This window comes from Apteryx rowi, unplaced genomic scaffold (assembly GCF_003343035.1).
Source record: "Apteryx rowi isolate R43461 unplaced genomic scaffold, aptRow1 scaffold_688, whole genome shotgun sequence".
Classification (NCBI taxonomy): domain Eukaryota; kingdom Metazoa; phylum Chordata; class Aves; order Apterygiformes; family Apterygidae; genus Apteryx; species Apteryx rowi.
Window position 1 is genome coordinate 54,758 of NW_020450969.1, and position 138,180 is coordinate 192,937.

The 138,180-nt window shown below is 37.2% G+C and overlaps 1 protein-coding gene across 1 annotated transcript; it reads right to left on the reverse strand.

Annotated features, from left to right (window-relative positions):
• Window positions 1-1,823: 1,823 nt before the first annotated feature.
• On the reverse strand, window positions 1,824-113,495 carry MAN1A1 (mannosidase alpha class 1A member 1). Its single transcript, XM_026086224.1, has 11 exons — window positions 113,399-113,495; window positions 102,584-102,699; window positions 91,300-91,380; window positions 64,550-64,644; window positions 32,013-32,136; window positions 30,253-30,346; window positions 26,123-26,238; window positions 13,488-13,707; window positions 12,520-12,692; window positions 6,943-7,058; window positions 1,824-5,465 (listed from the first exon to the last, which is right to left on the reverse strand). The coding sequence occupies exons 1-11, from the start codon at window positions 113,493-113,495 to the stop codon at window positions 5,339-5,341; spliced, it is 1,359 nt and encodes a 452-aa protein (XP_025942009.1). The 3' UTR covers window positions 1,824-5,338.
• Between the last annotated feature and the right edge of the window lie 24,685 nt (window positions 113,496-138,180).

A 138,180-nucleotide genomic window follows, 5' to 3' on the forward strand; every position in this document is an offset into this window, starting at 1 on the left:
TTTTTTTTTTTTTTTTTTTTTTTTTTGCTTGAGGTGCTCAAGAATAATGGTAGCTTGGTGCTACTCTGATTGATGGTGTGAAAGCAATGCACAATTTAAGAGTGTGTGCGTGCGTGTGTGTGTGTGAAAGATCAATAGTGAGAGAGGTCTTTATCTTCCTGTAAGCTGTCACTATCTATCTGAACTGTGGAAGGCAAATAACCATTTACAAATCAGCCACAAAGTGAGTGTAGAGAGTTTGAAGAGCACAGAAGGACTTGCAAAAGGAAGGTTAATGATGGTGGCTTTAATCACAGGATGAGAGCTGGTGCAGATTGCAGAGCTGATACCTGAGAAATGAGGGCCAAACCCACAGCTTTTGAAGGACCATTGGACCATACAAACACCCTCTTGTTATTCTTTAACTGGAACTGTTCTGCAACCATGGGACTTTCGCCATCCACCAATCATGTAAGTAAAAACAAAAACAGAAGGTAGCAAACCCCTGCATTTTATGTGTTTTTTTCCAGTGTTCAGATAGGCACTCTGAGTCTGGGAGCCCATTTCCTGGGTTTGGTAGACTGCTTTTTTGCTGCAAAATTTTTCCTCCAGCATTTGAGATAAACCAGGACAGACTAATCCTAAAATTAGATTAAGGCAGATCAGCTGAAGGGCTGTACCTATAGCAGAGGGCATCACATGAGTGCTGAATTACTCCTGTGATAGAGCAGGTCCATAGAGCAATACAGACAGCGGGGCAAATCCTCATTTTTACTTCACCTAGCCATTCTCAACTCACTGCTAGTTCTTTCCTCCCTGCAGAAGAACAAACCAAAGCATCCAATTACTGCTCAAGCAAGAGACCAAATGTGCATGTCACTGTTTAACTTCTAATCCAGACTTGTATCTACATCTCTTGTGAATAATGGACTTCACTAAGACTTGCATTAGGTTGTGTTTAGTTTGTTTAGTACCACTTTGTGCAGTCCTGAAAAACAGCTACCGTGAAGGGACTGTAACCACTAGAAGGATTGCACTGTATAGCTGCACACGGGCACATACGCTCAAAAACTAGACACCACATCTGACTAATCACTACTGTCAAAAATTTTCTAAGCAGGTCTAATGAGTAAATCCTTTGAGGAATTGAGACTTCTGAAACTGTTCTGTAAAATCACAGCAGTTTGTTTCACTTTTATCCTTGGATCTCAGTGATGCTCTCTACTAAACATAAAACAAACAAGCTTATCTATGAAATGGGGCTGTCAAGTCACCGTCTAGATCAGAGATTTTAATGACACATCCTTGTGTCACAAAATGTAGTTATAGTTCCTATGACAACTATTCCTGTCTCCTCCGGAGCGTGGACTAATGGTAGTGTTTTGTTATGTGGCCATGTAACAGTGGGCACTGTGGCAGCCTCCTCATCTCAGCCCCAGGGTTTGCTCCTAAATGGCATTTAGCTGAAGCCCACGTGTCTTGTGTGGAACGTGAATTTGAGTGACTGACCTTCGTTTTGCTTATGGCTTGCCACCTCTGTCTTCCTGGTTTCCTGTTCTTTATTAGTAGGCTTACTTCTTACTAAAATACATTCGGTAGGGCTACCTTTATTAGTAAAAATTTCTAGAAATTGATCTCTGTGATAGTAATTCTATACACTATGTGACAAATGTGAACTGACTATTAACAACAGTATCTTATCAAGTAAACAGAGTACTAATCCGTATTTAAACCAATCTGCTCACCAAAATTCATGAGAACAGAGGCCAAATGGGACTATGTAGCAGATTATTGCAGTTACTTCTGCAACACATTCAGGAAAAAATTATAACAAATTGAAGAGATATATTAAAAGACTTTATTCACAATAGAGAAATTTTTACAAATATAAGTTCTTAAAAATTAAGCATCTTGATCTAATATGTATTCCATAATTTCAGAGTTTATATAAAGGTGAAAAGACTAAATGGACTACGTACAAATCAAAAACAATTTAAATGCATCATAGAAATGGATAGTATGTATGATGAAGTCACCATAGAAACAGTGAACTATTGGGCATTGCAAAAATCTGCATACAACCAACACATATGTAATACTTATTTCACAAACTATCAAAATGGTGGTGTTGTTTTCATGAAATAATATGGGTGTCATTTAAAATTATTCACCTCTTAGGAGTTAACATATGTAGATTTACCTGCATTATTAGGCTACAAAGAAATGGAAGAAGTATAGGCAGTGTGTTCCTGCAAAGTTTCCCTCCCTCCCCAACCAGTAAAGCAATTTCTCTCGCTTTTATGAATGACTAGGTACATAGAGTGACCATCACTAGCCACTTCCACACAGCTGGTTAAGTGAATGGGAATAGACTGAGTGTTTTCTCAACAATCGAGCAATCACTGCTAAGTACTGACTGTTTCAAAAACAACTGTTCTAACTTTGGTGTTTTAGGGTTGTTTTTTTAAAAAAAAAAAAAGAAAGAAAATCAATATATTCTCAGTTTATGAAAAGATTTTTTTTCTTCTTACAGTCAGCAGATCTACACGCTGTACAATCTTCTCGTCTACTTACATTAGTTTACAAAAAGTACAGTATAGTGCAGTTTGTACATACAACCTGAATACCAATACCAGTCACATCAAATTTGTGCTCTTGCAAATCATAACTCCCAAATTAAAAAAAAAAAACCATACTGAATGTCTGTATTATGAGGAAACAGTCATGACACTTACTTATATATCTAAGTACACAGGACCCAATGCATACAAGAGTTTTGTGTTTGCCTGCTTTTTGAAACAAGGAAAATAGGTATCTGGTTTTCTATTGTTTCTCTTAAACTTACTAAGTGAGCACAAGATCACTAGACACATCTGGGGGAAGCAGACTGTGGTCAAGAAAACCATATAAAAACAGGCTTACAAAACACATTTCTCAAAGATGATTTTTTCTGAGCTATTGTAGTTATTTAACTGATGTGAGGCCTATAGCAGCATGTGCACAGTTGTGGTAGGCAGCAGCAAATGACCCCAGAGATAAAGATAATTAAGACAAAAGTAAATGTTACTACTTTCTTTTGTTAAAGGGGGAAGAGAATTTAGTTTTATTCCACAGTGATAATTTCTCTGCGGTACCTGGAAAAAAAAAAGCTCCCTTATAAATAGTTTTTGAAGAAACACCAAGAAATACGATAGTCCTCCAATGATACAAATTCTGGAATATCAAAATAAGCAGGAGCCCTGCTTTTCAACAGAGGAGAACTAAGACTTCATCCTCACGAGTTCTCAAACTGTTACTGTGACATACATTGCTCTCATTCCTTTGAGAGAATCCATACTTTCTTCTTCTTTTTTTTTTTTTTTAAACTAATCATAGCACTACAGCAAAAAAGTCCTATGTCCATGTGAGCAGGCGGATGCACATGCACTTGTATCAGTGCTCCCTGCTGTGGGCTGCGCAGGCTCCGCCAGGGTCCTCTGCTAGTCTCCAAGGGTGAACGCACAGCTCTGCTGGCCCTGCGACAGCAGCAGCGGTGCCACACCAGCCCCCTACATAAATGCCCCCTATATATGTGTTTTTGGCGCTTACGTGGTGGGTGCTACCTGCTCTGCAGTGGAATGGGGTGGGCAGTGCTGTCTCTGCCCATGCCAGGATGGAAAGGTTATGGGCCAGCCTCCAGCTGCTCCATGTAAAACTATAGTCAGTCATCTTTGCCCTTGGCTTCTACCTAAGAAAAGCCTACACTGCAGACCTCTACCACTACGGAAAAAAGTCGTATTAGCACTCTGTAAAATGCATTCTGTAACACCTAAACAAATGTGCTTCCGCAGCTGTGACTGATTAGCTACACTGGACACGTGAGCTCTCATTAAATAACTTTGAAGAAGACGTTCAGAACCATATTTGTTTTGCTGCAGTTGAATCAGCTGCTAATGTGCTTTCTCAGGATGGGAAGTGAGGTGTTATATCCTCCTACTCAATGTATAAAAGTCATCCTGTCACTAAATGAAAATCTACATGGATGTAAAAATCATGTAAAACACTCTAAGCTGCACTTAAATAGAGAAAGGAATTAATTGTGCCTGATTTTTACCCTTTGGTGATGCCATTAAATAGAATATTTTTGGCAAAGCTGTTACCTTTCTTAGTAAACTGGGCCTCTAATCTAAGGAATATTGTTTAACACACTGCATTTCTGTCACTTCGAGAAGGCACAGTTAGTGCTTTCAAAAATTTTTATTCTGTGCTGGAGAACTTCCACAATGAATGATTACATTTTTTTTAAGGAGATGAGTTTTCTTCAAGGCATCTGAACTCTAATTTTTTTCATGTAAATAAATACAATAAATTACTTTGTGACAATAAACCAACAGGGCTGGTGTCAGTCTGAACTAATCTGAATGTTTGAGAAAGGTACCCAAATCCAAACAAATTGTCTCTGGAATAATTCTCAGCTCAGTTTTGAGAAGAATGTCATGGAGTTTTTATGTTTTTTTTTTCTTTTTACTCTCCAACCATATGAAAGCTACTGGACTAAATTCATAAAGAAGAAAAGACTCCCTTACTTATTGAGAAATGGCTATCTTATTTTACTCAGTACTAGCCTGACTAAACAGATGAGAATAGCTCCACTTACAAAAGGGAAGAAACAATTCAGCCTATAACAATATTCTAATCAAACCCTGAAAACCAAGGTCTGCTAATGAATGTGCTAAATTCATAAAAACTGATCTAGAATAACTTCAATGTATACTGCAATTTCTAAGAGAGTTGTGTCTGCATGAGATGAAAACAGTCCAATGTAGACTTCATTGACAATGAAATACATCAGATACTTTACCAAATAATGATAGACCCGCATAAAAAGAGGCTGTCACAGTCACAAGATTTGTCTGGGATGACACACAAACAAAACAAATTAACATAGAACAAACAGAAAAAAAAAGCTCTTTATACTTAATTCAATATGGCTTTTTGCAACATGGCAAAATATTACAGCTTAAAGCAGACATCTCCTCACAGAGGAGGAAAGAATTTTGCAGTCAAATCAAAAGCATAACAGGAAACAAGTAACATGCAGACCAGACCCTTCTGTCCTTTTTGGCCAAGGTGACACTGCAGCCTAACAAAATCTGGAGAGATGTGATGTTGCATTTCTTTTCTAAGAAGTGGTTCAGCTGGATGAGACGAATGAAGATTTATTGTGAGTCTGGGTCCATTCATAAATATTTACTGGTAAAGAAAACAGACTGCAAAACACTTGATTTAAAAACTTAACTCAGAAATTTAAAACCAAATCATGTGCCCAAGTCTTGGAAAGAAATATAAGGAATGAAACAAAATATAACTTAATCATGATCTATTTCTGGTTTTCTTCTTTATTTCCATCATCTTTGTGAAGAACAGGGAGGGGATGAGCCTCTGTGTTGAAGACCCAGTGTTCAAATGGAAGAAGATCATCCTCAGAAAACAGCAAATATAAGTACCTGGCAAGAAAAAGCAGGTAACATGCCTACATCAGGGAGGTGAAACTAAAATAGTTTTCAGGCAAAAATAGACATTCAACTTCTATAGATGAATGTATCAGTGGAAACATGCCTGAATTGACCATACACAATACTTTAGCAAGTCCTAGCATCATAATGGTCAGCACAAAGCGCTGGGACTGCAACTCAGACTAGACTCAAGGGCAATAGCAACTGGAGACCTATGAAAGAACTCTTCTAGCCTCATAGAGGACAAAGAAGTAAAGTTTAGGCTTTCAGTGTTAAATATCACTTCACTACCATTTCATCCTTAGTAAATTTTTTTACCTATTGTTTTGATAGTATAAAACCATAGCAAGTTTTTTTTTTTCCCCCTTGAATGTCCACGTATATCAAGTTGTGGGAGTGAAAATATTGTAGTCCAATCCTGTCTTACTTCCAAAAGCAGGATCTGGCTTAGGATAATTAAAGAATAAAACTAGCATTAGTCCAGTCTTGGATAGCCAGTTACTAAGGAGGACTAGGTCTATTAAAAACAGTAATAAACAAATGCAACATTTTCTTATTTTCACAATACAAAGGTAGTAGTTACTATAGCACTAATATAGAAGTCTGCTTAGGAATGAAAGTCAGCGTAGCAAGTTAAAGTTTATTTTTTTTCAGTCACCAACCTTTTGCAGCTTTAGAGAGTGGTTTCAATCTGTACAGCTGCAAATCAGAAACCTTGCTGGCTTCATGATATTTAAAAGTAAAATCTAAAAAAGCCCTGAGGGCTTTTTGCTTGGTCTAATTCTGATATGGCAATGTAAAAGATATATTGGAGGCAGGTTATTGTCTGCACACTCTAAAAAAATGCCATGTAGGTACATGTATGTATTTCATACATCCCATTTACTTTAGTAATACGCTTTCTGTTGAAATGGCATAATTACTTCTTTCTGTGCTTTCCAGCTTACTGTTGCACAGTAAAAAAGGGAAGAGATCAAGACAAAATGTTCTCTATTTCATTAAAAAATTAGGATACAGTGATAGAGAATGAAGGCTTTTCTTTTTCTCCCCTCTTATCAGGCTGTGTGAGCTTACCATGCAAGCTGACTCCTTTTTTTCTTAGTCTGTAGTTTTAAAATGAAAAATATGCAATACAAACCTGATAACAGTCCTCTGTGTACTAAATTTGTTTCACTAGTGTTGGTGTATGTAATTAGATCCTATCAAAGTTATGATATGTAATTTCTCAACACAAAGACTATCTAATACCTTTAACAGAAGTGAGAATAATTTCCAGAAGTCATAGAATTTAGTTTATTAATATAGAAAAAAAGAAAGGCAATTTGGCTTCCTGTCCCTGAAGAGGAGCTCTACTGTTCAAGTCAGATTTTGTTACCTGAATGTCAAGGATACTAATGATAAGCACTTATCCGTAAAGATGATACACAGAACTACTTTACATTAATGAAAGTCAACTTTCTTAACTTACTTGAGTGTCTCTGAAAGAAAGAAACTTTGCTGCACATCATCATGGCTTTGATGATTGTTATAAACATCTCTGATGCCAGAATAGCCACCATCTACTCTGCAATATTTTTCCAGTGCCTGAAGAGGGATGAAAGGGAAAAAAAACTCAGCAAGTTTAGCAAAATGAATCATCTGTCAGTTTTCCTTTGTTTGACAATAACCTGTAGCTACAAAKAATCGTTCACAAACTTTTTGAGAACTTGAAAATTAGATAAAACTATAGATATAAATTTATTTTTTTTAACGACGCATATATGTTTAATTTCACATTTAGGAAGAGAAGCAAAATGATAAATTAAAAAAAATGAATGAACACATACCAGTTTTCAGAGAGGAACACATCTGGATGTGATATTTTAACTTATTTAGTTTTCCTCTTCTTAGTAGGGTACCCTCTCTATCACAGGCTTGTCTACACACCTCAGAGATCCTGTTACATTCATCTTCCTTGGTCATATTTTATTGCTTAAAAATTACCTTGATAGAGTTAAATGCCACTATAAAGTCCAAAGATTCTTAATACCATACATCTTTGCCTTTAAAAGAGGTAATGATATTGGAAAAGTGATAGCATTTAGCTTTTCAATTAAGAAGTCTCCCACCTTTGCCAATAGTAGTGTGTTGGTCTATTTAGGCCTTAAACACCTTTCTCTCAAAAAGCAAGTGCCCAATTTGTGAAAATTCAACCCTTATGAAAGTCAGCTCTCAATTTGCTGTATAGGTTGTTCAGTTTCCCTTCCTAATTATTTTGTCTTTCAGTGCGAAACCTCTGGGCTGTGACTGAGTTTCTTCTGCAGAAGGTCCTATTTTTTTCCTTTCTGAAAAAGCTTTGTCTATGTACACAGAAGTAGACAGAAAGGTAATATCTGGCTAGACTTAATGCAATAGGTTTTAGATGTGAGAATAAGAGTGTTTTTTCTTTAACTAATTTCCAGATTCTGTATTCAATTAAAAACTTGTAATACAAATGATGATTGATTTCTATTTTACAATAACAAAGAGCGCACACACCGCCAAAGACTCAGGTACACGGACCTTCTCACAAATATCATTTCTGTTCTGCTCACAGAAATCTTATTATATATGACCAGCTAATTTTGAAGGAGAAAACAGATTGATGAAGGGAGTATACAGAAGGGCAAAAATAAGTAGAATACGTATCTGGTGATAGCATAGTAGAAGACATACACAGTTATACATTTTAATATACTTTGCTGTTTTTCTATATTTATATTAGAAAGATGTTTGCATTAGAAAAGTGGTATCTATATATGAGTCTAACTTCTTTAAAGGAGACTGCTACCCAATACTTTATCTGAATGTTAGTTCTCTTATCGCTGCTCTTTGTTTAAAAAATATTCATTCATCTTTAAATACTCTTCATTTTTCTTATTCTGTTTTATAATAAGTATCTGATATGATGCAATATATTAAAGGAAGCAAGAGTATCTAAGATGATTATATTCAAAACACAACTCATTATTCAAAAACAAATCCAGGAAGTGATCTTTAGCCCTAAATTATTCCTCACAATGAAAACAACAGTAAGCATTCTGGATTCCTGCATTTACTCAGGACCACACTGCTCTGTGACATGCTGCTTGCTGTGCAGATAGGTRTTAGAACAATAACTTTCAGGCAGAAATAACTGGAGCTGTATCAAAACCCCAACAAAGAGATGAGAGGCTCTACTCCCATGAGACAACTAGTTCCTCTTCTGAAGTTTTTACAAATATCACTGAAGTGATTACAGGATGTATAGCCTTTATTTAGAGAAAGATGTTGTGTTTCAAGCCACATATGGTAAAAAACTATGAAAAGGCAGAAGACAAACAAAGAGGCAGAACAAGATTTTTTTTTTTTTKWGAGAGAGAGACAGGAATAAAATAATGATTACTGAGGTATCTTTCACCTTCACCTCCTCTAAAAGATGTTGAAGATCTGTGTCTTGCTGTGAGTATATATCCTATGCTTCCTTATTTTTGCTAGAGTTCCTGTAGCTACTGGCAGATATTTAGCTTGCATGTCAGGCTCTCCATAGTTTTTGCTGGAGAGTAAGCTGCCTATTGTATATTTAAAAGGAACTTTTCTCCAAGAGACATCCTTTTTAAAATATAACAGGCCTATTTGTCTTTTCTTGTGTGTCTTTAGCTTCTCTAATTTTTCAGGACACTTTTAATGAGTGACAAATATACTTAAGGTTAAACAAGTAATTTCCCCTGGCCGGTACTCCTTTCCTCTCATCTACTTCAACCTGCGATGAATTCAAAATGCTGAATCTGTGTCTAGATTTTCAATGTCAAACACAAGATTATGTTTTCCAAGGCACAGCAGAAGTAGAACTTGAACTTGAAGGATAAGGCTTTTATTCAAGGAAACATCTGCATTCTAGTCAGGGTGAGGAAAAATAAAAGCAAATTGCTTTGGGGTTTACGTGCTCTAACATGTAGTTAGAGCCTTCTTTATGAGGATCACTGGAGTTCATTCTAGAGAGATAGACTAGAAGCACCTGAAAAGACTGCTATGTTTTAAACTAAGAGGTTAATTTGCACCATGTAAGCTACTCAGTGGCATCTACCTGGTGCAAACGTGAAGCACCTTGACCCCTCAGAGCTATCTTGCACTTACTAAAGGAACATTCATGTGTGGTATTAGCGGACTATAAAGGCTGTTGGGTATCACCCTCCTTTAATTGGCAACAATGTCTTTTTGTCTCCATACCTTCAATCTCAGAATATGGTAATTTTCACACTTGGAGTCGGGGGGTGGTGGTTGGGAAGAAACAATAAACCACGATTTAAATTAGTAGTTTTCTGAAAATGAGGGTGACTAAGATCAGTTATGCTAGTGATGGAACACATCAAATGGAGTGAAAACTGGCTGATCACAAAGGAAAAAAAAACAGTGCTAAGACTTCAAAATATGTGCCACATTTATAATGCAGAAAGGGAGACTTTCATGAGCTGAGCTGATAAAATCTTTCTGACTCAGTTACAGTGGATATTGATGTCGGTCATAACTGCATTTTCTCCAGCTACTGAAGTGCAGCACAATCTTGGAATTGAGCTAAAGCAGCAAAGCAAGTTTCCAAAGGAAAAATTTAGAGGAAAGAGCACCTAAAGAACAACTTTTTCAGACAAAGGCAATCAGTCTGATTGTTTCCGCTTTATTCTTGTTTCAGTCTCTGCTTCCTCTTCATGAAACTGGTGTTGGTAATTAACCCCCCCCTATTTAGAGGTCAGAGATTTCCCCAGTAACACTGGGATGAGGTCGTGTCTTCTCTGGTACAAGAATAAGGAGGACGAGAGAGCAGAATTTATGAAGTGGTCTTGACATGCTGGAACAAATAATACAGTATCATGTGGAACTGTACAGGCTACAGAAGACATCAGGGATGTCTTCTAAGAGCAAAAAAGAAAAAAAAGAAAAAATATTTGAAGCCTACAACTGACTCTATAACATCTGTGAATTTGCAGGGTTTGTTTTTGTGAAACACTCAGCTGCAGATTAGGACAGGGAAGATGGGAATGCACAGAATGGGGCCAGCTGCATCTCCCACACATGGGCTCTAATCCATTACATTAGAGCCAAACTAGAGTAACTACAAGAATGTTAAACAAGCAACACATGGAGAGTGCTAAGAAGATAAATGAGTGTATGAATGTGAATTAAGTACAAACAAACTGAACCAAAAGAGTAAAGAATAATAACAAGAAAAACATTCAATTGTTTATAACACTGTTATCAGTGTGGGCAGCAAGAATGAAGCAGGAAAACATCTCCTAGAGAAGAAACGTACTATAGCTGGCATTACTGAAGCCTGGTGGGATGACTTGCATAAACAGAGATTTTAAACATTCCAATTATAATCTGCCTGGGAAGATTTCAATAGTAAAACATGTGCCTATGCATGGTGTCAGCAAATAAGAAACTAAGGGAATAGCACTCTAAATYGGAGGGTTTTTTTTTTTTAATTGTTTTAGAATCATTAGCTCAGAACCATGTGGTTTCAGGGCAGATAAAGCCAATACCCAAGGCAAGTAAGATGTCCTAAATAACTACAGTCTACCTAGCTGAATATGGAATACTGAATACTGCTGACAATATTTAAACAATGAAGAGTTAAAGAGTAGAAGTATAGTTAATGCCTTTTTTTTAATAGAAAAGCAGATTTTACTATAAATGTTATTCTTCAAGGGTATCTGATTACCAAACTTACAATGTTCTTTATGTCCAACATTCAACTCAGTATCTCGTACTGTGATTATTGAATACAATTACATATTTTTGTTGTTGTTGATGAGGGAACCAGGTAACTGGCAGATGTCACGCAGTCAGAACTATGAACTCTTAACCCAGTAACAGCTTTCTAGTAAGGTTTCTCAGGGATCAGTAACTGTGTGACAGTCTTCTGCAACTAGTGGACAAGGACCACTCAAAAAAAAAAAAAAGTATAATACATGCTCCTAGAAACAAGAGGTGTTGGTCAAACCAAAAAACAGGAATTTTTTTAAAATCCTGGAAAGCAACAACTCTGTAAAAGAGTGAAAGGTCACTTTAAACCAGCAGAAAATAAGGCCACAAAATAAAACCAGTTATGAAATACTGCACAGAGTTCTGTTTTCAGTTTTTTTGTGTTTTTGTTAAGGACGAGAACTCCCCCAAAATGCTCTGCAGCTTCCTGGATCTTACAGTAAGAGCTCAGTCTGCTTAGAAATTCCAAAGGAAGAATGAAAGGTAGATAAAACAGCAACGTGAGAAGAAAATGAGGCTGTGTGAACTCTGGGAGTGTAATAAGAATCCATGCCGAGAGGATGAAACAAGGTAAATCCAAAGCCTCTCAGCTCTAACAATAAGAGCAATTAACCACTGAAATAAGAGAACCRATGGATTTTGCATGCCAGTGTTTTAGTCTAGAGTAGTTGTCCTCTTGGAAGACTCATGTTAGACAAACACAAATTGTTAGATTCAACACAGCTAGTTGAAACTCACAGGCTGGTGGGATACAGAAATTCAAAGCCAGATGAGATTGGTAGCATTATTGGAGTTCAATCCAGATGCCCTAGGCTTTTTAAAAGTGACTTATTCTCAAAATGTTAGGTGCTACCTAGTCACTTAATCTTGGCCCTAATCACAGTAATTAAAATCGCTTTATTGCAATTATTGTTGAGAATATGCTTCATAAAACTTATTTCTGTGTCCAAGGCTCAAATTTGACGCATGTTTGCACCTTCTGTTCACATGTAGCAATACTCAGTATCTTGAGCAGTACATCCAAATGTGACCCTGATCTGAGAAGTATTTAACAAGGAGAAATCACAAGGCGTTTTTCTAAAATACAGTATCAGCAAGACTTGATTTAGTCAAAATGATCTTATTTAATCTATTTAGTAAATGAATCTCTGGATATTTAAAGATGATCTTACTGATTTAAAACAAATATTTATGGTCCAACTGCTAAACAACATCCAGGTATTGTTCAGTAGCTCACTTAGCAAGATATTAGGACTTAATAAGAAAACAATTCTCAAAACATTACCTCTACAGCTTCCCATCCCCACTGCCTGTACTTTGGGTCATGAGTGAGCCTCCACATGTACATGTAGGTCTCTATGACTTCTGGTCGGAGGATGTAGTATTTTTCATTCTGCCTTGTAGCAATGGCCTCAACACCACCATCAAATCTGAAGGCTTCTGGTCCCAGCTTCATGCCTACTCAACATAAAAATAAAGGCAAAAATACAGGCATTAAAAAAAGTTTTAAATGTCTAACCTTCCAAATCAAGTGTCCTTTCATGTGACACCAGCCATGTTATCCAAAAGGTATGTAATTTTTGAAAGGTACTGCTGCATCTCCTGCTTTAATGTTTTGGAAATAATTCACAATGGAAAAGAGCTATTCTTCATCAATGCCTCAGACTGCAGTTCCAGTTTGAATAGTGATGCTAACATTTGCATTCTCAAAGACTTCATATAACAAGCAACATATTAAATTTTGCTTAAAAGATGAGGATATTTACTTTTCTATATCAAACTTGAAAATACACTCTGGGACCTGAAATGCTGCCAGGGTTGTTTTCTTGAGAAGATGAAAGAATCCAAAGAAATTTCCTGCACAGAGTTCCACTTTGTGCAATTCTATTGTTTGCAGCATTGCACCAACAGAACTGAGAATAAAATACTTTTTTTGTGTGGGTAAAACGTGGTTAATAGGTATAGTGATGCATAAATGAACAGAATCCCTCTCTTATTTGTATTAGGCTATATAGAAGTTGACAAAGTGAAATGTTAATTGCTGCAATGAGTAGATATGATTCCAGTACAAAGAAAATATTTGTTAACAGAGCAATCATTCTTAAAGTTACTCGTGGAGCAAACAGTATTTTAAAAAAAAGGATGAAGAGTTTTCAGCATAATAAAACTTTCATTGACCATTATGCAAAAAATACTGATAGCTGCCTTTACAAAGCAGAATTATGAAACTAATCTCCGTAATACAGTACTTACTTGTACGATCATAGGATTCATGACAAGTCCTAGCAATTTCAGCACCAAGCTCAATGTGATGGCCTGTCTTGTCATTAGGTGCTCCATCTGCTCCTAGAGCAAACATGCCTCCAGCAAAACAAGTCAGATGTCCCATCTTGTGTTCAAGCAGTCCACCCTTCCACTCAGCGATGTAGGTCAGCCCCCCGCTTGATTTCCGAATGAGGTGGGTCTCGATGGCCTGCAGAAATACATGGTTTCACACCAAAGGTACCATTTGGTAGAGCATGAAGGACAAAGATGAAAATCAGAGCAGTCTGAAAACTGTCTTACAGGCTGGCTGGCTTGTTTCTCTCAGTATTGGCTTTGCTTATGAAGCAAAATGGGTAATATGAGCTAACATAACCTCACAGAAAGTACAGGCAAACCAACACAGATTAACATACATCAGTAATGATGATTAGTTCTGCTGCAACTCATTGCAACTCACCCATACACCTTGTAAAAATATTGAAAAGACCTAAAAAAAGAAAATCCATTAAAAAATTCTTTTATTCCTTTCCCTCTCTACTTTGAGCAATTTCAGGTAAGGGAGATGCACTTTTAATAGTGATGCTGCATTCAGCTTCCATATTTTCCATTTATTTTAATTCTTACTTAAAAGATTTGGTTATTGATATAATTTAATGTCAGTCATATGTGAACATACTTCATATTCAAAAGATCTGACTTAGCGTACTGAACACTGTTAGGCCTCTGAGTCTATATGGCATTCCCAAAAAAGTCCAGTGAGTTTTCCCCCCAGAAGAATACCTCCAAAATTATCAATCAAAAGTAGAGCCTCTTCAAGATTTCTGGAAAAAACTAAGCAGAGTAAAAATATATAGATCTCCTAGTCAGAAAGTTATAAGTGGGTGCAGCAAGGTATGGTCACTGATGATTACAAAATTCAGGAAAACAACCATACCTTATGAGAGGAACAGAGTTCAAACAATGAATATGATGCAGAGGAGCACATTAACTAGAAACCCACACAGAAAGTAAGCTATTACTCTTGAAAGGGTATTGGAGAGGAGATGAACAATGCTACTAYGCACTCAGTTATCCACCAGTGTTCTGGTTTATTCTATTGGGATCATGAGATCCAGAACCATTAGTGAACATGCATTATGCATGAGGAAAAAAAAAAAAATCAGTACAGAGAACTATTAACAGATAAGCCAAAATTAAAAAAAAAGTGTTAGAAAGTATTGATGATAGTTATTTGTTCCCATTTAAACATCTGTAAAGGTTGTTTTAGAAGCATGAAAAATCCTCTGTAAACTAGAAGCAGCAGCAGCAGAATTCTACAAGTTTTACTCATTAGGTAGTTTTTTGGTGACAAGAACATCACCTTGAAAAAGACTTACACTTCCATTAATATTAGTGCACAGCATTTAGTAAGGATGTTTTTGTGCCTGCCTCCAGAACCTATTATTGGCTCAGAAAGCTCCTTGGGCCCTTTGTTTCCTTCCTGATCAAATGGTTTTAGCACTAGGTACCAACCAAAAAGCATACCTAAATTGTAAAGCAGCAATAAATAATGAAAACACCTGTACTTCAAACTGTACTTTAAATAAATCCCACATAATTTATCCTATAAAAATAGGAATTAAACATGAAGGGGGAAAGGGTGGGGAAAAAAACAAACAGTTTCTTAAAGCATCCAAACCACAGACCCCACTGTGGGAAATRAAAGAATTACAGAGGCTGAGTAGATGTCAAGCAAATCTGGGGGTTGCGTATTCCAAGTGCATCATAAAAAGCTTTTCTGTCATGTTGGGAATCTAATAGTGGAATATCTGAAAAATGTTTTTAAAAATAATGCTGCTTATAACATGTTTTTTCAGTTACCCATTTGGGTATAAAATATTTGAATTTATAGTTAAAGAAATGACAGATCCAGGTTCAAAGAACCTGCTGTAAAATGTCCTGCTGCACAAGCATATGAAATTTATCAGAAGATAGAAATAATTGGAAAACTTTCAGAATATTTCAGACTGCTTTTTGTATTCTTATAAAACTGCTTTTAGATTATAATAGGATGCCTTATTGTTCAAAATACACAATCATTTAGTGGGAARTAGCTTTCAGACTATTCAGGCATTGTGAAAAATGAGCTACCTAAAACCAAGTTCAGAAAGCAAAAACTTTTAATTTCATCATTTTTGGTATTCCCATCTAACCAAATAAAAAATTCTGGTAATAGTTGGTAACTCCACACGTCACTTAGCTGTTGTGTTGGAATTTATTTAAAAATAAGTAAAAATAGATTATGACTAAATTAAAGTATATAGCAAAATTTTTTTCAGTAAAGAGTTAATGAAAGACAGAATGAAGTTTTACTGTACCTGTCAGAAATAACAGTGAACCTGCACCATTAGAACTATAGTAGGTGGACAAGATTTGATTGCTGAAGCTGACTTCTAGTATGAAAATGGATTTTGAGATACCAATAAACCTTTCACAATTTTTTTCTCTTCTGGCTCAAGATTAAATTTCAAGCTGAAAAAAAAGATTACTTCTACTTGGGAAGTTTTAAGTTTAATCTAACTAACCGATGTTAAGAAACGAAGAAAAATTGATGTTAATTGATGTTAACAATTGCACAAAGTAAAAATATATGTTTCTAAATTAATTTTTCATATTTAGTAAAGAAAAATATCTTGGTTTTATAAATAGGCCTTATTAAGAACTAGTGCATGAGTCTATTTAAAGTTATTTTTATTATATAAGCATTTGATGTGTTATGGACTCTCAAACTGCCATGTCATACTTTGTACAATCACAGGTCTGAGTGCTAGATGAGTGGATATATCTGTACCTATGTATAAACATAAAATTACATATAAATCTACTGGAAATTCACAGAAATTGCTATTCAAATTCTTAATATTTTGACTGGATCTAATATAATGGTCTGTGCTTCTGTGAGCAGCATATCAAAATATTTTTCAGTGAGAATTTCACAAAGGTTGTAAGTACCATCAGATTGGCCTGTACTTTCTGAATAACATTTATTTTTTTAAATAAGCTTGATCAGGCCTAAATCATTAGCTGGAATATATGGGCAATTGTTTTAAGAATAAAAAGATTACAGAGTTGAAAAAATAGTAGGATGAGGAAGAAATACTACCAGTTTAATTGAAGATATATATAGGAGACTCTGAACTGGAACAGTAGTATAAAAGATAGAGCTGCAATCCCATATTGAAATGCTAATTGCTATCTGCAGTGCTGTGGAAACAGTTGTGGCAGGGATACTACCAGAAAGTATACTAAAGATACTAAAACAAACATCTTATAAAAGTAGACTGGAGAGTACAGTGATAAAGATCCACTCAAATGAAAAGTTCCACTTGGTAGAATTAATTTTGAATGTCATACTTAGAATCAATTTACTTTTATTTTGATATAATTATCTACAGATCTAAAAAAAGGGATTTTTTTTTTTTTTAACTGCTGCTCTATTACAACTCAATCCCTACCTAGGAATAATTCCTTTTAAGCTTCATGACTTGCAGATCAGGTAGGTGTCATATTTGTCACTATAGAGATTATTACTTCATTTTACCATAATGAAATATTCTCAGTATAAGCCAATATATAACATCTACAAACAATCAAAAAAGCTAGAAGCAAGTGGTCTTCAATTAGCTGAAAATACGTTATTGATGGATAATTGTTTGGAACTGGTACAGTTTTCCTTTTAAATAAATGGATTTTTTTTTTTTACTGTCTTCTAGAATATATTTCTGCAATGCAATTAGTAATTTCTTTCTATGAAGGTAATGCAAAGAGACTGTGCAACATGAAAGGTTGCAAAGAAAAAGTAGCTGCAATGTATGCTCCCAAAGGGAGTAATAGCAAACACTACCTGTGAGTGACTGAAGGAAAAATGAAATGAAAGAAAAAGACAGCTGAATTTAGGYTGTAGTGGAACAAAAAAAGGAGAGGAAGGAAAGGAGACTAAAGGGAAATGAATGCTATTTGCCAGATCTATTTTAAGAAATAAATTTACTGTATGTAAAGCTAACACAGCACACAGTTTGGAGTGGTACTTGCAAGCTCTTATAGCTTGACTAACTTTTATAGATGAAACAATTCCTTGCAAATTTTTTGTACTTTCATGTGCAATAGAACAGGGCTCTGTTTACAGTTCTCACTGCCCAAAATGCAATAAAACCTTTGATTAGATTACCTTTTTTTCATCTTGTGGAAAATTATTCCTTCTACAGAAAAACTGTAATAACGCCTGAACACTCATTAGAAACAATAAGAGCTCCCTTTGCATTTTGAATTCTGATTCAAGTGCACCTTGCATTACTTCTGGCGTCTTCTCAGTTCATATGTTAAAAAATTTGCCCTTGGCTATCTGTGATGCAGCAAGAACTGCACTGAATTAAAAAATTTGAATTTTCCAAGGTTACAGCATTCCAAATTGCACGTGCGTGCAATCTCCATTAACTGACAGCAAAAAAGCAGAATGGTCCAATTTTTCCCAAACTGATTTTCTGCCCCTTCTGCTCTTTTTTTAAGGTAACATATTCYGTGTTCGCTGTTTAGCATTCTGCTTCTGAGTCTTTACATTACATTGCCAGCCCTTATACTTGGAAAATTAAGCAGAACTGGTCCCTCTCAATAAATACCAATTTCCTCAGTGTATTTCCTCATTCCTTTGGTACCTGCCCTGGGGTCACCAGCAGAATCTGTATTTCAGGGAGTTGGGACCCTCTTATGCTACTGGGTCAGGTCCTCTCAACCTCCAGGGCTTGCGAGGGACAAAAAAMCAGCTTAAACACTGTCTTCACTGCTTGCCTTCCTCAATCCCTGACTTGACTGTGATGGGAAAAGTCCTTCCTTAACGCTTTCAGTTGTTTAGGACACTAAACTGGATTACTTAGAGAGAAGCCATAGAGGGTACAGCCACTGAGGTCATCTGAGAGTCCAAATGAGGAGTAAAAACCTGATCAACAAGCTTCTTTTTAATACAGAGTATTGTCTTGGTGGATTATGCTGACAGGTAATAAAAATATTAACAAAGACCCCTTAGACAGTTCAGAAGCAGGCTTCACATTAAAAATGTTCTGCACCTCAGAAAGTCGTTAAATTTGAAACAAACATGCACCATAAAAAAATTAACTTTGCTAAAAGGGCAGGGATAACAATAAATTACAAACCTCAACATGCAGTGTACAACTGCAGTTCTACTTCCTCTAGTGCTTATGCATTTTAACTCTCCTTATACAATAACTATTTAATTATGATTAATGAATTTCAATGATTACTTTTATTTTAAGAACAAAAATCAGGCATTTTATTTCCACCCTTCAAGACCTCACTGTAGCTGGAGATAAAACTGTCTTGCAAGTCATAATTACACACTTCTGTTCCTTAATTTGAAACTTTAAAAATCTGATCCCAGCTCTAAGTCTCCAGGGTTTATAATGTTTGTTTTGGGGATAATTACAGTACTGCATGTTTCTTTACAATGAAGCACAATAAATTATCTCAGTGCACACTTCTGATATATTTTTCTTTCTACAAGAATCTTCTTCATGAAAAGTATTTTGACAATTTAAAGCAACAGTGAACATGACAGAGATATCTACCATGTGATATTTCCAATGATTCAAAGATGTAAAATGTTAGTTGCTTACTTTTTTTTAATATTCATGGCTTGCACCAATACATTTTTATTGCTTTGAATCAGCACAAACCAGACAGATCAGGATTACTGTGGTTTTGCAGACTGTGGGGTTTATAAGCGAATGGCTTGCTATCTTGACTTGGAGTTTCTTCCCTCATGTTTTCTCTGTTGAGTTGATCTAATGCCACAGATGCATTTCTTTAGCCATCTTCATAATTCATCAAATTTATCCTTTGCCCAAAATTCCAGTAAGTTTATTATGAAAAGTGTAAAATTTTCATTGGTCCATTATTACAGCCATTTTATAGATGGCAGAAAAACGTTCACAGACTTTTTTTTTTTTAACTTAATTACTAGTTGATTGTGTTTTCTTGGATATTTTCATACATGTTTTAAATATGTATTACAAGACCCATGCATCATGCAAAATCATATTGTTAGAATAACTACAATGCAGTAATTGAAATAGGCAGCTCAAGCTTTTGTAAAAATGTATTTAAATATTTCTGACAAAGAAAAGTGTTATCTTCTCATCCTGAGATACTAACTGCTTACTGAACTTGGCTTTTCTAAGATCAAAACAGAAATTTGAACATGGAAGGTCTCTTACGTTTGTTTAAGCACAAAATATATAAGAAACATTTTGAAAGCTGTTAGGCACTTACTGCTTCTGGACTGATGACATATATATATATATATATATATATGATGACTATACAGACAAGCTTACATGTGAAATGAAGTAAGAATGCTTATAATGGAAATATCTAAGTTTTTAAAACAGAAATGTTGGCAAGCCTTTAACTACCACAACACCTACCCCTCCATTCATTAAAAAGATCATTAAGTTCTAGAGGAAAGCTGATAAAAGCTGTCTGAAAAATCTGCTTGTGTTTTTTTTGCTGTATAGATCTTACTGGTACCCGTGAGAACACTAAATGCTCTTGCACTAAATATAMTAAGTGCTGTCTGCTACCAGAAGGCTAAGTTTATCCATATTCTTAAAACAGTGTTAAAGGAATAGCATGAATCAAATGGTTACTTAGACAAGTCACTGTCAAAAAAGTTACATTATGTAATTCACAAATGTTCTAGAAGAAGTATATATTGATCCTGACAAGCTTTTTGCAGCATTAGCCTTTGTGAAGGAAGGGGAAATCGCGCAGTAAGTAAGGCTGCTCAGACAGGCAGGACGTTCCAGCGACAACAGCAAAGCCACAAGCAAAAAGGAGACAGTTTTTCTTGTGGGACTTTTCTTGTTAGTGTCCTCCTTAAAGTGTTCAGGCAACTTTACAGTGTGCTGCTTCTAATCACGATCCATAGACATGCAAATTTTTTATTAAGTACTTTCTGTAGCCCAAAACATAGAGACTGTGTAGTTATGAATAAATCATTATGGACATAAAAATCTGCAGAAGTCTTGAGACTTTCTGTACGCAATGGTAGAGACCCTCAAACCTCTTCCTTTAGTTCTGATAATAGGGGAAGTATATCTAAGAGGACAAAAGGGGATGACAAGTCTGGATGTTGTTCTGGTCTGTTAAGGGTAATGAATCTTGTGTTTCTACATAATACAGCTAATTCTATCTCCATGCACAGAACACTGCTGCAGTAGTGTGATAAATATTTTAAACTCAACAGCTGATGAAATGTGTAAATAAGCTGTGTGTTTACTCATTCTTACACATCTAAGGTATAGACATTCACACTATACACATTTTTGGGGGGTAATGTTGGGTCTACAGCACCATTTCCTTCTAAAGATCAGCTCCTATTGCACCACACTACTTGCTAATGCAGACTTATCCTATCATGTATTTTTCAGGATGCTACGAAGTGCTGAAGTACTCAGTGTTCAATTCATTAATATACTACTGGCTTTACACAATATGACAAACTAATCTAATTGAGTTGTTGCAGTTCTGTCATTGTTCGCATTAGTTACGTAGTTTTTAAGATCACTATAATYGCAAAGCAAACCATTTTAAACAACTTAATGGGAACTGCAATCAACACRGACCAGCCACCAGACTGTCACCACAGTTAAATATACCCTTATGAAACTCTGGAGATAAAAAGGGCGTATCTGCCAATATCATGTTTTCATTTTACTAACAACACGTTGTTCTCTCCCTCATTTCAATGAGAAAGGACTCTGCAAAGATTCATTTTATATACCAGAAAGGCTGAAATATCTACAGCTCTGAAAAATATTCACTGACAGTTGAATATTCCTTAAAAAGAACCACACCCAGCTTCCCACAGCCAAGTACAAACTAAGTATATCAAGGCTAGTCTCAGATGGTAGCAATGTGCAAAAAAAAATTTAAATAAAAGAGACCCTATGCATTTTTTATGTGAATACTCAAAATTCTGATGCAAAACAAGATGGCTTTTTATTTCTTTAATGCCCACAAAATTTTGCTACATTCCTTAATCATGTAACCCAGTCTAGCAGTAGACTTTTGGCAGTGCTGTTGAGATCTGGTGGAGAACAGCCGTGCTAATGCTTCACACCACCTTTTTTTTTTTTTGGTATTTATTTCCATTGTTTCTACCTCCATGTCATAGGTGGTCTGGAGATTACTGCTCTCAGGTGACCATGTTCTGAGCAATTGTTACCAGGTAAGAAAAATTAAGAAAAATCTAGATGACTAAAAATAAACTACCATTTTGCTAAGGTAAACTGCAGAAAGGCAACTGCTTTACCTCTCTGCTACCACTGGTTGGCAGAACTGAACAAAGGTGATCAGGAACTGCTGGTCAGGGAGTCTCTCCTTTTCTGCCAAGTTCCTCTGGGGTGAGTTACTGCTCTCCTTTAGAGCTTTTAGATATGCCACTTCTCTAGTAATACACTGAGGAAGGGATGGAGACAGTGTCAGAGAGAGAGAAGAAATGTTTAAGATCAAGAAAGTTTGCAGCAATGGCCATGAATATGTGTAATATGAAAATTAGGAAAAAATAACTAACCATCAGAGCATCAAGAGTGTGGGACAACCTATCAACAGAAGTAGTGGAAAAATCACCCTGCAACTTTTAAAATGAGGGCAGACTCAAGAGGGGAGGATTTGATGTGGTTGCTTCTGACACTGCTCTTGCTAGACTAGATTTAAGTGAACCCAAAAGGTCCATTTTTGGTCTAAATTATCATATTCTCTTACTAAAGCTGAACTACTGAATTGTCCCTCAGAGATCATCTGTGTTAACCAAAACCAGTAGAATCATTCTTGCACATGATGCTTGCAAAGACTGAGAATTTATCCTATAACCAATTACATTCTCAAAACAGGTAACATGACAAAACTGAATACATGCGTGAATGTGTGTTCTGTAACTAAACGTTGCATGCTATCCATTTAAACAAGTTTAAGAAGATCAGGTATTCTTACTTCCTGAATTATGGGAAACAAAGGACATTATATAAAATGCTGCATTGCTTTTCAAAAGAGAGAAAAGAACTTATGTTAGAAATACATTCACTTGTCTCTGTGCAAATTATGGAGTTTATGAATCTCTCTGATTGCTTTATAAATACATTAAGATTCAAAACAAGAATATCTGTCCCTTCTCCCATTAGAAATAAATTCTTCAGCATCAGCCAAATATATGCCTTATTCATGACAAACAGAAAAAGTTTTTAAATATAGCTTGACATCTTAATTATTGCTTTTAACTTAAGCCATAAAACAATCTACAGATGTTACAAAAATTCTAATAATTTTTTGTTTTTAACATGAGTTACTGAACAGAGTAAGAAATATTCCTGAAGCTTTAAATATTTCTAAATAAACTTCAGCTTTTTACAGTGAAGCGTAACTCACCATACATTTTCATTTGTGGTTTCTGGACAGCAAAAGATATTGAATTAGGCATCAAATCTTTACATCTCAATTTTAGAATGTTGTGGGTATATACTGGGCAGAATGGATAGGAATAATCATGCTATTCCCTTTGGCATAGTCTTAGATTCTGAAGAAAGCATCAGGGGAAATTTATCTAAGAAAATATGAAGCAGACTCAGAATGCCTCAAATGTGTAGGCTGTAGTCATAAAGAATGACTGCGCCTTGTGTAGACACTTAAATTGGCTTTAATTTAGATAAGTAAGGGATCAATAGCAATAAAGCCAAAATCAGCATGGATTTCAAAACAGGCTAGTAACTTTGGTGAAGAGCTCAGCATCTCAGTTGGGCCCAAACAGTCTGCAATGAATGCCATGATACTGCAACTTCCCTGCTGTTTTTAATCTGAACTAGCTATATTACAACATCAAGCTATACCTCCATGTGCACTTTCGACTTCGGTACAGATGTACATTGGTATAGAAAATGGAGAACATGAATGAACACCACTACTTAGGACACCCTGGAAGTCACACTCAACCAGCAACATGGTGAAGCCTAGCACATACTGATCATCTGATCCTGTCAAACACTGATATTCTGGACAGACATGATGCCTGGACTGTCTGAGAGTGATCACTACAATATACTAAGGCAATGGGTATATTGTATCTAGTTATATATAAGCAGAGATCAAGCCCTGTCATTGATTTTGCTACATTCAGTGACTGCTCCTGATCATGCAGTTCGGCTCCCGCAACTAATGGCTGAACGGGGAGAACTGGCAGAGCCATTTGCTGGAGGTCACATCTTCCACTCCCTGCCAAGATCTTGGCGTGCTCCTGCAGGGGATGGTTACAGCTTTCGTACATGAGGAGGTTGTTACCCTGACATAGCTAAGGTGTGAGTTTAAACAAAGCTGTGCTGTCACCCGCCTGGGTGGACACACCTGGGAGCTCAGGGTCCTGCCTGTCAAACAGGCTGCAGTAACTGTGCAGCCATTCCTGGCCCTTTCCCTGCATGACCAGGTAATGCGATGAAGCTCGTCACCTAAGTTGCACTGCTGTATGATTTGGGCTGGCTGAGGAGTAACCCAGGCACGCTACTGATGTGTAGCCAACTCCTTAAACCACTTGTGATTCAATGGTCTCAGTGCTTGTACTGTCCTATACGGGAGATTTTCTAATTCACCTTAATCTCCCTTGAGAAGTGAGCTGGCCAGCCCAACACCTCCACGCACATTACGATAAAACTGTCTACGTGGGAATTCCTCTCTACAGTTTAACTAATCTGTTTCTTTTCTTCTGAGGAAGCAAGCCTACATTCAAATACTTAGATCAGGTTGCCAGGGGACAGTGAAGTGATGCTATGGATCAGCGTCACCACCACCCATCTGCAGGCAGAAGAAAGCTGTGCTGAAGCCAGGGGAAGGTGAACCTTCAGCCTCAACAAAAGCAGCCGAGTGTCGGCCATCAGGAAAGTTAGCCATCTTTCACTCTGTGTTATGGGCTGGAATTTACTTGTCCCTGCTGATCCCTGGCAGGGCAGGACGCGATGTGCCTATAGTCTTGGCAGCAAGGGTCATGAGCACCACCATGTTGGAGATATTCCACCTGCAGCAGTTTCCAGAATAGCTGTATTAGCAAACCCTCATTTTTTAAGGCACGTGTCTATATACCAACTCTTACCCTGTCTAAGAATGTATTTAAAAGAAAAACTGGCATTATTACACCAGTGAAAGTCTTCTAGACTAGAAGCAGCTTTCAAGTGGTTCAAAATGCCTACCACGGTAAGATGAACTGATATCATATTATCAGACACTTTGTTCTCTCTTTTTGGCTGCCAACCTAATGGCTGAGCTATTACAATATCACTGTTCTTATGTTATAGCCTGAAATGTACTCAAGCCTAATTTAAAAATCCACCTTTTGCTCTGAAGCTGAAACCATGTTAGCAGTGACAATGAGGCTCACTAAATCCAAATCGTCACTTACAAAATTTAAAGGCAGGATTTTCTTTGCATCAGATACACTGTCCCTCAAATGATCACATGTGACTTTTCTCTCTAATGAAAGAAAATAGGCCCAATGAGTCAGGGTTGTATTTTTTTAATGCTATAACTTTTTGCTGCGTGGGAAGTAAAAGACAACTTTTGTCTCTCCCCAGGGATGGTGTATTTCCAGATGTATGTAAGAACAAGCAGATATTGCTTAACATCTCAAAGCATTGTCTACAGAGGCTCTGTACATACATACAGCTAACAAGAGAGAAAAGTGCTGGCCCTGGAGAGCTTACAGTCAAAACAGATGAAAGGATGGGGAAGAAAAGAAGTAATATTATCCTCTCTTTTATATATGTGAAAGCAAAGAACAGGGAAAATAGGTCATTTGCCCAAGACTGCAAGGAAAGCCTGTAAATATGGATTTAAACTTAATACTTCCCAAGTATCAGTCCAGTGTCAGAAAAACATTATTTCTCCAAAATCAGTATATTAAGGAAATAACATCAATAATGAAGCAAACTGCAAACCAGAAGGATCATAAATAGAATACCACATAAAATGTGATTATGATAAATTCCGATTTTTGAAAACTTTCTCTCATGTCCAATTTAAACAATTGGCTGTTTCATAAAAGCTGGAAAATATATCCTTGTTGTAAGAAAAGGTGATTGCACAGCAATAACCTTCTATTTTCATTTATAATTATCTACCATAATATATTGATCCCTCTTTTGACCACAACCAAAATTGACTGAAATAATGTGGAAATACAAAGAGAGGAATTCTCTCTTGGATATAGAGAAAAAGGACAAAAAGTATCTATTTATGGAAAACTGATGAAAAAATTTGAACTTCTATCTAACAGCTTCTTGAAGATCTTTTGTTGTTGTTGCATATTTTATACTTTTCACCCCCAGTATTAGAAAAGACTGACTGTATTTCAGTTCAAAAAAATTTAGCTATACTTTAAGACACTCCCCTTTTCAACAGTATCTGTCTTTTAAAAATTAATTCACTCTGGTAGCAAAGACATAAATCCCTCACACTGTCCCCAGAGCCTGTGTCTTTAGGATTATTACAGATTAGATTATTATGGCAAGGAAGATTTAAATCATCTCATTTACCTGAACAGCGTCATAATACATTTTCCTGCCTTCTTCATCTGTCTTGCCCGACATTAGCCATGCCTTGAGCAAATATTCATAAAAGCTATCCCCAAGCCCTCCAATGGAGACGTGATCTAAAAAGGGAGGGAACAGATTCAACAGCAATTTTATCTTCAATCTGGGCAATAAAATACAATTACTGTTCGAAACAGCGGTAGATTAATGCATTTAAACATCTCGTCCTACAGCAATCTTGTAATAAATGTAATCTTGGAACCTCAGAAAAAAACCTTAACTGGTATACAAAGAAAAATTTTTTTTAATTGATTACTTTTTCAGCAGAATAAAGCATCATATTTATTTAATGTCCATATAGTGCCACAGGACATAGGAAAGAAACTTAAGAATTCATAATCTTAGCATCTAGTTCGTGTTTATACTTTACCCCATAAAAAATGCGTTAACCCAAGTTCTTTTTATTTTAAAAATAGGAAACAAAGTAGAAAATGCACTCTAATTTGACAGTTTCTTTCCCTCTTAATTGGCAGGCATTGCTTTTATTTGTTGTTTTATTCACTAAAACTCCATTTAAGTCACTTCATAAAAAAGCCAACATGTTTTAGCTAATTACTGCAGAGTTGAATTTCAGGTTTTTAATGGCATTTGAAAAATTCCAATGCATATGTTTAAAAATAATATTACATTTTTGAACATCTGGCTGGTCTTAAAACTCAGCAGTGGCTCTAGAGAAGAAAAGGATACATCAACTCTGCCACATTTATGCGAGATTATTGCTGTCACATTCCTTTATATGGCCCTATGCTTACTGTATGAAATGATCTGGTACTACAAATGCTGTGACTATTCAACTGCACACATTTAGGACTTGACACTGTGAGCAATAACTACACACAAGTCAGGCCCTTTGATGTCAGCCAGACCACTCACGTGGAAGCTATTGATGATCTTAGCTGTTGGCACAAATTTGCACAAACTTGGTGCTAAAAAAATTCTTGGCAAAATTTTAATGGTCTATCATATGACTTTAGCATAAATCTCCTAAATACATAAAATATTACAACTATAAATTGTGTTTCTTTAAATTCCATTAAACTGAGAACATTAGTTAAGGATTTCCTTTATCAAGTTGATACTGCCTGCTAAAATCAAGGTACTTGGCATTTATTGCATCTTCAAGTGAAAGGATTTCCAAGTGCTTCACCAGGGCTGCTGTTTAAAAGTGTCAATTTTACAGTGGGAAAGGGCTCCACTAATTCCATCTCAGAAATCCAGGATGGAGATGTGGGCACATATATTGCGCAGCAAGTCAGTGAGTCATACAACAAATTTCTGGGCATGAGAAAAGGAGAACACGTATGGGGTGATCCAAGCTGACAGACAGAATGAGATGCAGATGTGTTAGTTGAAAGTCCATGGCATAGCTCATGTCTCCTAACATTTAATTCTGATCTTAGCTCCAAAGTTATGCCTCTGTTGGTGGAATTCAAAAGAAGAGAATTTATTTTTAAAATCCTTAATATTTTCTCTTCGTGGAATACATCCTTTTGCCTACTGTGTGGATTGGAAAGCCATGCAAATGTAGATGATGTACTTTTTTCTCTTAAATCTTGACTACCAGTGTTTTCTTTCCCTCCACTAGCCTGTAGCATACAAACAACAATTTAGTTTTCCAAAGGTATCCTTTCCCTTCACCAAACAAATACATTGCATCATCAAACCTGGATTATAAACAGCTCTTTTCCCTCCTCTTTTGAATGAGATTTATTAAATTTCTGGAAAGAATAAACCATTTATTTAATTAAATGTTCATGATTCAAAAGGAAAAGAGGCTTCTTAAAAAAATGAGAACATTTTCTATGATGGAAGGCTGATCTTTGAACAGCAGCATTTAAATGACCTTTATGGTTTCCTAAATAAATTACCATAGAAACCTCTGACATTTGCAAACTAAATAGCACAAGCACAGTTTCATCAATAATAAGCCCTGTTATTATATACATTATTGCAGTAGACAAATCCAACTGACRCATGCTGCAGCAAACCACTGTCAGTTTACTGTCAGAATAACAAGGACTAAATGAATTTACAGGAACAGTGGCAGTGATCCAGCAGTGTCCTTCACAGTTACAGCATTGCTAGATAAATAATGTTCAGAAACTGCTCTCCCCTCCCACTTGATGTTTGAGGGATAATACTTCTGTCTTGTTCCAATTAAGGGTCTGGGTTTTTTTTCTCTGTTGTAATCATCTGAAAAAAAGACTAGAAAAGCAATCTCAAATAAAACATCCTTCAAGTCTTATGTTCCTGATCTTCTACTTTGAAAAAAGATCAATATCTTCAAACAGAGGCAATTGAACTCAAAGAGGCACAACAAGTATAGATCAAATTTGCTCTTGCTGCTTCAGCATGCTAGGGACTGACCAGCATCAAYGTTGTGTTCATCATTTGCACATGCAGAAAGCTAATTTCTATGGCAATACTACATGTTATTGGAAAACAGGGACGGTATAAACTTTAAGTTTTCCTGTGCTTGCCAAGAAAACCTGGTGTTTAATGTAAAAGAGGAGTGCATAAGACAATAATATTAAAGATAGGAAGATGTCAAAGGCCATAAGACTGAGCTGGTATTTGACTGCTTAAATAAGGCAGAGACACTAATGGTGTCAACCACTAGAAAAATCAACTCTCATTCAGCTCACCAAATAAGTTACTGCAAGACTGTATAACTAAGCTTAATGCCAGACTAAATAATGCCCCAGTTCAGCCACATGCATTTGTTGACTCTCAATACTGTTGCATGAAATAAGGTAATTGGATCCAAATTTCTACTTGGGGAAGTTGTTGGCTAACCTACCTCCAAAAAGTTCATTTTTTGTGGCTGATTAAAGCCAAGGAAGTAGGTAACTGAAACTGGTTGAACATGGGCTCACAGACTCTATGGGGGCCTTCTAACCAAATCCAGTGCCTTTTGCTTCCAATGAGAAGTTTTAATGTTTTATAAAGCCATGCTAAGCCAACATAGGTAAGCAGTGGGCAAACGTCTTTTAGATCTGTAAATGTAAATAACATAGCTTATAGAAACAGGCCAACTGGAGTCAAGTGGTCATACATACTGAGTTGCCACCAGCCTGGTGGCACAGTGACCTCAAAGAAGCCTCAAAGTGTAGCAGATCACATTTTTTTTTAAATGAAGGGGACACTTCTAATTCATAAAGGAAATGGCCTTAGTCTTGATGGGACAATACAACTGAGCATCACGACCTTTCTGGACATCTTTTTTCTTTTTTTTTTTTTTAAACTCATAGACTGATACACAGCATTCAAAAAGTATTTTATTCAATAGAACATTTGTCCTTTGCCTTTGCAAAAACTATCTAATATATCCAGACTGCAGCCAGTCCCATATAGACTTCAAAACTTCACTTTCAGCTTAGGTACCTCCTAAGCAAATTATTATATTGAAGAACTTCTCAAACCCTTCCCATCTCTGGTATTTTGTAACCACCTCCAACACTGCTATAATGTTGTTGTAATGTATAATAAGAAAAGGGTCAGTGATCAGGAAGGAGCTAAGCAGTTCAAGTGCTCAAAGCATTTTATTATACCCTTTCCCTTCTAATTTTGGTGTGTCTGATAATTGTTCCAAGGGAATTAATGCCATCACTGTTCTGTTCAGTTTGCTTCCTTAATTGTTTGCCAACAGCATTAAACTTCAACAGAACTCACAGCTGGTATTAACTGGAAAGACTTCTTTAATGTCCGTTGGGCTACGCTAGTCTAAAAATATGAAAACCAATCCAGATAAGCTGGTAATGTTTCCTTAAACAGCTGGTTTAGAGAGCATTTTAGACTCTTCAATAAAAGACTTCCTGGAAAGGACTTTGTAGACTACAAAGCATGCATATTCAGACATTTCCCCATTTATATAAGCCATATTGAAAGATCAAAAGTACATTAAAATACAGCAAGTAGAATTATTATTTTTAAGCATGTAATATTTTTATATTATACAAAAACTCAGAGATAATGTGAGGAATCAACAAAATATGTAACAGGGATAGAAAGAACTTAACGTCTAAAAATAGCATACTGATATGTTCATAGTACTGAAGAACTGATCTACTTACGCTGGCCCCATTGGCCACTACTGGGATTCAGATAGTTGGGGTAGAGGCCTTCTGGTTTATCCAGTCGATTCAGAACTTTTCGGATGTTCATTACCTATTAGAAGGGTACAAAACACTAAGCACTGATCCAGTTTTCCAAAAAATAAAACAGCATCAGTACAAAAGTCTTAAAGTGCAAATATCCCTTAAAATAAAAATAGTATAACTCAAGACATGCACTGTGTGTCAGAATACTTCTATACACTCACATGATTTTTAATAAAGATCCTCTCAGCTGATGTCACCATGTAAACAAGTTCTGCAAAACCTCCAGAGTTTCTGTGTCAAGGGTTGGTAAGGAGACGGGACACTAGAAGCAAGCTCCAGAATATCTTGCCCCGCCACAGGAGACTGAAATTCATGGCGGTTAGTTGCCTTAACTAAGCACAGCTACTTCAGCATTACGTCCCTCATATATCCAAACTAGAAACGGTATTATGTTTTAAGGCCATCACCTAGTTTAGATGCAGCAGTGACCTGGAAAGCTGCTATGACAGGAAAGCAGAGCGCTGCTGGAACTGGGCTTCATGCAGCAACCCTGCCCAGCAAGAGCTGATCGGGCTCCAAGATCTCCCCGGCACCCTGAGGGACCCCRCTGCAGGGGTGGCCCAGGGACACGGTCACAGTCCGCATGCTCTGTGGCTTGACTCATCCACCAGCACAGTTCATCGCAGAGCACATGAAATAATTTAGACTGAATTTTAATATTCACAGAAAAAGCAAATTTAGCAACTTGGGAGAATGAAGATCATGACAAACGCAAACCAGAAATCTCAGCAAAGCTGTTCAGTCCTTTAGGTTGGTGTAAGTAGTATTCATGTTAGTAGCATTCATTAGAAGTAGTATTCATCACTGCTTTTAGAACTACTACTAAAAATTTGGAATCTCAGTATTAATTAGATTTTTAGATAAATAACATGGGCCAGAAGGCATAATATGTCATGTGTTACTTGGAACAGGACTACAAAACTAAAACAAGTGCAAGTTGAAAAGCGAGAAAGAGCGAGCAAGGCAGAGAGAGAGGCAGAGAGAAGGAGAGAAAAAGAAAAGATGTAGCATATTAAGAACAGGATCCACATACTATTTAAGCACCAAAATGAAAAAGTAAAATTTGCTTGAGAACTGAGGGCCGGGGTCAGAGGGGATTAGTAGGTATTACAACTGTCTTATAAAGGAGTTTTTTATTCTCTTTTGTTCTTTTCCCCAAAGAACGTTTGGAGCACATTTTATAAAAGACAATTCAATGGAAGGGCTTTCTGACCTCACTGACAGCAATGACGTCATCTTGCATTTTAAAGACAAAACTTACTGCAATGACGGCAAGGCAGCCCTGGCCCTTTGCTTTCTACAAGTATCACACGTTATCTCCAATATAACATTCATTTTTATTTTCAACACATTCAGGAAAAGTGCTGAAGAGAACTCCATGGTCTGACTGTTTAATGTAATATTAACTTACAATATAAACAAAAGTGATACATGTTATGGGGCCTGGTAAGTGCTAGATACAAGAAGATGCATCACAGTAACTTTGGAACAGGTCTCTCTCTATATAACTAACATAAAAATGCAAAATTGATTAGGGTCTGCCTAGAAAATATCCACCTCCTGTGATGAATATTTACAACTGAGGTAAATCCAAATCTCTCCCCAGGGATATTTAATCTCCCTCTTAACATGTGATTTATCTTTAGATCATGATTTTTCCTGAACAGTCTAACCTTTTCAGCAAACAGCGGGTTTCCAGACAGGTGGCTCAGGTGTATGAACTCCAGGTGCAATGTTCCAAACTCTGCCAAAATGCTGCTGCCGCCAGAGGCCCACGGCCAGTTTCGACCGATCCCACTAAAGCAGGGGTGGAGGGAAAAGAGAAACAGAAAACAAGCATGAGCATCTATAAGGCAATGCTAATAAAATAAATCATGTAATGGCTATAATTTATTAACAGAAGGTAATGAATTTAAAAAGTTTTCAATATCTGCCAAAAGAGTCATGCTTCGGCAGCCTTCCGTGACTTTGTAACAGGACCTTGGACTATTTCAGTCCGCTTCTGCTCTAGGTTTATAAGACCACTTCTTGCAACAAGCCAGTCTTTTAGTTCATGAATAGCTCTATTACACATATCATTGTATCAGTTATGACATCATATTTAAAGAAAATATAATAAAAACATTCTCAAACCTCACCTGCTTTCCCTGCATCTAGCACAACAAACTCCAGTCCTAACTGTCCCCATCCTTCTACAGGGCAAGTGTTTATTACCTTAAAATACAAGATCTTAAGGGGAGTAGAATTCTTAGGCATTGTCTGACAGGGCATTTTTATCAGGATGAGTAATTTCAATTTTAATTAAGACCCAAGGATACTTCACAGCAAAATTAATCCCTGGTTTTGTGCTTAGAGGAGAGAAAAATGAATTTATTGCTAAATCCCCACTAGAAACTACTTCTGGTTGAAATTCAGGAGAAAAACTTTCTTAATGTTTCATTAAAAAAAGCTTTTTTCCCCCTTGAAATTTCCATCAGCAATATTCAGAATAAAAATGAAATTAAAGAAAAGCTAGCCAACTTTCTTGAGCATCTGGATGCACAATGACATATCAGAGCAGCACATTCCTGCCATGAGTGTTAGAAATAAGTAGACTTATTAAATGCTGGAATGTCTTCCTTTTTTATAGTTCTAAATAGCATTAAAAAGCACACACCCACACAGGCACATATATATGCATGTATATGAATTTCTTAATACTAGTTTTGCAGACAAGCAGTCACTAGAGTCATAAGTTAGCACTTACACAAGTATGAAAATAAGGTATTCTTCCCAAGTTAAAATGCGATTCATATTTTGAAAAGAAAAAAAAAAAACCAAGAAATCCAGCTTCAGTTCATTATAGTGGAGGTTGTCAATTCTATTAAAATTTCTTCTTCAAAAGGTCAAATATCTATGAGTAAATTTCAATCGATACAAAGAAATGAAATCTCCTGTAAAGTTATTTCCCCACTAGCCATATTAATACATTATTTTGAAATTTCTATCATACACAAAAAATAAAAACATATCATTCAACTTTAAAAGCAAAGTAAAGACTACGAATAAAGAACACGTTTGTGTTTCTATGGCCTGGCTTTAATCCCTGCATTGCCTTATGTCTGTCCAGCCTTGAGCTGAAGGTGCCTTTGGAACCCACTAAGGTACTACCAAAAATAAACCTAGAATATTACCTACTGATAGATGTACTTATATCCTATTTCTGAAGTACCTTAGCATCTGTAAAATACTCCCCACAGGTATACTATGGATTTTCTTTTTTCTAGACCATAAAAAGCATTGAAATGACTAAATTTGTTTTGAGTGCTGAGTGGTGGTGGGAACTTGGTGGAGCAAAAGGAAATACATCTGATGAGGCTCCTCTGACTGCCCACAAAGGTTCAAGAGACTGACACACGTTAAGTCCTCAGATACAAATGATTGCCCAAAACTCCAAAGGAGAATAACCTTTCTAATCTTAACTGAAAACAAAATCAATAATGAACTGAAGGTATTGCAAAGACATACACAACCCAACTTCTATATGATATTTATATGACAGAAACAGAACACAAGCTTTATGGGATCTAAATATCTCATTGATTTAAAAGCAACCTCACTGTGCTTTTGACATTTGATGCAAAAAAAAAAGTGAAGAAAAAAACGATCTGTCTTACAAGCTGTCTGCACTTTAATCTACCTTGGGTCAGAATTTAACCAATTGGTGCCATAAAGCCTTGAATATCATGGAAAATAAGATCAAGGTGAGTACCACAGACAATGTCTGGAAACCTCCCATCTATGGATTGGAGAGCTTACATCTACAGACTGGTCATTCACCCAAGAAACAGGTACAATTTCTGGGGCGTACTGGCCAAAATCCTGCCTAACTGCTGACTTCTGGAACAAATGATTTTAGCTTGTCCTCAGGTCATCTGGGTTAAAAGAGATGACATAACACTCTACTGATAAACAAAGCTGCTTCCCCTCTCCCCCTCCCCCCCAAAGTGAAATATTTCAAAATTCTGAAAAGTTACCATGTTTTGGTGCAATAAGCCAAAACCCAGCTTTTTTTTCTATTAAATTGCTCAGTAAATCTCAAATTGGAAATATTGAGCTGTTCCTGCAGCAATGCACCAACCAAATTTGGCTGAAATTGTAGTAAGTTCCTACTTCGCACTCCATCAGGTCTTTTGTTGATATCAAYGTATTTTGTCGGAACATTTTGACGTACTGCATTTTGGCAACCAGAAGAATTTCCAAACAGAGCTATTGAAAGGTTTTCTGCATGCAGCAATGTATTCACTACAAGTTTTACTATAAGTAGCAGGTTCTTCTTATGTAGGATGGTGTGAGAAGGTAAACTTGCATTCTTTACTCTTAGTACAATAAAAGTAGGAAGAAACATCCATGTTGCATCTATGTACTTTTTAGGGTGGTTTTTATTGCTTTGATTGGGACAGGTGATCAAAAAGGAAAAGCATGGACATATTTCTGGCAACTCTGCAAAATGATTATGACAAGGTTAGGAGAAACCTGCTGGTTTTGACTCATGGGCGTCGTAAGTCAAAATTGGCAAGCTTGTTTCAACAAATGGCAGAACCAAAGAACTGAAACTTCAGTGTCTTTAGCTGTTTTTCCTGCAACCTCAGCTGTGCAGGTCTGCTATCCCATCACATATTTCATCTTTGGGAGCAGCAAAGCAGCCAAGTTCTCCATATTCCCTCTGAATATCTGGAGGGGTGGAAACAGCAGCCACAGTGCTGCTTCTGGTTCCATTCAGCTCTATCTTTATTTTAAGGTGATATTCCAGAATGCAGGACAATCCAGATAATCAGCTCCCAAAAAGACTTTATGAGACCCTGSGAGATATTCAACAAAGCTCTCAAACATACAGAATAAGAGAGATTTCAACCTTTTCAACCAGGGAAGGCAGGTTTTTAACAGACTCTTTGGCTTAAAGAAAGGAAACTGAAGATGGGTGCTTTTATTTTTTTAAGTGAATTTTCCTAAGTACTGCTGTTTTTTCCAACTTTGTTTCTATTACAGAAATTCATATTAAAGCATGACCATCACTATTTCATGATGAAATTTCCTATTTATTTTATAAACTTTGTTACTGAACACTGGGTTCCACAGACTCTGAAATACAGTGTTTCTAAATCTTTTGTGGTTCCCTCTCACAGCAAATATGAGACCGACTGACCTTGGCTGCTGGTAACTCAGCCAGTATTTTCCTAGTAGACCAACGTTGATCCTTTCGAATGTAGGAACAGAAAGTATGACTGCGGAAGCACTTCTAAAATGTCCAAAATATATGTGGAGAGGGGAATCACAGCGGAAAAATATTTAAAGTTTTTTTAAATTAGAAGTTCAGCAGCACAATACTTACAAGATTTTTTAAAAACTACATTACAACTCCTATATATAACAGCAGCTAATTTTTGTGTGAAAGGAACAGGAACTCCTGGGGGCAACTGAACAAATAGTTTAAAGGGTCAAAACACTTACGTGTCACAACACTTGTTCCTGTCTCTGTGGACAGCGTGTTTACCACCCCCAACCTTTTCCAGAGGGTGTCAGGATGACTCCACCAGCATGAGACTGAGTCACACAAATAGCAGAGGATGCTCTGCTTGCACTTGGCTGGGGAGRGGAGCAGACTTCAGAAAGTCAGTGTTTAATGCAGAAGGCAGAAGCAACTTTAAGGGTTGATATGCTTCTGCAGGCACAGCCAGTATACAAGGTGAAGGGCCAGAAGAAGAGAGACCCACTAGCAATAACTGGAAGCATCTGTGAGCTGCCACTGTCAAAAGTTTTAGTATTAAATATGAAAATAACACTATACAATCCTTTGGGGCTTTTCTAACGCTGATCTATTTTTCAAAAAAGCTACTCAAACCATGATGGTGGCAAAGCGTGACCCTAAGAAGAGCCTGTTTAAATACACGAGTCACGAGACTCAGGCTGCAGTAAGTGGGTCGCGCCTGGTGCTGCCAGGAGTGCTAGCGAGGAAGGCAATCCTCATGCAGGAGAACACCACTTACAGCGGCAATTGGCTCAACTTAATCCTATTTTAGTAGGAAGCCTCACAGACAGAAGGTCACCTGGCCCATCCGATGGCAGCGCCCCGTCCCTGGGCCACCCGCCGCAACTGGGCACTGTCCCTGAGGGAGGCCAAGGACACATAGCCACACAGAGGTTTTCCTGAAACTTTYTGAATCTTTTTTTTCTCCTTATTCCCCCTCCTGCTTCCCTTAGGGTGTATTTCATGCCCCTCCTTGTGGCTCACCCCCAAAGTGTGAGTATCTTTTAAACAGAAAAAAAGTAGAATTATTACTTTTTTTTTTTAATGAAAGAAAGGATCCCCACCCCACCCCCTGCAAGAGAGACCTGAATTGCCATTCGGTCTTACAGCCATTTAGTAGAAACTACTCAGATAATTCTGCAAGTATAATATGACCGTTTTTCCAAATTTTAGCCTTAAAATTTTAACACTGCAGGACTAAAAAGCACGGCTCATAACCAAGGCTGCATAATTCAGCATACTGACATTGTGTATCCACTGAAGGACTGACCATAACCGCAGACGTGGAAATGAGAGAGCAGAGAGGGTATTCACAGAAACGAACCTCTCCAGGGCTCCCTTGACAAGCAGTGCAGAGAGAGAGCGGAATTAAATCACTTTTTAGAGGAGATTAAGCTAGAGATGGGCTCTTTCCCTCTGCAGAGCAAACCTAGGGAGACCAGACTCACCTACACTTAGTCCTTTCGTGATGCCCAAATCTCCCCAAGATTTCTGTTAGCTTCTCAGATATCAGATTAATTTTATGACTCYTTAAAAAGTAGATATGGAGATTAACACTTTATAACATTATATTTTTAATTCTTGAATTATAAAATAAGATTTTTCCTATCTGAGATTTTATTTTTAATGCTCTCTTTTTGAGCAGGCCACACTTACAATGACATTTATTTAAAATATTGCAAGAAAATTATTGAGAAGATTAAATTAAAAAAATAAAGAAAATCTTTCTGCAGTACTGTGACATAAAAAACACCTCCAAGTCTATGAAACTTGTACACCTAGCCAGTCACAGCCATACAGATGGTGCCATAGGTTGCTCATTACAGTTCTGAATTAGTAAAATAAACAAGTTAACACAATGTGTTATGAACATGTCAGACATTTCCATCATAGATGTAATACACGTCAGTTTTATTATTTCCTCTGCAATATTTCAGTCCAGTGAGCAAAATCTGCAAAGGGACATTCCATTTTGGCTAAACTGGTGATTATTTCTATGCATGGCTCTCTTCTTCTTCTTTCGAAATAAATGTCTTCCTTTTATAAAAGTCAGTATATGTACATAATGACCAGTCACTGCATTTCTAATAAAATGCTTATACAGTATAAAAGCCTTCAGTCTATTTCTTATCTGCCACAACCATTCTTTTATAATAATATTTTAATTAAACTAAGTCAACTAAGTCTCCTTAAAATAAATGAAAGGATGTCAGTACAAAGTCAGGTTTTCACCTATATGCTCAATGTCTATTTCTAATTTTAAACAAAATATATTTAAAAGATTAAGTTTCTACAGAAACATAGATAGCATAAGATATGTCAAAAAGATAAATAAAACTTAATTGCTTTCAGCATTTACAAGGCAAATGAATGGACTTAATAACAAACAATTAGTATGTTCTAAATATATATTTTGTGACACATACTCCAACATAATAATAAGTTAATAATGGGAAAAAATATTTCATTGGTACTATAGTTGCATACTGTGATTCCCTGAGGAATACAGCTGAGGAGTCACTAAGGCAGCCAAAAAGATGGTTCTCGGAGGCCGTTTTCATAGAATATCTAATGTTTCATACATTATTTAGGATTGCCACCTCTGAAAATGCTTTCATAAGAATGATCTTTTTCATCTTGCCCTGAATGGAAGCATTTGTCAATATATATGTCAATTTGTCAATATATCATAAAAATAAATGAAGATCACCAGAAACCAATGCTGATCATTAGACACACATCTCTTGCTAACAATTTGCTAAGAGAGAATTTAAATCAAAAACYATACACCAAACCAGGGAATTAAAGGGTGATCAGCTGTTGATAGTCTAGAGAAGAGGTTCTCTGCAAATGCCAGTGCTGCGTCTTTGTCCTTTTAATACTGCAGCTACATAATGTTAATCATGCACGGTTTACGATTTAATTTATAAAGAAGCCGTGATGAAGAATAAAGTTATTTCATTAGAGGTTCACGCTTTTTGAAACAAACAAAAACAATGCCCATGGAGCACACAAGCAACGCCTGCTGGAGTTTCAACTACTGCATTTGATAAATTACATCCTCAGAAGATATTTCAGAAGATGGTTCCCTTCACACATTCCCCCAAAGGGTACAATATAGGAGATCTTGCTGTAAGGGACTGTTTTCACAAGCACTGAAATCGATCATTTATTTGTTAATGCCTCATAGATACTCAATGTATTTCTGTTTTCCCCATAGCTGGACAATCCCCTGAGCCCATATTTTATGGAGGAAATATGGGAACACCAAGATCTGAGGTGTGCCCGAACCACAACTCAACTCTTCCACCCTAGCCTAGAGGCACGTGCTGTCAGCACAGCACCTTGTGTGCAAGGTCAAACAGGGACATCCATGACGGGGCTGGCACTCTACCTGTGTGCTTTTAGTCTCAGCACCAACTGTGAAACACCTTCCCGTCCAGCTTCCAATAAATTGCAATTAGTTTTTTGCACTCCTCTGTGAACCCTATCTCCCCCCAAACAGCATCAGCCAAGGAAGGCAGAACACCTGCTGGTGTTCTGACTTTTCCACGGTATCTCTTTTCCTAGAAAGGAAAATTATAATAATCTGGTTAAGCATTTCTCACACAATGTCTCAACAGCTGGAGACAGCACAAAAAGAAACTTAAATCAGTCAGCTAGCCTACGCAGTAGTTTTTTGATGTCTGCTTTATTCCTCTGTTTTGCTAGAGTCTTTTAGGCAAATGCTAACAGCTGGTTAGTTTTTCAGCTGTGACAATGAATGCGCAACTCCCGCTGCCCTTGCCTAATCATTGCCCAGCTGGTAGCTTCCTGCGCAGCTGAGCTGCCCTCTCTCAACACCAACTGACACCAGCAATTACCTGGTGAGGCCATTTCTAGAGATGCTGACTCAGCAGGAGGAGGCAGCCAGTGAATTAGTATCATCAGCAACTGTGGGATGAGGACTAACGATAAAAGTGGTTACTCAATTTTACAGTGCTACAGGGAATGAAAAAAATTCTGTGCTGTAATGTCAAATACAACGCAAATGGTTTGCATACTGTAACAAATGAGAAAATGAATAGGTATAGTCCCCAAAGCTATCAGTTTGAAAACATTAATTTTGTCTATTTGCCTAGTCATATTCAGTGTCATCACTAATGTACCCTGATCTCCTGGCAACTTCAGTTCTGCCAGTACAGGAGATTCATCAGTTTGTACTGGAGGCACATGCACATCACCTGTGGACTGAGGACTAGAAATGAGAGTAGGAAAAGTCAGATTACTGTGGCTGACCTTTCGTCATGTGGGAAACAATCAGGACAGCTCCATACAGAGAAGCTAATAGGAAATAGCTCTTAAAAGAAGATCTCCAACTTTTCTTCATGAGGTTCGTCACGCCTTTCAAAGCTAATGTACGTGGCACACTTTCCAGTACAGACATTATGGGGATGTCTGYTTGTAATAGCACAAGAGAAGAGCAAACAGTTTCCTTGTGCCCCCATTAATTTTAGGGAGGAAGATGGGACCAGTCAGAATACTTTTCAGATCCTTGAGGATGAACAGTTGTTTAAGAGACCTAGGCACATCAGTCACATTGCCAGAGATTAAATTTTCCAAGAACAAGTTACCCTCTTGCCAACTTTTTTGCTTTCACCTTTGTTAGGAGACCTGTGAAGCAACCTTCAGAGATCTCCTAGAATGGTCACTACTTTCTCATGATACTTGCAGGCAAAAAATGAAAATGCTAAACAATCATGGAATAAATTTCAAGTGGCCTGATCTTGGTCAAGATGACAAGTCCTGCAGGCAGTTTCTCTAGAAACTGGTCTGAACAGCAACACAGATTGAAGAGAAATGTTTATGTAAAAGCAGGAAGGAAACAGAAGGTGCAGTAAAACATTAATTTGAGGAAAAGAAAAGAAAATACAAAACCAAACCAGGATTAGTTCTAGCTGTGGGAAAGAAAAGAAGCTTAAGGCAACCTGCAGTTTTCTTTTCTCTGCTTAGGTTGTTACATCCCTAGTATTTGGTATACTAAAATACAAAGCAGAAAACAGATGGTGCACCTGTGGAGTCAATGAGAGGGAGAGTTGGCCGTGAAAATGCCTGTACGAGGGGAAGGGGCTCTATATTCACAGGGATGGAGAAAAAAGTATGAAATCTCCAATAACAGCCTAGACTATGGTCTTCACCAGGACAAGTCCCCACCTCCCAGAAGGATCCAGTCAGTGGTGAAGGTGTTGGAAGGGTGTGTGTATTTAAACACATAGAGAGGAGGCTAGAGAGTTATCCCTGCTCAACGTCCAAGTCATAGTCCATGAAAACCCACTAAGCACCCTTAGCCCAGTAAAACGTCACTGCTCAATACCATCCCAAAACTTATGGTCATGACAATAGCACCAGTCTCACTATGGTGAAAACTACTTGCTCACCCTTAGGTCAGCATGGTGGTCCCGGGGAAAATACTCAAGTGAGTGGACACTGAAAGGAATGGAAATAGGAGAGGCAGAGGGAGCAGAAAGAACCAAAAGATGGGGGGAGACCACAAGGCCAGCAAAAAACAAGATAAGAGGAGACAATCTCACCTGGCCATGGAGCAGAGCCCAGCGACAGTGTCTGTGGGAAGAGCATGCTTTACCACACACATTCAAATCTGCCAGCTGCTAAGGATGAAAACAGGACACCTTCTCCGAGGGCTCTGAAAACCATCAGGCACCAACAGATACTTCTTTTGTGATCCATGAGTTTTGAACATCTGGATTTGGCAATACTGTGTTGCTTAATGCTTAAAGTAACTGGAGTATCTTAATCTTACCACTGCATTCAGGCTGTTCAGCTGCTTTGTTTGTGTCAAATTTCTGTAGCATTTCTCTGTGGAAATATAACTGAATCTCTTTAGGACTTTACTGGCAGGGCTTTACAATCACTTCTGAGTGGCTGTCTGCCCTGTGACACTTATAACATTAATGGTACCCAAAAGGAGGATCAAAGCTTGTGGAACTGCCACCGTGAAGCAAACTAACAGAGCAGAAAGCTTAGGTGTATGCATCACATGGAGGACTGTGAGAAGGAGGGACAATTAGTAGCCAAGCAGTACATAATTTAAAATGTCATTATTAGAAGTGGCAAGTGTATAAATGTATTTTTCAGTGGCACCATCTAAAAATGTACTAAAACTGTACTTATTAATGTAATCATCTCTGATAAAAATTATCTATTTAAGCAAGGCACAGCCCTACATATTTCTGCTGCAATACACTAATGAATAAACTAAACAATTCATGTTTCCTATTACTTTATGCGCTAAACGTTTAATTAATCAATTTCCAAGGGCTAAAAAAGCAGGAGGGAATACAACACAACAGAGCAAGGTTCGAGATGTAAGTACCAGCATGGACTACTTTTAATCAAGTCCCTGAAGTAAAGTGAAAATAACAGGAAATGGAAAGTCATGAATAGAAGTCTACAGCTCTGCCATCCAAGCGATAATAAATTAGATGGTGTAAAAGAAGGTGGTATTAGAATAAAATTCCCTACAGTAACAACTTTTATAATTCAGTGTAAGTAGGTTTAGTGACAGCCAAAAAAAAAGAAAAAAGAAAAACTCACAATCCTGTTCTGGGAAGCCAATGAAAAACACATTCTAAACAGATATTTGCTGATAAAAAAAGTTTTGAGGGAGTCCATAAAAAATACCACTTATATATGCTCTCTTCCTCTCTGACATGCCTTTTAGTACTAAAAAACAAACAAGTGAAAAGTACCAAGGCATGTTTCTATGATGCAGATTCTGCACCAGTGATCACTTCTAGTTCAGGCTAAAACCACTCCTAATCAAATCAAAAATTATAGTGTAATGGAATATCGTGAAAACAATATCTTCTTTATCAGAAGAGCAGGAGTCACACTTTCAAGGAAAGTCACTACTGATCTTCTGGACAGGACAAAATCCAAGTATTGGGTCTTTCTAGTTTGATGAGGAGTCTTTCAAAGCATTCGTTCAAATTTATTGTTCTTGGTATTGCATGTGGCATGACTGAATGTTTGAACTGGGAATCAAAATTATTGCACTAACTGCATAGCTCTGTTGTTAAAAAGAGTTGGCTGATAAGTTGCAGAGATCTGTTTTAAGCAGTTTTGAAGCTACCATTCATATTAAGGCTTCTATGCCACAGACATTCTGACTGACAGTCAATTATTTCTTGTTTTAATACAGCTGTTGTGTCAACAGTAGTTTTAGATACTGGACAGCTTGTCACAAGACTCACAGCTGTGATACTCTTATGATATAACATCGACTTATAAATGCCATAGATTACAATGCATTAACAATGCATATGCATTAACAGCTATGTAAGTCAATCTAAATGCGTATAACAGACACCATTGCTGTCAAAAGAAGGCTGTCTCCAGTATCGACTTCACAGATTCTGCAACAGCTGAATGAAACACTGCGAAAATGGCATTCTGGTTCATCAAAAGGGACAGCTTTTCTAGATATGAAAATTTGAAGCAGTCTTTTTCAGACTAGGGTTTCTAAAGGCATAATCTGTTTTGACAAACGCTTTGAGAAAAGTAAATCGTTAAGTTATTCAGTTGTGGTTCTACCAACCCCTGAACTTCACCTTTGATCTATTTATAACTGCTTCAAGCAATACTTTTACACACTTGCTCTCCATCTTACAGCTGAGCTATTTAAAGGAAATCAGTGATGGTGACTCTCACAGATAGCTAGACACAGCACAGGATAGCTTAATTCTCAGAGATGCAGTAAAAATTGTGGTCCAGGACAACCTGATTATACCATAATGAGAAAAAGAAAAAAAAAAGGACAAACATTACCCCGAAAAATCACTAAAGTCAGATTAGGTAGGACATGTATTTTTAAAGAAAATTGAACTTTGTTCCATCATCTTTTTGCAATAATCCATGTTTTAAATTAGGATACCAGGATACTTTAAAGTAGTGAACATCTTAAAGAAGGGAGTTTTCCATTCAATTACCAAATAATTCAGTAGAGCTGAAAAAGGTTGAAAGACCTATGTTCCCTTGGCCGGGCAGAAAAAATAGTAAGTACAAACATTTCTTGTAAAAGTAATTCTGAAACCAATAATCTCGATCCACGCATTAATACTTATGACCATACTTAAGATTAAGATATTTCTTTCAAGACTTTGTAAACTAGATTATTAGATGATAAAGAGGATGGCATTAAGTATTGAATAAGCTTTTCTTAAAAGTAATGAGGCTATAATCAATACAATGAAAATACAAATAATAAGAGATGAAGTGAAATCAGCATGAAAGGATTACTATTTAAAATAATTGATCAAAGGCTCAGAAAACACATTTCTTGAATCCTGCTGAAGACAGTATGTGTATTTTCTTTTCCTGCATCAGCACACACTGTTTCATTAACCATATTGAAAAAGTTTCTGAATATGTAACAGTGTACATATAAGGGAAGCACGTTGCCTTTTTCTTTTAATTCTTGATGAGATCAGTGATGCCATAGTTTTATAAAGAATTTAAGAAAAACAGGTTTCTCTCCTAGTTTGAGAAAAACATTCAATGAAAGTTTTTAAACTTTGTTTGTAATCTGTCACTCCAGTCAACGGCTTAAGCACAAAAATCTGTACTTWAAGCTTTTTTTTTTTTTGCTTTTTTGATTTACAGATGTAAAATAGAATAGTACAGCATGAATAGTAAAGGATCATCTTGCAAGATGTGCATTACTTGTTTTCCAAACTAGAATGAAGACCTTTTCCGGAACAGAGTATATTTTGAATAGGTATTGCACACTGGTTCCCCCTGCACAGGGGAAATCATGCCTATCCAACCTAATAGCCTTCTATGATGGAACGACTGGCTGGGACATGAAGGGAGAGCAGAGGATGTTGTCTACCTTGGCTTCAGCAAGGCTTTCAACACTGTCTCCCATAACATCTTCATAGGCAAGCTCAGGAAGTACGGGCTACATGAGCAGACAGTGAGGTGGACTGAAAACTGGCTGAACAGCAGAGCTCAGAGGGTTGTGCTCAGTGGCACAAAGTCTAGCTGGAGGCCTGTAGCTAGTGGTGTCCCCCAGGGGTCAATACTGGGTCCAGCCCTGTTTAACTTATTCATCAGTGACCTGGATGAAGGGACAKAGTGCACCCTCAGCAAGTTTGCYRAMGATACAAAACTGGGAGGAGTGGCTGATGCACCAGAGGGCTGTGCTGCCATTCAGAGAGACCTGGAGAGGCTGGAGARGTGGGCGGAGAGGAACCTCATGAAGTTCAACAAAGGCAAGTGCAGGGTCCTGCACSKGGGGAGGAATAACCCCAGGCACCAGTACAGGTTGGGGGYTGACCTGCTGGAAAGCAGCTCTGCGGAGAAGGACCTGGGAGTGCTGGTGGACACCAAGTTAAGCATGAGGCAGCAATGTGCCCTTGTGGCCAAGAAGGCCAATGGTATCCTGGGGTGCATCAGGAAGAGTGTTGCCAGCAGGTCGAGGGAGGTGATCCTCCCCCTCTACTCAGCCCTGGTGAGGCCACATCTGGAGTACTGTGTCCAGTTGTGGGCTCCCCAGTACGAGAGAGACATGGAGCTACTGGAGTGAGTCCAGCAAATGGCCGCAAAGACAATTAAGGGACCGGAGCCTGCAGACTGTTACCCTGAAGTCTTGTGGCCCTACCCTGAAGGGAGGATGTAAAGAGGATGGGACCAGACTTTTCAGTGGTGCCCAGTGATAGGACAAGAGGCAACRGGCATGAACTGAAACACACAGGAAGTTCTGTCTGAACATAAGGAAATACTGTGAGAGTGACTGAGCACTGGAATAGGTTGCCCAGAGAAGTCATGAAGTCTCCTTGACATAACTCCCTGCTTGAGCAGGGCGGTGGACTAGATGATCTCTTAAGGGCCATTCCAGTCTGAACCATTCTGTGGTTCTGTGGTTCTGTGAAGACGACAGTGCACAATTGTCTTTTGTGAACCAGAGAGACTTTGAGTTCATAAGCCATCAAAACCAACTATTTTTAAGTTTGTTACCAGTAACTTAAAATAGGTGTATCTAGTCTATCAAAACTATTCATTTCTTGACTTTTACAAAATTACAAATTTTGGAATATGAGAGCAGCACCTGGCCCAAGTCAGAAAGAAGATGGCTCTGCTTTCGCAGCCTCATCTTTTGGGTAAGCAGATTGAAAAGGGCAGCCTCAAAGGCCAGGAAATCTCAAGGGCGCTATCTCGATTCTGAATCATCTTTGCTGTGCGGGTGAGGGCTAGGCTGGCATACACAAGGCCTCTCTTCCCCCACTGTAGCAGACAATCACAAAGCACGATCTCTGCAACAGCTGCTATCTCTGCAGACAGCAAAATGTCTGCTTCTGATCCTCTGAAGTGTGTAAGGCATGTTTAGTCAATATGGAAATCCAAAGCACTACATGACTGATTAATGAGAAACCAATCTGGCTCACACAAAAGAAGCTATACAAGTAAAAAGGATTGAAAAAGGATAAGAAAAAAAAAAACCTGATTGTTTGCTTCAGAAAGACTCAAGAGATTCTGAAATATAAAAGCTCCCATATCAAAGGATTAAGTACTGATCTGTTCTAGAACAACACAAAATATAAGTAATGGTGATGCCATGGTTTTGTCCAATGTTCATTCTCTCTTTCTGTTGCTCTTGAAGGACAGAAGTAAATGGATGTGATTCTGAGCCTGTGCCAAAGGGCTGAATCATCAGTTGCTCTGAGAAGACAAGTATTCTGCTAACTCAAAAAATATTTAAAAAAAGAGGTTTGGAGAATTCATGAAGTTACCTAGTATCAGAATTTGCAACAACTGAACATGTAACGTATTCATGGAACAATTTTCTTGTAGATCTTGAAGAAATGGTTTGACAAATATCCATCTGGAAAATCTCAGGTGTAGTTGCATCACTGTCAGAACAGATGGACTAAATATATGACTTCTGCCTTTTTTTCTACGATTATTTCATTTAGGATACGACTCAGAAATCATCCAATAAAGCAAGAGAAAGCTAAATTTTACATTCCTGATGAATTAAGCTTTTTAAAAGTAGTAGTAAAAGGAATTTTAGAGTTTCTCTATGCATTATAGGGGGAGGAGGAAGCAAGTAAAACCCATAAACATCCCTCGTCTTATTTTTAAGGTGTGCATTATCAAAGCATCTGTGGTATGTGATTCAACAGAACCGGTCTATTATGTACAAAATGAACTGCTCTTTAGCTCAGAACTAAACACAAGTTTAGTTCACTGAGAACCAAGCTTGTGAACTTCTACTACTCATTGGTAAACCTTGGACACTAGTAAACCTCAATTGTATAACAGGCTGAATACTAAAATGGCAGCTTTAAGTCTTCAAAGATAGCTACAACAGCTACTAGCTTTTAAAACAATGATGATTAAAATATAGTTATGCAAAATTCTTTTTACAAAGTTCTGAATAGAAGATAGAGAAAATAGTTTGTTTATGGCCTCTGTAGAATATCTTGACGTGATTTGACAACACTGCTGAAAGACTGCACATTCTAATACCCCTTAGAAGATATTAATTTGAAAATAATTAAAATTCAAATGAAACACCTAAAATCTTCTTTGCTCCAGCAGATTTTGCTATCTATAAAGTAAGCAGAACGACATGAAATGGACAACTTGAAAGGTCAACCAGAAAGCCCGTCAGATTTGCTGCACCTATTGCTATTTGCTGGGATATATTTAAAACACACAAGTCTCACCAAGGCTAAATGTTGAATCAAGACATTTACATTAATGGGCCTTTGACAGACTAATACTCTATTTTTTTATACTACGCAGAAACCGCACAACATGAGCACCATTACAAGATATATAGTATATGGTCACCAYTAAAGCTCAGTTATAATGAATACTTGCTCATTTATTCCTCTAAGCACTGCTGCAAGGAATGTAGCAGCAGTTTCACAGATGTCAGCTGGAAATAGTAGCCTTTCATTTAATTTGCTGAAAGATTGTTCCCTCCTATTAACTTCCTCATAAAGATATGTCAGTGTTGTAGCAATAAAAATGTAATTTTAACATGAAGTTTAAACCAATGAAGGCAAATTTCTGGAACAAACCGCTTAGCTGGCTCGCTGGCCTCTCTTCATTTCCTTCTCAGTAGCTCTCAAACTGTCCCACAGTTGTATAAGTCTCATTTTGTCTTTTCCCTCTGCTATTCAGATTTCTACAGTGACATCTGTGTGTCTACGGCAGTTACTGCTGGGATTTTATTACAGCTTGTTGGTGGGCAGCGGACTGCTCATTATAGAGCAACTGATTATTCCAGTAAGTCTTTAAAAATTACATTCAGTTATACCATATTGTCTAAGCCAGGTCTACTCAGTTAGGTAACAGTCTACTACAGCGAGCAAAGTCCCCTGATCAAAAAGCAGTAAACATGAAGTGGCTCATTTTTTAATGCCAGACTACAGTGAGAACATCGGAGACRCCACGTTTTGGTACATCCACCTAAACCAACATACGGAACAGAGCCTACATAAACCCTCCAGACTAAGGAGGAAAAGGAAAGACTCCTGGTTTTCCAAAACCAAAAGACATGAGTTCCCACTCCTTTCAGCACTTACGCAAGTCAGCTTTCAATGAGCTAAAGGTCAATCAGACCAGAATATAATAATGGAAGTATTGCTCATTGGGTCACTCATTCTCAGGGCTGACCAGCCAGGCATTAGCTCTTACTACAGCCATTCTACATTGTATGGCAATATTAGGGAAAAAAAGGAGATTCAGCCTATCCAGAACCTAATATTCATCTTAACACAGGCAGCCTCCTGTAGCAAGAGGCATACTGACTTGAAACTGTCTTGCCCACCCATAACATCAATATGATTATGCCATACTGTCAGTATGAGTAGACATAGCATTTCCTGCACCAATGAATGCAAAAAGTATAACAGAAAATCGAGAACAATCTCATCAGATGAAGATTCTTTGATAATCTCTATTCCTCCCGATAAAAGAATTCAGCAACTTCTTTTACAGTTTCTTTCTCAATATGAATATCATACTGGCCATCATAGCAGAAAACCAAAGATATGGCAGAGGATAAACTTTCAAAGTTATCTGTACAGGCATAAATGCAACTCACCAGCAATCAGGTGATTAAAAAGAAAAACCTTAAAAAACAGAAAAGAAAATATAGGCCAACCTAGCAAAACAGAGCAGAAAGATTCAAACTTTGTGGTTAACATTCCATACTTTTTAACACCATGAGAAATGACCACACATAGCTACAAAAAGCCCTGAGGCATTTATATATGGYTGAATTTGCTTTTGGAGAATCTGTTGGACTTCGCTACCCAGCTCTGCAACCATCTATTTTGTCAGCACAGCTGAATGAATTACAGCACCTCAAATCGCTTAGGGTTATATTTTATCCTCCATATCTGTGGACTAATTTTGGAACGTGTGCTCTGTTATAATCATAAGATCTGGTAATACATGAAAGCACGCAAGGAAAATAAAGCTGACCTAACTGAGAAGTTACAGTATAATGGAACTGATTTAAAGTACTGGAGTGCCTAATCTACCACAGATTGACTTTGAAGCATGCATAAAAATGTCTTTTTCTCCAAATTAGCTGCAATTCATGTGACTGTTCTCATTTTGCCATGTGCAAACTGCACTACTACGAATGCTCACAAAAATTTAGTGCTACCATGATGAGTGCAAAGAAAACACCCAGCTAGTAAGAAAATAAAACAATGCAAAGATAGTGATAAAATGGCTTGAAGAATACAAAAATATGGAAAACAGAAATTGTCCACAAACATGTGTCTAAATGGGAAGAAAAAATACCCAAATTTGCTATGTTCTTTCTTCATTTGTTTTGTTTCGAAATGAATAGTTCCGCTCTTTGCTTTTGAGGGTGTGTGTGTGTTTCTGGGAGTTATTTATAAACCAAAACCAACACAAGAGCTGCCTTATTTTCAGTATTTCTACCACAAAAACAGCTGCGTTTCCTAGTAGGTTCTTTATAAAACTCCAATGACTAGATGTAATAAACTGCATTGCTGCCATTTTTCATTTTAAAATATGTCAACTTCGTCAATGAAAGATTTTTGATTTGGATAACACGATGGAATATTTTGAGATCCTAAAAACACTGACATGATGCTGGCTGTGAAACACAAATTAGTAGAAGCTCTAAGATGGTGAACACCATCATGCAGCATTAAGGTCATTAACATCAACCAACAAACATCTGCCAATTTTCAAGTTCTGCTCTTTGCTTTTCAGGACTCTGCATGTGCGTGTGTGCATGTGTACGTGTGTGTGCATGTGTGTGTCTGCATGCATGTGTGTGTTTTTCCTGGGAGTTATTTATAAATCAAAACCAACACAAGAGCTGCATTATTTTTAGTATTTCTACCACTAAAACAACCAAATTTCTTAGTATGTCCTTTTTAAAACTCCAAGGCTTTTTTTTTGACTAGAGCCTCTGTAAATCCCTGAAAAACAACCCTCCCCTCTGCAAATACCCATATACATTTTATCATCATTAAGGAATAATCAAATATTTTTGCGTCTTTCTAAAATCCTGGATTTGGCTGGCTACCTGCTCAACTTGAGCTAGATCAAACAAAGGATGTAGAAGGTTTTGCTTTGCTTTAGGTATCTAAGTCCAGGTTTATGATCCCAATATGTCCTGGAAACATGTACACTAAAGGTGCTGAACTAATATCTCTTTTAGGCAAATTCTGTTTTACCATCAATGTTGTAGACATCTGGATTCTCCTTCTGCATGCACCCAGAACTGCGCCTCAGGAAGCCGGCACTCACTGCCTACGTCCACCTCAGCGAGCAGAGTGGACCCATTAGAGCAACTGTGTAGAGCAAAACAGTTGGGGCTCAGGACCCAACACCCATGGTTTGAAGAGTTCACTTCAGACCCATTCTAGTCTGGTTTCATCACTGAATGCCCGTTAAAGGTTGGAGCACATCAGGTGCACTCCTGAGATGCAACTTCCAGTTTTGTTTCACCGATGAAGAATTCAGTTCAATTGCTCCAGGGCCGCTTGTGATACAAACTACAGCATAGCAAGTGGGGATGACTGGGAGAACAACTTCAGAAGCTTACTCCTGATCTGAACTAACCCGCTAATACAGACAGCCACACTGATTCTTTGAGCTTCATTTTTCACAAGCCTTAAATCATAACATACATATGCTTAAAACATATCCACCGTCCATCTATCAATCAGATCAAACTGCCTTCAACTCTACAGCTAATGCTTTCTTTTAAAAGAAGCAGTAATATCTAGGGAGCTAAAGCACATGTCCAAGCAGCGAGAAACCTCAGTTCAATTCTCTTCCCGCTAAAGGAGTTCAAACATCTGCTAAATTCCAGGAGAAAATCTTAAGTACTGGACAAGGAGCTATTCTTGGCAAGGCTATTCTTTTTTCCTCCTGTTGAAATTATGTCACAAAATGACCATAAGGAAATATTCACTGTGCTGAATACAAAATACAAGAGGGAACATATAGCAATGTATGCAGTATAGCAATAAATAAAGTACTAGCCTACAGGATAAAAAAAAAAAAAAAAATCTCCTGGGCTTTGGTCACCCAGAACAATTTCTCTAATGTCTTCCTAATGAACACTTAAACAAAAAAAGCCCTAAAATAATACAAGAAAGAACATAAGTCTTATTTTAATAAAGCATTTTTTAAAATTATCTGTTCACTGCCACTCTAAGGTTATTGAATAGTTCTGCACAGTTTTCAGATTCTAATTTACATACATGCTTTGTGTTCCCTTCTATTGTTACAAATAATAACAAAGATAAACCTTATTGACAAGATTACAATATTTTGTTCCCCAGTGTATTTTAGGAGATAGAATTGGATAGTAACAAAAACAGGCTGCTTAAGAATATTTTTTTTTTATCAATTCCACTGCTAGGATCCCAGTTCTAAGTTTTGTCCAGTAGCATTTGGTTTCTTAATAGACAAGACAGGAAAACTGTAAGAGACAGAGTGTGGGGTGATTCACAATAACCTTCACACCTCATAAAGGTGGCAAGAAGGGTAMCAACACTTCCCCATTCAAGTCACCTTGCCATGCTAATTCAATACACCTAGGTAATTTCTATTTCCTCTTTGTGTTTCTGAAAAACGTGCATGGACAGGTTATGAAAAACGCCAACTCATATAACTGCTACAGTAATTGCATTGGTTAGGTTTATTAATTTGTCACAATTAAGTCAATAAGAGTTTTAGGAACATCATTATATTACTTGATTAGTTTTGAAAGTGATTATCCTAAGAACTCTATTTAATTGGAAGCCTCTCAATTTACAAGGTACATTAAATTCGCAGTAGCATTTTAAGATTATTCAATATATGCAGGTCAATTACCAGTAATCACTGTTTCTTACAGCTGCTTCATAAGAAACTTCAGTAAGACACTGAAAAAGAACAGAAGAGGGTTCTAAATACAGCTGAACTTCAGTTCACATTATTATAATAAAAGGGCAAACCTACCATCTATACTGTGAAAATTGTTCTGAAACGGGAAAGGCAATAAAAATTTGAGCATAGATTAAAAAACAGTTGTCTACCTTAAAACAGATGATGATAGTTTGTCAGGACTGCCAGATCACTGAATTGCACTAACTGCACTCATGCCCAGCTGCACATTAATTACAACTTTCTAATCTGGTAATTAATTTTCTTAATATCACTATATTGTTTTTCTTCCTTGAGCTAATAAAAACAGATTGCAATCAATCATTGTTAATTCACGTTGCAGAGCAGTGCTGTAGCTGTTTCCACATGTGAAAAGCATCGTCTGCATAGTTCTTGGTATAATACCCTGTCTAAAACCTGTATCTTTTGACATTCTAATAAAGTGTCAAAATAAGTCCAACCTCCAAATTGGAGGTTGATGATCTAGATGATCTCCAGAGGTCCCTTCCAACCTCAACCATTCTGTGATTCTGTGATAAGACAAATAAATTATAATTTGACTTAATATAGTTAGTAGAAAGACAACACAGACTTGAAAATGGATTTTAAAGACTCTTCTAATGACAAAATTCAGAGATAGAAAGTATTTCACATAATTTCAAGTATAAAAGAGGTTTGACATGTAGTTACATTATTTGAAAAACTTCTCTGCCGTGATTTTTTTTAAATGATTAAACAATAGTCAAAGTTAACAAAGCGTTTCTTCACCAGTTGACTTTGTCATTAGAAACCATTAAAAGTGTTCCATACCTGTCTGGCTTCATATAGCACAAACTGCAGGATCTATAAGAACTATTAAGGGGAAAACAACTTTATAGAGATATAGACTACTGTACAGTTAAACAGAGTTTTGATCGAGAGTGTCCAGATATAAATACTGCAAAGCTAATTATTGTGAACTATTTTGATCGAGAGTGTCCAGTTATAAATACTGCAAAGCTAATTATTGCAGTGTTCAAACAGCATGAATTTTTCTTTGTCCATATCTGTGTTAGTATCAAAAGGTGGTTTATAACATGGAAAGGATTATTCAAGTATTCTCTTGTGAGGAAAGAGAACTGAGTAAAATGAATGAGACTTTTTTTCATTTTGCATTTATGCCTGAAAGATGTTTTATTTCTCCAGCCTCATTTCAGCTTTAAAACTATTTCTTTGTCTGTCCTTTTTTTCCCCTGCTTTGTGAAAGACAAGACTGAGTGGAGGACCCCTAGAATTGCAGTGTGACAGTTTCCAAAGAGCAGCACTCCATTTTACTCTGAATCATACAGAACTCTTCATGTGGTCAACTTAGATGTCAGAAAGGGAAGACTGGATATTCAATGACTAATGAAGGCTGAGGGCGTGTTCTCTGTTTCTTAGGTTTTCCAAGGTATGGCAAAAAACACAGTTCTATGTTTGAGAGAAACAGGAGACAGGAAAAGAGATTTTTTAAATACATAGCCTTCAGCAGCAAAACCAAGCACAACCCTTTTCTTTTTTTAATCCTTTCCCCAAATTTCCTAAAGCAGTCCAAAGTCCAATCTGCCTTGTGCTTCTAAATTTTTTATATACATACATATACATATATATACACACATACATATATATACACACACATATATACATACATATACATACGTGTGTGTGTGTGTGTAATGTGTACTGGATTTATGCCCAAGAATAGCTTGACTATCAGAGACAGCAAATTACATGATAATAAAGTAGTAAAAGCAAGATTGGTTGATCTTCAATAAAGCAGTTTGACCTTATGGCATCAGCTGGATTATATGTTCAGTTTTGGGGTTCAGTTTTGGGGTTGATCTGAGAAGCAGATCAACTAGACAACCTCAAGAACAAAAACATCAATGGTAAGAGGGTCTGGGAAAAAAAATGCAATGAATGTTTGAAAGACCGAGGTTTGTCTCTCTTAGAAAGGAAAAAAACCTGATGAGACTATAATCACCCAATAGCAAAAGGGGAAGAAGGAAGGAAGGAGGAAGCTGAAAAGCAGTCAGCCCAAAAGCCTGAGAAGGCATATATGGGACAATACCCTGCAGTTCCCAAATACTAATTTGCACAAACCATGAAAGTCCTGCATAACCACGTTCTACAGACGGACCTCTGAAAAAGGAATCAGAGAAGCAATCTCTAGGTCTGGAAAACGTGGTGCATCTGGGATTTCAGACTCCTCTTATGAAATATGCAGGTGTGTTGTGTGGGGGAAATCACAGTTCAGTAGAACAAACTTCCATCAGAGCTGAAAATCACCACTGGTGTGTTTCTCCTCCAAAGTAAAAACAGATTAGAAAAGGGCAGCAAGCATGGAAGTGGAGTAGCAGGGTTAGAAAATACATAAATTAGACAGGACTAAAGATGGATTGCATTAGTTACTGATTTACAGAGGCCACAACTAAAAGGCATCAGACAATCTTAGAAGCTTGCAATAAATACCAAATACTACAAAGAACCACTTGCAACTTGGATTAGGGACTCAAACTAGGTCTCGGTGCTGCAGATACCTTGCACTAAGAGGAACAAAATAGCTGTGTGAAAACAAAAGCTGCACCATTACACTGACCATCTCTGGGACACCTGAAAGTAAGAGGTACAGCACTTCAGCTGTCTATATTTAATGCTGAGATTATTATTTAACAACAAGGATGTGTTCTGTATTCAACTGGATGTGTGAAGCTGATGACAAACCTGAGGAAATCCAAAAAATAATCAGCAATTATGGAAGCAAGGAAGCCAGTAATCTTTCAAGCATTTTAAGATTCCCCAAAAGAAAGGAAATGTCACGAAAAACCTCAAGTGCTAAACCAGTGCTGGACAATTAACAAATAATAATCTTTAACTTCTGAGAAAAAAAAAAGAAAAAAGAAATAGATTCTAAAACTGAACATTGATCTGCATGAATGTTCTTAGTACTCTGCAGTTGAGTGACTACTCAGGAAAAATAGGGAAAAATTCAGGTTTAAGAGTATTAATAGGATTATGAAATACTGTAAAAAGTTTAAAATTCAGACAAGTGAAATAGTTATTTCTGATATATGCAGCATCTGTAGTGCTTCAATTATAGGGTTTCAGCTATTCAACTGGGAGCTTATGGTCTGCAAGAGGTTAGGGAGAGATCCTATCATATGATCACTAACAAGAAAGCATACAATCATGAGTAAAGATTTATCAAATATATATTATATATATATACACACATATACACACACACATATACATGTGTGTGCGTGCACACACACACACACATATATAGATATCTATCTATATCTAAATATATATTAAAAATACTTAGAGAAGTTTTGTATGGAGTAAAGTCTTTTTAGTGAGGAAAATGTAGACTTCTTAGAAGGGCATAGCAGCATCTGTTCTCACTAACGATTTACCAAAAAATGTAGTTACCAATTCTTCACACTCACTATTTTAGGACAATTTGAATATATAGTAACTACAAATATTAGTCACCTATTTAAACCAGTGCTTATTTTAGAATCTAAAAAGTACCCTTATTTTTGATGCCGGGGAAAAACCTTGTTCCTCTAGTCTTGTAACACCGAAAGATATCATCCTCTTATTTATGTCATCGCCAAGAGATAATTCAGACTGCCCAAGAACAAGGTTTGGTAGATCTTGATCCTTATTATCTACCACATCATAAGGATACTTAAACCAGAGCAGAAAAATAAAATAATTAAAAAAAAAAATCCTGTTCCTTCTGAAAATAGTATTTTTACGAATGACCTGCTCAATTTGAAAATTTATCCAGAGAGAAGTATTGAAGTAATTCTAAACAACAAAAGCAAACCATACTTTATAAATGTCCCCTTTCCCTTTTCATTGCTGTTTACATAGCTCCCTAATGAGAAAGTAATGAGAAAGGAGTGATGGATTTTGCAGGCAAAATCATGAAAGTGAACATACATAACTTATAAATTTCTTCTCAATCTCATTTAGAAAATTCTTAGGTACAACAATTCTAACACAACTATTATTTTTAGGTGGAGTGTTTCCCTCAGGTGACTTGAATTGTGGTGGAGATGAAGGAGTAGTGCATGTGCTCACTTTTTGATTTATTTAACAAAACATGAAGGCTATGTGAATTGATTCCCTTCCTTCCAAAGAAAGGCTTTTCCGACTGTCACATCTTGCCTATCATAAGATTATAATTTACTAGACACAGATTAAAATTAGGATATTCATGATACAAGCAATTGAAAGGGAAATGATCTCTAACCAATCGGAAGATGAATGTGCCTACATTTAGGCATCTAATTTCCCACCACAGTCAATGTGGTCAGCCAAGGGCAAGTCAGCTGGCCAGGCACTGCGTATTTACTCCAGGACATGACGACTGCTTTCTAAGCTACTTTGTACTGTCAAGCTCCCTAATGACTATAATGGGAGCAAATGCCAGTAAAACATATAAATATGTCTAATCTTGAACTGAACCTCATCCTGTGCATCTTAATATTTAACTCCAACTCTCAAATATATCTGGCAACTCAGTACTGCCTTAGAGATTGAAGGGCCCCTTTGTTTCTCCCAGGCAGCATGAAAGTACCTAATACAAGCAATTCCCAATTATCTTGACTATATCAAAGTGATGGCAGCAATAATCCAGCTAAAGCAAAAACACAAGTAACACCAGACAGCTGTAAACTAGTTTATAAAATCCTGTTTTCAATAAATGCAATTTCAAAATCTTGCAGGCAGATTACTTTGGGGAGCAGGAACAGTTTTAAACAGCAGGGAGCAAACTGAGGGCCTGATGCGACTTCCCCATGCTCTGCAGGTTACCTTCCATGTCACTGCATTTCAGCCACAGCTGGTAGAAAATTCAAAGCACCTGGTTGATACATGATACACTCATTGGTACACACCATTAATGACCAGGGTGAACAGACTTGATATTCCTGATACCTTCTAAGACAAAATACAAAATAGTACATCCTGCTTGTTGTTCCTGACTCAAGTCCCTCCCTTCTTTTCCCAGCCCAGAAAATTTTCAAGTCTTCTTTACAAATAACACACAAAAAAAGCCATTTCCCATTCTTAGCAAGCCATCAAGATAGAAATTCATGATATCCAAGGAAGGTATTGATACCTTGAAAAGAATGTCTACTTTGGAGGTGGCCAAATACCATGAAGCGAAGACTAATGTACACTCCTGTAACAAGCTGGCTTCTGCGGGACTCTCACAAGATTTGTTTTGCTTTATAAAAACAAATTACCTAGTATTATCACCACAGAGATCTCTAAGTGATTGTGATCATACATTCACATGCTGAGAAATCATATTATTGACTAATATTTACATAGAGTTTTACACAGATAAGTAGTATGATAATTCTTAACTTGCAAGGATTTGTACTCATTTTATAGTGCATTGATAAACTGTGGGGAAAGAGTTAGTGTTTAAACTTAGAATTTTGGACAAGAAACTCTCTCCTTTGGCTATGAAAAAGCACTTGAACTAAGAAAGATTCTTTGCAGTAACAGCAATAGGTCACAAATCCTTCCCATGTTATTGCCAGAGSGCAGCCTCCCACACAAACTCGGTGTTACAATATTGAATTGAAGCTGCTGGTTGAATAACACAGCTTAACCTTATGGGTTATCATTGATATATATATATATATGTGTATGTATGTATGTACACATCAAATATATATTTTTAATATATAAATATATAAATAAATATATATATATTTATATATAAATATATAAAATATATAAATATATAATATAATAAAATAATAATATAATAATAAATAATATAAATATATAAAATATATAAATATATAAATATATATATATTTTTTACACAGCTATATAGCTCATGGAATTTTTCTTATATTTTATAACTTGAGATTTTTGCATTGCCCAATGGCAAATCAGACGTCATTGCAGGTCAGAAGAACCCATCCAGAAAAATGTACTGATGTGCGTTGATATGTAGACTCAGAAAAATCTAAATTTTAATAATACTCTCAGACCAATTTATTTATTTTTAGGTGTGATCATGGAAGAATTGTGTATGATACCTTAAAGGAGCAGAGGAATGCTACTTTTTTCTTTTCAAAGAAACCTAATTTTAGTATAGTTCATTTGAGTCTTGTTGAACAAAAACCACCAGTCATGTACTATAAAACTGGCTACTCATTTCAAATAAGGCAAAGACAGGGTAAGCAATTTACTTACTATGAAGATAACATAATATCTAAAACAATGAAACAGCCAATAAGATGGCCTATAACATGATGAAATCAAAATACCCCAAACTCAAAACTACTTCTTAAGTTTAATTTTGCATTCAGTACCAACCCAAGAAATTTAAAGCTGTTTATGAATCATGCAATGAATCAGTGGGTTAACCAGCATTTGAAACGGTAGTGATCAAAAGATGTTCCCTTTGCTGAAACGATGATCTTTATCACTGGTTACTTATAAATCGGTATGGAATTCATCTTCCCAACTCAAAAAAGTCATTTTTTTCAATTATTTGTCTAAGCTCTTCATTAGCCAATGGAGAAAGATCAAGATCTCTAGAAGGCAATTAATTCCATCTCAGAACAGATGTTTTAACACCAAGTAATAATTTTTAGATAGCTAAAGTTCATCTTCTTCTCATTTCTTTGAGTCCAGAGCTAATACAAATCCACACTGTGATCCAAATGCCTGAAGGAAAAAGTCTGGTTTTAACTGGGCTGTTTTGCTACAGTGGAAAACTCAGTGTTAAACTCAACATCCAAGTCCTTTTTGTTACTATTACTGCTTTAATTTATGCCATCAGTGGAGTGTTTGTTAAAACCATGCACACAAAGCCTGTGTTAAGTGTGCAAACTAGACTACGACTTTTTTTTCTAAGATAGTATCAGCTATCTCCTCCAAAATGATGCACAATTTCTGCATAGACCTACAATGTCAAATTGGGCAGATAGTGAGAATCTTTCCTCATCACAACCCCTTTAGCACACAGATTTATTTTTTGCTAAAGATAACCAAATTTGCGGAATAATCTTTATCCAGCTCTGTAGTCTTTTCTTTTATATATACTTTTGACACTATAGTTTAATAGAGAAAACCAGAAAGTTCACATTAATCACTCTGATCATATCTCTGCAAGTTTTTGTGATAAGCTAGCTGAGTCACTAGGACAAGTAAAGGCATGAATCACTACCACAAGTACTGTTATGAACTATTTCTAACTAACGTCATACAGAAAACTTGATGCTTAGCAAAATTTTGCAAAATCATGTCACATTCACAGTTCTGGCATTTCTGATAATGTAAGTGGAATTAAGTTGACAAAAATGGTTTACTGGATTTGCTTGGATCCTTTCTTGCTTATATTTTCAAACTTTCTTAATGTACCAACCTTCTTTTACAAACTATATGGAATATACTTTTAAACACATTGATTATGAAATCTTGGAAGAAGTCCCAGAACACAAAATGAACCATTCTGTTATACACTAAAACCAGTATCTTACCTTAAGAACACTAAAAAGTTTTTTCTAATGAGGAAGGACACTAAAAAGGTTTTGAAGGACAACTTCTATTACTAAAGTGAGCTACACACAAGACCTTAAACATGTTTTGAAATGGGGGATTACTTTGAAATGTCTAAAATATTTTGAAACAAGTTCTGTTGTCTGAAGATCAATATTTCCTACTTTTTTTTTTTAATAAATGAGTCACATTTCCTGCTAAACATAAGGCTCTGACAGGTAAGTTCCAGTTCCTCTAAATTACTACACTTTAAAATATTATCACTACATTGAAATGCTAGAGTGTGAGCATCAATACAGAACGTAAAACCCGTGCCTTAGTCTCCCCGACTGAAACTGTGGCATTTTAGCATAAATCCACCCCAGCAAACAACCAGGCTCTGCAAGGAAATCAGCCTGGCGCAGGAGAGCCCTGCTGTTCTGTGGGCCTGTCATGGGAGAACGGGAACATTATCTGGTGCTAAAAGTTAAATTCCTCTGTCGGAAAAGCAAACAAACCCCCAAACACAGCACGCACTGGTTTAGAAACATGGCCTGATATGGAAGACTAAGGCGGGTATTTCTCCTTGTTACAACGGGAGAGGAGAAAAGAGCATTTCTGAAGCTGTGGCTGTATTTCTTGTTTAGAGTCTCTCTGGTGGCTTCCAGAGCCATAAGCAGCTTCCAGGAACTTTTGTCCAAATATGGAACGCTCTGAGGCCTGGCTAGGCCTGTGGCATAACTAAAATACCCTGTACAGAATGTGGTAGTTAGGGGAAAAAAAAGAAATCAAAAGAGGAGCTTGTTTTAAAAGCTTGCTGACAAGATCCCAATAGCATAAATACTGCAGTTTTGTTACTTTTATCCTCAATTACCTACAAATGTCAAACTAGTTTGTTCAAACGATTCAGCAATTCCTCTGCTATCTCACTTACAATAATGAGTTCAACTTAGATCCGCTGTTTATGTTTAATTAATACTAAAGTGGAAAGCACAAAGAATTCTAGACCGACTTCAGACACAGCAAACATGTTTATGTTGAGTAAATTTATCAGTTCCTGAGGTTTGATTTTATTAATATAAATTAATCAAATTTATTTCAAATTCTTCCTCAGTTTTTGATTTCTGCTAAGCTTCCCTGCTCAGAACTATTGCATCCACACCGCATATCCTTCCCTTCTAGGCAGGACTTCCCAAGGACCATATACCCCTAAAAGCTTAAATGAGTTACTTTTGTCTCTGAGCCAGCAGAACAAGCATAGTATTCCCCTAGCTATAACAACACTTGCAAACAGGCTGGAGGTATCTGCCCTCCAAAAACACTTCCTATTTGTTCTGTTTTCAGAAATAAAAGTGTTATTTAGCACAGTTGAAAACTTTTTTTCACAAGAGTAAAGCATAACTATTTTTCAAAATTTCACATGCACTTAAATTTTATATAATAGGTTGATTCTACATAAAATGTCAGTGAATTTAATGGCTGACAGTATTGCTACATGCTAGCAGAAAAAGGATAGTAAATAGCCTTAAAATGCTGATTCAGCTGGTCAATTTATGCAGAACAAAAATTTTGTGGCATCTACGTTCTTTCAGAGAAGAATGCTTCTGGATTGTTTATTAGAAAATAGTAAGGTTGTTTTACTGGAACTAATAGGACTAAAAAAAAGATACAAGTCTGCTTTCAAAAGAAAAAAAGGAAATTATATTAAGATACAATTTCCAGCCAAAAGAGAAGAAATATTGTTCAGGATCTTATCCTCAGAGACAGAAGTGGATTCTTGACTGATCCAATAAAGTAACAATCTAGATTCTTCTCAGTATGAAGCCACAGCTTGGTTTCATCACATAAGCAGAACTTCCATACAATCTCCTTTGTAACGCTCACACAAGTGAAAATAAACAGATGCACAGAAAGGTTACTTGGCACTATGATCATGACTCAACTTGAGTATTTTTTACTATTACTTTAAGTCACTGAGAGAGATGTAATTTCAGACTTATTTATTTTTATAAATCTGAGAAAGGCATATTACAGAAATACCTAAGCAATCTGATTGCCCAGTCATAATTTACTTGAAGTTTTAAAAGAGAAAGGAAAATAAAAAGTTTAGCATGAAGAAGAGAGTCTGTCACAGAAAACTGAGGGGGGGAAAAAAAAAGATGATGAACTAATGGTATTTTAAGAGGCTATTGCAGTTGCCTGTTTAGAAGCACTGAAGATTCAGAGAGAGGACAAATGTCTAAAGAAAGGATGTGGGTGTGGGAAAGAAAAAAAAAAAAAAAAACAGCAGCCTTGCCAGCAAGTCCTTCTTATCCCAAATGGAAGACTCAAACATATCTGGCAAGCCACCAATTTGTATACATTCTCCCACTGCAACCTCTGTTTGTACCACTGTTTCAGACAGAATAGACAACAAGTGATATACAATATTGCTTACCAAAATAAGTGAGTAATCCCTAAAAGGAACTTCAAATTTAGCAGTATAAGCAGAAGTGAAAARCAGATGCTGAAGATGGGCTGAACATGCAGAGTAATATCAGGAACATCAGATATACAAAAATGCAATGAACCATTTAGAAAGAAAACCACCAATCTAATTACTTTAAAAGTACTTCAGAGACAAAAAGAAATTCCAGACAGAAGCAAAAACACCCAACAAATTGGCTAATAACTTGAGCTAAAGAATAGTAGAGTAAACTTTTTAATATATTTGATAATTAAGGTTCCACAAATAGGAAGTAAGTGCTGTGTGGCCATTAAGTCATCAGGAAAGAAGCAGGATGAAGACAAACTATGGAAAAGAGAAAGAGTACAAGACTTCAGGTGTATGCCTTTATTATGTTAAAACACATGCACACAGACAAGCACATATATATGTTTACAGCAGTCAAGGAGAGAACAAGACTGGCTATGATAATACAGGAGAAGCAGAGAAAACAAACTATTTTCTGAAGAACATTTGCATAGTGAAACAAATATCCAGCTCATCTGCTAATCCAAAAATAGTCATTTAAAAATAAACACTGACACCCACAATCTATTGTGAGTGTTCTCCAATTTGAAGCATAAATCAAAATAAAATCAAATAAAATACTAAACAGAAATGAGGCGTATTAGATCTGAAATAYATGCAGGCTTCAGTGGCTTAGCATTCCCTAAGCCTGGATGACAGCATATTTGTTTACACACAGTATTATGGAAGAGTCATCTACTGAAGGTCAAATCTACACAGATGCGCAAAGATTCGGAATGAATAACCAAAACCAGGGCATTTAATGTAACACTTGCTATTATAGCAAAGGAAAGCATACAGTTATGTTGGTAGAGATCCTCTTCCATTTTGATGAAAGATATGGAAAGAATCCCTTTTGGTTGCCACCCGATATTGTTTGTGGCCTACATTTGCAGTGTACCACAGCATTTGTTGTGAGAAGCTAGGAACGAACCCATAAAGACCTACCAAAGAATTTGAATTGTTTGCAAAAACTGTTGATATATTTGGTAGACAAGCAAGGATTTAGATAAGAGCTACATATAAGACATTTTTTTTGGCCTAAATACCTTAATAATGTTTAAATAAATTATATAGCATAACATACTGTTGTGCTGTAATCACGCATGCATGCTAGAGTTTTGTATTCAGAAGCTTTTGTAACAGCTTAGAAACAACCAGCCAAAAAACCCCAGCCATTGCACTAATCTGTTGAGAAGAAGTCATTAACGTGCACGCAAGTAACCTGTAGAAGCACAGGGAACATCACGGGGTGGCAGTTCGCCAGCCCCTTTAAAGATGAGAAAGTCATGAGGAACTGACTCCTTCCTACTCCCAGCACGTGCACGCGCACACTTCTCGTCTCTCACCTCCCATATCCTTTCTTTCTTTTAGGGCAGGTGGAAAAATAAGCCTGTCTAAACTGACGCACCAGGGATTTCTGTAGATCTGGTTCAGACCAGTTTATTGACAATCCTGAAACAAATACAGCCACCCATGCAAGCATGCCAACTTATGTCCCTTTCTGGAAAAAAAGGCTCAAATACAGATCAAACGCAATAGTGGAAGATGCTGACTGTCAAGGAGGGGGATCACACAAACACGACACCAACACCATGCCACACACATGAAATTTCTCTTGATTCTCCCTCACAGGCAGAGTTTCATGTTCTTGTGATGGGTAATGCTGTTTTTTCTTTTTCTTTTTTTTTTTTTTTGTCTGCAGTAGTAGGAAAGTTGATGTGTCCCTATATATATAAATATAATCCACAGGCATACCTTTCAATATTCTTCCTCAGACAGCGCAAAGGAAACCTCTTCCTCACTTTATCACTGTTAGCAGGCCTAGCAATCCCGAGACTGACGCAGGATTTGCTGACATTCGTCTGGAGTCAGATATTGGAGGCCAGAGCTGCTCCAGGAAAGCAAGCACCTCCTGCAGCAAACGCCTGGCCGTGTTCAAAGCAAAACTGACCAAACCAGAAACTCCTTAGGAGACAATGCAAGACAAATGAGTCACTTGTAGCAGATGTTATTCTCATTTCTTAGGACACACTGATACTACATATAAGAACAGGTAAAAATAATAGTACTTTTCACAGAGTAGCTTAACTGGCAAGAATCTTTACCCTTCTGGAGTAGCACATCTCCTTTTGCAACTACCCTACCTGTAACAACACTAAAACCAAAGGAGGACTTCAGGAAAAGTGATGAGCAACATGCTAATTAACAGAAAAGCAGTTGGTTCTGTGGTGAATAAATGCATTGCTGTGTGCACAATGTGTATTTATTTAAATTTCTTAACTTAAACTATAAAACCAAGGAACTTATGTGAACTTTGGCCTAGCTGGAAAGACTAAAATAGTGAGGCAATTGCAATAGCTCTGTGGTTGAGACAGGATTTCAACTAACTTTTTTATACGCTCTAGTCATCAAAAATTAGATATTACCTCTTAATATTCAGTAATGCCCAAGGTATCCCAGTGGGAGTATTGAAAGCAGGCAGCAATTTCTCTCCAAGTTCCACTGCCTTCTTTCGGAATATCTGAAAATTAAGAAGAAACAAAGTGTTGGAAAAGACAATGTTGCTCCCACTGAATGAATCTGAATGAACCTGCTGCTGAATGTGCGGTACAAAATCATCTCAGCACAATGAAGCAACCCTGTTTTTCAGTGTGATGTCAAAAAAGCAAAGTACAATTATCTATCCACTATGCAAAGTAACAGGGGTAGCGGACACCACAGAAAATGGAAGAACTCGTGCAACAGTATTACTCAGGAAAGATACCCAGATGACATACATCTGGTATGATCAGCATCAAATCAGAGTCATAAACTTGGCTAGACCTGCTGTGGTTTGCACAGAACAGCTTGTGCGCCGCCCTGTCTGGCTTGGTTGACATGTGGCAAAAGCAAAACAAACACAACCCACAAAAAAGCAACAGAAAAAGGCAGCACAATGATATTTTTGCAGCACCGCAACTGAGTTCCTAAGTAGTCTTTTGGGACTCAGCTGGCTTTGCAGGAAGACAAATGGGTATCGATGCCATGATTAACCCCCAAAACGGAATATTCCCCTATAGATAGCCGAGACTTTACTCATCTTTAGCATTCAAAAAAATGTTTCAGCTCTCATCCTAAAAAGATGAAGGAGAAAGACCTCAAATGCTTAACATCTGCCCACAGGAATTACATACAATTTAACATAAGGAACTTTCATGCTCTGGGTAATAGCTGTACAGCCAGAACAAAGAGGATTTTGCTCTCCTTCAACTGCCAAGTTAGCTTAGGTTACATTAACCTGACTTTCAGAGCAATGACTGCTCTAGTAAAGAGAGTTTCTAATTAGAAGCAAAATTGTTTCAACTTAAATATAGAAACCTATTTAGTGATTACARTGTGTGGATGTTCAAGTCCTATTTGCTTGAAATTCCACTGAGGTTCGGTGCAACACTGAAAGGAATTATCCCAGGTGTATTAGCCAAAATGGCAAAGTCACCTTCGTCATGCTCTCATTTTAATAATGGCTCCCTTCAATTCATTTTTTTCCCCCTCAAACATACTTATGATGAATTATTTATTTACTTATTTATTAGAAATCATCTTGTACATGTAATGCATGTCACAGTATAGGAAGGTATAATAGAGCAAATTTTCACAGAAGGAAGGAAAATACACAGTAACTCAGTTTATATTTACACATTCACATAAAGATATTGCTGGTCAAAACAACATAACGGAAGAAATTTCTTTCTATACAAATAATATACAATTTATAAGATCACACTTTCTAAAAGTCATTTTGTGTAAAGGTTTTTATAATGTATTTGATCAGGAGAAAATTTGAAATTCTGGGACTACCATGTTACCRTAACTACTATCCCACAACCATACATACTACTATAACTACATATATTTTACCTTAACTGCTACCAGCTACCATAACAGACTATCCCACAGTCTCTTCGTATGACACAGGATTTAAGATTTCTGTGACAATAGTCCAGGATTTGGAATTACAGTAAAAGAGATTTGGAGATTTTGAGTAAAGTTTAGTAATTTGTTCCTGCTTCTGGAGCCCCATTATGGCTGGAGTCAAAAAAATGAAGCTACTAAATCCTCCTATCTTAGTACCTTTGTATTTTCAAGTGGAGTACATATGAGTGCTGGGAGCAATGTGAAGCAAAGCAGTAAGGAAAATAATTTGCTTGGAAATCCTTCCATAATCCATGTTACTTCTGACTTCCCAGTGTACTGACTGCGTGGATTCTGTCAAAAATTAGTTATGATTTGTGACCTTCACATGGTACGTAATTCAGTCTCCTCAGGGGGTAACCTTGAAGGACACTCAGAAACAATAATCTGAAGAACTTCATTATCCCTAAGTAGATTTACTTGAGAAGAGCAAATGAGAGTAACTCCACGAGGAAAACCCAAGCTTTCTATCTGTTACACTGAGCAGTCGTATTTATTCATGTCGATCCATCAAACCCCAACCTAGGTTTTGCTCTTCCAGCACTAGAGAGGCCTCCTCAGCCTTTCACAGCATATGATGTGATCAGCTCAGCAGCTCATCTTAGCATCTCTACTTGAAACACTGAAGTATTAGCAGGAAAATGTTTTATGATGAACTTCCTGAGCAACGGACATATCAGGAGCCTGAATTCCAGCAGAAGCATCTATGGCACCGCATAAAACCCATCCTTTCTCATATCTGAAGGGGGCAGATATTCTGTTTTACAAAATGTGATTAGAAGTGGAGATTGTCAGTGTCAGATGTAGTCTTTTCAGACATGTGATGTACTTTGGGACAAGAGGAGAACTCCCTTTCAAAAGACACACAAATATTAAATTGTAGTACTGGCAGCGAGGCAATGACCAAGACTCAGTAATTGCTGAACCTTACGCTTTTTATTAATCCTCCATCATTAAAAAGAATATATGCAAACTCAGAAAGAGCAATTATAATAATTGCTAATTGCTTCTGGACAAAAATGTAACATTTTAGTATCTTAATTAAATAAAGAGTCAATGTACAGCAAAAATGCTTTAATTTCAAATAAACTCTCACCAATTCATTTCTATTGTATTTATTTGACATACTAAATCCTTTCAAAAGAACCTTGCCTACTTCCTAAACGTGCCAAAACTAATGGTCATCCAAAAATAAACAAATCCAATACCAAGCGGTAAGGAAATATTTTTCCATTTATGGATAGGCAAGGAAACCATAAGTCAGTCCTGATAAGGACAGTAGTTTGAAAAAAAATGTTACATCTTCAACATTAGAATACATAATGAAGTTGGATTTTCTAATTAATTTCTTTTCCAAAATGCATGTCTTCCAATGTAGTAAACAATTTGATATACAGGAACCATAAAGAAAAGCAATTAGAAAAACAGAACTAAAAAAGTGATTTTTAAACTCTCATGCGATTTTGGAACAAGTCTTGAGCTGAAAATGCACTTCTTTTTCACATGAGAATTGCAACAGCTTATTATTAAAAAGCCAACTCTGGATATTATCCAATTTTATCTCTAGGGCTAATTTAATGAGAGCGAACTACTGACTGCTAAATTACTACCTAATGAGTAAAATAGTATAGGCAAGAATGACAAACRTACAACAACACTGTGTGAATGACTGAACATTCTAAATAGGAACATCACCTAGAAAAATTATCATCTTTCAGCAAGGGAAAGAGGGTGAAGATTAATAATAGAAACTACTTTATTTTTCAATTCACAGCTTTAATAGGGTTAAGCAATAGTAATATGAAAAACTGGTATTAGGTGTAATTACTGCACACTAACTTCAATAATAAGCATATTTTTTTCATTAGTAAACCATAAACTTCTAATGTTATACATGAAATAAATGCTGTACAGGATAAGATTTTTTTGGATAATAAAAGCAAACAAGCAAACAAAAAAAAAGAAACTTATACTTAACATCTCTATTGCTGACATGAATCTTAACTTTTTGCTAAGTCCTAAACTCTTCCTGCTGATACTGAGTAGTCATTCTTCGGTAAGCAAAAAGTATGATAGCTATCACTTAGAYATATAGGGTAAAGGCGGAAAGGACAGAGCACAGAAAAGAGACACCATTATATATGAGAAAGGAAAAGGTCTACAGCAGAACTTCCCATCAGACCGGTTATCTCAAGAGGCCTGAGGACTTTTTCTGGCCTCTCCTCCCAGCTGCTTGGCCAGCAGTAATAAGGGCCTGCTTACACACACGACTGCAGCCGGATCAGACCTGGGACAAGTCATCGTTGTCCCACGCCGGCTCTGCAGCTCCTCTTTCATCCCACAGCCCCCTGCCCTCAGCTCTCCGGGTTAAAGCATTTCTCTGCTCAGTCCATAAACCACTTCCAAGACCACTATGACTTGCTCACGCTTCACCTGCTTTATCATATCCCCTGTCTAGATTGCACACTTTTTTAGGGAAAAGGGACTGCGGTGTTGTTTACTTGACCCATTAGCTGATCAGATAATACAATAAGTGAGCAACACTGATTGATCCCTTCTCTTAGACGGAGCAGCGAGAGGAAAGTATTACTGCTACCTTTAAAAAGCAACAAAACCACTAAAAATTGCACTGACATTTAACTTGCTAGATACTATGCTACAGTAAAGAAAATTATTCTAAGGGAAACATGGTGATTCAGGAAAGAAAATGAGAGTTAAAAAGGGTCAAAAATACATGATCACTATATGACATTGTAAAGTTAGGTAGGATACTAAATGCTTTTTAAATCATTTCTCTCTAACATTTTTGTCAGAAGACAGACCATGAATGTGACATAATCTCTTGTTTTAAACTCAAAGTGTTATTAATATTTTTAAAAAGGTTTATGTAAGATTCCTAACAATTTTTTATGTTATTGATTCTGTGTGAGGGTCCTATGTGAGAATGATTCTTTTCTAGAATAAGTGACTCCTTCACACTCCGCAGTCCTACTCRTAATTAAAACTAGCACTAAAGTAAATTAGATACTTACTATAGTCTATATAATAGATTATACACAAAATAGAGTAACTACATTTTCCACTGAGAGGCCTGTTTATACTAGTAAGCTATGAATYATTAGTTAAAATAAGCTTGATGCTCAGTAAAGCAGTGTTGTCTTTGCCCTTTCAGCTACCAATCTGAGGTGCCTTAAAAACTCAACCCCTCCCTTCCCCCATCCTGCCACCATAACTCCAAGCAAGCAATTCTTTGAATGACATTTTAGGACAGCAATGCATAAACAAGAAATCAATGTCACTGCTATGCACATTCAGCTTTCCTGTTATTGTCTGTTCATCCTACAGCTAGCACACATATCAAGCCCAGTGAGCTCATTTATCCAGTGAGCAAAGTATTATTTTCTCACTCCATTAAATGAYGTTCTTAATTTTTTTTTTTAAATACATGTAAATATTTTTGGTCTTCATAAGAGATAACAAACTAACACAAGCCTGGAACTAAGGCCCTTCTTCTAGCAGACATAAGCTAAAGGAGGTGTGCTTTTGCAGGACGTAGTATGCATGCATATCATGATTCCCAGTGCCAAGAAGTCATCCGCTTCCTCAGTAGCTATATTCTGCATCTTTCATTCTAGTAGCACTGCTATACTACTACTGAAAAAGGTAAGGAAAGTAACCACATTTACATATACAGTACCTCCATCAGCAGTTTTCCTAAAGTCTTTTTTTTTTTAATAAAAATTTCCTCATTTCTCTCTCAAATGTGACCTTAACTCAGTGAAGTGCTCTTGCTTAGAAAAGCGCTTTGGGTATGGGGTTTTTTGTTCTGCTTATTTTGCGTCACTGATGCAACAGCAGAGGTTTTGGGCATAAACCAGCAGACAGAGAAGAACTTTGAATGAAACCTTGTCATGAATTTAATGAACTACGTTTTCCAAATGCCAGCTTAATTTAAAGCAGTTACTTGCATTCTCTACACGATCATGTGGAATGCAGATATCAAAAGTGTGTTTTGTGCAACTTTCTTTTATAAATGGTTTTAAATGAAAGGTCTTTCTCTTCTAAAAGGGAATTTTAAAAGAGGTCAAACATTCAGAACTGCACTGCTTATGTGAGAAGACCCAATCCAATAATCACTGAGATTTACTCTTATTAGGGATAGAGAGAAATAAGGATTTGCCTGCAAAAACACAACTGTAGGACTGAGTCCAGAGCTGTCATTTGATGCAGTAGTGACTTTCATTATAGTGCAGGAATATTATCTCTTCTGGATAAACAAACACATTTCCAGTAGCCGGAATGACAAACCCCTATGAAAATGTTAGATTACCTCATCATAGATGTAATTGCTGTTGCTAATCAGGAAAAAAACAAAACACAGGACACAACAAAATATATTAGAATTTTGTATGAGGCACATTTAATTAACAAATAGCACAACATGGTATATTRTCATAAAATAAAGAACATCCATAATTCTATCTAAAAAAACATTCATATGAAATCTAACTAGAAATATGGGGTAATTGTGTCCTTCAAATCCAGATGGGTATAAACCCATTGTAGTATTTGATATAAACAACATTCACAGAAACATTTACAGCATAACAGTGAAAGCAGAAGTCAAATTTTAGCATCAATTAAAGGAAACAATCCTAATCCTTTATTATTTTTTTTAAATTGACAAAGACATTTTCTCCACATTTCTAATTCTGTCAAATTAAGCATTTTTCACTTTTGCATTATATTTACAGATAAAAACTGACAGGGCAGTAAGTAAGATTTATTGCTTTCTTTGCTGTACCTGACTGCCTTTCCCAGTAGAGTAAGGAATGAATATTTCAGTGCAAAAGCAGGAAACGAGAGCAGAAAAATGAACAAGGACAGACTGCTTTGCTTCTCTTCAGAACACTAAATAGAAATTCTTTCAATCTAACAAATGTTGATTTAGGTTTAAAATGACCTGTTAACAATGAAGAACTCTTAAAAGAGCTTGTTCTAATACCTTCTTCACTGAAAAACAATCCAGGATTTTTGTTATCATTGTATCTTATTTTATTTTTACCATGGAAGATTACAAAAGCTCTAAAGATTTTCGTGCTGCACTTGAAGTATCAGAATTTTTGAAATAGTGTAAGCTGAACTATTTGACAAGCTTCAATACTAAATGGTATAACACTTAAGTGTTATATTATTTGAAATCATTTACTGTAACATATTTTCAGCGTTTACGACACCTTTACAAGTTACCCAGTTGCTGACATTAATTCAGCAGCAATTACTGCTTTTACAATTACTATTACCTTGACAGGAACAGGTGGTTTCAAATTTAATTTCAGTCAATCCTCWATTWTCTCTGACTGAGCCAAGTCATTTATGGATTAGCTGTGCTATGAGGTGAAAAGGTGGTTAATAACATCCCTAGATCCAAGCTGAGGTGCAGCATTGTAACTAGCACTAACAGAAGGAGTCCAAGTGGACTTCATCTAGGACCTTCTCAGCTGTAATTGTATTTATTGCACTCCCAGAACCAGACGTGCCGGAGAGTATATGTTGAGCAGTTTCTCCGGGGAATACATTGGGTCCAAGTCAGGCTTATTAGTTTTGGGTCAGCCTTGGTCTTGCTGGACCAGAGGGGAGCACACGTGAAATGCCACAGAAATGCATGGGTCCCCCTGAGACCCGGATGTCCTCCTAAAGAGGACTGTGCAGAAGTGGGTGGCTCTGCCCGAGGGTAGACCTAGGGCAGTTAAAGACGGACCAGAGCTAATCAGCATGATTGCACATGGCGATGCTAGAGTCAGCCCTTGGCAGTCCGAGTTTTGGGAAGGCTTTCTGGTTGGTAAGCAGAGTCAGACCTGCATTGCCTGGGCCATCCAAGCCACTCGCAGGGGCATCCCAGGCTTCTCTAGCCTGAATAGCAAAGAGCAGACTTATGTGCYGGAAGTTTAAATAGGCATCATTTCCTTAAAAGCACGAAGAAGGAAAGAAAGCACACTTTAGCTTCTTTACAAATGGAGATTTGTCACAGCTTGACACGAGAATTTTGACTGGACAGAACAGCATTTTATTTTAACAAGATTTTAAACAAACAAGCCAACCTCCCTGAAAATTAGCAAAACGGAGTGGCTAGGGTTTCTATCCCATAGGAAAGCCGGCAGAGGGAGCACAAGTTAAGCTGTTACACAGGTGCAGCRGAGGGCCATTTTGGTGTTGCTAGCAGAAAGAAAATCCCAGCAAAAGGACTAAACTAAAAAGACTTTGTTTCATAAGTGATCTCTATCATTCCTCTCTCGTTAAAATCCTCRTCAAAGCAGCACTGATTTTCATCCACATATCTCTTACACATAAGAACAGTGTCAACTGTATTAAGCAGGAAGAACATTATATTTAAAAATAACTATCATCTATGGTCATTTCTACAATCTTTTTAAACATCTACTGTCATACAGTGCTGGGCTGTAAAGGTGTTAAAAGACAAACGTGCATACTGGTTTCCAGGTAAGCAAACCTAGAAAATATAGATCCGATAGGGAAAGGGGCAGTTATCTCAATCTAAGGCTGAAACAGGCAGAGCGTAATACTTTTAACAAGATCTTCAGTACAGGAGCCCCAAACTTGTATTTGACACATGAGATCAAAAGGCATTAGAGAGCTCAAACTCTGGGCACTTGAGATGACATGCCTATTCGAGAAGGTGCACAAAAGTTTCCAACTTTTGAAAACCTTGATCTTAGAAGCATGCAAAAAACCTCACTGGACCCTGTGATTATGAGAGATTTAGGAAACGTGAGGTAGCTGTGAGCAGGAGCTTCCATCTCCAGAACACRCCAGGATGCTAGGCTCTCGTATGTAGAGACTGTAATACAGGATATACTAATCTAATGGATGGAAAATCCAAAATTGAAGAGCATGAAAAATATCTATTATCTCACAAAGTAAGCTAAAACATACATCAGGYTGACTACTTATTGTTCTGGAGAAAATCTAATTAGAAATAGATAATGCAAAAAAATGCTTACAATTCTACAAAAAAAAAATCTATTCTTTCTTTTATTTGATTAGCCTCTTTTTGTTATGTTTTCACCGATGGCAATAAAACTGATTTTCTTTCTAGCTGCTCATTGTACCAAAGAAATCACACAGTACCATGAAAGACACCTCCTCCACCCTGAAAGACTGTATAGAACTTAATCAAATGGAAGTAACCGGATTAGTTAGATTTCCACATTTAATCCAAACGTACATAGCAACAAACAAAAAAATTAAAAGTTATCAGCATTAGCTAATATATAATTACTTCAGTTGCTTTTTAACTGAAGAACTTTTAAGAATATATATTGTGTTCTAAAATGTTATGTTAGGAAAGCCAGTAATAAATGGTACAAAATCTCACGCAGAAAGAAGGCAAGGCATAAAACTAAGAAATATCAATGTACAGTAACACATGCACCTCTGACTTGTACTCGAAGTTGAAAGGAGGGAAGGAATTGCTCAATACTGTAGAATTAAAAAATCATAAGGGAAGAGTTTGTTCCAGTTATATTAATTTATTTCCTCATGTGTTACTTATGCAGCTGTGTATTTAAGATTGCGTATGTAGCTATAAACACCAAGAACAATTTAACAGGAAGAACTTTTAGACCAGAAATGAGAGTAAACTGCTAATGAACGTACTAATTTCAAAAAAGCATTAACTTTTCTTTTTTTTAAAGTTTATGAATACTTGCACAATTAGAAGTTAAGCAACAACTCATTAGTACCTAGAAAGCACATGAACCGATCATTTAATATCTCTGGTGCAATTAAATTCTGGAACAGGTGGTGATGAATGAAGTAAGCAAACCTTAAGTATCTGTAATAAAAGTAATTCTTTAAGCACAAAAGCCTCTGAGAATTCGTTACCCCAAATTCAGGGCTGCCTTATTTTTTCAAGAGGTGTACGCAGCATGTATGAACTGTAAAGAGCTGCATTTGCTGCGTATGTGCAGATCAACTGTGCACTGGCAGCTGGCTCTCAAGGCCCAGACCCCAGGTATCAAAACTCATACCGTCAGAAAGCTATGCTCAAATTTTAAGATTCTAAAAACCCCACACAATTTATTTATAAATAAATTATAAAATAGTTCAGTGTTGATTTATCAGCATCAAAGATTTGGGATGCCATTCTTATGTCCTGTCAGAAATAGCAATGAATCACTGAAAAGTCTGTAATCCCAAGTCTCCAGTCCAATAAAGCACGTTTCTAGCAATGGCAGGTGGCAAGCTAGCAGCCATTAACACTGTCAGCAGCCCATGACTGAGGACCGAGCCTAAACCTGAAAGCTAGTGCAAGTTTTAAACCTCTGATTTTGCCTGATATCCAGATAACTGGCACAGGGTCTTAACCCACTGTTTATACCACAGTACATCTCACTCAAGAGTCCCTGGCAGCACGGACTGAAGCACTGTACAATTACACAAGCAGAGGATGAACAGACTCTGTCCCATAAAACCAGCCCCCCACCACAAACACCCCTCCCCACCCAAAAAAAAACCCAAACCAAAAACAAAACAAAAATGCCCACAACATGCAGAAGTCTGATATTTAAATGCTTGGATACTAGTGAGAGGCATGGAGCATTGTTAGTCCTAGAAGCAGCTACAGGACTAACACCAGGCAAGTATGTCAAAAGCTCAAAATATATGGCGTATATTTAGAGATCAGTTCTTCTACAGTTAAGGAAGATAATACATGTATTTGAAAATACACTGAATGTAACGTAAGTAAACACAAATGGAATTAAAAATATGGCATATACAATGGAAAGTCATTACATTGTGAAGCGATACAGAAAACATCTGGATGTCATCTTAGAGGTTTGTGTTTTTCCTGATTAAGGAAACAGCTGCCTTAGTAAAATTACTCATATCCACCAGTAATGAGGAGTATCTTTTAGCACAATTCCTCTGTTAAGCCACAAGCATCTGCTTCCTAATTTTCTTTTTATTTAATCTTGTGTACCCAGCCCAAGTGCTGTAACAACAAATTTAAATAGCTGCCTCATTTTACGTCTTGCAAGCTATCATATCTAAACAAARAATAGCACTTTGCATATGAAACTCTCCTTTCAAGCAGGTGACCGTTGAGAGGTGATTTGCAACACCATCTGTGTGAAAGGGGGGGGTGGGCTGGAGGAGCCTAATAAGTGTTGCATGGTGAATCTATAATTACATCCTTAATGCAGCATAGAGTGCTAACAGAAGATTCATTCCTGGCCTTGTAAATTTAACTGTATCTTTTAATTCCAATACCATTAACTGATTCACCATAAAGTAAGCTCCTAGACCACTGTAGCAGGCACATAAAAGGCTGAAATCACTTTGTGCAGGTAAAGCATGTTCCATTTGCTTTTCAATGTTACCTCAATAGCAAATGGAGAGCTGCTGCTTAAATTTGAGGCCAGCATTACCTGACACTTGTAAGCTTGTTCCAACTGCTAATGGGAAGAGTTTTAAATGATGCTTATTAAATATACAAATACAGCACATAYGGGATACTGACTATTCCTACTTTTATTGTGCTTCCACTCTGGCTTTCTTTTTTTTTTTTTTTCTAACTTCATTTAGTTATTGGAATATTTCACTCCAAAATCAGAACAGTAGTTTAATGAACTTACTCCTCAACTGGTAGGTCTGTGGTGATCAGACCAGTGAGCAAGCAGCAAAAGTGGAATTTCTCTGTATGACTCACTAGATCTAATGGTGATTACTTACAAAAGGGTCAAGGTGTCCCATATTTTGTCACCTTCCTTAGGGTGAGTACTAGCAAATGGGAATTTGCACAGCAAATCTTACCAGATTACTAAGCCAATGGAAAAAAAACTAACTACTTCATCTCTTCATTCCACTCCTCCTCCACAGACTCTTCCACCTGAGTCTGTGATCTAAATCAAGATTGGTCAAATTGACCAACTTGAGAGAGTCCAGTGGAGGGTCACTATGTAGGTGATGGGGCTGGAGCACATGATGCACAAGGAGAGACGGAGGGAAGCAGCCTTTTGCTTAGCTGGGAGAAGAGAAGGCAAAAGGGAGATCTAACAGCAGCCTTCCAGCATGGAAAGGGAGGTAGCAGAGAAGATGGAGACACGCTTTTCTCACACAATGAAAGGATAGGAGACAATCATTGCCAGTTGCAGAGGGGGTTAGACAGATAGAAAAAAATTCTTCCTCATGAGGGGTCAAACACAAGAACAGGTGACCAGAGGGGCTGTGGAACCTCCATCCTTGGAAGTATTCAAACCTCAGAGGGATGGGGTCTAAGCAACTTGATTTAGCTTTGAAGTCGACCCTGCTTTGAGAGGAGGTTGGACTAGATGACCAGAGATATTTCCAACCTTGAATCTCTCTATCCTTCATGTGACAAGGCTATCCTGACAAACTTACCCCACATATTAGTGAAAAACACCTGCAGGACTTACGATATAGAGACCCCAGAACTGAAGTCCCATAGAGATGTTCACATAAGGTTAAGCACTAGTGATTTAGCTGAAGATCATTTAAGCTGGGAGAAAAACAAAGCATCTTCAATGACTACATATTCCACTACTGCTAACAGCTGGGGGAAGGGATAACAAAACATTTAAAACAAGGCAATTTTGTTTGCCTGCTATTGTCACAAGTATTTTAAGTCCGGTACTGATATCAGCTGTCTCTCTCAACTGGTTAAAATTTACACTGACAATGGCTGCACTGTCTTTGCCACAGCAAGGACCTCAGCTTTGGCCCTCAGATGAGGTAGCACAGAGTAGTTCTTGGCTGAGCTCAGGACTCACTACTGCAGTGAATTATGTCTCTGCTGCAAAACACTTGTCCTGCACCACTGCCCTGAAAAATTCAAGTTTTCTCCTGTTGTTTTTACTCAAAGTGCTCCAGACAGCCACGCCAAGGGGCTGTGTTACAGTTTGTCAGGATGATGTTTTCATGAAGCTGGGGGTGCAAGTTATATATGTTGTGGCACAGCATGAGGGCACGTACAGGACAGTGTCACAGGACAGTCCAAACAGTGGACCAAGAGYAATATGACGTTTGTCCAACCTATACCTTCGGTAGACACACGAGTCTGTGTCCAGAGTCTCCTCTTGTAGGGAAGCAGTGACTTACTTTAGAAAGGAGCAAGCAGTAAACTAATATACGTGGAATGCAGCTGATAAAAGAATTAGTGCCAAGGAGCAAAACAGGAGGAGTCCAAACTGAAAAATTTGAATACCAAAGTTTTAAAAATAAGTCATGATGTCAGGCACAGAATTACAGGGTTCCATATTTTACACAGTCTTCACTAAACAAAAAGCTTAAGTACTCTCATTTGCTATAGACAGTTTAATGCTCTTTACAGAGATGCTCTGTTCCCCTTGATGCACGTGTAATTCCACTGACCATTAATTTGAAGTGTTCATGCATTCAGAAGAATAAATTAAAAACTACTCCTTTACAGTTTCTTCTACTGTTTAAACGTCAATTGAATATAATGAGTATTCAGTGGAAATTTATTTTTATATTAAGGCTGTCTCATATTTAAACATTATTGTTCTCTCTGATACTGGAAACATCATAAATATCTATAAAAAAAGGTTAAATGGTCACAATTACAAAGGCAGTGTTACCGTTACTGTGTTAGATTTATGGCATGGATCACTTTGGAACAAACCATTTGATTATAAAACTGTCATTAATCTTTCTCTGCTTCTCTGCCACAAGCAGCTAGAGATTAGCTTCTGTTTCACTTTTTTATTTATGGAAAGGGAATCAAGAGTTTTTATCTGTTCCAACTCTAATGTTAGAACAGTAGTTGCTCAAATTACAAGTGGACGTTGATGACTGTCACACCAGCTAACAATGTAGAAACTATTTTTCTCATTTGTTTTGGCAAATTCCATTAAAACAATGGGATTTAGAAGGTGTCATTTGGGTAAGCTCAACCTGTATCTGTAATTCTATGCAAACAGCAACCGAATTAGCTTGATTCTATGACAAGTGAGTTTTGTAATGCCAGCAGTTTGCATTGRTTATGCTTTTTTAAGAAGTTACTTCTCAGAGGAGAGGAACATGTTAAAGTTTAGCTTATTTCTTAAGAACTTAAGTTTCTTCTCCCTAAGATTTCTGGCACACTACTTTGCTGGATATTTATAAAAGTAATACAACAAGAAAAGACTTCTTTTGTACAGTAGGAAAGGAACATGATGATTTCTCAACTCAGTACTTTCCTTATTGTTGAGATTTCTCTGAAAGACGATAGTTGCTGAATTGTCTGATGAATAATGCGCACATCCAAAACAAGCCTAAATAAAGTGTTTGTATATTTTCCTTAAATTAGATATAAGAAATATGAAGTCTCTTGACTTTTAATGTAAAGCAAACAGAAGGCTTCAAGAGAGGAGGACTAAGTTAGGAAGCTGCTTTTATGTGGTAAGCTATATCATCAGGGAGACTAATTCACTTCCTTTCTGTTTACTGTAAGACTGTTTCTCTTACTGGACAAGCCATAAAAATGACTAAAATATAAGGCGGCAAACAGACATCTCCAATTCTTAAGAGTCAGAAAGAAGTGCTCTGACTGAAGAGTAGTGCTGCCATAAATTTATAGTCATAAATTTATGAGCAATGCAAGTGCTTTTCTGAATTCCCTACAGTTAAGTTTTTCTTACCGTTAAACCGGAAATTCATTTCTATAATTAAACAATGATGAAACATTCACCCCAAAGATGAACATTACATGATTTTTGAATGCAGGGTATATTGGGAGGAAACGATAGTTAGAAGTAACCATAAAGATTTCAAGTACTTGTATTAGCATTTACAGATACTACTACGTTGCTTCCCTTCCCCACACTCAATGCAAGTGTCCCAAAACACTGCCACTTACCATCTCCTCTTTGACTATGGAAAAGGAGAGCTCTTTTATGTACATTGTCCTTTTATATAAAGGATTTTTAATGTTAAAAAAAAGTGCATCATGTTCTCAAATTCTACACATTCTGTTATAAAACATGCCTGTCAGTCAAAAGGAATTGGGGAGTTTCTTCCTGAAAGAGGAGGAAAATGCATTATCTGGCAAAGAGAAAAGAAAGGAGAAAAATAAAGCATGACAGTCATGCAAACTCTTTTTGGTTTTCCCAAAACTCATTGCACGGTTCTACTTATTGTTTGACTGAACACTTTACATGACCAATTCTAGACAGAATACTTTGCAGATTTAACTAAAAAATATATATATTTTTTATATATGATGGTATGTAAATTAAAACATCATAGTAATTTAACTATACTTTCAAGTTGGGACTAGACATAGGAAAGTCTCAAAAGTGGGTTATACAAAAGGGCATTTTAGCAGCAGCTAAACTCAGTCCTTCTATCACCAGCTGACACAGTCCTTTAAGAAGGAATTGGTTGAGCAAGGAGTTGTTCCTGCTGTCTCAGAAAGCCTCTTGGTAAGGCTTTGGGTCAGCTAATAAACATATTAACACACATCCTCCAAGAAAGTCAGAAAAGCTGATGGCATTTGACATTGGAGCAAGTCTCCCCAGATGAACTGAAAGCTTAGGGCCATCCCCATGGTTTCCTGTAGCAGTGTGGCACTGTTTGCCTAGAACATCCCAGCAGGTATCGATCCTGCCTGGAATCAAGATGATGATTTGTTCTTCCCTCTTGAATATAAATGAAAATAAAAGCGACTCTGTAGAGAAAAGACTGAGCATAGGCTGAATGATGTTTGTTATAGAGATCCTACAGGCAGCAAATGCTGATGAGAAGGTTTGAGTTATTCACTGGTTTTGCATAATAAAAGGAAAAAGATTGAAACTGTAAGAACAAGTTGGGAAAAATAGCATCCTTTAAGAAATGGAACTGTGAGCTGCTGACTTTGTTCTGCAGCTGTTGGTTTGAAGGAAACAAAAAAGGKTTTTTAAAGAAAAAATGGAAGAGAACGAGTTTCACATGATGATCCTGAGAATCTACTGGACTGTAAAAATATCTGCCATATCTGCAAGCCATGCCTGCAAAAATTAAGGACAACATGCCCCCCAAGGGACAGTATGACTTTAAATCACTAACAGGACCGAACCAGCTTCCAAAAACARCTAGCGTGGTTGTTTTGCTTAGCCTGCAAAAGCAGATGACTGCCTAAAGGCTGGAGAAAACAAACAAACCAGACACATCCAGTTCCTCAGATTAACTAGCTGCAGAGCTCTTGTGGTAGTTAGATGCATCTGAGTCACAAGAAATGATGGAACTGGCCCACGATGCCAGAGGSAAGATTGTTTTTGTTAATTGAAGGTTGACTCTGCTCCAGTAACACTGCTGCTGAAGTGATTCTTCCTTGTTTACTGTCAGGGTTTTGTCAGTTTACACAGGTTTTACACAAGCTTTTGAGCCTTCATGTATCTGAACGACCGGAATCCCACAACATTATACTATCTTAACTAATTATTATTTGAATGGCTAATCAAAGTCAGGTGGGTTAACATAAGGAATCAAAGGTGTTTGAGTGGAGAATACCACAGCTGAACATGACATCAGAACATAAAACCCAAGTCCTTCAGAATATCTTACCATCTCCTGACCTCTCATATCTTATGTATTACTAGAAAGTTAAATGGTAAGATAACTGATCAGAAAACACCTGTGAAGTACAAAAGTATAACATGTCCACGTCAGCCAGCTTTTTCCACACGTAGCTTGGTAGCAATAGGTTCCATAAACTAAATCTATTTAGTTAATAAATTCTGGTACCAACACTGCATGTGACAAGTGCAAAAGATRCCTTCTCAGCCTATATAACTCTATACCCATTCAAATAAATAACCTTTGCTGACCAGTACCTCCATGATGTAATTATGTTCCTAATGGTTACACTATCTCCATATGATAGTATTTTGTGCATTATAACAGCTAAGTCTTTCATACTTATTGACAAAAGGCTTGCAATGTAAACAAGGAATCAAAAAATGAATCTGCTATTTAAATATATCCTAGATTATTTTTTCCTTGATGAAAGCAAGCTAGATTTCTATGAAGCATTGGCACAACATATTACTCTTCTTTTTCATCCTTCAAATCTCAATGGAAACGATCTTGCTCATCCTCTTCTCAATCTTCGGCTTTAGAAAGGTTTGCAGTTTGCTCATTACTGTGCAGTCAAACCTATATCTAACAAGCACATATATTCATTGACTTGAGAAGAACAAGATTTGCCTTTTATATGCTCCATGACAGCTCTAGTTAGGAACTATCACCTGCCAAATGCCCRAATTCCCCTTGGCATCAATTGTGCTGGAAGTGGCACAGGATTTTTCATGTGAACATCTTTTCCAAATTCCTAACTCAATTATTTGCACATAGGGTGCAAATACAGTCTGTGTATGGCAGAGGCAAGCTTTTGGCACAGAACAGACAGGAACTGCACTCATTTATCAACCACAACATTAATCAACATTACTCAGTTGTTGCATTTTTACAAACAAATGGCACAAAACCAGCAYGTGGATTCCTACAATTACTGGAAGCCCTGGCAAAAATCTCAATTCTTATCTTTCACAGAATCACAGAATGGTTGAGGTTGGAAGGGACCTCTGGAGATCATCTAAGTCCAACCCCTCTGCTCAAGCAGGGTCACCTAGAGTACGTTGCACAGGATCATGTCCAGGCGAGTTTTGAATATCTCCAGAGAAGGAGACTCCGCAACCTCTCTGGGCAACCTGTTCCAGTGCTCTGTCACCCTCACAGTGAAAAAGTTTTTCCTCATGTTCAGATGGAAGTGTCTGTGTTTCAGTTTGTGCCCGTTGTCTCTCATTCTGTCGCTCGGCACCACTGAAAAGAGTCTGGTCCCATCCTCTTGACACCCTCCCTTCAGATACTTGTACACATTAAAAAGATCTCCTCTCAGCCTTCTCTTCTCCAGGCTAAACAGGCCCAGCTCTCTCAGCCTGTCCTCATAAGAGAGATGCTCCAGTCCCCTAAACATCTTTGTAGCCCTTCGCTGGACTTGCTCCAGTAGTGCCACATCCCTCTTGTACTGGGGAGCCCAGAACTGGAYGCAGTACTCCAGATGTGGCCTCCCCAGGGCTGAGTAGAGGGGGAGAATCACCTCCCTCGGCCTGCTGGCAACACTCTTCCTGATTTCAGATTTCTGTTGTTTGAAAAAGCACCAACAATAGATCCTGCCAAAAGATATACAGGCCAATTAGCACTCTCCATAAATCAATCTCAAGAGTTCATGCTAACTTAATGCCAAGAGCCTCGTTTGGGTCTGTTTCAGATTTGATCTTCTGGACAAGATAATAGCTAAATCCAAAGGAGACTAACAGGATATCTGTTTCTTTGGCAGCAAACACGCTATTACCCACACCTTTTGCTGAAGGCACAAAGTGCATGCAAAAACAGCAATGATGTCTAGTTCTGATTTGAGGCATTCARTTTTCTCAATGATCTTCACTTAGCTTGGAGCAGCAGGACTATATGTGGCACAGAATGTGGTGTTTTGTAATGAATGTCTAATCTGATCTTTCAAGCAGCAAATTTGATGAGGTTTAACCTCTTGCTGGAGCTTCATAAAATGAGTGTTTGTTGTACTCCAGTACCTTTTCCTGACATCTCTCGATGCATGTCACAACATCCCAGGGAAAATGCAAGACTCCTAGTGCAAAGAACTATTTCTTTTCTTAAAGCCCATCAGCAATAAAAAATATGCCAGTAGTTTCTCCCTAGGATACTCTAAGAGTTATTGTTTTTCTGACAAGTACTCTCTGTGTGGGACATTACCAGACAAAAGAATAAAGCATCTTTTTTGAAATCTCTCTCCAATGTATATCCACATCTCATCCCACAGTCCAAAATCTCATGCCCTCATTTAGGAATAGTAAGGCTCTACTGAAATACCGTTTCCTAACCATACTCCATGACCTTTATGCAAACAGACCTTCTGCCAATTTTAGGTTCAGATTCAGTTTTTTAAATGAGAACTTTCCCCATTTCATCATATACTTACACGTCTATTCACTTGATTTATATTTAAAATACTTAGAAGTAACTCTCACATATTCTTTAATAAAAGTAATTAAACTTTGCAAAGAGATTCAAAAKTTGAAGGATTCTTTAAGAAAGTCAAATTTGGAAATCTGATGAAACATTTTAATAGTTTCCTACAGAATGAAAAAAAACAGAAATCTTCTACTGAATGGTTCACACTTTTATCTTCTCAAAGCTAATAAGGAGAGAAGGGCTATATCTACCTAATTCTCAACTCAATTAAAAATAACTTCTGGATCAGAATCAGTCTATGGAGACACAGCACAGAACAGAATCCTACAAAAAGTGGCTAAACATTAAGAAAGAGCTAATCTACTTTGTGCTCAGAGTTAAATGCAAGTGCACGTGATTTTTACCAGTACTTTTTGGAGAAAAAAAAAATCACCAGTACAATGATGCAGTATGATTTGTTACCTTTGAGACACCTAATTATCCTTTTATTATATATCCACAGAGAGAATATAAATATGTACTTTCCCAAACCATTTATTTTGCCTATAATTAAAAAGGCTAAATTAACGCTGATCTACTTCCACTGTCAGCACCAGCTGAGATATTTTGCTGTTCCTTTCATTTGCAGAAATAAGTCAGATTCTTGGTGTGTGTGTGTGTGTGCGCGCACAGTGTACATATATATAAAATTCTTTAGATATGGATAGTATATTTGCGACAATCTCAACATTGCTTGCAAGTGGCTCCACAGAGCCAGAAATAATCTACTTAACCATATCTTGTGCATTTTCCATTAAACTTGCAAGCAGGACTATGCCACTAACTCTTCAGCAACACATTTTTATTCTCCTTTTACTCGGCTTTTTTATTACAATAGTATTTGGTGCTGCAAAATGACAGAACTGAATAACGAGATACATGAAAGAGATGGCTGTCTTCAGGACTGAATTTCTTTGTGGGTATATGTTGTCTCTGGACAGACTTAATAACGTATCATTTCTTCTGTAGAAAATATTAGCACATATGCAAAGAATTCTTATTTCAGGTCTATTTAGAACTGCTGCTCAAAAGGAAAGCACTGGCACTAGGATTTCTTGTAGTCATGCCCTCTCCAACTGTTCTGTAGAACCACATTCAAGTGAAACTGCAAGGGCTGGTTGGGAGCCAAATCCTCAGAACAAACAAACCGGCTTCCTCTCAGCTGCTTGAATTCTACTTAATATTATAGCTCATGAGTTCATGTCAAATGCACCAGCTGTTACAATCAGAATCAGATATTACTTAGCTCTCATTATCATCCATTCTCCTTTCTAACCTATCTAACAATTTACCAGCTTTAGCATGATGCCACAGTAGTCTGAGGTGAGCAGGGATTTTTTGTTAAAATTAATGCGATGAGTGATGAAGCATTTCTATTTAGTTATTTCTAAACTCAGTGCATGAATGCAAAGACATGACAAATAAGCCTGTTTTGGGACAAATGAAAAAAAACCTCCCAAAACACACACAAACTCCATTTAGTTACGCTAAGGGAAAACCATTAGAAATGAAGATGGTGGTCAGAGTTCTAAACTCACGTTTTTCAGACCAGAATCAGGGCACTGGCTCCTGGTTTTACAGTGGGCTTACATAGGGCAGCTGAAGCAGGTATCACTGTAGCTCCTTTCCCCCCCCCCGCTGTAGATATTCAAGCTCATGGCAGACAGCCGAAAGAGACACATACCCACTGCTGAGCTCCAGCAGTTAGCAATTCACTGAATTAGTGTGAATTGCCACTGTTTTCACTTTATATTGATACAGTTGGCCTGAGGGTCTTTATTACAAGGCAAAAAAATTGTTGGTAGTGGCAGTGCCAGCAGTGTATTGCTTGCCTGGTGTAGAGGTGACAGACTCCATGAGGCTTTGGATACTTTCCTTACAGCCTGGTAGGATTCCCAGCCATGGTTTATATTTGTGGATATCAGTAACCCCAAAGGAGAGAGGGAAGAGGTGAAACAATGAGAAGCAAAATTTAAATCAAGTAGGAGACTGAAAAAATCAGCCTCTCTGTGTTACTGTTCTTTGCAACTTCCTCAGCATTATGTGTGGGGCCAGCTTGAGAGGCAGAGTTGCGCAGAGCAGCTGAGCAAGAAGCACTGGCAGAAGGGGGACAGAATTATTCGGAACGAGGCAGCTTTCAAGACTCCAGGAAACCTATAAAGGAGGGATGGGTTTCACCAAGAGCCAGAGCATAACTGCACTGTAGTATATTTTGATGCAGCTAGCACAGAAGGAGAACTGTTAGGTCTATTAAAGGTCATTGAAATATTCATGGAGATTACACAGACTATAACTGTAAGAGACAATTACTGGAGATTTTACATCCTTCTCTGTCCCTGAGTAGACTTAAATGTTGCATCAGGGTGGGATATAAATTGTATTTTTACACATTGCAATGACTGCTTTTTGCAGAAACTCAAGAGTCTATAAGAGAAAGAGTTGCTCTTGGCTAAGTTCAACATGCTACTAATCAAAGAGAAACTAACAGTGACCATATGATCCAAATCAACATCTTATAAACAAAGGGTCCACCTCGGCAACATTTAAGAGAAATGAAAGAGAATTGAGGATACTAGCTGAAATGAACTTAGAAAGGAACAGCTGAACAGGTAGAGTGCTTGGAGGTGACATAGAGGTCACTTAATAAAAGAGGAAGATTCAGAGTCAAAAGATTCTTAAATCAAAAGACTCAGATGACTACTGTCTTATTTTGGTCTGACAGTAAAGGCAGCAATTAAAAGCAAAAGTGTATTTTCTCCAAATAAGGAGCACAGAAATGAACAAAGTCTGACAAGTTAAATTAAAAAAAAAAAAATCAACCTAAAGGTGATTTTTGAGGGAAAACTTTAAAAAGTTACAAAAATAACAACTGGAGGGGGGAAAAAAAGTGAGAAACATGAGGCCTGCCAGTGAGCCAAGAGGAACAATTAGAGATATATATATGTAAAAGGAGCACTGCATGAAACAAAGACATTGCGGAAAAGCTAACTTTGCAGTGTTTAGTCTTGAAGAGCCTGGGCAGGTTCCCAAGGACAAGCCTAACACATTGTCCTAATATTGAGGTTGGACTAGATGACCTTTTGAGGCCTCATCCAAGCTGAACTACTTTAGGGTCCTATGAAATAGGGGTGGAAAGGAAAGGGGAAAGGGGAAAGGGGAAAGGGGAAAGAAAAGGAATCAATAAAACCACAGCAAATTATCAGGATCATTTCAGAACTTTAAAGGAACTAAAACATTGAACTGTTGAAGTACTGATGTATCATTTAAAGTGGCAGCAGATGGATGGTAGGTGGCAAACATGACCCAAATTTTAAAACAGGGCTGTAGAAAACTACAGGCAATTGCAGTCTTCTAGTTTCTACTAAATATGGACAAATATGGAATTCTACTGCCAGTCTGAAGATGGTTAAGGAGGGATTAAGTAGCATGCATACAGAAGTGATCAAGCTGATACAGTATGCCTGGAGCTTCAAGCAGCATTAGAAATCAAGCTTTCAGGACATAAAAGGAAGGTCCTCTTGTTCAATTAGCATCAAGTTGAGTGAAAGGAAGCAGAAGATAAAACATGTGGTCAATTCTCACACTGGTGAGATAAGAACCCCTAGGGATCTCTATTGGAACTTACATTACTAATTTGAAACAGGTCAGTACCCTTCTGTATGTAGCAAACTTCATCCTACTACTCTTCAAGATTTAGCAAAATGATGAGTTATATATTTTTGTATTTATTGAATTAAATATTCCCCATAAGAGAAACCTCTAGAAGGGAAGAAGAGCCAGATAAAAATAATTACAGGCAAATTCTGTAGCGTCTAAGTACTCTCTGAAGTCAGCAATGTTTTGTGGTCAGCCTGGCAAAAGCAGCTCAAGATCAATAGCATCTGCATCATTATTTCTTGTCTACCTCTCATYAATAAGACAGCACTATCATCACTGCTAGATGGCTGTTTTAAGTGGGCAATGATTAGGCCTGAAGTCAGACAGGAGGCCAAAATCATCAAGCGAGGTCGAATAATTGTACTGCAACACCTATTCTAAATATAGATATTCCTAAATAAGGGATATGTAATCACTTTTTTCATTTTTTGCTTTGACTAAAAGTTGGTAGAGAGCAATATATGAAACTGATAAAGTCCAATAGCTATCAACAGGAAGAATGTATTTTTGCTTCATCCTGATCAGGATAAATTCCCATTCCTTCAACCGAATATWGTGCCGGAGTAAGAAATTCTGTCACATTTCTGCTTCATGCCACGAAAAGAAGCAATACAAACTTCAAGTTGATCATTATCAAATTTATTTCGTCTTCCTCTAGTGAACACAATTGTTTTTATTCCCAGAAAAGAGAAAGTTATATTATGCAGGAAGAACAGCTGCTGAACCCAAAATATTTTCACTCAAAAAATATTTTGTCACCCCATTTAGAAAACAAAAAAACTTCAAAAGAATTTGGGAACTTGTCAACGTGATCTAAAAGTCACATACACCTTAGGCACCTCAGACCACAGTGGATTTACTTTTGGAGCTAATCAAACAAACAGCAATTATCATTGAAAGCTCCTTCCATTTCTGCCTATGTAACATAGCCACTGACTGTGGAACCAGCCTTCAGTAAAACAGTCCCCTTATTAGGCAACAAAAGTAATTTTAACAGTACCTATAAGAACAAACTATCAATAAAGCAGAGCAAGTTGGATTTTTTTTTTTAAAGTGTCCATATACAAGCATCAGTGTCACTATGAAGACTGCAGYGCTACAGAGAGATAATGTTCATGTCATCTCCATGACTTCCAAGAGAGGTCTTAGCTGCTGTCGGAGGACATAGTGTCGTCCTCCTCCAAAAGTTAATACAGAATTATCTCCTTATATGACTGCATATAGAAGTGTGTTACAAACAAGAGGAAAAAATATTTTTTCTAGGTTTGCAGAACAGGGGAACTTGTTGCAGACAATACTCTTCACTCCTTCTGGCATACCAGAAATTTAGCATCAGACTGGAAAATACTGCAGAGCAGTTCTAAACACTCTTCCTCCTTACCAGACATCTTTCTTTGCAGTGCAAATATGAAAAAGGTCATACCAAGTTGCAAAATAACTTTTCTTGAAATCAAGTTTTCTGATATTTGTAGCTATTTTACAACCGAAGTTTGGTATTTGACTGGAATTCTTTCTAGTTTGAATTTAAATAGCAATCATAAAAAAACACATTGATTTAAAGTGTATGACACTGTTCTAGGACTTTTATACAGTTCAAATTAATTCCAGTAAGGCACAAATTCTAGGAAGTTTAATATAAAGCAGTTCATAGCTCTATTTGTAAGTGAGCACCATGCACTGATCAGCAGGCAAAGTATTCCATTTGTTCATTTCTTAAATTAGTCACATTGGTGCCTTTATCTGAACGAACTATTATGCGAGCAAGATGTTTTAGAATTTTCTCAGTATGATAGAATATTCTCTAATCATGATTAGTTAGACTTACAAATGATTATGGGACATACAATATGGTGCAGCTTTGGATCATTAACCACGGAAATGTAATTCAGAAGTCCAAACAATTATTTCTGTCACTCCTTTTACTGAAACATCGCTTTCTTTAATTAGGATATTGACAAGTGAGCACAGCGAATATAAAATTTTTAAATAGTTAATCTGGTAAAGAGTATTACGAACTTTTTACAGAGAAAATTAATCCTCCATAGTTTACCTATGCACAGACTGTTCCAATTTCTTAGGGAGGCCCACTAATATAATGGACTTAAGGATGATGAAAGACACACTTTCTATGCAGGCAGCCAGACTCTGGGGACCTAAGCCCTTGCCACCCTGTCAGCAGCACCGGTGAAGGACAGGCTTATGCAACAAGGGGACGTCATACCGCTGCACGGGTGCTCTGTCATCAGAAGAGCTGCACTCAGCTCTTCCTATATTCAGCAGCTGGTTATTGCTTTGGTATCTTAGATGTAGGAAACAAATCAAGAAGAGAGCTTCCCTAATTTTGAGAAGGGCAGAAGACTTTCTAAGAGGTCCAGGAGGAAGCATGCAGAGTTACGTTCTCTAAGCTGCTATTACAACTACTAGTTTAGGAATGTGAAGTCCGGACCATCATTCTGCCTTGGACAGTAGATGTCTATGAAAGAGCATAAAAAGCAGTGGCAAACATGGATGGTATCTTTCCCAACCTGCAGGGACTCAGGGCCCTCCTTACTTAAACATTTCATCTTCATTTTCAGGAGCTCGTTTTCCTTCCATTAATGAGTCCATTCATTTTGAGAATTGCCATTAACATCCAGTGTCAATAATATCCCATGGCAAAGAGCTCCACTTAATTATGTATGGTGTGAAACACCTTCTTTTGTTTCAAATGTGCCATTTCCTCATTTCATTTGTACAACAGAGTTTTATTTAACATCAGTATGGCTATAAATCTAGTCCAAGATATAGCGGTAAAACTGCCTCACTAAAGGTGAAGGAATGGTTGAGAAGCAATGACAAGGTATTAGGAGAAGCTACATCCATTGATTAAAAGTGAGACTGCACATCAACAGACACAAGATATAAACCATCAACGTATAAATGAACTTAACAGCACTGATGACAAATTGTTCAGGCATTTCTTGGCAGTCAGTCACCACTTAATTTAAAGGTCTTAATGTCCTCTACCAGCTCACTGTTTGCCAGGAAGTATTTTCTATATCTGTCACAACCAGTTAATCAAAATTTAGCAATAGGTTATACTGAAAAGCCCCCTACAGTTTATGAGAAGTAGGTCTGCAGTGAAAGAGACAACTGGTGGARTACAACTATTTAATCATAGAAGCAAGAGCCTTTAATTCTAAAGCTACTCTTAGATATGCTTATTTCTTGGTTGGTGAATTACYGTAGGAATACAACTGATTTCCTTCAAAAGTCAGAGATGAAGCATTAGGTAAAACAATATATAGTAAAGATGAAACCAGCTACTAACCCTTTTTCAAAATTTTTCATTAATGTTAAATGTGAATTTGAAATGGGTCAAAAGTACAATTTTTTTTCCAAAATATTGTAAGCAAGTTAAAACACGAAAAACTATACATTTTAAAACATTTACATCTTTTCAATACCACTTGCACTGAGAACAGAATCATGAGAAATAAGCAGGTAAGTCTACTCAAGACATACAAACATTAGAGAAATATTGTCTCCTCAAAACTGCTTTTTCAAGTATATAACTTTGACATGGTAATGAATTTTAACAAAAAAACAACACAAAAGCTATACAATTTAAGATAACTTAAAGCGACAGGTTCAAAACAGAACTTTAGCTAATAATTATGAAATTTATATATAAAAGAAAACTATACAACTTTAGGTTTTTGTGGAGTTTGCACAAATAATTGCTTTGGATTTAAAGGAATCTGATGCTAAGTTCAACTTGTGATTTAAGAGTTTTAATCTGCGTTATTCCTACAAAAAAAAGCTATTATAATCCATTGACAGGAATGAGAATTTAAATTAGTAAAATTAAAGACCAAGTGCCGAGCCAAAAATTTGAAAAATCATAGTACATGTGACAGTGTAGCCCTCTCTAAATTCATTAGAAAAATAACTGCATTAATCAAAGCTCTTAGACAAAATTGCTTCTTCATCCTCTCCAGAAACCATGACAGGCATTGTGATAGGACCTTTGAAACTCATTATTGAGAAGGCAATAGAGATTAATTGGAGATTAATGCTCTAATGATATTCACATGCATAGGCTTACTAGTTATTCTCTTTCTTAACATGTCTTTTCCTTTCAGCTGACGTTTCAGTCATATCAGAAAGGCCAGTAGCTTTGCCAGAGGTGTAGTTTATTAGTAAAAGAACATTCTCCAGGATGATTCAAGAAGCAGGTACCCACTGCATCAAATCTACCACTGCCACAGCATTATTGCACATTCCAACACAAAGCCCAGTAAGAACACACTGGGTGTGATTTGAACTGAGATAAAAACAAAACAAAACACTAAACACTTACACAAAGTGATAGTACAGATAGAAGGAAGAAAATCTAGCAGACAGGTCTTCTCTGGACAAGTCAAATTTTCAAAGATTTAGACAAGTTTATTTCTGATAAATAGATTAACAATCTAAGAGCTAACTACCTATCTAGATGGTGATATTTCAAATAAAACATATGAAAATATCTTACCTCTTCTCCTGAAAGATAGTAAGCTGAAAGAAGTCCACCAACAAAACGGATGTTCACTTCAAAAACTGAAATTTCTGCATTCTGGTGAAATAAACAAATAGGGTTATAATCCCTATCTGATACTTTATTGTAAGAAATATTATCCTTACTGCATTTATAGATGCTAATTATATTTCCATAAAGTGATACTTTCAGCTAGAAAAAGATTAAGCTTTTTTTTTTTAATATATACACGCATTAAACTACAACAGTACTAAACAGCAAAACACAGAAGATAGAGGGAAAGCCATCATTATAAAACTTAAAGCATTTTAAAGAATTTCCTTCTCTTCCACTTAAGAAAACCCCCTGCTTTATTCTTCTCATCCTGTTTAACTTTTCATCCTCTCCACTTGGATATGAGGCATTCTATAAATCCACGCATCTGAGCGCTTCCCTACAGGCGATTCAGAGCCCAGGCACAAAATATGYGTAAGACTGGTACCCAGCAGTTGGGCTTCTAAGCTTTCAGCACATAAAGAAGGTGGCTGACTTTCATGTGTTCTGAGTTGCTCTTGCTTCTAGTTGCTTTTCCATTTGCTGACATACACTATAGATATATCCAACATAAATCAATGCATGGTGGGGCTGTAGGATGGTCTTCTAAAGGGCTTACAGGTTTTATCCTCTTTCAGCTATTTTTTGTACTTTTCTCCAGTTTAAATGTCAGTCTATATAGGAAGGAAGAGGCTGTTCCCAGTTTTCTGTGAATTTTACATTTTAACAAACTACCTTTTTAGGTACCTCTAGGTACCTCTAAGTAACCTCTACGTTACTGATTAAAGGTACTACTTCATGCCTGTCAGTTTTCAATCCACTCTGATAAGTAAAGATTTCTAGACATATTATAGAAGATTGCTCAGTGTTTCATCAGTTGTGAAGACTTCAGAAGCACTTAGTGGCTTTCTACAATGCTTGCTACTTTGCCTTAGATTTTTACTTTTCCTCCTCTTAAAATCTTTTGTGCAGATTCCCCTCCAAAAACTGGAAATATAATTTAATCCACAGAATAATTGCTCTGATTAATATGTAATTCATATGGTATGCAAATACATTCTTGTGTGTTTTTTTTTAATACGCAAATATACAACTCATATGGACAAAGTAGCCATCACACACCTTTGCCTACTGAAAGCTCACACTAAGCATCAAGAGCTAAGACTGCAAACTGAAAAACCATCCTGCTAGTGTGCAGCACTTTTCAGAACATGACAAGTTTCTTCCAAGAAGATAATTTTAAGTATACCAAGATTCTGCTGTTTTTCCTTACTAGGTCCTCTCCCAATATTGGTCTACTGTCTCTTTTTTTTTCTTTTTTTTTGGGACGACGACGACTTAATTCTGGTTCCAAAATTCATCCGATACTTCTAAGTGTTCAGTCACTGTCCCAGTAAGAAGTGGAATGAAACAACTAGAAATAGGTATTCAGTTCAGCTTTAACGAGTGTCATTTCTGTGTATTTCTRCTTTTTTTTTTTTCATTATTATACCATTGAATATGGTTAATTTGAGGAGACAAATAAAACATTTAAATCCCCTACAAATCTGAACTACTAGACAGTACAGCTGTTCACCTACCAAGCAGACTACCTTTGTAAGAACAGACGTCTACGTTAACTAAATTCAGTGCAGAAAACAGCTCATAGACAACTGATCTGACTTAAGAAAAGCTGATTTCATCTACTCAGGGAAGGATGTATGATAAAGGAATGAGAGGGGCAGCTTCCCTGGAACTTTAGCTAGTCAATATATACGCCTTTAAGAACTGTCTGTAAGTAGTGTTTTAGTTGAGAACTTTCTTTCGAAGACTCTTCCCATCAATCCTGAGCCTCGGTATATGCCAAGAACTTTCTTTTCTTGGATGTGGGAAAGTTGAAGCTGTTAAGAGTTAGATRTTAGACAAGGGAATGAGTTAAATAAGTATCCTAGACACTTGTGTTTCCTATAAGAATTGAATTAAATTACTTATCAATTTTGAATTGCTTGTCAAAGTAAATCCAGTGGTAGACAAGCTCTTCAACTAAATATTTTTGCTCCAGAACCTTACATTTTACCTGTCTGGATTTAATATTACTATTTAACTCACAAGGCATTGTTATCCTTCAAGGAATTCAAAGGCCCATTAAGAAAAGCTCAGAATATATGCACTGACATCTATTTTTGGAATTCAGGTAGAAGACAAAAAGAACACTTTGAAGTAATGTGACAATAAAGATTTTACTATCAAACCACCAAAATTAACTCTGTTGTAATTCTGCATGTTTGCTGAAGTGGCGATCTTTCAGGACACTTGAAGGTACTCATTGTTTTAATGTTATCAGATTTCCAGTACTTCACTTGCAGACATCTCTGAAGCTTTGTTTGAAATCCTCAGCTCTTACTAAAATCTTTATACGAGTCACTGAAGCACATGCAATGAATGAAACAGACATCTCATTAAGTGTAGATTTGAAAGCTGCATGTTTAATAGGATCAGTATTCCTAAACTCATTATACCAGGCTAGTATCATTCTGGGAAAGTGCACAGATTATGGCAACTTGTAAAACATTTAAAGAGGTTTTATAATTCCATGTCAAAGAAGCATTCATCTCTACAGGGAAAGTTTTTATTAGGAAGTAGTCTGTTAAGGAAAGTGGATGCGTCCTAAAAGTAGTACATTACTGCTACATCAACTTTACCTTTCTTTCAGAAATTTAATTTTTAATAGCTTTTTGTATTACACATTTAAGATGCCACATCCTGTCCATTATCTTCCTTTCATATTTTTAAATCATCATCCACATACAGTTTTGCACAAATAAGTCTCTACATTTTTATTCAGAAGTTAAATGCCAAATATGGAACATTATTTTTATTTTGCTGTCAGACCCAACTGCGCACAAATATCTTATGATCAGCTTAATAGTGCTAAATACATAGGAAAAAACTTTATCTTCGTCTCCCAAAGTTTTTACTTCCTCAACTGAAARGGCCAGAGGTGTTTTTGTTTTGTTTTGTTTTGTTTTAAATTTCAAGGTTAGCCTTTTCTTTCAAACCTTCATTTTATCATTACATAGCAGGTCTGAGAAACACTTCCAATACTTCCATTAGATCTAATGGAACTTCTCTAAGGAGATGTGGCTGGACACTCTTATTTTAAAGTAACCACAATGTTCCCATTGTAAGATCCCGGGTAAACTGGCTCTGCCCAAGTGGATGTTCACCCTGCTTTGAGCAGGGGTTTGACTAGATGATCTCCAAAAGTCCATTCCAATCATAACTATTCTGTGATTATAAATAATCTCTAATTTCACAGTATTTTCATTAGGAGTCCAGCTTAGATTTTATCAACATATGCTGTGCACAACAAAATCTGAGACGCCTTCTGTTAGTACCTGTCTGTGCTAATGTCTTATTGTTACTATGCAAAAACATCTTGCTGTAGCTGCCGATTTTGCAGGGCTTTCTTTCATTAAGTATTCTGAATATACATGGATGTTTRAGAAAGTGGTATGCATATTGGGAACAACATATTCTTGTTCTACTTTCASGGCTTTTAGGTTAATTGGAGTATGTGAATAATTTAGTCTTTCATCTTACAATCAGTTGATAATTTATCATCCACTATTTGATCTTCTGATAAGTAAATCATAAATGGGATAGTCCAAGTACTACTTGAAATCCAGAGAAATTGTGACTGCCACTCACTGTGTTTACAGAAATAGAAAATCAAAAACAATATATGTAGCATTATGTGATACAGGAGCAACACTATGACAACTTAATGGAATTCCATCTGGTTTCCATTATTAGCTTCTGAAGACAAAATTATTAATTGACAAAGATGTAACATCCTTTATATCACTGGCTAGAGACACAAAACCAAAGTGAACCTATTTACATATGGTGGAGACTGCTTTACTCAAGCGGGGACTTACTTTCTCAAACTCACGCTATGCAGATAAGCTGGTCTCCACATTCAAAGGATGAAACAGCTGAGCATACCACGTATTTTCTCTTGATAAGCAGAAATGATGAAATAATTTTTTTTAAGCAACAAAAGAACCATAGGTAAATACTCAGAAACACTGTAAGAAATTGCAGAACCTGACAGTTTTAGCTATCAGTTTGTTTCAATCCTCTTTTTTTTTTTTTTTTTTTTTTGAGACTGGAAAAGAAAGGAGGGGGGGCTGACTGTACCTGAGGAAGCTCCAACTCCAAAACGCAACAAATATTATCAAACAAAAAACAAGTGTCAAGCATAAAATTAGCTAGTCTGTGTTACTCTGCATTTCTATTTTATTTGCAAGCCTGTGACAGGGCCAACTTGCCCTCAGCTACACCTCTCTTTCCTCACTTATGTAAGTGGAAGGACTAAGTCTACGATTGGTAAACTGGTGATGCTTCAGCTACCTGTGGTTAAATTTAATGCCTAAAGCACTGTTCAGACAAAGCTACTGTCAGCTRGGCTCTCTTGAGGCCCTTGTCCTGTTGGAGCTCTCCAGCTTCCTAAACATCAGTATGCTCACCCTTCTGGGTCATTTCCTTAGCACACCTCTTTCCTGAAACTTTTCCTCTCCACATATTCGTAAATGAAGGCCAAAACAATTTCCATCTATGTTTTTGCATGGGAGGTCACCCTCAGTCATAAATGCAACACTTGAAATAGGATACAATTTTATTTATCTAGTATCAGCTTCCACCTGGCACTCATCAGCATCGGTACTTGCTCTGCCATTCATAATTCAGTTGGAGAAAACACTGCATGCTCTCTATGCAACTGATGTATTTGGAGTAATTGAATCACCTCAATTTATATTTGACAAGGAATATACTCTGCTAGTCTTTATAAAGAAGTTCCAAATAAGACTCCAATCCCACCAAATAATTTCAGTCTTCTTTACTGGACAGATTCATTCCAGAACTTTTTTCTTTCGGTTCTCCTGTACTTGTCTTGTCAAGAGCATAATAAAATTTCAGTCACCTCATTTCCATTTCCACCTATTGTTTATATATACACAAGGAACGYAGCAATACCCTCCCCTGCATATCATACTGTACCAGCATAAACAGCCTATAGCCTGCAAGCATGGCTCATCCACCTTYCTAAGTAGTTAGTCATCGTAAAAAAAAAAGTGTAAGACAAATCCAGGGACCCTATATTAAATAATACTGAACTATGCTGGATAATGCCCATAATTCTAAACAAAAAAATGGTCATAAGAGCCTAAAATATCATCGCCCCATTTAAGCACAAAGGCTGGGAACAAACCGAAAAAATCTTGGCGTTACCAAGCAGTGTAGAATAGAGACATGAAGACTACTACAACAGCTTACTTTAAGCTACTTTAATTAAGTCACATTTTAATTACTTGTAATATTGGAAAAAATAAATTTAATTCCCATTCCATAAGTGAAATTAAGCAGCAGTTTGTTAAAATATTCAGTTCCCATTGATCAGGAAAGCACTTTTAGCAAGCTTTGCTGCAAGTATCAAAGCCCGGTTATTGCACCTCCTGTTATTTAAACTTATTGAAATCCCCACATGGCAAACTGTAAAACCTTAAAAGGAAAACAAGCACAAAAATAGTGTTACAGACGGCATGAACCAGCTCTAGCAGAAAAAGAACTGCATTTAATAATAAATTTACTCAAAATCTCCTTTTAACCCATCAGAATCATTTGCTATTCATACTTATAATCTATACAAGATTAAGTCACTTTGAAGTTTATCATTTAGAGTGTACTAGCAAGTCCACTTTGGCAAACTAGTAAACAAATAGTCCTACAGATTAAAGAACCATTTTCAAGTGCTGGCTCCTTAAGCTTCCTCACAGAGCTATTATACATTTACTTGAAGTCCATTTACTCGCACCTCCCACACACTTTATTTAGGAAAGCTACCTTATCACAAGTTTTAGAAAACTTTCTAATTTTTTTGTTTAAAGAGAAAAAACAACAAAAGATAAAGTGCCAAAATCTATCTGTTCCCAAGCCAGAACATTAAGTTATGGACTGTTAAAGATAATTATTACAACTGAATCACAGTACCTACAGTTTGAGAGCAGTAGGATTTAGAATTGCTCTAAGATGTTTCTAGCTTGAAATAAACAGTTTGGTGGATTCTAGAAGTCTGCCCCTGTTACTGACTGCCACACCACAGACAGATTTGGACTACAGCATGATTAGTAATTAATGCTGGAAGCATTATCGATTAGATCTAAAGAACATTTAGAATTTTGGGCTCTTGGAAAAGGGATATATTAATCTATATAAGACAGCAGAGATAAACGTAATTTCATTATCAAATTTATATACTTTTTCCAGTTTTTCTTAGTCCCCCCAAAAGCAGACATAATAAACGCAAAACATCTATGTTGCATGAATCTGCATACAAAGCTACTTTAAAAGATACTTACATTTGCAAATCTAAGTACAAAGATAAAAATCAGAAGTGGTAAGTAAGCTTTCAAGCTTCATGGTGGCTTATAGAATCAGATGCAGCGACTCACCTCTGTAAACAACTTTGCTCAGGAGTACTGGCAGGACACAAGTCTTAACTTATGCTTGCTGCATTACTCATCCCTTCTCTGATTCTCTGATTCACTTAGTACCTATCTTTGACAACAAATAAGCAAAAGCTCTTCATACTTTCCCTACAGCATAACATCCACTCTTTCCTAAGCGGATTCATCCTGTGCAGTTAACAAGGAAAGGGGTCTATGATTAGATAATGCACAACAACTCAGTGCTTGCACAAAATGTCAATTAAAGTCAATTAAATTACATCCACACAGGTAGAGCTACTGCACAGGCTACTACCACTTTCCTCTGACTAGGCAATCATAACTTCCTGCCATCCTCCATTTTGGCCAAAAATAGAGAGTGATGAGGTAAACAAAGCAAAATCCACTAACAAACAGGAAAATTATTTCATTCAGGTGTCCTGGTTTCTAAATTCAGCTCTGAGAAATTTTTCTAGAAGATGAGATCATTTTCCTCTTTCCCCAACAAACTCATTGCTTTCTGCTCCGTACCTTGTCTCCACTCTGGTCCTGTCTGACCATGCCCGCATCAGAAGGCTAAGCAGACCAGGGGATGAATTCAAGCACTGTCCCACATTTGTTTCATTGCTAGCGTTTTCTGCTCTGATTTTGGGACACCTTACGAGACAGTGCAGGCCAGGGACTGTTGCTGGTATGCAGTATGGGCAAATCTGCCTTTCTAGGGGGGAAGGGGAAGGAATTCAGCAGGGCCAGAGAAGAGACTCTTGAGCAAATAATTTACTAGTGTTGACTCATCCTCTCTCTCTCCTTTGACTTCTCAAACTAATCCCACCTTCTGTGTCCCTAATCACAGAATCACAAAATGGTTGAGGTTGGAAGGAACCTCTATAGATCATCTAGTCAAACCTGATCAAGCAGGGTCACCTAGAGCACGGTGCACAGGACCCTGTCCAGATGGCTTTCGAATATCTCCAAGTCATAGCTGTCTTCTGCCTTTGCCTTCTGTCCCATCAGAGAGGAAGAACAAACCCAAACCTCCAGGTAGCTCTGAGCCTTCCCCACACTAGCGCTGCCCTTTCTGCCGCCTCACCAGAGCCTCCAGCTCCAGCCGCATGCTGGGGAGAGACTCTGGGCAGATCAGTTAGTCTCTCATCTTAAAGAAATTGGGCAGGGAGGTCTGTGTGTAGAAGGTAAAGACTGTCAATTCCAGTATCCGACAACTCCTGGCTGTTCAATGCTGTGCCAAATGGCTCAGCTACGCTACTACTATTTCTCTGACTTCTGACCCCTTTATCCATTTCTTTGAAAACCCTCTTCCAATCTGTCTTCCTAAGTATCAACTTATTTCCCCCACGTGCAGCAGAGTCTGATAGCTTTTTCCTGCCCAGCGTGGAGCAGCAGTTGGGCGGTGGTACAGCAAGTCTTTCGAAAAAGCACTGAACRCTCAGTGTGTGCACACTTCCTAACACAAATGATGAAAAAATTAGAAATAAAGACACACACAGCAGTGTGCGGTTGCAGCTAGGAAACACTCAAGTTCCCTAGTGATCCCATGAAAGACAGGCTCCCTTTTCTCAGTTGCGGTGCTGGTATTCAACCTGGCCCAGGGCAGCCTTGGGCAGGGTYGTGCATAAACACTGCAAAAACAGCACGCAGGCAGCAGCACGTGTGGCGAGGACAGACCAAATCCTCAGCTATATTAACTGCTTAAGATCAAAGATGGATCCGAACACATATGAAGCAATACCACACAAAACAAAAAGTGCACATTCATGATGAAAAGACTATTGATTTAGTCACTGCTAGATGTCCAGTCTCTTTCCATTGGGGCTAAATTTCTTAAAAGACCAAAAGAACCAGAGGATGCAAACTAATTCTTGGAGAACTACTCAGCCAGTTTGGCTAAAACATCAGCAAGGTATCAAGTGAGAGGAATTTCAGTAGTTATGAGGGAACAAGCACTGAGCATTACAACATGGCTGTCAGTTTTAAAAACAGGGCCACCAGCTCCAGTTATAATAAAAGTAGCCTAAGTGTGTTACACTTCAAAAGGGGAAACTTCGAAACATTTGCACTCACAAGTTTACCAAGAAAGGTGACATTTACTTGTCCAAAATTTTCCCCCTAAAACAAAACAGCTTGTCTTCTTCAGAAATGCAAACAACTAAAAGTAATACTCGACAACTAATTTATTAAATTTCAGTCCCTCAATTCAACACATGAAGAATTACTAACATGGCACCATTACTCGTCACATCATCTTTATTCTGTAATTCCTTTTGTTGGGATAAGCTAATGGCTACTTCACAAACTGAAATTTGGAAACCTTCATCATCAGGTAATGAGAATGATCTAGTGCTAGCCAAATAGCTCAATACATACACTGAATATCTGAAGTATTATAAGCTTCTGGAAAAGATTATTTATATTCTATTTAATACAGCTGGCTAAATTAAGTAAACAGAAAAGATTCTGCCACAGATTAGTCACAGCTATGTTTTGTAATGAACTTCTTAAAGAAACTCAAAATTTACATATTACAGTTCTAAGATTAGATGTGTATAGAAACTAATCCTAATTATTCAAATAAGGACCAARTATGCTTTCTAAAAAGCTGCCTGATTAAACTGCCACTGCCCAGCAAATGATCAGAAACATAAAAGAAACACATTTCATACAATTTGCAAGAAACAACACTTAAGGCTTTGTTGAGGTGTYAATTATTAAAGACTAAATTGCTTTCATAGGAAAAGGGTTTCTAAAATAGGAGCAAGTAATAGTGTATAAAATGTTAATGCAGAAAATGCTACATAATGCCTGATAAATGACTAGGTTTGGGCTTTAAACGCTTAAGCACAAAAGAAGAGAGGGCCCTGCTGTTCTTTGCATTGAGTAATTTCCTGCTTTAAACTATAAGATACAGATACAAAGCAGCATTTTAAACTAGAACTTATATCTAATGTGGAAAACTAAACAAGAGTTGAGTACAAGTTGAACAGCTTCAGACAAGTTAAATTCTGCCAATTTAACCAAACAAGCAGAAGTTGATTATTAAAGCTGGTGTTATGGTTGTTCATTTTAATTTCCTCATTTTATTTTGGGAAAGTTCATTTAGTTAGCATTGATGCCAGTGCAAAATTCAATTCTATATGACTACTACAGACAAAGTATTACGAAAATAAATTTTGTGAGGTGTTGAGCTCAAGGCAGCTATTTAAGACACTGACTGTTGTTTCAGATGCATGTCAATATTATCTGTGAAGCAGTTTTGCTAAATCTGTTTGATCATCTCATTGACTGATTAATACAATACAAAACTTCAGAAATTTAGAATGACTTTATAATTTTTATTCACTTTTTCTGAGATATACTTAAATGATACACAGTTTTTAAAAACAGTACACAAATTAACTTGATGAGCAGGAATTGTAGACAATACCATCTACATGGAGAAGTTTGCAGTACACAGTTGAGCAAGATTACGGGTAAAACCAAAGATTTTAGTGTTATTAATGTAAATCACTATGGGGCTTTATAATGCTCCTCCAACTACAGCTCAGCTTTTCCTTTAAGACAGTGTTTGCTATTTTCTATGACATTTTGTTCTTACATTTTTTAACATCTTAATGCTATGCTAATAAGACAGGAATTTAATATTACAAAAATTCCTTTGGAAAAAATCTTACACTGAAGATAAAACTAGCATGTCTTTCAGACATCTGAAATGACCCAGAAGTACAGTTCAAAGTCCCGTATTTAAGTTATTAATGTAAATATAAATGCACACTAAATTGTTGCTTATATAAACTATACAATATCCACTCTTAACTCCTTCTTCTTAAAATGATAACTAATTCTCAAGTATGTAGGAAAAGATATTTAATCCTGACTTTTTGCATAACATATTAGAAAATGTACATTTTTTTTTCCAGGAAGTGTTTCTACCATTACACACCATAACTACAAGAGCTTTAAAGTGCTCAGTGTACCATGCCTACAATGCTTTACTGCTTTACTTTAACTATACTGGTCAGTACTCCATTAGTTCTCTGTGCCCAGCAATTACAATACATACCCTTGCCAAAAAGGGGGAAAAGACCAAAACCAGGACTTCTAAAATTTAATTTTTAGCAATTTAATTTTTAGTCTGTTCAACACATTTTTAGAATAAAAGCCTTATAAATGAACTTTGCTCTCACACTGCTTATTTCCCAGATAATAGGATCAATTCTACATGCAGTAGTGATGACCCAGTGCTTCATATGGCTAAAGCAACTCAGTTTGTGCCATCTAGTTCAGCTTAACTCATAGGATTCAACTCCACTTTACTATAATACACAAAAGAGTTTAATTGACACTTCTGGTATGTAGCTTTCTCTAATTGCAAGTCTAGTTTGTGGAAGATTTCAGAAAGCAAAAATGCAACATGTTTGTACAACTTAAAAAAAAAAAAAAAAAGCTTACATCGAAGTGTCCCGATTCTTCCATCCAAAAGGCTTGAAATGTTTGTTGTTCACTTTACAGTAAGTAATACTCTATTTCTTCTTCCTTCCATTCAACTGAGTCTCACCTATCTATCTAAATCTCTCAGACTGACAAACTGCATATAAGTAGATAGGAAACATCTCTGTTTCCTACTTTTTCTATCAATAGTCTAAATTCTGTAGCCTTATATAGGGCTTGGAATATTAGAATCCAAACCTCAGTTGGTCCCTGGATACTAAACATAGTGTTAAGTGTTAATCAGCAATGCTACTTACCACATTGAAATCTAAGTTTTTTTCAACCCACTCCTTGGCTTCCTTGAATTCCTCTTTCATTTCCATGACATATAGTGTATCAAGGGCATCCACTATTGTTGCTCCTTGAATGTTACCTGAAATACAAAAAGACCAAGTGATTTACTTTCCAACAGAAGTCTTTTCAATTAAATCTAATCAATTTAAATTAATTTTAATTTCAAAATCCAATTTTAATTAATCCAGTAAAAAATTGGATGCATAAGCATTGAAGTGGTAAACAGTAATTCACAGTCTTAACTTTGATACCCATGCTGCAACACAACACCATAATATTGAAATATTTTTTCCACTGATGAAGTTCTGAAGAGTGGCTCTGATGCACTGCATTTTCAGTGTTGCTTTTGCATTTGTAAACACTGATTAAAACAGGTTACTGTAAAATACAATTCAAAGAAGACAATAAATCTCTTTGGGAAATGATGACTGATTCTTTGGTTTAGATTTAAAAATCATTTACTTTTTTGTTTTTACACTCTGCTCAATAGTATACATAAAGCTTTAAGAAGCTGATAAGTAGTGACTACACTGCGGTTAAGCAACCCCTTTAAGAAGTACCCTCTCCAGAAAATAATTTCTCYGATACTGTGCATCACCATACAACCTGCACAAGATAGCATTAGGGGGAGGAAAAGCTGACTTGCACACATCAGAATTCTTTGGCTTCGGAGAGACTGCCTGACACTGGTTTTCAGAGCTAGCTCTTGCTGTCTGTACAGATGGCATCCTTCTAACTCTAATATGCAGACTGATAAAAGTCAGTTTACCAGCCCTCAGTGAAAGCTGCAAGATGAAATATCACCAAGATGGTAGCTCTRGCATGGACTAAGTGTTCATGATTCTGTACTGAAAGGGTAATACAGAGGGTAGGGGAGAAAGTGAAGCCACCCAAATTACTGTCCCATGCTTCCTTCAAATTTACAATGATCTTTTCAAAAGATCCAAAAATTGGTTAAAAAAAGTTTAAATTCCTAGTTGATGAACAGTGTCAAAAATTCAATTTCAACTACTTTACTTAATTTTATATTTCAATACTTGCATTTTTTTCCTCTACTTATCTTAATTATGATGTTAACATTCCTTAGAAAGGGTCCTAGATATGGAAGTGAACATTCAGAACTGCAGAATAATTTGGGTTGGAAGGGACGCAGGAAGTCACCTCGTCCAACCCCTCYGTCCCTGCGGGACTAACTTAACAATGCAGGTCAGTAACTGACTGCTTGTTCAGGAACACATTTCACTGGCTGAATAATATGTCAGTGGTTAGTTCCAACTTTACAGAATTTGATTATCGTCCTATCTATGAAATGCTTTACCAAAAAGGTAAGCTTTGTTTTGTAGACTTTTATCCAGTATCAGAATTTAACTGTTTATATTTGACTAGGAAAGCAACTATTTAAGTGAACCCTTTTGTGGTTTACTAGCATCAAGGTTTTCTGCTTCTTCATGAAATGGATGAGAGACTAGAATCCTCCATAYAGCAGGATAAACATCACTTTCTCAATTTAAGCTTCCAGGTGGAAAWTTTTTTTCCATGTATTACATCTTAAACTAATAATACTTTAAATTATTGTAACAGTTATGTTGCACATTTAACAAAGAGGGTGCTTTCTCTGTTTTACTAACTGCTAATTCCTTATGCCACCCCTTTTAGAACATCCCTTTTCTTCTCTAAAGAAGTAATCTGTGTGCTTTCTCCCAGATATTCTACTAACAAAACTGCGGAGTGCTTTGGTAAAGAGGACATGTTATCTTCCCACACCTYACCTGGAGCTTGGCTGCTCTCCTCTCAAAAGGCAAAGCTTTGCTTTAAACTTGGCAAAGTGACTTGTATTTTTCCTGAGCTCGCAAGAAAGTGAGATGGACAACTGTGGAAAATTGCTCGAGGACATGTGCTCAAGAACATTAATGCAAAGAATCTAGAGATGTTTAATAACTCTGTACAATAAAAGCAGCTCGTAGGCAAATTTTACAACTGAGTTCCACTTACAGAAAAGTCACCTATACCCTGCTTTGCTTCAGCGGATTTTGATAGGCTTGCAAGTGCAATGACATTCTTTGTGCTAATCCTCTTGTAATACAGCTAATGCCACCTCTAAAGTGTTAAACTTTGAATTTTAGGGATTATTACTTAACTCACTACTAAGTCAGAAGAAAAAGATGAGAATTCCACCCTGTTGGGAAATTGCCCTTGGAATCATCCACTTCCTGTGTGTTTTTTCTGCATCCGGCCTGCACAGAACCAGAATATGGTCTACTTTGAGCATAAACCTCTCTCTGCAGAGCAGAGAGAAGAAAATAGGAGAATCTGAAGTAGATCTTACTTTATTTGAAACAACATTTGTCGTTAYTCTGAAGGCTTCAGCAGACAGTATAAAGCAATTTATGTAAATATTAAATAGAGAAGTCAAGTTCTTTTCMAACAGTTACACTTCAAAATATTTGATAAAAGGACACAGAATTTATTTTTAAAGTGTCAGTTTAGAGGCCAGAGTTATGACTTGTGAACAACTGCAGTTAATGCTGAGTTAGCCAACAAGATAATCCAAATTCTTTGGAAGAATTTGAAGAGTGTTAAGAAAATTGTGCAGCTGAGCAGTTCATTTATAACCAGTCAGTCAAACAAATGAGGAAGAGAAGAAAATTTCTTATTATGGTGCAAGATCAACATTTCATAAGCCTGTATACACTAYGCTTCCTAAAGTGCACCAGATAAATTATTCAGTACAGCATCATGCAAGTTTCTATACAACAGACCCAGTGACTCAGCAGTCAAGGACTGCATCAGGCAAAGATTATTACTAAGCAATTACATTAGAAGCTTATTTTCATAATGATACAGAATATTTGGACAGGAGGATTATTTCATTATAAGGAGAACTCGCCTTAGAAAACAACTATAAATTTGATTAACAGTGAGCTTCAAGCTACAGAAAAATCCCAGAAAAGTTACAATCCCTTTAGTAGAGTTTCACAATTATCTTAGGCAGGAGGAGATCACAACTAATACTCTGACCAAATTCATATACCTGAAATAATAAGTTTATTTATCAGATAATATGAAAATTAGTACACTTAAGATGGAGAAAACAGACCACAGTTCAAAAAACAAACCTGAAATGAATATCTTAGATAAAAGGGATAATGAAATGCACAAGCTCACAAAACCAAGTGAAACATATTGCTAATCTCTTCCAAAACCTCCAAACCAAGTACTTATATAAGTTCTGTATTAGTTGCTTTGTTAAACATGCTTATGTTTCTCTCTCTCCTCTTTACTACCAGCATCATTTGTTGCTGTGAGTGCTTAACAGAGCATGTGTGACACACCTTACAAGCTAGGTAACTGCAGAGAAAGCAAGAGAGATCACTCAACATGAAACTTGAAAGGGGACTATCTAGCAGAGTTTGAACAACAGCCTTTCAAATTTAACACTGACAATTTTTTAGTAATGATCTGGAAGAAAATAAAAGGAAACCACTGTTTCTAAGACTTGTGGATGATGAATAAGGATGACTAATTACCCAACATTTCTGAAGAGCCTGGTCTAAAACACAGAGCAGTCTGGATCGTGCCTGGGTGATACACGGTGGGTCCACTTAAACAATATGCTTTTTAATACCTCCTAACGCAAAGGAACACACACACACACAAACAAGAAAAGGAGGCCTGTGTTAGAAAATGGGGTAGCCCCATTGGGGCAGGAGGGGAGAGCGGAATAAAAAAATAAAGTGATCAGAGGGTGACTGGCTCTGTATGAGTTTCCAGGGTGACACCGCAGGGGGAACCGCTACAGCTGTCCCCAGATGACAGGCAGCTTTGCACTGCTCTGTGACTGAGCTGATGTGGCCATATGGTTGAAGAACCACTGCTGGCTCCCGGCCAAGCAGTTTGGAGGCGGGCCAAAAGGAGCTTTTTTGTCTAGCCCGGCCTTTTAGACATGGTTTATATCTTTGCCAAGAGTCTGAAATAGAATACAGTCTGTTAGCATGCCAGAATCAATGCATGTTAGTACATTTAATAGTTTGTTTATAGCTTTCCATTCCCTTTGGTACCAAGTTTGGTTCTCCAGAACATCCACATTCCTCRCCATTAAATGTATTTGGATTTCAGAAATAATTAAAATATATACACATATATGAACACACACACACATCATAGAGAACATAACATAAAGAAAAGTTTGAGCTCTGTTGTAATGCACTGTTTATAATCGAATGAAAGCCAGGCAAAAATATTGCTCTCCCCTTTCCTTGAATTTAACTGCTTTTCTTTTTCTGACTCACTGTCATACTCTGAATGGAAGAAAACTGTGGCAAAGTGTAGAACACAACTGGAAGATAAGGAAAGATGAACTATGAAGTGGTCTCAGGTCATGCTAGAAGTTAGCTCCCTTGCCCATAATAGTTCACCATCGAAAAAGCATTATAAACTAGGATTTCTTGGCTAGACTAAAATTCCTTGTCCCTGCATGACTGTAAAAGATGAGTAGAATTTTTTTTTCCCCCCAGAAAAGTGGTTACATTTTTGGGTTCCTGAGATGAAAAAATACAAAAATTAGTACACAGCATATTTATATTTGTAATTTTTTGAATGTGATGGAAGTTTGGTGCATACAAATAATGGATGTTCCTTCAGAAAAAGTGCAAGTGCTCAAAAAAGTTTCCTCAATTGTTGTCACAAGAATTTTGACTACTTTGAACTATAGTGGAAAAGAAAAAAAGTTTTATACACAGCTGTCTATATTCAGATTTCATTCAACCTCCCTCCGCCCCCCATGATCTTCTAGACTCTTCGTTGTTTTGGTACTCAGTGAGGCAAACTTGTCTTGTCATTTCTAGCTATTTTATGTTGAAGAAGCTCAGTTCAAGCAGATGGATTCTATGAAACATTCCTACAATTTCTAATTTGAGACTCACCAATATTCCAAAAATATAGAAACATAATCCGGCACAATTTTTTATTTTATCTAGCCATTAAGAATAATTCAGGTTTTCTTAATATAGGGAACAAGATCAGAAACTTCATAACTTCAAATATCAAGAAAATCAATAGAAAGTATCCAAATTTTTTCAACTATACGTGCATACGTGTTGTACAATGATAACTCTAAACTATATATTCAATATACCAAAGAATACAAATAGGTTTAAAAAATATTAACGTTTTGATTAGAGCTTAGGTTTCTTAGAGAGTTGTTTCAAAAGCTGACTCAGATTTTAAAACAGTGCTTTCCTTTAAATAAAGTTCACTGAAAAGGTTGCTGTCCAATATCATTAGCAATTTAAAGTGCCAAGAGTGATTAATTATTAAAACATACTATGCCAAAACATGAAACTCTTACTCAAGTACTGGCAAAACCCCAGCAACACTAAGATTTTTGCACTTCAGTCACTGTAACCATCTGGTAAGAGTGAAAAAAGAATGCTTTTTTTTTTTTTTTTTTTAAACAGATCTCGCTTTTCATGTACTGCTACATGAAACAATGTAGTGATACTTCTCAAATGCTTTTTAATCTCTAGCATTTTGTAGTTTGGGGCATTTTAGAGCCAGTTCTGGTGTCTTTGTATTTTTATAGCCCTCGATGAATTTTTTTCTCCATTAGCTTGTCTGTTTGCTTTCTGTGTAAGCCTTTGGCACCCACTATACTTCTGACACCCGCACAGCTCAACTCCGCATATTGTTATGAACCATCTCCTTTTGCTTGTTTTGAACATGCCACCCACTGATTTGATCTTTCAGCTCCATACAAAGGATATGGTTCCCCACAAGGAACAATAACTCCTTATTCACCCCATCTATGACACTTTTTATAGACCTTCATACAGTACACTGAAAAGTTTTCAGTCTTTACTACTTATTTTGCATTGAAGGCCCATTGTTTTGCATGCAAACTTAGAATCATCTCTGGTGCCTCTATGTGCCAGTTTAAATTTATGTATATTGGATTCCATTTGCTATTTTACAGTGCAGTCATCATCTATCACAGAATCCTTTTGGGTTCATGGAGTTGTTTGCAGTTTGCCATTGTCTTTGCCACTACCTTGAATAACTTCACGTCATTGCCAAACTCTGCCACATTATTCACCTACTTTTCCAGGTCTGCAATAAGTAATTTGACAGCAYGGCCTCAGCACATGCAAGAGTCCAGTAATAACCCTGATAAATACCTTTTGGAAATCTAAGGATATGATATAAACTAAACTTTCTTGTCTTAATACTGACCAACGTGGGGCASGGAGGGGGGAAGGCATTTGTGAAGCTTTGACCTCCATTCACAAATCCCATGTTGAATCATTCATCCATGTCCGCTAACTCTGTTCTTCAGACGACTTTCTACTCATTTATCTGGGAAAGATGTCAGACTTACTTCCAAAATTAACAATACATACTGAAATCTATAATTTCAGGGAATGCAGAAGCAGCAGAGAAGAGAAAAAAGGATTTGGGAGGAAGGGGTGGAGCTTAGRATATTTTAAATTTAAATTCACGTAACATTTAAATATGTGTAAAATTACTTTTCTAGAGCTACATTAATAAACTTACAGTTTAAAAACTCACTAGAAGAGAGTTTTAAATAGGAATTTTGGCAAGCTTCAGAAGTCTTCATATACCTCAAYACTCTGAAGAAGAAACTACAAAATCAGTTCAGATTGGAAGGAATAGGATCTATAGTACTTTGGCTTTGCAGATTTTGATTGTGCTTTAAATGCCTCCCCATTCCTATCCAGAAAAGGTCCTTTTTCACTAACAGTGAGACTAGTTACACTATGCCCACAAATTACAGTATTATTTCCTGCAATGCTACACAGGAAATACAGTTACAGATAATTGAAAAAAAACCCTTTACTAACACTCACTTAAGTGCAGAAGGCATTTCTAGAAAAAGTTCTCTACTAGTGCAGCAATGCTCAGTAGTTTTGTGATTAGCACAGAAGGCTTCGGGGAGGAAGAGATCCTGGCTTCTAGGAGTATTTGGAGGGGAGAAGGAAGTTTGTTTGCTTTTTAATAATGCTTTTGCCACTCYAACTTTCTTCCACACTAGGAAGGTAAATGGATATAGCTGTACTTTAGCAAACATTATTAGCAACCATCTGAAACTTAAAAGGCTAACATATAAAAGGTTAACAACACTTACATAGGGCCTAAATTCTATGAGGCAGGGAGCAATTAGTACACATAACAAAAGATATACCAGTATAAAAGACATGTCTTGAAAGGGGTAATAATCTTATTTTGCAGATGCAAAAGCATGGTACAAACAGGTGTTTARCTATTCCAATTTTCTTGATTAGCCTAGAAACAGTTGTACATGTTTAACTTCATGGAATTAAACTATTATGAATGCTACAGAGACGACTAACGTCCTTTTCAGTTCTGCCTTCTCAAGAAGGTATTATCGTAACTGAATTTTTTGTAGTTAGTGAAAACTGTTAAAAAAACCAACACAGTAATGTTAGTTACTTGCCAAGATAACATGGTAAAAGCTAGAGTGGCAAATAAAAGGAAATCAAAACATTACATGTATATGCTGAAAAGACTGCAATGGTCAGAGGCAAGCATGAGGCTTTGGCTTCATCTTGAAACAAAAATATTTCAGTTTATCATAAGTTTAACCTTTTTCCTAATAGTTATTTTGAGCATGTGCATGTGAGAAGAAGCTCATAATAAGAATATGCCTACGGTCTACCAGCTTAAGATCCCCTCACGCTTATCAAGCACACCCTCCACTGTCTACACAGGCTGCTCACAGCATATCAACAAGTTCAAGTCAAGTCCTTGTCTTAAGTCCTTGTCTTCAAAAATCTCTTTCATGGCCTGGGATTAGGACAATAAAATGTCATTTCAAAGTCCATCAAAAAATCCTCAGCCACAAAAAAGCTCTACAAAAGCTCTGAATTTGGACAAGAGCTGCAGCCGGATGCTTTCCCTCCCTCCAGGTCAGAACCATCTGGGCTTCTGCCCAGTTTTCTCCTGCCATCATCCCATCTTTTTCTGGCACTATTCCTCTCCCCTCAGCCTGACAATAACATCACATCACATTAAAAGCTTTGTCAAGTTCACGATGGTATTACCTAAGTCACATCTATGTTTAATTACACTTGTTAAAGGCTCATCCTTTTTTCTTGTGTTTCAGAGACTTCAAGATACACTAGATATGGCAATCTATCCACAAAACGCCATATTATTCCAGCTAGGACTGAAGCACTTACACATCTAAAATTAAGCTTAAAAGAAGTTTCATTTATCAGCAGCAGGGGAACTGCTCTCCCCTTCCATGTCAGGAGAGCCATGCTGTCTGTAACCTACACAACATACAGCACCAGTGAAGCACAGCTTTAGAACCTGTTATTCCCCACAGTAAGATATTTAAAGTCTGTATCCCTTAACTGACACTCCCAGTATATTCAAAGTACCTTAATGGCACCAGTTAATTCATAGGAGGGGAAGTATTCAAAATTAAACAGCTGGCTAATGAAGTATGCTCCATCTTACTGCTATTGAGACAACCAGAAACTTGTATTTTTGAAAAAAAAGAGATCTAGAAGCAGGAAGAAAAGACAATCATGGCAAACTGGAGATAGTTATGACAGGTGACAGGGCGCTGAAGGTCTTACTTGACTTCTGAAGGTTAACTGGAAATTCACTGGACTCAGAGTTGGAGGTGAGCTATTCTCAACTAATTTAATTCTGAACTACCTTAAAAGCAGTCAATCAATCAGTTGCAACCTAATCCTTAAAACAGAAGAAAAAAAAGTCAAAGAGGAAAGGAAACTTTTTTTCCTCCTTTCATTTAAAAAAAAGGATCAAATATTTGACAAAAAAGGCAAAACCAATTCAACTGCTTATTGCTTTATGAAAGAGTAAGAGAGGAGGCATTTGATGAATTCAAACATGAAGGTACAGATCAGATCTAGTGATCTGAAGACAATATTACAGAAACAAGGATTTGTTTCATTAAAAAGATTATTGATTCAGGAAAGGCAGAGTTGCTGGCAGATATGCTGCTCTTTGATATTCTGCAAAGCAATGCAACAGAAAGAACCAATATTTATTTTGATTTGCCATCAAGATCAATGAGAGTGAAGATGTTTCTGAAGAAATCTTCTCAGCAATAAGATCTTATACTACATGACTGTGATGAGGAAGTGATCTGCAGTTTGACTGCTTCTATTTTTCCTTTAAATGAAGTTTTATTTTCAAATTCAATATTTTTCCTGTTTCACATTGAAGAATGCCTGCAGTGATCTATTCTCATGCAATATCCACAGCACTCATGCTAAAGAATTTCACAGGTCAATACATCTATCACTTTTTCTGCAAATCCACTCAATATCATGAAGAATTCAAAACTCTTAAATTTTTATATCACTTCTGATGTCAATGAGAACTAGATTAAGCATTTTAATTTTCAAGACATCATGTACCATTTTGTTGTCCTTCAAGAAAACAAACCGAACTGGATTGCATGAAACAGGTTTTCAAATCTAATATTGTCTCACAAGTACCACTCATCTGAATGAGGATATTTTAAAAAATTTGGTTCTCCACAAGAAATCAAAGTTTCACCCAACATTAACTCTGAAGTTCACCCAAACTTCTTTGGTTTCTCATATTTAAAGTCCAATAACTAACTGTACAATATTTATCTAATAACTTTTTGGATGTCACCTTAGATGGACAAAGTAATGCAGCAACATCAAATATGACCCATATACTTTCACAACTGTTTTTGTAATCACAACTGCAGTCTTAGCAACTTACAAATATAGTTGAGGATTGGGTAAATGCTCTATTAAGGCTGTTTTAGAAACTGTTTCTACTTCAAACTATCTTTTCCAAATATTTAACTAAATAAGTTTCTGTTAAAATCAAAATAAATATATTGATTTTGTCAAGGCTATGGAAATTAGTTCATTTTTCAGCTTTCTATTTGGAAAACAGAAATTGTTTGAATACAAAGATTGCTGTCAAACAGTTTAATTGTTCATTTTTCTGCAAAACTGAAGATGATGACAGTTCATCGGACTGCTTTCTCATGCTTCCTCTGAATGCTGCTGCTGTTCAGCTGCTGTTTAGCTGCTGTTTATCCTGAGCTCTGTCCCACTTGTATGTTAAAAAAAGTCTTGCCTCATTACACGGGATTTCTGCAGTGTCCCTCTCATATTGGAAGTTTTCCACCTCACATTTGTTCTAAAGTTGTGACTTTAGAATAACTGGGGTGTTATTCAAGCATCTCCGCTGTAACATCTAGAGGTGCAAATAATGGTTATTTTCATGAAAGAGAAAGCCTGTTAAAGAGAGCCTGACTGAAATACATCAACAAGTTCTTTTAAGGAGTGGGAAAAAAACCTGAGAGCTGTAGAGAGCTTCAGCTGCCTTCGTGACTGTAGAGAATATCTAATAACTTTTGTCCCTTATACAGGTTTTATTTTTCTTCCCTTCTTGCTTGCTTCCTGCTTATTGAGTGTGATGCCAATGAGCTCCACATCAATAGGAAAAGTTTTAAGGCAGGGCAGTATTTAATGCAACAAAACTAACTCTATATGATGCAGCAATGAGATGCTTCATTTATCCTCATTCAGAAGGGAATCTTTAAGAGTCATTGAAAGCATCACCCTCATTTMCTGATATTTTCTACATGCAGCATAAGCAAGAGGTGCCACACCACAACATAAAAGCTAGGAAGAACATGTGTTTATCACCTTTAATCTTTTCAGCTGATTTACTGTTTTATGTTAACGTCACTAAGCACAAAAATACACTCTACTCACCAAATAAATTGCTTGAATGTCCTTGCTTAGATATGGGTTTCAGTTCATTTAATCCCCAAGCGTAACGCTTATAATTATCCCAGGCATGTTTCATCATCTGTAGGGAAACGAAAGCAGGATTTTAATGTCGATTTAGTGAGAAGCCACAGCAAATATTAACTTGAGAATATACTCAATATTAAACATATTTAATTCAATGCTTAAATACATGTGTTGAATGCATTAAAACTAAGAAATATTTAGAAAACTAACAGTAACACTGTTTTCCATATGGTTATGGTAAGAATTCTGTGTACGTCAAGTCCACCTCTACTGTTATTTGCATGCTTATAAGGAAGTCATAATAAAAAATAATTACTTTTCAGGAAAGAAATTTATCATGTTATATATTAATTCATGTAAGGTTTTTTTTCCCTAAAACCTTTCAAAGAAATAATTATGTCTGTCAGTTTCAGTAAGAAGTCAAAAGTTTATTCTCCTAGAGCAAGAAGATTTTTATTTTTTTTTTAAGGTCAGAAGTAGGAACAGCTCACAGTAACCTTTAGTGCCTGGCAGAGTTGTGCATAAAACTAGCTTATTCAAGCTCAGTACAGCTAATAACAGAAGAAGGAAGCTAGAATGGGTAGACAAAACATCTGGGAGAAAACATGAAGACTACAGCCTACTTTTTCTTTTTCTTTTTTTTTTTTTTTGACGTTATTATGATACCGTCTTCTGTGATGATCAATGCTACTATATGCATCATTAGCTACTTCCAGGTGTCATTTTGCAGAAATAGCCCAGAACTTTTACAACTGAACATATAGCTACCAAAAATGCACTTTCCATAAAAAGGTGCACCACAGAGCCATTCACACACAGACACAGAGGACCTTCGTGTCAGAATTTGGCAGCAGATGGACTGAACCCATCTCACCTCAAGGACACTCAACTCAAAGAACTCAAGGACACTTTGCACTTTCCCTAACACCGATTAGTTAGACATAGCCCAAAATGATGCTTTTTGGGCAGAGGGTTTGCCAAACACCACCTTTAAACCCTACTCAGGTGCCTTCTTTAGGGATCAGCAGAAGGAGCCTGACTTTACACAACAGCAGGAACGATGTTGCCTCGGCCCCTCTGCTCCTTCCTTCCAGGAGGCAGAGCAGGGCTAGGAATGCCAGGGGTCATCTTCAAGACACCAAGCGACAATTTCAAACCTTCTCAAAGATGCTGCTCCAGGCTATCAGTTGACAACGCTGTGCTGCCCTTGTTTTCAGTTCCCTCTTTGAGGCCATGTGTGTCAAGGATAATTTTGTTAAATGGCAGCTATAATCCTAAATTTAAAACTAACAGCTTTAGGGCATGCTGATAACAGTAATCCTGCACTGTCTTCCTTCCCTCTTCCTTTGACATAATTCTTCTATGTAACTGAGCAATTAARGATCTGCATTATGCCAGTCTCTAATAAATGACAACAGATCTTACAGAATACTGTTACACTTGTGGGAACAAGCATTTCTTTCCTATTTATAGAAGCATAAATGTGCATCTATCCTGCAGGAAAATTCAGGGACCTTGATTTACTCTAGAACCTTTACAGACCCAACTTCACCAGTGCAAGAATTTAACATATGAGCACTATTCTCATCCAGAAAGTTAGTCAGGTGTCAGATCTCAGCTGAGAGAGAGTGAGAAGTTGTATGGAAATGTTGGTAAGCCACAGGTGGCACTGATATAGCAGATGGCAGGAGCAGTGTCCCTTGCTTGACTTTGTTCTGAAACGACTTACAAGGGCTCAAAGAATCGGGCATTTTTTCCTCAACACAGAGCTGGTAACAGGAAGTTAAGTAACAGACTTCATGTCTACATGGCATTTCCTGGCTACAGGGATCAAGATCATATTCAATCAACCATTTAGGCACAGCATAAGGCTAAATGATTTTCAAATTTACTAATTAATTTTCCAGCTATTTTGCATACTATACAAGATTTATACTGCCCTTCAGTCATGTGCCAGACCTGTAGGTTCTGCTTTAGATATTAAAGCACATGTTCTCAAAGAGTTTAGCCAGGCTAAATCCTGATCTGAACTGAACCTGCCATGTTGTATGCTTGTCAAAGTTTATTTTCCTCAAAATCTCATCTTTGTTGTTGTTGTTGTTGTTGTTGTATTCAGTAATAATCTAGGAATACCACATAGAAGGGCTATCTTATTTTTTAAGATCAAAGTTGTCATTAAGTGGTCTGAATCAAAGTGCCTAAAGATGCAGTTTCATAACAAAATTAGAGCCGTTCAAGCCAGTATTACCACAGTCCCACCCTTTTCCCCACCTTTTCTTCTAGTGCATCCATGCTCCTTCTCTTGCACCAGACATCTGGTGCTCATCTGTCCCCATATCAAGTGACTTCAGGGAGCAGAAACTTCTGCAAATTAAATTTTTTTATTTGGGAACATTTTTGTCCTGTCTAGCTCCCCGAGTCAGATTGCTGTATGATGAGTATCAGAGTTAGTGAAAAGGAAAGAAGGGTACGGCTCCAAACCCAATTCAGTTGAGTCAAAACAGGCACAAAGTGCATGACATTACAAGATGTCCCACATGTATTCAGGTGCCTTTAGTTCTTTCAGCCGATCTACATTTTGATCATATTGCATTGTAAATGCAGATGTCGCTCTTAACAGAAACACTTCAATTACCTTATTGCTAGTCAATTCCTAGGCAGTAAGAGAGGAAGCTAACCCAGACTGCAGACACTATCTTCTAATAATAATTATTATTACACATTAATGAACAACAACTCTTGTTTTTCAGATGACCTCCCATTTTGCTTCTGTGCCTACTTGGATAGCTTGGACTAACCACTTGACAGGACATTATAATGCATAAATCCAAGAAGCTAAACAAACACACAAAAACAGTGATTGGGGAAGCAGGGGGGGGACACCCCTTCCTCCAGCCCCCTCCCCTTAGGCATTACTCTGAAAAATAGAATCTACTGATCAAAAGATTTAATTCTTCAAGTTTTTTAGCTAACCAAATATTTAATTTAGAACTCTTTAAGAAAGTCTAGATTTAGATAAAACACCAAGCTTACTAAGTACATTTCCTCAGCAAGGAGATGCACCTTTAGCATAATTTTACTTTAGACATTCAGAGATTATGGACATAACAATGAAAGCAAAATACAACTCCAAAAACTGTCATTGAGCCCTCTAGTGTTTCAGGAAGGCAGGAATTACTTCAGCTAAACACAAACGCCTGTGTCTATTTAGCAAAAGGTTACTAGAATTCAGTGTTACTGTATGTACTGTGCAAAGAGCCCATAGATATAAGTAGGCTAAAAATCATTTTAATTAACACTGTCTGCTTGGAAAATGAGTCACAGTTTGTGCTTCTAACTTAGCAAGAAGTCTTATTTGTTAGAATTTAATACATCAWAGGTGCTGTATACGATTTTCCGTCTGTTGAATTTATGGTTCTGTACTAAATTTCCCACTAAAATGAATTTGCTAGTTGGTAATGGCTTTATTTTCTATGTAAGAATGAAAAAGTTTTAAAACATTGAGCAACAATTTGAATAGACCCAAGTCAGAGATAATTAAGCCTTTGCTTCAGCCAAATGCCTAGCACTGAAAATTTAGGAATGAATTTTAACAGTTCTGTGGATAAATCCATCTATCTATGAGTCTTCACCATTGAGCTGGCATAAGACTTCCCTAAATCAGTATCTCCAGATATTTTTAATTCGCCGGTGAGGCCCTTTTGATCACTTTGCTGACCACTTGCACAAATACTTTTGATCACTAGAGTTTTCTGAGTAAGTTCCACCTTTACCAAGAACATCTATGTTTCAGCAAAATGATAATGGTCTTGTTAAAGGAGGAAGCTCCTAGTGGTGAAGAATGTACTACAGCTCTTGACTAGATGACTCCAGATAGGCTACAGAGGAGTTTGAGACTAACTAATAAAATGATTTCACTTGACTGCTTTCAAATAATCCCTTGGTATTCCTTTAGGAGGGCAGAGTTACATTTGCATATCGCTCAATTCTTCTAGCTTTGCTAAGATGATATAGTTCAGTGAATCTAAAATTGTAGAAGAGCCTGACATCTCACTGGGAAGTCCTGCGTCTACATCAGCAAAGTCTGTCTCCGACAGAGATCTACCACAGGCCATTCAGAAGCAGCATCTGAATGCTTGACTAGCAAGCACTCTCTCACTAGTAAGCAGACTGCTTTTAATCTTCAGAARAACATGAGGCACTGATTTTTACTTATGAAGAAGTCAGAAAGGGCTAAAATACTACTCCACTCCTGAGGGACAAAGAAAGGTGCTATTATAACGGATAGCAGCAAAGGTGCTTAAGCATGTGTGTGTTTATTTTGATGAGAAGAGAAAGGAGGTGAAAGTTGGACAACCTTCATAAAAGGACCTGTGCATTTCTCTCTTTTGCAGCTCTGCTGGAAGAAGTTTTTTAAAAAGATAATTTTAAAGACTTTCTCAATCAGCTGAACATAATCAAAAAAAAAAAAATAGATTTGTTCTCCAGAAACAGAAACAAAGACTTTTACTACAGCTATTATGCTGGCCAACCAAAAGATGATGACCATACACTCTAATTTAACAGTATTTTAGTTACTCTTATCTTCCGAAGCACTAACACAGTGCTCTGTGGGTGCACAAAAGCTGCTTGAAATGTAAGAAATACAGTCCTATTCCAACAGGAGTACCCAAGATTTCAAGTTTGAAACGTTGCCAGAAAACAAGACCAGTGCTGAATTAGCACAGTAACAGTGGTACTGAGATGCCAACTACTGCAGCACCAGGTGGAGTGAAAATAATAAGAGGTTAACAAGATCTATTTTTAGCAGTTAGATAAACCTGGGGAGATGTCAAAGAGGATGTCAGAAAAAAGAATTCAAGCAGATTTTAGAAATGAGATATTAAAGAAAAAAAAATCTCAGAAGTAGTATCATCCATATCTTCAAAAGAGTCACTTAAATCATGTCAACACAAGAGAGGGAAGAAGACTCAAATGGTACTGGAAGCCTAACAGAGTAAGACAGACAACTAAAAAAAAAAAACAAACAAAAAAACCCAAACCAAAACCCACCTTAAGAAAACCTGTTTGTCTAATCTTTACTAATCATTCTTTGTTTTAAATAACCTTCTCCTCCTCAGTCCACATTGAACCTTTTTACAAGTTCAAGGTTTTCTCCCCTGTTAATTTGGTGCTTACCAGAACTCCCTGTTCACTCAGTCTGGCTTCCCCAAATCTTCCCTCCCTCCTGTTGCTGTGACTAAAGCTTCATTCTTTTACAGTATCAGTGAGGGAAATGAAGAAGTTCCTAGAATTAGTAAGAAACCTCTAGACATATTCCACTTAAACTTTCCTCCCATACAAAGCAGCTAGCACAGTTGATGACTTTCATAGGGCATCTCCAGCACTGGAAGTTTGTCACTACAACACCACCCCCAGCTAGTTTCTTTGCTCTGACCACAATATTACATCAGCCATTAGCAAAAACACAAGTTTTAGGAAGAGAAAACTGGCTTATTTCCATTCCCATTACTATTACTCGACAACTGAATCTCAAAAGAGACCTGGGAAAACAACTATTCTCAACTGTTTTCACAGTCTCCAAGTTCAAAAATGGCCATATTCCAACACAGCTGAGAATCTTCACAACCTCTGCACATTTCTGGAAAGTGATCAAACAGGATTTTTCTATGAAAAATTGTATGATCACCTTAAGCTGATTCAGGAAGCAGGGTTTTCTTAAAATCATGCTGCATATGTAAAGAGCTCTCTTTCATAAGCTCATATGGAATCTACAGTTTCTTACAATGAGTAATTTTTAGCAGTTGGGTTTTCTTTTTCTTTTTTTTGAAGTTATCAGAAGTACTACATTTGTGTTTCAGTATATTTCACTTCATAGTGGCATTTAGCATACCACTGCATTTCTAAAGGATTAAGAGTTATTCGCTGAGTTTCTTGATATCTTGAATAATCTGTATCTTAGACATGAAGTATAGGTTGATTTTTCTCTAGATCTCCATAGATAGCACTTTTTTCTAGGTTTAGGAAGCACAGTAACATTGTGAAATCATTTGGCAATTTCCTTTGTTTCAGAGCATGACTTTTGCTACTTCTGTCTTTATTTGCTATTACTATTTTGGTAGTACTTTAAACCCGTCGTTTCAACCTTTTCTTGCAGCTCTGCTGGTAGTCCTATCATATTCCAATGCCTTTCCATCTAGAACTGTTTCAATTACTAATAAAAGATTTGGATTACCTTAAAAAATCTGATTTTTAAAGTAATTTAAAACAGTATTTGCATCTTTCTATTCTGCTCAGGCTTGCCCTACGGTGTAAATTCTAGGGAAAGATGTAGGGTATTCTACTGTAGTTACTATTTTACTAATTAGTTCATAATCATATCTAAGCAGACATGTACTTATGCCTACAGAGTAATACGTCTATTTTTTTTAAAAGCTATTCTATGCCTACTGTTATGCTAGAGTGCTACTAACATTCGGTTTTAAGTGATTCTTTAAAAAACAAAGATTCAAAGCTAACTTCCTGACTGAAGACCAAGATTTACTAGAAAACCAGATAAACAAATCAAAGTGTTAGTTTATATTCAGCCCTTGTTTTCTGTAGGTAGAATTGTATTTAGAGTTTCACTTAAAATTAAAAATCAGCACCTATAATCAATGAAATTTTACTTTAAGCTCTACATTTTTATTTAATATTTTTTATTCCAGAAACAAAGCTGCAAAAATCTCAAATACCCTAAGAAGGTTCATCTCAGTGGACACTGCTTACATTTYGCCTTGAATCTTACAGATAAAGACACAAGTGACAATGTATTCCATTTTTCTACTGGCATCAAAAATTTTTCTCGTAAAACATGTAAAATTAATCTCCTGTCACTATGAAACTTAATATAAATCACATCTTATCTGGCAGCAAGAAATTATTGCAAATCAGGAGCTTGACAGATTCCTGGCGTTTATAACCTCATTTCCTAATGGCATCATCCTGAGTTAAGAAGTAAGTTACATGCTGTCAATGTTTGTTTAACAGCCACAGCCAAGGTGTCACTGTTTCTACCTTAGCAGATGGATGACAACCATGCTGCGAAGACGTTCAGGTTTGAGTTCCTGCGCATACTTTGGGACATGGGTCTTTCACTCCAGCCAAGGAAACCCCTAAAGCAACCTTTTGTATTAGTTAACAGACCAGTTTAAAAAAAAAAAAAAAAAAAAAAAAAAAAAAAATCCCAGTTACTGCTTTCCACTAAGAAGCACCTAGAAATTTCAGGAGCATTTAGGTGCTTCATATTGTCACAGGAATGAAGGACGTTAAGAACACAAGTCTTATAAGTACTTTTGAAACTTCTGCCTACAATATACAACATTTAGTACTGTTTTGGGAGGAAGATACTTAAACTCTGAAAATGCCAACAGAGCTAGGTTAGCCAAACTCATTTACAGGATTCTCCATCAAATATTAAATACGCATATCATATCATGAAATATTTTATTTGGCTCCATATTTAATGTTCTACATTAAAAGGATAGATGAGCAAACTCCTGCTGTACTTTAGGAGTTACCCCACAAATAATCCATTTCTGCCCCCTCTCCCCCCAAAAAAACCCTAAACCTAAAAATCTAAGTAAGTTTACAGATAAAAAAAAAAGGAAGTAGAAAAAAAATGAACACACTAAGGACCATTGTGATGATTAATTCATCATTTGTATTGCAAAGCTCTTCAAAAATCCTCAAATGGAAAGCCTGACAGAAATGTTAAATATTAGTCCCACGTGCGTTGTTACAAATACACTTCTGTTCTTATACTTTTCTACTCCTCACAGTGGCTTGTAAGCATCTTTAGTAGTGCATTAAACTATCCAACTAATTGTACAACATATCAAGCTACTCAGTGATGATAAAGCTATGTTTTGCTCATTTTTCAGGTATATCTCTCTTTACTAACAGTAAAGGATTTCTAAAGTTATGAGATTAATGAAAAACTGAAGGTATCACAATATTTTACAGTTAGGTTACAAGCCAGAGCTGTGCCTTATTACTTTATTATTGCACAGTTCATTTTAGCAGAAGTTGTAGGGTGGTAAGGCAGAGAAACTTGAATGAAGACCAGAGTTCACTTCCATACTCCAAATACTAACACCACTCAGTACAGCCTGATAACTAAGGTCCACTTCCTACCTGCCCATTGCAACGATGCTGAGATAAGAAAAAAAAAAGCTATTTGGTGTAGCACAGAAGCATCCTAGTCCAGAACCTTTTCCTGACTAAACAAAAACTAGGAAGGCACGAACAACACACAATCCTACACAAATTACGAAGAACATGGTCCTTGCATTTTCTGAAGCCTGAGATCCAGCTAAATTCAACCAAATGAAATTATCATTTTCATGGAAARGAAAAATGTGGTTCAAAAATCTTGCCCATATAGTTACTCAAATCTGCCAGACCAGCCTTTGTCCTACATTGAACCATCCAAAGCTGGGTGAGTAGCTCAGTTTTAGCTCAGTTTTAGATTCATTCACTCAGCTTCAGCTTTCTTTCGACCAATGTACAGAAAGCAAAGTAGACATGAAAGAAAACTATTTTGTTTAAAAGCTGAGGGATTTGGATGATGTTTTTGTTTGTTTCTCCCCCCAAGAGAAATGGGATTTGAATGCATTCTGTAGGCATTTTAAAAGAGTTTTTCCTAAAACTATTTGCCTTGAAAGGGTCGATTAAGTTGCTATCATGCTGCTTTTGCCTCCAACTCTCAATTATTGGTGGAGGAACAAATTGCACATTCTCAGTAATTACACTAGTAGAAAAAAATGCAGATACAGTATTGAAGTATAGCAGTACATAATTGAACATAGCTGACATTAATGTTGAAGATGCTCTATTTTCAGATTGCTTCAGTTTCCATTTACATCTGTGGACATCTACAAGATGGAAACATTTGATGAACCATTTAAGTCGACCAGAAACAAATGGAAGAGCACTCTAAAGAATAAGGAAAGAGATCTCATATGGCCGCTATCTTACAACGTAGCCACTGTTGCTAAGATCTGCATTTGAGAAAAAATCTGAAGCCTAAAACTTGTCACCCAAGTTCTTTTTCTTCTTCCAAAGCAAAATCCTCTTCAAACACTTGACAAAAAAGTCAGGGTAGACACCCTAACATAAAGACAGAAAAACAATTTCCTTATCACTAGTGTAAAAGTTAGATGATGTTTCTTCAGAAGATCTATGATTTCACAAGTTTGATTTGTCCACCACGATTAGAGATAAAAAACAATCCAGGGATACTCAGATATTTTTCTAAGGAGAGTCATTAATGGCTAACTTTTAAAGAATCCAGTCATGTAGATGTTTTGCATTAGTGAAACATCCATTAGAAGAAAAGCATATCACATCATAAGGAAGTGCCCAAGAACTCAGGAAAAATCCTTGTTCACTATTGACAATAACCAGAAGGAAAGCTCACGTATTTTCACTCAAAATAGAAAAGTATTGCAGAATTGTACAAATAAGTAGTTTATTCCTTTGATCTTATGCAGAATTGGAAGCAGTATCTTAAGCTGGTGCTTATTTTTGACTAATGTCACAAAAAGGAAAGAAAGAAAGAAAAAAAAAATTGTGGAAATACTGCCCTTAAGAACAGAGGCGCACGCAGACTCATCCCACTCATTAGGAAACCTTTTTTTTTTTCCTGGTCTACTTACGACTTGTTGCAGGTTCCAAGAACTCCCAGTACAAACAGTATGAACAGCCAGGCTCCCGTAGCTACAATCATGCTTTTGTTCTCCTCTTTTTCCTACTGTTCTTTAAACATTTATTTGATAAGCTTTGCTTCTAATTAGATTATGAATTATTCATGGCAGGGACTTTATCTCCTACACATTTGTTAAGTATCTGGCACTACATAGCCATGCTGCTACTGAAGTTCCCAATCTCAGCAGGAGTAATGTAAATAAAAAATAAGCATGGTGCTATGCAGTACAACATGTCCAGATGAAGTGACTAATATCAAGGTGATTTAAGGCATTGTTTTAGAGCATGATTAAAGTCACACACACAAAACAGTGGGCTTAAAGAACTCTTTTTTTTTTTTTTCTTTAATACAAAAAACCTCATATAAGAGGTTAATAACAGTGTACCAGGAGACTACAATTACTGGTGCTSCTGCACATCTCCATAGACACGAATTTGTTGGCAGGATAGTCTGTGATGTCTCTTGGCATGTCACATCAGGGACTTACCTGTCCTGCTGGCATGCACCAGGTTGACACTTCTATCCTAAACAACTGAGGCATAACTGTTTCCTGTACCTCCATATAATTTTTCCTTTACTCAAGGCTGTAAGACTTTGATCTCCTTTCACCACTATCATTAGCCATCCCTTAGACCAGAAAAATCTAAACAGTGACACAGGTGGTGGAGGCACTGGAGATGGCTCTATGACTGAAACCTACTTTCTTGTAATTCTAGCACCAGATCCCTCCTAAACTCCCTGAAAGGACATGGTATGAAGTACTCAGCACCTCACTTTACTATTCTCTTTCTCACATTTTGAACTTGCAGTTGTCACTCCTGCTCTTCTTAGTTTTACTTTTTACAAGCAAAGTCAGTAAGGACCAGGCTTTCATCCACCCCATTACATAGAAAGTGTTGGTACGTTTAGTTCTGACTGAGCAGACGGACCTATCCAGGACCTCTTTCCAAACAAAAGAAAACAAAACCAACCACAGAAGTTTTCCATGTTCTTATAACTTACAAAGATTCTACATTCATTCCACAGTCCAGCTTCACTACCAGGCTGCATTTGGGAATTGGTGGTCTTACTAGTGGAAAAACTATATCGTGCTACGCAGGCACTGAAGGGTAGAATTTCAGGTGCATTTTCCTAGTGCAGTCTTAACATTCTTTTGACACAATTATTTTTGAATTATTACAGAGCAGTTTGGTCTTAAGGAAAAAATAACCAGAGTGTCATGCATTATCAGTAGATTTGGGACCATTACGGACCTAGTTAAGTAACTAGTAACAATAAGTAAAAACACAAGATAAACCATTTATAAATACTGTATTAGATATGAGTTAATGAGAGACTAAGCTAGACATTGAGGCTAAATTCAAAGTGCTGGGCACTTTGAGCTTTCCAAAATGCTGGGAGCTGAAATAAGTACTTTTCCCATCCCTCAAACAGTCTTGACAAGATGCCAGACCAGACCATATCAAATCCTTATCCACGTGCTACTAATTCTCAGCTGTAAGTATTTTTTCCCTCTTCCCCTGCTACAAAATTCACCATTCCCTTCCGTTACCTCTCCAGTGTCCAGTTAAATGCTGATGGCAGTGTCAAAAGAAATTGAAGTACTCTGCTATTATTGTTACTACAGTAAAGTTGCACTTTCAGAAGTCAGAGAGCCTATTCACTGAAAAGTATTTACATAGATTAATCTGATACACAGTTGCTGCATGGATCAACAGCTAAGTCCACATCATTATCACTAAGCACAGAAAAGTGTCTTCAGCCTAATAGTCTGAAATTGGAGCAAAAGGGTTGGACTGTTTCCCAATGGCTAAATACCACTTGCACAGAGGTTAAAAGCAGATATTATTAATTCATCACCTTTTAAGAAAAACAAACAAACAACAACAACAAAACAAAACAACACTTCTTTATCAGTGATCTGGAGGGCGTGATGCAGTGCACTCTCATCAGCTTTGCAGGCGACAACAAACTGGAGGGATTCCAGGCTGGACGGCAGGGCTGCTGTTCACAGAGACCTAGAGAGGCTGCAGGAATGGGCCAACGGGACGGGACCTTCATGAAATTCAACATGGACAAAAAGTCCATAACCCGGCAGTGACACCGGCTGGGACAGACTGGATGGGGAGCAGCTCTGTGGGAAGCCCTAGGGACCAGCAAGCTGTGCAGGAGCCAGCAGCGCCTGGGCAGCAGGGACGGCCACCAGCGCCTGGTCGGGGCTGTACGAGCTGGAGCATGGCCAGGCCCTGGAGGGAAGGGAGCATCCCCTGTACTCAGCACTCATTAAACTAAATCTCAGTGCTGCATCTGGTCTTGGACCCCCCAGTTCAGGGGAGACGTTGATAAACTGGAGCAAGGTCAGCGGGGGCCACCGCACTGGTGGAGGCTGGAGCCCTGGCCCCATGCGGGGAGGCCGAGGAGTTTTCCAGCTCCAACCGGACACAGCTCTGAACAGCGGGGTCTGACCACACAGCTGAGCCAGCTTGAGCAGGGGCTGCACCAGAGACCTCCTGAGCTCCCTTCCAGCCCGAACTATCCCTTGATCCCCCTAAACTTCAGTAAGGATCTCATGTTTACCAGAATTTTGCAGGACAAGTATACCAACCTCCCTCTCCCCACAAGCAATGAGGCGGCAACTCAAATTCCAGTCTGAGATTTTGACCGAGTTTAACAACTCGTAGCTCCAATCTGGAATATTTTAAAGGTAATATTCCAGCCTTCAGAAATATTTCAAGGTGCTTTCAATATTGCATAAACTGCTTCACCAGTGCAAAACACTGTTGGGTTATTTCAGACAGCAAGTTAAGAACTATTTACTTATTGGCTCAGTACAGAAAGATTCAAGAACAATTAAGAAAATCAGACCCTAGAGAAATATGATGAAGACCCAGTGTCACGTATATTTTCATGGTTTCTGCTCATTTCACATTTATACATAYTTATCTTGGCTAGGACTGATCAAACAGCTTGCTCAGCACTGCATTTGATTGTAAAAGAAAGTTATTTTGAGAGAGATTTATTTCTGCAGCCCATGAACTTTCTCTAGGAAATACAGGCTACAATGTAACAAATTTCCTGATGCGAAAATTTGTTATTGTAAATTAGTCATTACTTTCTGTATGAGCACTGAAAGTACTATCACCACAACAAAAAAATGCAGACAGGTTATTTTACTTTAACAGCTTTACCATAGCATTTAAAATTTATAATTTTAAACCTTATAATTCTTTACATGTAATTTATTTTTCCTCTTGAAGCATTTATATAATCATCTGGCCTGTGGATCTTGACACAACCAGTGTTTGCAAATTTCCTAAAATACATGGCACTCCAATCTTAAGTTTTTTGCTTAATTACACTACCATGATATACACTTTACAGAACAGTGACCTATTTTTTAAGTTAAGTTAGCTTTCCAATTCACACAAACTTATCTGCAGAAAAGGAATAAGGCAGTTCCCCTCACGCCCAACAGATGAAATGTGCCTACTGGTACTTACAATGATTTCCTTCATTCACACTGGAGTTAAACATAACGGCTTGGAAGTGGCACTTTTACAGTGAGAAGTGTATATATACAGTGAATCTTTTTGTGGAGGGATACAATTTAAAGACAACTTTAAATTTGTATTTATGTACTTTAAGTTATTTAGCCCTTAGGCAGCACCTCCTTCAATGCTATAAATAGCATATAAACATTTCACACAGTTTTTTTCCTATTTATCCAAATGTTCCTCAGCAAGAAGCCTTTATCATGGAGATACCAAAGTATAGTCCTGTTAATATTTCATCAGATCTACACAGATTTGATAAGAGCTGTCATAGACATTCTCTACAAGCCTATGTTCATGCTATCACAACAGGCAAAACAAATCAGATGTTCAGATGTACAAGGAAATGAAAGGAAAAATGCAAGACTGATGTGCAATTAATACAACCAAACTGAATACTAGAGCTCTGTTCCAATCATCTCCTGTCAGTAGAGGATGTAGCAGAAATAGAAAGAATTCAGTTATGAGGCATGGGGGTATTTTCCTCAATGGAGGTGCTGAATAATTGACTCTATTTATTTACAAATGAACAAAAAGAGAACAAGATAAAATAATGGTATATAGAAAACAAGGGCTTCTCCTTAACATCTTGTACAAGACAAAAGGAGAAAGTTAAACACATAAATCTTAAGCTTGTTACTGAAAAGAAAGGAAACACTCAGGAATCACTGCCATAAGATGCAGTGGAGGGTAACAGCTTAGCTGGATACCAGATGAATTGAAGGAGAGGATGGTCATTATGGCACAGATTGGGTATTGCATTTCCTAGGTTCTTAACAAAAATCGCTTCAAATGCCTTACAACTTTTGCAGCACAAATGGAGCATCAATCCAGTCTGCRTTGTCTGCACTGTAGCTCACACCATGTCAACTTTCACAGTGTCATAAGGGGGAGACACCTTCCACCACATCACTAGAGACTTATTACCTTAATGGGAAAATATTTCAGCTTTGCACTGGCATCTAACCTTACCAGTTTCTCAGCGCTTATGGTACCTTACACAAATATAAGAAGTACAACAAAAGCATACAGGAGACAGGGTGCTCCTCCATAACACAATGAAATCAAACAGGGCTATCTCAAATTCCTGCCCATACTTAAGGCAGGAAGGGGGTAGGGGGGGAGACAACTGAGAACTACACACTTAAAAGATCGCAAGTTTTGAAATAGGAAGAAGAAAGGATGTGACTGGACTGGTTCTCCACTGTCTCCTTCTGCTTTCCTTCTTTTTGTTTGCCTTTTTTGGAGTCAGGCATGGAAAACCACACAGGTTTCCCAGATCAGTTCTGTTGATTCCACATTTTATTTCAAGTTTCCCTAAATGAGACTGATCAAAATATTTATTGTATTTATAACTTCAATACAGAAGAAAAAGGCTCTCATTTAAAACATGATTTGGATAGTTCAGCCTAAACTATCCAAAATAACCTATGGAGTTTCCTGCTGCTGCTGTTCCTAAAGAAAAAAAACAAGCCCTATCACATGGCAAAACCAAAACCAAAATATTCAAATTGTCATAATAATTTCCCAAAATAATACCTATGTCAAATCACTTGGAGCTACAAGGCATCTAGTAAACTAGAGCTGGTGAGAAGTTCCTGTTAAAAAAAGCCCATGTTTAAAAACAAACATCAACTTCACTCGTTACTTCAGTGGACAGAGAGCAGGATTTGACAAGTGGCTTCCAGGCAGGCTGACAGGCGAGGGACAGAGCGGGCAGGGAGCTGAGCTTCCCTTGCAGCCTGCTTGACAGGTCCCTGTCAATTCTCATTTCTGCTTTACTGGCTGCCTGTGAACAAATTTTGTAAATTCTGAAAACACTATTCTGGGTGAAACATTTCTGAAAAATTTTAAGTTGTTCTTTTGTCTCACGTTTCCTCCCTAAACCTCAAAGTTTTCTACCAGAAATGTTTTCTAGCCAGCTCTGGGCTCGATCCTAGCAAGCCTGCCCTTCTCCTGATACCAAGTCCCCTAATCCCCAGTACAAACAGCAGTGGTTATCCCGATACAAAGACTTTAGGAAATCCATAGCAATGTTAAGTCATGACTTAATCCATAGCAATATTAAGTTATGGCTATTAAGTCATGCAGACATTGAGGCATAGGGAAACTATATTTTTTTGGAATCTGTTCTGAGGCCTGAACACCAATAATTCTAGACTAAAAGACTCCATGCAGAGATATGTGTGCAGAYGGCCCACCCTGACAGTGGTGCCTCGAACAAGATAACAATGGGAGTAAGCACAGCATGCAACAGATAAGCAAGGGGACAGGGGGTATGGCCCATCCTGACTTGTGGTGCCACTAACAAGACAGCAACAGGAGAAAGGGATGGAACAGAGCTTTTCCTATGTTTACAGCTCATTTACTGAGCGTTTGGCTAATAATAATGTAGTTTCACTTAAGACTGTTAGGAATTTTATCTGTGCCATTCTGAAATAATTTCAGCATCTATCTTTAGGGTCTTTGTTGTTGTTGTTCATCTCTCAAAAACAGCTTTCTCTGAGTACAAGCCAGGCAACAATTATTCCAATTCTCGGAATATCCCTGTCACAGAAGAATGATTGCTAAATGAGTACAGAAGGCTCACCTACTTCATCATCCTATCCCTAACAAAGTTTAGGGACAGGACAAGCAAACAGAAATACTTCCAGTGGATACATTGAGTCTTCAGAGTTTGAGTCAGGGATCTTCCAGAGCCAGATGAGGTGTCTGTACAATTAATAATCCCCAGTAGCATTTTCTCCCACAAAATTACCCCAATGTTTCTTGAACTCATGCAAATTTTTAGTATTCACAACATCCTGCAGCAAAGGCTTCACAGCTCAATGCTTTTTGTAAAGAACAGTTTTGATTTTGTCACCTAATAGTTTCATTTGATATGCCCTATAATGGACAAAGAGGAACATCTCTCAGATTAYGCTTAAATAAGACCTCTAAATCCACCATAAAAATTGATTTCTAATTATTACCTCTTTCTCCAAATTATATTACTTACCTGGAAGATCCTGAATCCTACTTAAACTGAGAATTCTGAAACAAAGTGTGCTTTTATTATGTCTTTTGGTAGTCATTTTTGTACTGGAGAACAGATTGACTTTCAGAGATGTGCAAGTTAGATTCTTCCTAATCATCTACTATTTGTGTCTTATAAGCAGCTGAAGTGCTTTAAGTCTGCCCTAGTTCTTGCAGACTAAAATGGGGAAATGGTTCTGACCTTTTCTGTAATGCTTCATGAGATCTATTGATAAAAGCCAATTGCATCAAATAACAACACGCTATCACGGCATCTGGTTTTTACACAATGTTCATGACTAGCACCCTTTTTGTTACACTAACATGAGGATTACCTGTCTGTGATCGCACTGTCTCCGTACACATATTCATCTCAGAGAATGAAACTACATAAATCTAGAGCTTTTAACTTTTAGGGATTCGCATATAAAACGTTTAGCACGCTAAAGTAACATGCCCCAGAGAGGATAGTTTAGGACAACAGAGGCTTTAGTCCTTCTAAGATCTTGTTTCCCCAGAGCTACGCAAAGCTTCCTGGTTGAGCACACAAAGAAGAAGCTTGAACATACAAGCTATTTAGAGTCTTCCCAAAACTGTAAGGTTTCATTCCTAGAAATTTTTTTGATAACTTCTTCCCTCAAAAATGAAATGGGAAGAAGTATTTACTATTAGAATTTTTGCTGTGTTTTTACACTTGCATGAAAATGTGATGTATTTCACTCTTCTCTCTCAAATTTATTGATTTGAATCAGACATTTCATTTCTTCCAAATACTTCCCTGCTGCTATGTTTAGGACTCTTAACAGGACAAAGCTACTTTAGTTTCTAATTCCAAAAACTATCTGGGCTTTCCATCCTCTAATGGACCCTTGAAAATAACAAACTTCTGACACGTCCATAAAACCATCATGTCTGCTTTCTTAAATGCTGAAATTATATTTTCCACATGCACAGTTGATGATTGGCCACACATGCAGAGTTCATCTACACATCATGACCTGAGTCTATGATGAGAGCACTGACTTTTTTCCGCAGGACACTTTAGGAAGGTCCTGGCATCACTTCTTAGAGCAGAACATAACGTATCCTAGTTGTTTTCTGTTATAGCATCACATAACTCCATAAGCATATGGAAAATTATCAGGACTCTCTTCATCTGACTGTAGAGGCATACAAAGGCAAACTGGAGATCTATGTTCTCCAGATCCAACTTCAATTTAATATTTAAATACCTCAGTTCATTGCTTAAAATTAAGAGCATTATTTCATGGATATATCTGCAGATACACTGATCTGGAGAAGAAGTAAAATAAAGTACCTTTCTTAGAAAGGTAGAAATGTCTAAAACTTAAGCAATCTACAGTCCACTACAGACAGACAGAATGGGAGACTTAAAAAGAGTCCACTGACTTTTGTTTTTACCTTTTTCATATACTTATCTGATAAAACTGTTCCATGAAGTAGCAAACATGTATGTATTTGTACTAGCCCATAGTTCAAGGAAATACATGCCACAGTCAAAATATATCTTGTCTATTTATAATCAGGGTGCTAACTCTAAGAGGGAAGTGGTTGCTCTAACAAACAAATTACCTTCTAAAATAGTAGTTAAAACACAGTATGTTGTGTGGACAAGGGTATTAGATTTGATAAAATTAACTTGTCACTTAAAAAAAAAAAAAAGCTTTTGGTCTGAAGTGGCACTTAAAAATTAGTACATCATTTGGTAAGTAAAACTATGCCTATCTCCAAAGGTGGAAACTTTTATTACAGGTGACTGAATAAGCAATGTWTCACAGAAAAGGAAGGTGCATTTTGTTAAACAACTCTCTACTCTAGAACTCCATGACCTGAGACTCAAAACCATGCCCAACACTAGTGTACTACCAGTGACTTTGCTGCCACAGTTATAGTTCTTAACATTAACGGCTAGTCCCCCAAAAGATTTACCTGCAGTTACAACCTGGCTGGGTTACGCCTCTTTACAAACTTTTAGCTGACATAATTAACTGTGTGTTAGCATTCATGTGCACTAGATAAGATGTCCCCTTAAATATCCACCTCACCAGTCCACTGTCTTCCTTCATGTCCCATCTAGCAGTCAGAAAAACAAACCAACCAACCTCCACCACTGCCTTATGCCACAGGGCAAGAGTGACTCATTTCCTTCTATTCTATTTGTAACCATTAATAGCCTATATTCTTGTAAGGTTGTCATTTCTTTGAGGAGAAATCATCTTTTAGTCTTGTCCTTTTACAGGAACTAGCATAGAAGGTTTGATTAGAGCTCCTAGGCACTGGGCTAATCTACTACTGACTTTGAAATAGGTAACTAACCATCCTAAGGTAGTACTTGCTCCAACTAAAATTAAAGCCGATTCCTCCAGAAGTGTCACACAAGTCAGGGCCCTCAGCTGAAGCGCTAAACCCTAGAGCTCTTCACATCCCATCCAGGAGCATTGACATGTGGCAGAACAGTCTTTGGGTTGTGCAGTGCAGGAGAGAAGGCTCTGCTCTGGTGCCTGCTGCTACTGGACTTGATCTCTCTCATATCAAAGCCTCTGGCCAACGACTGAAAACCAGCTAACAGGTCTGCTTGCTGGTCCCATAAATATATCAGTGCAATTAAAATGTGCACTAGCTTAGAGTTTCAATTTGTCTAGTTGATTCCAAGCCTACCTTGCATATGATGCTACTGCTACTTGCTAACAGGTAGTAACCTGAACCCACAGCAAGAAACTGAGCAAGTATTTTACATTTTTTTGAGTAAGTTTCAAAGTCAACATCAAATGTACATGCTTGCTTCTAAAAGTCAATAATCCTTGCTGGTGCAAACTAGTGCTGTAATTAGACTGCAAACTAAAGTCAAGGAGCTGTCAAGCAGAATGGAGAAAGAATGGTTTGCATGGGAGGCAATGCATCAGAAGAAGTGCATTTGAACTGCATCACTTGAACTGCATTTGAAGTATCCTGACAGTATTAAATAAACTCAAGTTCAAAAATTACAGTTATCCAAAAAACACACTCTGAAAAACTCATTAAATATCTGCAGTCTGGTGTTTTTTTCACTGATTTTAACAGAAGTTGCTTACCGCTTTCTTTCTCTGAAAGAAAATGGCAGTCCCTGAAGAGTATCATTTACTTTGTTTGAAACTGTCAGATACGGCCATTAAAAAAAAAAAAAAAAAAAGGAGGCAACCCATTCTACTGCCCAGATTTTTCACTGTTTCTTTTCTTAATATTGAAGAAGGGATACTAGAATGCTTTAAGAAAGCATGTGAGAAGCCAGTTTCATGTCATCAGTCATGAGTCTTCTTAAAAGGAAGACAGTGTGAGGGTTTAATCCCTCGCCCCAGTCGGAGGGGTGTGCTGGTGATCCAGTACATGCACACTAGTATCTTCTTGAGAGCAAATTACTTTAATCAACTTGTTCATACAGGGTAAGTTTTTACAGATCACTTGAAGTGCACTATAATTTTAGTTAGCTTGGCTTTCCTCCAACTTATAAAGCAAACAGAGGAATATGTGTTAATCACAAGACCAAAGTTTCAAGAAAACAGTGCAAGTACTCCATAGTCTGCACTTATTTCAAGTTATTTTTGGCCCATGCGGTCCAAAAGGCTTGGCACCCAAGTGCTCTTCCTTTCCTATGATCAACAACATGTAACTGGGTTTCAGGGAAAAGGAAATTTACAGAGGCAAGGCGTCTGCCAGACCACCACTACCTTTTTGCGAATTTGCATCCAGCCTGGATCTGGCAGAGCCAAGACTGGTTAGATTTTAAAGCGCACTGCCAAAGTCTAAGAGAGGAAAAAAGGAACATAGGTTTGTACTGATTTGGGGAAAGTGGTTGACTGAGTAATCTTAAAAGTCTAGGAAGATGTAAAAATGATTTCTCCCTAATGATGCATATTTTCTGCCAGAACAAGCAAGTATTTCTAAATTCACTCAGAATTAGTTACTGAGATTCAATAACACTAACCATACCACCAAAGTTAGAGAGCATGAATGAAACTCAGTGATGTCCCAAAGTGGGAGGAATTAATTATACAAATTAACTGTTATCAAACTCCTTGCTTAAGAAGCTGATGGAGAACTGCTCACTAGGATTTTCAGAAAACTATCAAGTGCTGAATAAAATATATATTTTAAACATAATGCGACTTGCAACCAAATATTGTTCTTATGAAAAGGGGACTATATTTAATTAGTAGCAGCATTTCTGAAGATCAAAAATGTTACTTCTCCCCAGTGGTCCAAAACGTCAAAGTTAAGAAGTGTGAATAATAAAATATTAAGTCAGTCTTTACACCATAAAGTCATTAGTACACACCTTCACGCAGTCATACAGCAAGTTTCAAGAACTGCCGCTTATCATTCCAGCTGCCAAACGCTTCCTTGCTACTCACCAGCCAAAACGAGGGCCCTTCTCAGGTTTCAGTCAAATATACAAGCCATAACAGCTATGAAACATTCATGCTAACTACAGTAAGAGAGAACACAGATAGAAAAGCATGCTACAACCCCAGCAGCGCAATCTTCTTCATATTTAAAAAGATGATAAAGATTACAGATTGGAAATATTACACGGACAATAATTCTACATGTTCAGGTATCAGCTTTTTCTTTGGTCCATCTGATTGACATGCATATAAATACGTGGGTGTGCGTGCACATGTGTGTATAAGAATGTATGTAATTTTTATGGTATGGTATAACTAACATTTCTCTAAAATTTCTGAGGATCAATTACTCTCAGGTTCCTTCACTTTCCTCCAGCACTCCCCCACACATTTATTTCTTTGGTAAAACATGGTACATCTGCCACTACCAGTAATTCCCAGTTACTAGTTTTCAAATGAAATACTAGTAAGTATTCTTTAACATACTTCTATTATTCCTTAATCCATCAGAAAACAGACAAAGTTTCTCTCTTCCTCCTCCTATATAACATCTTTGGGGAGTTTAGATAAGTTCCTAATTATTTGCTTTTAAGGAAAAGATAGAAGCTGAAATTTGTGTGGAGGGGATTTTTTGTAGAAAAATAACATATGACAAATTATGAGTTATTTTGATTTGGCACTTAAAATGCCATCCAGGATGTTTTCTGTAAGCAGCATATTTGAAACTGAATATTCAAGTACAGCAGAAATACCCAAGAGAAATTATGAATAAATTATTTTCTTTCTAATTACAGCATACTCACAATTCTCATTTCACAGCCTGCAGAAGTTCCCACATAACAGAGGATTAACAGCAACAAAAAGTTACTCAGTACAAGAATCATTACTGGTGAAGCTGCAGTAGTACTGGCCACAAAGTTCTTAGGGAAACGTTTCTGGTTTTGTGGGGATGAAGTATGGTCTGTAAAACAGACACTGGATGCGTTTGACATTAAGAGAGAAGATCACATCCCCATTTGTTTGCACTGTGGTCTCACAAACACAGAGGGTTTTTAAAGCTCTTTTTGAGACTTGTCCTGGCATCAGCTGCTGGTCTTGTTCCTTCCTCAGGAAAGAAAACATACGCCTTTTTCACAGGGTGGCATGAATCTGAAGTGGAAAAGGCTCCCTATAGCAAATTAAGAGTTAAATAGGCACCACAAAATTAGTGTGTTCAAACAAAAGGGAAGACCACCCCCCCCCAAACACGCACATAAAATGCCCCCTCCCCCCTAAAACCCCATCACAGAATGTGGTAATAGTTAATTAGCCCATCAGCAGGCTATAATAAAGTCACTCTAAAACAAATATGTTAAACATCTTAGTGTACTATTATGCGTTCAAGACAACTTAGTAGTAGTTGTGTCCTTCTAGGTTCTCATGACCAAGACTTTAGCAAAAAACAAAAAACACAGCAAGAAAAAATTTTTCTTTCAATGCCCAGCAGATACAGACCAGGATGTTCACCTGAAGTTTCTCTGGGCCCACAAGAGACCCAGACTATCCCATAACCTAGCCTACAGGACCTGCTTTATATATGAAAGCAGAATGCTGGACTTTTACCTCAAGTTGCAGATCAAAAATGTAATAGTGGGGGCTGAGCCACTGACCAAGCTTTCAAATGCCAAACAAACCCAAAATAACTTATTTTCTGGATGAAATGAAACTTCCATACAGTCCATCCTAGACAATTTAGGAAAACATTTCTATCCAGAAGTTAAAGCAAGCTTGACTTCTTTCCAGAACTCAGAGGCCCTTACTTGGTTCCCATAAATAGTACTCATGTAGGCTTTATGGCTACTTTTTCATACTTTTGCTTTAAATGCTAAATAAAAATTATGGGTGGTCACTGTTCCCATAACAAAGGATCAAAAGTTGGCACAAAATGAAGATTATATAGTCACTGCCCTAGCTGGAAAGAACCTAGTTTCTCTCATCACAAAATCAAAATAGTTATGTCAAATCGAAGGGCTGCTCATATATCACTATAATGCTGGAAGCCTATATTTTCGGAAGTGACCAGTGATTTTGGACAGTGAGCACAAGAGACTATAAAGAAAGACTTCATTTGCAAAACCAATCTTCTGGAAAAGCCAGACTTCATTATGATATATGATGTCAAAAGTGACAGAAAATCTAATATGCCGAAGTTGGACTATAGGAATTAGTAATATAGTGCAAGAGTACAATCTTACTGTAAAAATATTTACAGTAAATCATAAATAAACCAGACAATAAGTCACACAACAGGTGCAAGTTTATGAAAAAACAGGTTTGTAAGCTAGTCATAATTATTTGCTAATTTTAAATGCTTACAGATGAAGTAAGCAGTCTCAGAATTCCATATATTAACTATACCTGTTTGTCCGGGAAACATTTTCTCATTTTTAAAAGAAATTCAAAATATCAGAGCTAACGTCCAACTACCTACTATGCTTACCAAGTGAAACTGAGAAATGTAGCACAGATATAAAGGAGTCAAAAAAGGCCACAAGCCATCTTCCTCCACTGCCTCACTTCCCATAATAAAAGCTTACTTCAGAACCATTAGTTCATGAATGAGGACTCTCTAAACCACAAGCTGTAGTAAGTCAGATCATTTAAATGCTAGACAGGAGAGTTTAAGATCCTGGAGGAAGTAAGGAAGGCAAGTAACAGACCCTGCGTTTCAGGTGAGCAAAGCCAGTTTGTCCAGGGACCCAACCATGGGATCCCATGGGAGACTGCCCTGAAGCGCAAAGGTGCTCAGGAGAGCTGGTCGGCCTTCAGGGACAAGCAGGGTCCATCCCAACACATGGGACAATAAGTGGGCCTGTGGCAGGAGGCCAGCTAAGCTGGATGGGGAGTGCCTGCCTGAGCCCAAACCCCCGAGGGAAGGGTGCAGGAGAGTGGGCAGGGGCAGAAGTGCTGCCCAGCTGAGGGGATGCTCAGCTAGAAACCACCATGGAACAGGAAGGGCCTCTACAGGTACCTCAGCAGCAGAAGGAAGACCTAAGAAAACAGGGACCTGCTGCTGAACAAGTTGGGCAAACTAGTGACAAAATACATGAAAAGGGTCAAGAGCTCAATCTCTTTTTTCTTTGGTCTACCTGCAAGGCACGTTCTCGGGGCCGAGCAACAGAGCTTGCAGAGAGAGGTGTTAGCTTCCAGGAAACTACAGCCTTATCCCAACCCCTGGAAAGAATATGGAGCAAATCCTCCTTGAAGCTATTTCCAGGGACATGAAGGACAAAAACATCTTTGCAAACAGCAAGCATGATTCCCAAAGGCAAACTGTGCTCAACCGACCCAATTACTTTTTATGATGAAGCAATTGTCTCTATGGATGAGAAAAGAGCAGCAGATACTGTTTATCTTGACTTTAGCACAGTTTTTGACACAGCCACCCTTAGCACTACTGCAGCCAAAGCAGAGAGGCATGGACTAGATGGGTGAACAACAGGGTTAGTGAAAAACTGGCTGGACAGCCAAGCTCAAAAAGCAATGGTAAATCAGTCAAAGTGAACTAGCAGCCAGTTATCAGTGACATTCCTCTCTGGTTGATCTGGACAATGGAAGACAACATGTCAAATTTAGGGATAATGCCAAAAGGGGAGAGCAATTGAGAAGCCGGAGAGCAGGAATCCTGCTCAGAGGGCCTCAACAAGCTGGAGGAGCAGGCTCACAAGCCTCATGAAGCTCAGCAAATGCAAAATCTTATAACTGGGATGGAATAACCCACTGCAACAGTACACACTGGGAACTTGCTGGCTAAAAAGCAGCTTTGTAGCTAGGGGCCTGGTGGACAACTTGTTGAACACAAGTTAGCAAGGCATCCTTGCAGTGATGAAGGCTAGCTATATAGTGGACTTCGTTAGCAAGTGTGCCTGCTTGTCAAGGGAAGTGATTAACACCTTCTCCTTGACATTTCTGGGGCCTCAGATGTAGTGTTGTTCTCAGTTGTGAGCTCCCTGGTACAATAACATAGAGAGTTGGGGGGGGGGG

Bases quoted from the DNA above. Each gene is read 5' to 3' on its own strand.
- MAN1A1 (XM_026086224.1), bottom strand. From the start codon at position 113,495: ATGATGAAACATGCCTGGGATAATTATAAGCGTTACGCTTGGGGATTA. The intron at 13,708-26,122 runs GTAAATGAGATG...GTATTTCTGCAG, and splicing joins TGTATTATGACGCTGTTCAG to GCCATCGAGACCCACCTCAT. The intron at 12,693-13,487 runs GTAAGTACTGTA...TATGTTGAGTAG, and splicing joins TGAATCCTATGATCGTACAA to GCATGAAGCTGGGACCAGAA.